Source organism: Bos javanicus, chromosome 25 (assembly GCF_032452875.1).
Source record: "Bos javanicus breed banteng chromosome 25, ARS-OSU_banteng_1.0, whole genome shotgun sequence".
In the NCBI taxonomy this organism is placed as follows: domain Eukaryota; kingdom Metazoa; phylum Chordata; class Mammalia; order Artiodactyla; family Bovidae; genus Bos; species Bos javanicus.
Genome location: NC_083892.1, coordinates 26,760,510 through 26,899,720, shown reverse-complemented (window position 1 = coordinate 26,899,720; position 139,211 = coordinate 26,760,510). Strand labels below are relative to the sequence as shown.

Genomic DNA, 139,211 nt, shown 5'->3' with positions numbered 1-139,211 from the left:
CTTTTTACATACTAGTGAAATTAAGTTGGCATTAACATGAACTAGATTGCTTTAAGTAGACATGTTAATTGTAATCCCCAAGGAAACCACTGGAAAAGTAACTCAAAAGAATAGACTAAAAGAAACAAGGGAATTAAAATGGAATACTAGAAAATATTTAACACAAAAATAAAGCAGTAGTGGAAAAACAAGAACAAAAAGTGAAAGGCATATAGATAACAAGTAGCAAAATGACAGATGTAAATCCTATCTGTTAGCAATTACATTAAGTGTAAATAAACACTGCAGTCAAAAGATAGAGATTTGGCAGATTTTTAAAAATCAATTTAAAAAACCCAACATGATCCAACTATATGATATCTTTATAATCAATGACATAAATAGGTTGAAACTAAAAAGAAAAAGATATACAAGAGTAACTATAAGAGATGTGGAGTGGCTATGGAATTACTAGACAAAACAGAATTCAAAACAAATCTTGTTACTAGAGACAAAAGATATTTTATGATAATAAAAAGGTTGACCTATCTAGAAGACATTATAAATATATAGGTGCCTAAAAACAGAGCCCCAAAATACCTGAAACAAAAACTGACAAAACTGAGGGAAGAAATAGACAACTCAGTAATAATTGTTGAAGACGTCAATACTTTTGACAATGGATAAAATAACTAGAAGATCAGAAAGGAAACAAACCCAACAGTAGTGGAGTAGGTTTCCTATCTATTTCATTCCTAGGAACTATGATCAAGTACTGTTGCCAAAGACCTCTGCTAGCCAAGAAATCAGATTGCCTGGTGGTCCCTGCTGCCCTTTACAACTGCTGCGTCTACCTTGTCTGGATCCCCTCATGTGTGTATTAGTTGCTCAATCATGTCTGACTCTTTGCAACCCCATGGACTGTAGCCCAACAGGCTCTTCTATCTGTGGAATTCTCCAGGCAAGAATACTGGAGTGGGTAGCCATTCCCTTCTGCAAGGGATCTTTCTGACTCAGGGATTGAACCCAGGTTTTCTGTATTGCCGGCAGATTCTTTATGGTCTGAGCCACCAGGAAAGCCCAGATCCCATCACACCCACTGATATTAGGGAGCCCCTCCTCAAATAGTGATAACCTCTATAAGCATGGGGTGCTCCCTTCAATGTTTTAGCAAAGAAATTGTCTTCTGGGTCCTCTCACTGAATACAGTTGACAGATTGCACATGATAAATCTAATCTATCACACTAAGCCTTTAGATTCTCTCTTCTATGTGATACCAGGAACACTGTAGCATCTTGACCTCATTAAGTACAGACTGCTATTAGGTCCAAAATTCAGTTAGCTAACCAAGTGATTTCTTAGTGCCAACTTCTTAGCACATTATATCTGGGATCTTTAGTAAATATACCCATAAATAAATGTGGCTCTAGCTAGAGTTATAATCTACCCTCATTGCTTAACACCCTTAAAACCCATTCTCACACACTTCTTAGGTTTCTGTCAACATATTCAGTTCAGTTCAGTTCATTCGTGTCCGACTCTTTGTGACCCCATGAATTGCAGCACACCAGGCCTCCCTGTCTATCACTAACTGCCGAAGTTCACTCAAACTCATGTCCATCGAGTCAGTGATGCCATCCAGCCATCTCATCATCTGTCATCCCCTTCTCCTCCTGCCCCCAATCCCTCCCAGCATCAGAGTCTTTTCCAATGAGTCAACTCTTTGCATGAGGTGGCCAAAGTACTGGAGTTTCAGCTTTAGCATCATTCCTTCCAAAGAACACCCAGGACTGATCTCCTTTAGAATGGACTGATTGGATCTCCTTGCAGTCCAAGGGACTCTCAGGAGTCTTCTCCAACACCACAGTTTAAAAGCATCAATTCTTCGGCGCTCAGCTTTCTTCACAGTCCAACTCTATGTAACACATATTAACACATTACTTTGCCAACAAAGGTCCATCTAGTCAAAGCTATGGTTTTTCCAGTAGTCATGTGTGGATGTGAAAGTTGAACTATAAAGAAAGCTGAGCACTGAAGAATTAATGCTTTTGGACTGTAGTGTTGGAGAAGATTCTTAAGAGTCCCTTGGACTGCAAGGAGATCAAACCAGTCAATCCTAAAGGAAATCAGTCCTGAATATTCATTGGAAGGACTGATGCTGAAGCTGAAACTCCAATATTTTGACCACCAGATGCAAAGAACTGACTCCTTGGAAAGACCCTGATGCTGGGAAAGATTGAAGGCAGGAGAAGGGGATGACAGAGGATGAGATGGTTGAATAGCCTCACTGACTCAAAGGACATGAGTTTGAGCAAATTCTGGGAGTTGGTGATGGATGGGGAAGCCTGATATGCTGCAGTCCATGAGGTTGCAACGAGTCAGACATGACTGAACGACTGAGCTGAACTGAAAGACAGACAGCAGGGGAGGTGAATTTTGAGTGGAATGAGCACCCTTTTCAAGGCATTTGCCCCAGGTAAAGTTATCACAGGGTTTTCAAACAGAGAAGTTAGTTTCATTAGACACAGGAGAGCAAGCTACTTCCAATGGCAAAAGAGACTCAGAATGACTTGGGAGTTCAATATTGTCTCCTTTGTCTGATTCTAACCACATGCGCCCTTCCAAATTTCTGCACCCTATCCTTTCCTGATTGATGCCCTGCTGCTGCTAAGTCACTTCAGTCGTGTCCAACTCTGTTCGACCCCATAGACGGCCTCCTACCAGGCTCCTCTGTCCCTGGGATTCTCCAGGCAAGAACACTGGAGTGGGTTGCCATTTCCTTCTCCAATGCATGAAAGTGAAAAGTGAAAGTGAAGTCACTCAGTCGTGTCTGACTCTTAGCGACCTCATGGACTGCAGCCCTCCAGGCTCCTCCACCCATGGGATTTTCCAGGCAAGAGTACTGGAGTGGGGTGCCATTGCCTTCTCCAGATTGGTGCCCTAGATTTCCCATAACAAATTTGTCAAGACAGTGAATTCAGTTGTCATTTTCTCTCTAATCACTCAAGTGCACTGCAAATAATCCATCCTATCACACAGTCTAGAGTTATTACTACTGCCATAGGAGCCAGGAGAAGTTGGACTCCCAAGGCATATGCTTTAGTTGTCACCCCATCACAATCAGCCACAGGTGATAGTTTGATTAACTGTGATGCAGCTGCATGGTGTGGTTTATTAGCATCCCATTTCCCGTTGACTAGAGCTCAGCATCAAGGTTGTGACCATATCACTGCAAAATCCCATCTCTGTGGGTCTTTCTCCTAGAACCACTCCCAGAACCAATTATTGTATCAGTCAGGGTCCAACCAGGAGGCAGAAGCCACCATGGGAAAGCTTAACATAAAGAACTATTGATAGGAATAATAGGGAAATGGCTAACGAGGGCTGAAGAGAATTCTAAAGAATACAGAATTAGATATTAAGATCAGCTACTATCCCTAGGACTGATGCAGAGAGCCCAAGAAAGATCCCTTTCCCACCAGGCTGAGATCAGACTTCATTTGAAAGGACCAGGCAGACAAACTGCTGACGGCCTTACCTTTGTGACTTCCTGGAAATCGGCCCTCTGGGGTGTCAGGTGAAGCTGCTAATCATGGAGCATTGCTAGAACCAAGATTGCAGGAGGTGTTCTCTACAGGAGCTGGGTGCTGGAGAGCTTTATCAGTACAGGGATCAGCACAGTAGAAAGTCATGCCACTGTGGAGTCACACGGTAGAGGATATACACTCAGTGAGAGCCAGGTGCTGGAGAAAGCGGCCCTGAGAAAGGAATCAAGCACTGTCAACATTAGAGAAAGTGAGCTTGGTAAGAACAAAGTGCTGGAGAAAACCAGACTGCTCCCATCGTCAAGTGTTGGAAAAAGCATGCTCTGCAGATCAGTGTGAGAGAAAGCTGTGTGAGGGTCAGGATGGGTGGTGTACAAAAGGAGTCCAAGCGCTGAGTCCAGTCACTGCAAAGGCAGCATGTGGTCTGGGGTCAGTGGTGTCCACATGGAGGTAGAGAGGTAAGGCAATGTGGTTCCAAGTTGGGAGCTGTGAGCTCATCAAAGGACTCCTCACTGTCACTTCTAAGGCAGGGAACCTCTGGATGTGCCCACATACATGTGCCCATGCAAAGCTGTGCAACAGGAGCAAGAAAAAAGCCTCAACGGTACCAGAACCAGGAAGAGCATCTCCTTCCTCTTTCAATGTCCCTCCAGCGCCCTCTACTGACAAAGCTTAACATCGTGTTCACTGCAAGGAGAAGCGAGTACATAGTCCAGTCCAGTATCTCAGAGCAAATACTAAAGCGTGAATTTGGAGCTGAGAGGCAGTAACTTGAAAACTGGCATAGTGGCAGAATCCCCGCATAGTCTCTCTGAACCACAGACTGGGGACCAATATAGCAAGACAGGCTAAGTGAGAGTCCCACTTGCTACAAAGACAACAAACCAGTAAAAATACCACATCCCTGGGAGAAGTGCAGAGATTCATGCCAAAGAATTGAAAGAAGCATGGGTAGTGAGACATCACATACCCATTTAACCCGCCAGTCTGGCCTGTTCAGAAGTCAGATGGAGAATAACTGCGGACCAGCATGAACTGAATCGGGTGATGATTCCAATTGCAGCTGCTGTCCCAGATTTAGTACCTTTCCCCTGATGTTTGGTAATTGACTAGTGACTTGGCTTTTTCTCCATACCAACATGCAAGGTCCACCAGAGCAGCTTCCTCTTTAGCTGGCAACGCCACTGTATATCTTCAGCATGCTCCAGGGATCTGTCAATTCTGATCTGCTGTAATATAGTCTACAAAGATCTCAGTCATCTTAACATCCCACAGACCACCACACCGGTCCACTATATTGAGAACATTATTGGATCTGATGAGCAGCAAGTAACAAGTACCTTAATTGTCCTAATAAGACATATGCAAACTAGACGGTGGGAGATAAATGCCCTCTAAAGACTCAGGGGATACTTCTCTGGGGGTTCAGTGGTTGAGAATCCACCTGCTAATGCAGGGGACATGAGTTCAATCCCTGGTCCGAGAAAATTTGACATGCTGCAGGGCAACTAAGCCCCTGCACCACAACCACTGAAGCCTGTGCTCTGGAGTCCATGCTCCGCAACCAGAGAAACCACTGCAACGAGGAGCCCTCGCACCACAACTAGAGAGCAGCCCCTGCTCATCACAACTAGAGAAAGCCCACATGTAGTAACGAAGACCCAGCACAGCCAAAAAAAAAAGATTCAGGGGACTGTCACTCCAGTGAAGTCTCTGGAGATTCAGTGGCCAGAGTATGTAAAGATATCTCCTCCAAGGTGAAAGACCAGTTGCTCTCATACAACCTACTCCCCCTCATAGAGGAACAGTGCTTGGTAGGCATGTATGGATTTTGGAGGCAATGTAGCTCGTCAGTAAAGCCCCCTGGGAGGTGCCAGTTTTGAGTAGAGAGCAGGGCAAGAGAAGGTTCTATAACACTTTCAAGGCGCCCTGTCACTGTACCGATGATCCAGCAAAGCCAGTGACATTCCAGCAAGCACCAAGAGCAGAATCAAAGCACAGACTCACAGGATTTTTGATAAGTGTAGGCTTTCAACTGTTCTACTTTTCAGAAACAGTCTCTGAGGAGTTCTTTGGTCGTCCAGTGGTTGAGAATCAGCCTTGCTATGAGGGGATGCAGGTTCAATCCCTGGTCAGGGTAACTAAGATCCCACATGCAGCAGACTACTGAGCCCACGCACTCTGGAGCCCATGTGCCATAACCCAAGAGTCTGTGGCACAGCACCTGATGCAGCCAAATAAATATCTTAAAAAAAATCTGTAGCTTAAGGGGCTTCCAGGCAGTCCAGTGGCTAAGACTCCAAGCTCCCAATGCGGGGGACCCGGGTTTGATCCCTGGTCAGGGAACTAGATCTAAGACCCATAGCAAATAAATAAATATTTTTTAAAAACTTCATAACTTAAAAAAGAAACAGTCTCTGGCTTGCTCTTGGGATGTGGTAGGAACTGAACATGTAGCCAGCAGATATCAGGTGACCAAGCAACCTGAGATACTCATCATGAAAGGATGTTGTCTGACCAACCCAACTGTGAGGTTGGGTGTACCCAGCAGCATTCTATCATCACCTGAGATAAAAGACCAAGCTTGGAAAGGTCCAGAAGTTACGAGCCATTTACAGGAGCAGGTGGTTTCTTGACCTTCTCTCCCTCCATCACTGGCTGTGCCTTTCTAGGGTGTCCTTTACACCCAGCTGACTGATGAAGAAAAGACTCAAGCCTGTTTACAGGACTCTGGCTGATAGGCTGTTATGAGCTGTCAGTGGACAGCCACAGCTCCCCCCACCAGCTGGGTGAACCTGAAGGACACTGGTGAAGAAAAGTCCTCACAGTGGACAGAGCTTTGAGCAGTGTCTTCGGCTCTTCACTATGTCTGGCGGGTGAAATGACCAGAAGTATGAACCTGCATTAATTGATGGACGGTTGCTAAGGTTTTGCTGGCTGGTCAGGAACTTGAGAGGAACAGAATTGGAAGATGGGTGACAAGAAATTTGAGTCCTTATGGCCCTTCTATTTTTTGCACCAGGTCTTATTTGCAGCATGTGGGTGCTTTGTTGCAGCATGGGGAATCTAGTTCCCTGATCAGGGATTGAACCTGGGCCCCCTTCGTTGGGAACATGGGTTTTAACCATTGGACCACCAGGGAAGTCCATTATAGCCCTTCTTTTAACAATCTTCCTCAATCAGTTGTACTTCAGTTGGAGCCATTTCATTCAGGGGTCCAGCTTTGTCTTCTCTCCTCTGGTTTCTTAGTCCTCCTCAATGGGTTGTTAGCTTCTCTTTATCTGTTCATGAGTTTATTTCCTCTGACCACTCGGAACAGCGTTTTAGCGTCTCTCAAACAGCTGCTGCTGCTAAGTCGCTTCAGTCATGTCTGACTCTGTGTGACCCCGTAGACGGCAGCCCACCAGGCTCCCCCATCCCTGGGATTCTCCAGGCAAGAACACTGGAGTGGGTTACCATTTCCTTCTCCATTGCATGAAAGTGAAAAGTGAAAATGAAGTCGCTCAGTCGTGTCCGACTCTTCGGGACCTCATGGACTGCAGCCTACCAGGCTCCTCCATCCATGAGATTTTCCAGGCAAGAGTACTGGAGTGGGTTGCCATTGCCTTCTCCACTCTCAAACAGAGGCAAGGAGTATAAGAGAGCAATGTTCTCCTGAATAGGCCAGGGTATTAGTTTGCTTGGGCTGCCGTAACAAAGTACCACAGACTGGTGACTGAAACCACAGAAATTTGTTTTCTCACAGCTTTATTTATTTATTGGTGAAGCAGCAAGGCATGTGGGATCTCAGTTCCCCAACCAGGCATCAAACCCATGCCCCCTGCAGTGGAAGCAGGGAGTCTTAAAACCACTGGACCACCAGGGAAGTGGCTTAATCTCCTCTTCTCTTAAGGATACCAGTCATGTTGGATTAGGGCCCTCCTTCATGACCTTATTTTAACTTCATTACCTCTTAAAAGACCCTATCTCCCAACAGAGTCACATTCTGAAGTAGCAGTTGTTAGGATTTCAGCACATGAATTCGAGGGGTGTGCACAATTCAGCCCTTAGGAACCAGTACTGAACACATTTGAAGACACTTGTCCTGCAGCTAAGACACAAAGAAGAGGAAACCTCACTGATGGGGCTCCTCGAGTGCCGGCAGCCATCTTCTCCAGTCGGTCTGCCTCTCCAGCTCCCTTGCAGGTCCTCAGAGGTGAGCAGACTAGAGAGGCTCTTCCGGGGCTCTATGTCAGGGGGAAAAGAGGAAGCCCCCGTGACGCCCCTCTTCCTGAGTTCTAGGCCATGTTACTAAACCCCAGAATTCATGATTTATCCATCCACCGTCACTGGTAGGACGGGACCATGACAGGCCTCCCCTTGTAAAACCTGGTATATAGAGGAGTAAAGCAGAACTCCCAAGTGGAAAAACATCAAGAAACTGGAGTACAGATACATTTCTCTTTCCTAAAGTGAAAGTGGCTCAGTCATGTCTGACTCTTTGCAACCCCATGGACTCAGGCCAGAATACTGGAGCGGGTAGCCTTTCCCTTCTCCAGGAGATCTTCCCAACCCAGGGATCAAACCCAGGTCTCCCATTGCAGGCGGATTCTTTGCCAGCTGAGCCACAAGGGACGCTCTTTCCTAAGGAAGGCAGGAAAGAGGGAGTCCTTGAAAGGATTCCCACCTCTTTAGTCAGGCTCTTTTTTTTTTTTTTTAAGATTTTTGTTTGTTTGTTTTATGTGGAGCATTTTTAAAGTCTTCATTGAATTTATTACAATACTACTTCTGGTTTATGTTTTGGTTTCTTGGCCTCCAGGCTTGTGGGATTTTAGCTTCCCCACTAGGGACTGAACTGCACCCCCTGCGTTGGAAGGCAAAGTCTTAACCACTAGACCACCAGGGAGGTCCCTCTGGCCAGGTTCTTTCATGAAACCAAGTGTATTCATTTTCCCTTGCTCCGTAACAAATGAGCCCAAACTTAGAGTTTAAAGTGAGACTCATTTATTATCTCACATTTTTGTTGATCAGAGACTATGGGCTTGGCTGGGTTCTCAGTTTAGGGTTTCATAAAGTGAAAGTGGCTCGGTCGTGTCCGACTCTTTGGAACCCATGGACTATACAGTCCATGGAATTCTCCAGGCCAGAATACTGGAGTGGATAGCCTTTACCCTTCTCCAGGGGATCTTCCCAACCCAGGGATCGAACCAGGGTCTCCTGCATTGCAGGCGGATTCTTTACCACCTGAACTATCAGGGAAGTCTAGGGCCTCATAAGGCCCAAGTCAAGTTGCTGACTGAGGTGGGCTCTTACCTAGAAGCTGTAGGGACAAATCCACTTCCATGTAAGTTCCATTTGTTGGCCAAATTCAGTTCCTTACAGTGTAGGATGTCTCCATGCACTGTCGGGGTAGAGGGTGGATGTCAGCTCTTTCAGAGGCCTCCAAAGGGAATTCCTTGGCGGTCCAGTGGTTAGGACTCTGTGCTTCCATTGTATGGGGCCTAGGTTGGATCCTTGGGCAGGGAATTAAGATCCCACAGGGACAATAAAAAGGCCACTGCATTCCTCATCACACGGGTCCCTTCGTCAGCAAGCCAGCAGGGGCTCCAGTCCTCCTCATGCTTCACATCTCTGACTTCCTCTTCCGCCACCTGCTGGAGAAACCTCTCCTAAACAGCTACCTGATTGGTTGAGAATCTCCATATCTTAACCTCAGCTGACTTGGATCTTTAATTACACCTCCAAAAATCCCTTCACAGCAGTACCTAGATTAGCATTTGATTGAAGAACTAAGGGGCAGGGATTTTAGAGGGTTATCTTTAGAATTCTGCCTACCAGACAGGAATCCCTGTCTTGGCCTGGAGAGAAAGCCGTCCCCCTCTGCCAGAGGCTTCTTAAGTCCTTGTTGTTGTTTAGTCGCTATGTAGTGTCTGACTCTGTGTGACCCCATGGACTGTAGCCCACCAGGCTCCTCTGTCCAGGGGATTCTCCAGACAAGAATACTGGAGTGGGTTACCATTTCCTTCTCCAGGGGATCTTCGTGACCAAAGGATTCAACCCAAGTTGCCTGCTTGGCAGGTGGATTCTTTACCACTGAGCCACCTGGGAAGGCCTCTTAGATCCTAGCCTGGCACCAAAGATAAGAAAATGTGGGCCATGTGCTCCTCTGGAGAGACCAGTCAGCTCCTCAGCTGGTTCATAAATTCTTAGCTGCTGCTGCTGCTGCTAAGTTGCTTAAGTAGTGTCTGACTCTGTGTGACCCCATAGACGGCAGCCCAGCAGGCTCCCCCGTCCCTGGGATTCTCCAGGCAAGAACACTGGAGTGGGTTGCCATTGCCTTCTCCAATGCAGGAAAGTGAAAGTGAAGTCGCTCAGTCCTGTCCAACTCCTAGCAACCCCATGGATTGCAGCCTACCAGGCTTCTCCGTCCATGGGATTTGCCATGGACGGAGTGGGTTGCCATTGCCTTCTCCAAAATTCTTAGCAACTTAGTGTGAATTAGAAAAAGGTGCCCTTTCCTTATACAGACCTCTGTTCACCACAATGTGTGGCACCCCCAGAGTTATGCAGTGCACATGTACTGCTCTGAGCAGTGGCCCGAATCCCAGTGGGATCAGATACACTGCACTTCCCAACCACTTGCCCACACTAGCTGTTGTCTATAGAGACATTTTTTTCTCAGAACACTTCTGACATCCTTCATTGTTTTTTTTTTTGTTTTTTTTTTTTTAATTTTTGGCTGCACTGGGTCTTTGTTGTTGTTTGAGGGCTTTCTCTAGTTGCGGTGCCTGGGCTTCTCATTGCAGTAGTCTCTCTTATTGCAGAACATAGCTCTAGGGCACACAGGCTCAGTGGTTGTGGCACACAGGCTTAGGTGCTCTGCAGCAGGTGGGATCTTCCTGGAAGTGAAGTGAAATCGCTCAGTTGTGTCCGACTCTTTGCGACCCCATGGACTGTAGCCTACCAGGCTCCTCAGTCCATGGGATTTTCCAGGCAAGTGTCCTGGATTGGGTTGCCGTCTTCCCGGATCAGAGGTCAAACCTGTGTCCCCTGCATCTGCAGGCAGATTCCCAACCACCAGGGAAGTTCCACTGGCTTATTTTTATCTGTTGATGATTTGGGGGAAATACAAAATAAAATGGTCATCAGTTGACCTGAATAGGGTGATGAATTAGTACTCAGAAAAAAAATTTTTTTATCTACTGGTTGGATCTAAACTGTTTGGTCATATCTAAGTAAATAGCCAAGAACTTCCAAGGAACAAACCCTGAAGTCAGCAATATTAAGGTAAAAACAGAAGCTACCATTACTCAAAGCCCATATCTATATACATAGATTGGATATACAAACACAACATGCACGCACTCATATATACACACTCGTATACACATAACCTCATTTAACCTTCACAGGAACCCTATCAATTAGGCATGACATTATTCTCCCCACCAGACAGACAAGAAAACTGAGGCCTGGTTACTTGCCCAAGGTTAAGGATGAAAAGAAGCTAAGTCAGAACTCAGATCTATGCCATCTGATTGATGCAAAGCCCATGCTCCTAACCACTTCGTGGAAATTAGCTGAGTGTCTATGCCCTGAATCGAGGCCTTTGCTCTCTGCCTCTTGCATCAGAGCCAGGGTTACCCTCTGGTGAGCCCAGTGGCCCAATCTGGGACAGGGATGTCTTAGTTGTAGTCATAGGAAGGGTTTCCCAGGTGGCTCAGTGGTAAAAAAAAATTCCTGCTGCTAATGCAGGAGATGTGGGTTCAATTCCTGGGTCAGGAAGATTCCCGGGAGAAGGAAATGGCAACCCATTCCAGTATTCTTGCCTGGAGAATCCCATGGACAGAGGAGCATGGCAGGCTACCGTCCACGGGGTGGCAAAGAGTCAGACACAACTGAAGCAACTTAGCACGCACGCACATATGTATTCACGGGGATGACCTGCAGGGAAAAGGGTGGTAGTGAGTAGTTTGTGGCTACAAGAGAGAGATGGCCCGTGGGGCTTGGAAGGAGGAAACATGGTCGGCTTTGTCTTGTTCACCAGGGTATCTCCCACGCCTGACACCTTGCTGGCCCACAGGTAGTTTGCCGAATGACTGAATAGCCACCTGTGACAGCATGCCTGTGATAGTTCCTCACTGTGTTCTGTCTCTCTGGCGTCTGCTCCTGCTACCAACCTCTTCCCTTTCCAATAAATTAGCATCTGAACTGGATCTGAAAGTGTCCTAGATTGCAGGCCCTGTGGCAAGTGTTTTATCTACATTTTCTCCTTTAAAGTGAAGTAAGAACCAGGAAATTCCCTGGTGGCCTAGTAGTTAGGATTCCAGGCTTTCACTGGTGTGGTCCGGGGTTCAATCCCTAGTTGGGGAACAAGCTGCGTGATGAGATTACTTCATATTTCAGGAGGCTTCTGGGCTGGCAGAAATATCCACTACTTTAATGCTCAATTTATTAGACTCCACTAAACAAAAAAAAGGAAAAAACTGAAAGTCATTTTTTATGGGGGATTTAGGCTTTGATTACAAATTTAACCAATTAAATTATCTTAAGTAATTTAAACTGCAAATACAAATTCAGTAGTCAAAAGATTCTTTTGATTACTTCATATGCTTTAAGGATACACAAATACAATAACAACAGAATTTATTAAAACTCATCATCAGGACTTCCCTGGTGGTCCAGTGGTTAGGAATCTGCCAGCCAATGCAGGGGGCCATGGGTTTGATCTCTGGTCCAGAAGGATCCCACATGACACTTGCCTAAAAAATCCACCATCAAATCGGGTTATAAAAGGGATAAAACTATGGATTTAACTTTGTCTTGCCCTTATTCTGACACCTTCTTGAGGTTCCAGTTTTATACCTTTCTAGAGTTTCAGTAATTCTATCAATTATTATTTTTATACCTTCTTGGAGTTTGGGTAATCCTACTCGATCCAAAGGAAAAAGGCAACTGTCTCAGAATCAGCTAAGGCTGCAAGTTCCGGTCAGACATAGGACCACGTTACACTGTTCTAAAGAGGCAGACCTGAGCTGACCATTCATCAGCCCCAGCACCTGTTCACGGTAAAGATTTTCCTGTTTCTTATGGAGCTTCTAGGGCTTCCCTGGTGGCTCAGACGGTAAAGGATCCACCTGCAGTATAGGAGACCCAGGTTCCATCCCTGGGCCAGAAGATCCCCTGGAGAAGGGAATGGCAATCCATTCCAGTATTCTTGCCTGGAAAATCCCATAGACAGAGGAGCCTGGCGGGCTACAGTCCATGGGGTCCTGAAGAGTCAGATATGACTGATCGATTAAGCATTGCAACCATGTACAGGGAGCTTTTAAGTCCCTCCTTTCCTCCATCCCTCTCTCCTTCCCTCCTTTTCTATCTTCCTTCCTCTCTCTTTGTTTTGTATGCTTTAAAAAAAAACTTTTCATATGGAGATTTTTTTTTTCTTTTTGGAGATTTGTGTAGAATCTTACTTCCCTGACCAGGACTCGAACCCAGGCCCTTGGCAGTGAAATTGCAGAGTGCTAACCATTGGAGAAAGAGGGAATTACCCTTTACAGGTTTATTATATTGATCTTTCCAGTTTAACAAAGGGGTGCCAGGCCCTGCCTTCCTGAAGGCCTGTGGCTCCCAAGATGCTTCCCATACTATTATCCCCACCTAATCACTGAACAAACTGAGGCTTTGTAAAAAGTTATGTAACTTGCCTAAAATCACACTGCAAATAAGTGTAGAGCTGCCCGGTTCTATCCCATTTTAGAAACAGCTCCCATAGGACCCGGCCTCACCCTCTGCCCGCTGTCAGAAATGGGTGGTTTACAGACTGCGCCCCAAGTTGCCCGATTTAGGGCTCCCAAGGCAGGGTCTTCCTAGTCTCAGGTGGGCTGCGGAGAAAACACAACAGATTCTTCTTTCCTCCCTGCAGGATTCAGGAGTGAGGGTGACCAGGAGAGCCCTCCACGAGAAAGGCCTGAAAACAGAGCCTCTCAGGAGGCTTCTTCCCAGGAGAGGCCTCCGGACAAACGCCCGGCCCAGTTCCGCGGGGCCGCCGCCGCCGGAGCCCAGAGCTCCCGGGGGAGGAAGCAAGGCCCCGAGGGCACCCCGGATGATCCCCCAAGGGAAGGGGAGGTGAGCCGGCTCCCCAGGCAAGGCGAGGCCCTGAGGCTTCTCTTGGCCGCCCCAAGATCCAGCCACCCACCCGCTCCCCCCGAGGGCGCAGAGAGCTTCCCAGCTCCACGGCCACCGTGGGATCATCAGGGGCGCGCGGCCCCAGCCTGCCCCGAACCTAAGGTCACAGCACCCGTCTGGCTCGCCACCGACACCCGCACAGAGCAGGATCAACGGCCCCCCAAGTGCGGGAAAGGCTCCGGGCACAATCTGACCCCGTCGAGCGCCTGAGGACGCATCACAGCCGGGCCTCCACCCGGGGAGTGCGGGCGGGGCGCCGGGCCTCCACCCGGGGAAGGGCAGCCCGGGACGCGCCCCCTCTGCCCCCGAGGCCGCGCGCGGAGACCCTGCGCCACATGCCCTCCCCACTCCCTCCCTCCGGCCTCCCCGGAGGCCACGCTAGCGGGTGGGTTCATCCACCGCCTGACGACCTGCAGCAAGACCTCCCCGCGGGGCCAGCCTCCCCGCAGGCCCGTGTGGATACGAAGAAACCGACCTGGGCGGGCGGGGAGTGCCCAAAGCTTCTGGCACAGCCCCAGCAGACCGGAAAATCCCCACCTGGAGAAGGCCCAGGGCGAGGGAGCCCTTTGAGCGGCTCGCTCGCTGCACTGCTGGGCCTGTCCTAGGAAATGTCGACATCTCCCGTTGATTGAGGGCTTACCCCGTGCCAGGCCTTGCGATTTATGGAAATGATCTCATTCAGTCCTCACCACATGTTCTCATTATCAGCATTTTACAGAAGGAGAAACTAAGTCTCAGAGAGGTTAAGGCACCAGCTCAAAGTCACACAGCCAGAATGTGGCCGAACCAGCGTTCAGACCCAGGTCTGCCTGCCTGACCCCACAGCCCGACAGAGGGCACTGCTTCTCCTGCTGGCACATGAGTGAGGGCTGCCGGTGCTGCCGGTGCTGCCGATTTGACAGGACACCTGCTTGTGAAGCATCCATTTTTCTCCTGGTGATTATATAGAACACTTTTTATACTAAAGTGAGCAGATACTCACCGGAATGCAAGTGAACATTTGCACCAGCGATTCAGATGCAACTTGTGACATCATAGGAATTTTATGCCAAGTCCAACACTTCAAGCTCAGCCCCGGCTACCTGAGGTGCCCTCTTCTCAGACCTCTCCTTGGGAGGGATGGTGACCAGGGAAGCTCTGCCCCTCGACCAGCTCCTGGATAGAACCTTCATGGAGGCCAAGGAAGATGGCCTTTCCCCAGTTTTTCATCCCATTGAGTTGCTTAAGGACATTCATCCAGTTTCTCTGGCCTAAAGTTTCCAAATTTCTGACAGAGATCAATCTAGGATTGGGGATTGGAAACCTGGAAATCTTAGGAACTCCTGAAATCATATCATTCTGTGTATTTCCTAACTTTCTATATCTTTTTTTAATAAATAAGAAATACACTTTTAGTAGCAGTTCCGAAGAATTATAGGCTATAGCAAATATTCAAAACCAGGAAAGTACCAGAGAACATTACTGGGTAGGGTTAGGATAACAAGATGTTTTAAACCTTCAACAAGATCAACTGCACTACACAGAATCATGTGTTGAAATTGCTGATTTAAAGACTCGCGTCTAAAACTTTTTCTCAGCACATCATTCATAGGATTTGTATAGGATATACAATACATTTAAACACATTAAGTATTTAATGTGTGAGAATGTCTCACTGATAACAGCAGGTGGGTGCCATGAGTACCTTTTTTGGTTGGTTTGTTTTTAGTGACTTGTGGGATCCTAGTTCCCTTGCCAGGGATCGAACCCAGCTCCACAGCAGTGAATGAGTGGAGTCCTAACTACTGGGCCACCAGGGAATTCCCACAAATATGTTTCAATATGGCAACAACTACCAAAAAAAAAGTCATTAGACTGTGACCCGTTCTCTCCTATGTACTCCCATCCTAAGTTCCAGAAATGTCTACCTTAACCTTGGACTCTGTCAGAGTTTCCTTCTCGTGCTTTCTATTTGACATCAGTGGAGTTCTTCAAACCAGGAATGCCTCGATGTTTATTGTTAAGCATTTGTTCTCACGTGATTGGGAAGGACTTCTGCATCAAAATACTCTTCTAAGCTGAGTGGGACTGGCAAGGCAGATCTGCTGCAGAAATAATTATCTCGTATACGGTAAAGTCCACTCATGGAAGCTTCACCCTTTCAGGAGCCTTAGGGCCAGAAAAGCCAGTTATGGATTCCAGCTCTGCCAGTTCCTGGCTGTGAGACCTTTGACAAGTCACTTTACCTCTCTGAGCTTTGATCTAATGGATAGAATGATACCTGGGAGATAATGCACTTGCTTTGTGAGGCAGTACTGAAGATGAAGGGTTAACAATGTGGCTTTGGAGTCAGACAGGCTGAGGTTTGAATCCATTATTTACTACCTCTTTGATCCAGGGCAAGGTCTAACCACTCTGAGCCCCATTTTTTCTCTTCTGTAAAATGGCAAAAAAAAAAAAAAAAAAACTGATGGAGCCCATTTCATAGGATTTTGGTGAGTTTCAATGAGATCATCTACGAAAACACTTCACACAGAGCATGGTACGCTGTGAATGCTTGATACGCGTGGACCGCTGTAGTTATTATCTGCTGTATCTACCTCACAGGGCAGTTGTGAGGATGAAAGGGAGGTTACGGTGTGGAAGCGCTTTCTAAGCTGTGAAATGGTCATCCACTTGCCTTTCCTTCAGAGCTGAGATGACCAGAAGCTACTGGCAGACCTCAGTGGTTTCTCCCAGGAAGGAGCCTGAGAATACCTACCTGTACCCACAGAAGGTAGCTGTGTTGAGGAGGCAGTATCACCATGGTTACCTGAAAAAGATGGTTTAATTGCAATCAGGTAGGCAAACTCCAGCGTCATCTGATAGGGATTTGGAGGGAAAGCCAGTTTTCAGAAGGAGGCTTTGGGAAGAGGATAGTATTAAGCAGAGCCTACCCACCTTAGGTTTGTTTAATAGGGATCAAATCAAGAGATGGGGACATGTAATAGAAAGTGGTGAGGGGGCTATTTGACCATTGTCTGAAGCCCTGTTATTGGCTGAACTTAAGAAACAATCCTATTAGCCAGAACCCTGCTCCTGCTGTGTCTGTACTTTCATTCATTCCTAGACGGTAGACCAAACATGGATCAAAGGGCTCTCCAAAGATGATCTTGGGAAATTCTGAGAGCAGCCCCATAAAGTAAATACTAGCATGAGTCCTGTTCTGCAGCTGAGGGCCTGGAGTCTGGGAAAGTTAAGTCTGTCGCCCAAAGTCACACAGCCATTGTGGAGTCAGGATTCAGACAATCTGAACCCCTAGCCTCCGCCAGGCTTCCTCAGCTCACCGGGTGCCAGATGCTGAGCTTGGACATGAAGAAGGAAACAAAGATGTGTGGGATTCAGTGCCTCAAGGGGCCTCCTCCCACCTTCTGTGGCAACTCTCACAATTCTATGCCGATTTTTCTGGACACGCTTTCTTTGCTTCCAGAGATGTTTCCCTCTGCTTAGCCCTTAAGTCCAGGTTCTCTGGACCCCATCCTTGGACTCTTTTTCTTTTGTACAGAACTGTGAGAGATCTTAAAGTCCACAGCTTCAACTGCTGACATATCTTTTATTTTTATTTTTTTAATTCTTTGGCTGTGCCATGTGGCTTGTGGGATCTTAGTTCCCTGACCAGGGATCAAACCCAGGCCCTCGGCAGTGAAAGCGCAGAGTCCTAACCACTGGACAACCAGGGAATTCCTCATCTCCTTCTAATCTAGACTGTCCCTCTGAGCACCAGCACAATGTAGCCAACTGCCTCCTTGATATCCTCTCTGATGCTCCAGGCTCCCAACTGAATTCATCCTCTCTCCCTTACCATGTTGCTCCTCCTGAGCTCCCCTTCCTTCTTACCATGGCCTCCTAATTTCAAACACTGTTGTGGGGGTGAAGAACCCCAGAAGCCTTCCCAGACAAAGCCTCTTGAATCAGTTCTTGGGGCTAGAGACTGTGAGGTGTGTTCTCTGAGAGCTGCCCATGGTTTGGGGGTGAACTTGGAGGGTGGATTGCATCATTTAATCAACTGTGTGCTAGTGCCCGGCAGTTGGCAGGGTCTAGTAACAGAAGTGGAAGATACATTCATGAATGAAACAGACAGGATCCCCAGCTTCAGGGAACTTTCAGGCCAGTAGAGAAGATGGACCTCATGCAATCCTCCCCAAATACAGACTCTTACAAACTGTGACAATTATCATGAAGAAAATGTTCAGTGTGCTATGAAAGAACTTGGTAACTCTATGCTGGGTTGGAGGGTGGGGAGCTCAAAGGCCATTTTGAGAAAAGGACAGTTACTATATTCCTGAGAATTGAGTTGAGGGAACAGAATTCCATTTAGAAGTAACAGTAGGGTGCTGCACACAGGCCCAGAGGTGGGCAAGAATTTGGTGCATTGGGAAAATTGAAAGGCAACTCGTGTCTATGGAGCTGAGTGTGCTGGGACATGTGGCTGACACAAGACTGGCCTGGCTGACTGGGGACGGCGGCAGGTGCCTTGTGGGCCATGCAAGGAGGCTGGATTTCTTGCTTTAACTTTTTACTTGGAAATAATTTTGAAGTTACAGAAAAGTACGAAGAGCATCTGTATGTCCTTTACTCTAAACTTCTGTTAGAATTGCTTATTCTCTATTATAGTATATACATGGGATTTTATTCGGAACTATTTGAGAATCAGTCGCATACATCTGTTCCTTTACCCTGTTGTTGTTGTTTAGTCACTAAGTCTCGTCCGACTCTTTTGTGACCCCATGGACTGTACCCCACCAGGCTTCTCTGTCCATGGGATTTCCCAGGCAAGAATACTGGAGTGGGTTGCTATTTCCTTCTCCAGGGGATCTTCCCAACCCAGGGATGGAACCCAAGTTTCCTGCATTGCAGGTGGATTCTTTACCTCTGAGCCACCAGGAAAGCCCTCCTTTACCGTTAAATACTTAGTGTTTCCTGCCTCCATGCAGTCAAGTTATCCATTTCACTAAATTTCACATCGATGCAATATGGTATCTCATTTACCATCCACTTTGTTGATTGTCTCAATAATGTCCTTGATGTAGTATTTTCCCCTGTAGTCCAGAATCCAGGTTAGAAACGATGTATTGTATTAAACTGTCATTTCTCTTTAGTCTCCTTTAATCTGGAATAGTAGCCTTGGTCTTTTTTTATCTTTAAAAATTCTTTTTTAATTAATTAATTTTTAATTGAAGGATAATTGCTTTACAATATTGTGTGTGTTTCTGCCATACAACAACATGAAGCAGCCATAGGTATACATATGTCCCCGCCCTCTTGACCCTCCCTCCCACCTCCAAGCCTTGTCTTTTATGACATTGACATGGTGGAAAAATGCAGTCTTCCCCTTTAATAGAATGTTCCTCATTTGAGCATTGTCTACTGTTTCTCCATGGTTACACATGGGTTAAGAATTCCTGGCTGGAAGACTGCATAAATGTTATTGTTTCCTTCTCAGTGTGACAACAAGAGGCATACAATGTCTGTCTGCTCCTCCTTAGTGATTTTAATGTTGTCCTATTTCTCCAATCTCTAGTTTAAAAAATTTCCCTTGTAACTGAGAAGCCGTCAGGGAGATACTTGACTACCATATTGTTGTTTTAGTTGCTAAGTGGTGTCCAACTCTTGTGACCCCATAGACCAGGCTCCTCTGTCCATGGGATTTCCCAGGCAAGAATACTGGAATGGGTTGCCATTCTCCAGGGGATCTTCCTGACCCAGGGATCAGACTCATGTCTCCTTCACTGGCAGGCAGATTCCTTACCACTGAGCCACTTGGGAAGCCTACATGACTACCATGCTGATGTCCTATTTCCTAGATTATTAAATAGATGAGATTGACTATCTCTTTCTGATTCTTACCTGAATCAGATCAATCTTTATCACGATGGTTACAAAATGGTAACGTCAACTCCAGGACTCCTTCCACTTGATATTCCTCTGCCTACTTATTTAATATTATCAGTAAGGACTTTAAGATTTCTCTTATTTTCCAATAATCTTATAGTTATGAGCCTTATCTTGGTGCTCAGATTGCCCCAGATTTGGCCAGTGGGAGCCCTTTAAAACTAGAAGCCTGGTTGTTATCCCCACTTCACTGGAGTAGCATGCTTCTGTTTACACAGATGACCACCTTTGAGTGTGGACTGTGTGTTGTAGGGGCTCAGACGTAGGGAGACCCTGTGGGGAAGCTCCTGTGATCCAGGAGGGAGATATGGCTTAGACTGGGGCAGTGACATACCGGATGGATGAAAAGAATAGATGGATGTTTGAGAAACTTCGGTGGTATAATCCACAGGACTTAGTGGGGTGGGGGTGGGGTGAATGTGTGAGCCATCAGAGAAAGAGGAGTCAGGAGTGACCGAAGCAGCTGAGTGGATGGTGGAGTTTACTGATGCTGGGAAGACAAGCTGCGTAAGGGGATCAGGTGGGAAGGGTGTTTTAGACAGTCCAGCTTGAGATGTGTTTGACATCTAAGTGAGGATGTCAGTAGACAATGGCTTATACTGTTCTGGAACTGACACGAGCAGTCCAGACCAGAAGAAAATCTGGCACTGCTACAGATGGATGATTTCTGAATCCACAGTCCTGGATAAAATGCTGTGAGAGGAAAACATGGAGGAGAGAGAGGGACCGGAGCAGGGAATCCTGAGGGAGTTTGCTGTTTGGGGGCCTGGAGGGATGTATGGCCGAAGATGGCAGTGGACGGCTCCGTGGGGTCAGATCCCATGGAGGCTGGAATGTCAGGCCATATCCTGAAGGTTCCTGGGAAGCATTGAAGGGTTCCAAGTAGGGGATTGAGTGACAAGGGAACGATCCGAATTTTAGGAAGATTATTCCGAGAGACATGTAGGGGTGAGTTGGAGGGTCGTGACTGTAGCTAACGCTGTGGTTCTTTCTAAAGTAAATCGGCTTCTCTTTTGTCCCTGGAGCTCACTCAGATGGAGACCTGTGCCTGAAGGCCCTCTCCTTGTCCATCTGGGCACAAACAAGATGATCTAAACATCTGCCCAGCTGCTCTGAGCAACCCCCGGGTAACGTGACGGCAAACTCCCATCTCCTCGCCTCGTTTTGGCTGGAGAGTTTTTCTTGCTGGGGGGTGAGGGTAGGGGTGAACCTTTTGAGCCAGGCGCAGCATAAAATGTGCAGGAGATGGTCTCCGAGGTTTGTGGGAGTCTGCTTTGAGTTTAGTATGGTCTCTGTCACCTAGGCAAGCTGCCCATTTAAACCGGTGTGTTGTCCCCTCCCCACCCCCACACATGCAGGGGAAGGTGGGTTGCGCCAGGAAGAACATCTTAGTGCATCCTCTTCTTACCAGGGGTGGTGCTGTGTGGAGGACCTGCAGTTCTGCTTAGATGGTGTCGGCTGCCCATTTGGATGGAGACACAGACAGCCAAAGGCGGACATTTCAAGAGACCAGAGGGAGGGGCAGGTGCCCTGGAAGCCCAGAAAAGGCAAGATTGTTTCTGGTTGGAGAAGTCAGGAAAGGTCCGCCTGGGGAAGACGGTGTTTGAATTGGGCCTTGAGGATAGAGGATTATGCAGTGAAAAAGAGGAAATAAGAAAAAAAAAAATCAAAGTCCCACATCCTCATGTTTTATTGACATTGTCAGTACAGTCATTATTGGTTGCCTAAACATCTCAGCAGGCAGATCCTCCTTTGTTAGTCCTCTGACCATGGGAATGATTCATTCTAGGCCTCATGACAGTCTTGGGGCCTGTGACGGGGCAGCGCGGGGAGCAGAAGCAGCTTGGGACCAAATGCAACTCGGGAATCCGTGCTTGAGCCCCCCTGCTCACGCGTCCATTCAGCCAAGGACCCACGACATCCCAGGCCCTGAGGATATGACGATGAGGAGGACATGCTCCTGTTCCGAAGGTCTCACATCTGCTAGAAAGGGGGTCTCAGGTGGAGAGACTTTATTGTAGGGCACATGTAGATGTCACCAGAGAGGCACAACGCTAGGAGCTGCGGTGCTGACACAGACAAGGGGCTGAAGGGAGCTGAGGCCTTGGGAGTGGACGAGCATGTCAGGCGGAGCGAGAAGGGGGATGTTCAAGGGCACAAGTCAGAGGACCAAGTTCATGTGGAGCACCAAGGCGCTTCCCTGTCCACAGGCCAGAAGGTACATCTCTCCTCCTCTTAGGCTTCTGGGCGTTCTTTTTTTTCTGTTTTCTATTTTAAATATTTCCCATTTGGGGAGTAGGGGAGTATTTCATACTCTTTTCAGAGATCTCAACTTGCATGCTTAGTTCATTCGTTTTTTTCTCTTTTTTTGACACTAAAAGCATTGAATGCTATTAATTTTGCCTCTGCAGGTAGATTTGACTGTATCCTTTTATTATGATTATCATTATCCCCAAATAGTTTGCTTTTTATCCTTGATTTACTTCTTGTCCTAAGGGTAATTTGAGATGTTATTTATGGTTTTCAGTTTCTGAGTGGTGTGTTTTATATTACTGTTAGTTGTACTGCATTTTGATCTGAGACTGACTTCTAGAATTTCTATTTTTCAAAATTTACCAAAATATTCTCTGTAGTTTAATATTTATTGCAGTTTGTCACTGTCCATGAAACTTGAAATGAAGGTACACTATTTGTTTTCAAGGTCAAAATTTCATATGTTCCTATCTTTTTATGTCCTTATTTATTTTTTGATTATTTGTTCAGAAAATGTGTTAGAATATTTCCAATAAAATTGTTTTTCTTGTTCTTGTATTACTAAATATTTTATTGAATGGATCTTTGTTTTTATTTAACACAGAAGAAATTAAGCCCCTTCACTGTGAAATACACCTTTTATTTTTTATTTAACTTTTTATCGAAGTATAGTTGATTTACTATGTTGTATAACTATACCTTTTAAAAAGTATTTGTTTATTTTTGGCTGTTCTGAGTCTCTGTTGCTGCACTCAGGCTTTCTCTGGTTGCAGTGAGCAGGGGCCACTCTCGAGTTGTGGTGTGCTGGCTTCTCATCTTGGCAGCTTCTCTTGTTGTGGAACAGAGGCTCTAGGGCTCACGGGCTTCAGTAGCTGCAGTGTATGGGCTTAGTTGCTCCTCTGCATGGGGGATCAGGGATGGAACCCATGTCCTCTGCCTTGGCAGGCAGATTCTTAACCACGTGACCACCAGGGCAGTCTGAAACCATGGCTTTCAGAGAGTGACATTAAGCGCTCACATGCTGGAGTCCAGACAACCTGGATTCACACCCCAACCAACATCTCTCAGCTTAGATTCCAAACCCGCAAAATGGAGCTAATAATGGTATCTTCAAGTTCAGGTTTTTTAAGCAAAAGCTGCCTGTTCTCTTTGGTTGGCCCTTCAGTAAACCTTTAAAGAAAAAAAAAAAAAGGTATTTCCCTTGTTCCTTGTATAGTTGTTGGCTTAAATGAGTTGATGAATAGAAAGTATTTCGAATGCTGCTTAGAAAAAGGTAAGTGCTCAACAAAGCCAGAATGCAGTGTTATAATCACTGTTATGTTGCCTGGCTGACCATTCCTGGCATTAGAGGCCTTTCTTGTGGAGAAAAGGTCTCTAAGAACCTCTTTCTTTTTCTCTGTCCAGTAAACATTTGGTAAACAGGATGCTTCTTCATGCAGAACTTTAGAAGGCATTGTGGGGAATTCCTTGGTGGCCCAGTGGTTAGGGCTCCTATCCCTTGATGGCCAAATTCCAACCTGAGGGAAGGAAATAGTTGTTCCACAAGACAAGCTCTTTACCAGAGAGTAGATACCCATCCCTCCTTCTGTCTTATGAGCCTCAGTCTTTCCTTTCTGGACTGACTGGTAGCCACCAGGGGAAAGCCACTCTTTCCCCTGCCCTTCACCATAATCAAGACTTGGTGGAGTAGCTTGCCTTGGTGGTTTAGAGTGAAAAGATTTCCCAAGTGATCCTCATATGACCTCATCGTTCATTAGAGAATCACTGGGGTGAGAGGAAGCTTTTTTTCCCCATAGGACATTCTTTAAATATATATATTTTATTGAATATAGTTGACTTACAATGTTTCAGGTGCACAGCAAGGTGATTTAGTTATACAAATACACATATATTATTTTTAAAATCATTTTCCATCATAAGTTATGAGAGGAAGCTTTTTTGACCCTTGACTGAGTTAAGGAACTCTGTTATGTGCTTTGGTCACACCTGTTCCTCTGACTGAAAAACCCCATCTGTAAATACTGATTTTTTCCAAGACCCCAAGTCTGTTCCACCCCAGGCTTTTTCTATGTAAACTGATGGCAAGTCCTCCTTCAGTCATTCAATCCAAAATCCTTAGAGTGATTCTTAATTCCTGTCTTTATCTCATATTCCATTTCTAGTCTTTTGGGAAATCATTTGGGCTCTACCTTCAAAATACATCCAGAATCTGACCACTAGTCACCTCTTGTGCCACCACTACCCTGATCCAGACCAAACTGTCATCATCTCCTTCACACGAACATGCATTATTGCAGTTACCTTCTAGCAGATCTCCTTCCATTCTTGCCCCTTCAATTGGTTACCAATACTGAAGCCAAAATTGTTTTGTTTTTTTGGCCTCTCGGCTTAAGGGATCTTAGGAATCTTATTTTCCCAATCAGGTATTGAACACTTGCCCTCAGCAGTGAAATCTCAGGACCCTAACCACTGGACCACCAGGGAATTCCCCAGAAGGGTTATTTTTAAATATAAGCCATGTGATGGTACTCTTCTGCTAGAAACCCTGCAGTGGCTCCCTATTTCAAAACAAAAGCCAAGCACACAAGACCCTGTAAGATCTGCACTCCCTTGCCCCTCAATCTTTTCCCCCCACTCTCCTGCCCCCTCTTAACTTGCTCTACTTTTCCCCCACATTGCCTTGTGGTTATCTTCGTTAGAATACAAGCTCCAAGAAGGCAGGAAACTGGTTTGTTCATTTAGACCAGTGTCTGGCACCCGGCAGGTGCTCAATAAATGTTTAATTTAAACATTAAATCCCTATATTCCTCCCAATACTACCAAGAAGTATAACTAACAATACGGGGTGACTGTTCTCCAACTACCTTCTCCTACACCTAAGAGAGAAGCTACCTCGAACTGGAAACACCGAATTTTCAGTTATCCAAAGCTCATTCTCTGCTAGCTCAAAAGTGTATGTCCCTAGCTCACCTTTTCCAAATTGGGCGAGATCCCGGAGCCTCAGCCCCAGGGTCATGCCAGAGAGTGTACTTGACTCTTCCAATCAGCCAATCAAAATCGCCGTCCTTTTTCTTCTTTTGGCCCTTAAAGGACTTCGTTTTCCGATTGGTTGTTCCAAGAGGGGCGGGGCGAAGCGAAAACGGCAGGTGGGCGCCAAGCTATGGCGGTTGCCTAGGTCACCACTCCGCATTCCAGCTGTTGAAAGGAAAATGGGCGGGGTGGGGAGCGGGACCTCCCGCCTCTACCTACGGTGGGGCCTGGGATTGGCTCGCAGCTGTCGGGCCACGCCCCCAACCCAACTGTGCTGCACCCCAAGCTGGGGTTACGCGGGGACCTAGAAGACGCCTGCCTGGGAAGGGGACCTCAAAGACCAGGACACCTAATCCTCCCCAGGAGTAATCGCCCGGGCCTGACGCAGGGAGAGGTGCCTCTGTTGGCAGAACCACTACGATTACATTCATTCATGCTACAGTGCAAGCCCGGAGGTCTGGATCCAGTTCTGGTAAATTTCGAGAAAACTGGCCGGGGCTGCACCTCTTCTAAACTGCTGTTAAAAGAGGGAGTGGACTCTAGGTGATCAACGAGCCTGCCTCGATTGATAGGCCCTATTCTTCATGGAAGTCCCTGGGCTTCGATTTCCTCTAATGTAAACGAATAGGCATTGGGAAGCTACAGAACTGGGCCCCGCTCTAGCATTATATCCTATTTCTAGGCCTGTTTCCATCTACTGAAGTGAAGGGATTAAACTAGATGTTCTCTAAGGTCCCTTCTAGTGTTCCTTACTAGCTGTGAAACAGCCCAAGTAGCACGTGTAAAGTTCTTCATAAAGGTTTGACCTAGTATATAAATTTTAAGCAAGTTACATGGCTATCTTCTCATCCTCCTTACATTCTGTACCTAGAAATTCCAGGAATGGAGGAAAAGTCTGTGATGGCACCTAAAAAGAAAATAGGGACTGTCAACAGATACCGAAAAGGTTGATTGCCTGCCACTCAGGAGATGATGCTGGAGAAAAGGGTGAAATAATCTTTAACCCCTTCATTTTACAGAAGAGAGAACTTGAAAGTAGCTGAGTCAGGCTGCTAATAGGAGGAACCATGTTTCCTGACTTGACTCCATGATTGGTCTCTTTACATGTTACAGTATTGGCAAAGGGAAGGCATAACTGCAAAAACAGGTAAAGAAATTGCTCACAGAAATAAAAGCAGACAATTTGTAGCATTCCTCACTTTCATTTACTTAGATTTTCTCTCTTCCCAACATTTGAGGTGGCTTTAAAAAAAAGAGGAAATAGAGCAATAAAAAATAAAACAGGGCTTCTCTGGTGGCTCAATGGTAGAGTCTGGTTGCCAATGCAGGAGACACAGGTTCAATCCCTGATCCTGAATGATCCCACATGCCGTGGAGCAACTAACTCCGTGTGTCACAACTACTGAGCCTGTGCTGTGGGGTCCAGTAACCCAACTGTTGAGCCCACGTGCTACAACTACTGAAGGCCGTGGACCCTAGAGCCTTTGCTCTTCAACAAGAGAAGTCACTATAATGAGAAGCCCTTGCACCAAACAACAAAAAGTAGCCCCCACTCACTGCAACTAGAGAAAATCCAGCACAGCAATGAAGATTCAGCACAAAAATAAATAAATAAAATTAAAAAAAATAAAACAGATGCAAGTTATTTCTCTCTTCTGCTTTCCTGTCACCTTTGTCTCCCCAAAAGAGCTTCTCAACTTCTAATGTTCCAAACCCACCTTTATAAGACTCTTCAGTGGTCACCCACCCACCTTCCAATTTAAAAAAAGGTGGAAAAAAAAGCCAACTAAAACCAAAACCAAAGTGGGCCATTTACACAAAATGTCCAGACAATGTAAATCTACAGAGACAGAAAGTACATTAGTGAGTGCTTAGAGTGGAGGGGGTCGGGGTGTGAGGGGTTGGGAGTGAAAGGGCAGGGCGAGAGATTTAGCGGGGACTCAAGAAGTGACTCCTAATAGATATGAAGTTGATTTGAGGAGTGATGAAAATATTCTAAACCTAAGGTGATGGTTGCTCAACTTTGTTTTGGACTAAAAATCACACAATGGTCCACTTTCAGTAAGTGAAATATACAGTATGTGAATTCTATCTCAATTCAGCTATCAGAAGAGACATACCAAGAAAAAAACCAAAACAAAGCAACATGTGCCTTTGCTTCTTCTCTAGGTTCTGTGTGTTTAATCCTCTCACTCTGAGGGGATCTGGGCCACTGTCCCAGGCCATCTGCCCTGCAGATGTTTCCTGAATCTCCAAGTGTATCACTTCCAGGGTTGCCCGCCTCCTGCCCCCACCTCCCCTTCACACTCTGCGTGGCTCCCTATCACGGAAGGAAGCAGGCTAGTTCCCCTGACCGCTTGCTCACCCACTGCCTCTACCACCTCATTTCATGGCCACTGTAGAGGGAGTTAGCCAGACAAGGGAAGGACAGACAAGGCAGAATAGAGGTGAATCTTGGAGGAGATTGAAGTGAGAAATGATCTACAGCAAAATCAGAAAGAACAAGGGAAGTTTAAGAAGGAAAAGAATCAACTTTGGGACTTCCCTGGTGATCCACTGGCTAAGACTCCACACTCCCAACGCAGGGGCCCGGGGTTCAATCCCTAGTCAGGGAATTAGGTCCCACATGCCACAACTAAGACCCAGCACAGTCAAATAAATATTAAAAAAAAAAAAAATCAACTTCACCCCTCCTGAAAGTTGTTTTTTCTCCCCTCCTGGAATGCTTGAAGAATTAGCAAATAGCACCCGAGTCCATTTCCTCAGTCTAGATTGTCTTCTTTCTGGAGTTTTTGGAGGGAGCAGAAGGCAGGCAGTTTCACACACCTGCTTCCTGTCCGTTTTTTACATAAAAGCTCATCTTCTCAGAGAAATACCCCTGGCCTCTCTCTACAAAACAGCAACATGTTCCGTGATGAGGACACTTCCTAGTTTCCCTTACCCACTTTGTTATTTTATTTCTTTATGTCTTCCTTAGACTTTAACTTCTGTGAGGGCAGGTTTTATTTTAATTAAATTTTTTTCTTTGGTTGCCCTGTGCAGCATGTGGGATCCTAGTTCCCCGACCAGGAATGGAACCCATGCCCCCTGCAGTGAAGTGTGGAGTCCTAACCACTAGGGATGTGGTTAGAGACCTAGTGGTGGTCCCTAATCACTAGGGACTCCTAGGGATGTCCCTGGTGTTCTTTCACATCTGTTTAAGTCCCTGGGTTCCTCAATTAAAAACTCAGTTAAAACACACATAAAATAAAATTTACCATTTTAACTATACTGAAGTGTAAAGTTCTGTGGTATTAAATAAAGCCGCAGCAGCAGTTTGGAAGGAGCACAGTGCTAAGCTCAGAAGCCCTGGAATCAGCCCACATGGACTTAGCTCCTGGCTCAGCCTGTTACTGGGTGGCTTCAGGTGAGTTAAACAGGCATTAGAACCTCTGCCATCTCTCTGTAAAGAGGAGATACAATATTGATGCCATGACCCTAGTGGGGCTGGAAGGCCATGGGTGTGAAGCGAGAGGCAGGGCTTGACTCATGGGGAGCTACGGTACATGTGAACCATTGTTGTCAATTCTAGAGCTTGGAATTCAGAATCAGAATCAGGTTGGGTTTCACTCACAAGGTCACATGGATACAGCTCGGTTAGAGATGTAACTTCAGCTGAATTTCGAGCGAAGCCTCCTGGCCAGGGGTCTGTGACACGCTCCTGGCTGTCAGGACTGAGTAAGCCTCTGTTCTCTCTTCTCTGGGGCTGCCTCTCCATTCTTCTGCAGCACTAGGACATGGGGAGCAGGGGGTGCTGCTTCCAGCCTTGGGACTGGGCTGAAATTTGATACTTATTGTCTGGGGCATCTCCTTATGGCTCTTATTTCCTTAGCCATAACCACGTGTCTGCTGTGTGCCAGGAACAGTAATGGTTGCTAGGGCAGTGAAGATAGATCCCATTTGGACCCCATGCTCAAAGACCTTACAGTTCAACCAAAGGAATAGGACATGTATGACTGGGCCATCTACTAGCTGATAATTACTTACTGGGGCTTCCCTGATGGCTCAGGAGGTAAAGAATCCACCTGCAATGCAGGCGACACTGGAGACTCAGGTTTGATCTCTGGGTTGGGAAGATCCTCTGGAGGAAGAAGTGGCTGCTACTGCTAAGTCACTTCAGTCGTGTCCAACTCTGTGCGACCCCATAGACGGCAGCCCACCAGGCTCCCCCGTCCCTGAGATTCTCCAGGGAAGAACACTAGAGTGGGTTGCCATTTCCTTTTCCAAGGCATGAAAGTGAAAATTGAAAGTGAAGTCGCTCAGTCCTGTCTGACTCTCTGTGACCCCATGGACTGCGACCCACTCCAGTATTCTTGCCTGGAGAATCCCACGGACGGAGGAGCCTGGCGGGCTACAGCCTATGGGGTCACAGAGAGTCGGACACGACTAAACACAAGCATAGTCATTTACTGACCGCCTAGCATGTGTGAGATGTTGATTCAGGAGCAGCCACAGAAGTCTAGAGGGGAGCAGAAACGGTGGTGGCTTAGTCATGCTCATTTAACCCAGTGCCCAGCCTCTAGAAATACTGATGAGATGGATGCAGGTAGTTCGATGTTTGGTTGTTGGGGAAGGTTTCATGGAATAGGACTAGCTGTGGACACTGCTAAACAATCTACTCACTGGAGAAGACACTGCAAAGATATGGTTCATCTGAGAGGCTGTGAGGCAAAATAGCTGGATATGAGTGTTTCTGTAGGGCAAGTGGAAAATTCAAATGGAATGGAGTCCAAGAAAGAAAAGGAAAAGTGTGAAGGAGCCTGGGCGCATACTTCCTGTTGTCTTTATTTTTTTTTGGCTGCACCATGTGGCATGTAGGACCATAGTTCCCTCACCAGGGACTGAACCCATGCCCCTTGTATTGGAGCAGGGAGTCTTAACCACCAGACCACCAGGGAAGTAAGTCCCTCTCTGTGTTCTTTGCACACAGGTCCCTCTGGGTTTACTTTCGACTTGAGTCCTTTTGAGAGACCCGGGCTTCCCTGGTAGCTCAGCTGGTAAAGAATCTGGCTGCAATGCTGGAGACCTGGGTTTGATCCCTGGGTTGGAAAGATACCCTGGAGAAGGGAACAGCTACCTACTCCAGTATTCTTGCCTGGAGAATTCCATGGACAGAGAAGCCTGGCAGACTACAGTCCATGGGGGTCGCAAAGAATCAGTGGCTTTAGGTGCTATACAGTGGAAGTGACAAACAGATTCGAGGGATTAGATCTGATAGACAGAAAGCCTGGTGAACTATGGATGGAGGTCTGGAGGTCCGTGACATTGTACCTGGGGTGGTGATCAAGACCATCCCCAAGAAAAAGAAATGCAAAAAGCCAAAATCGTTGTCTGAGGAGGCCTTACAAAGAGCTGAGTAAAGAAGAGAAGCTAAAGGCAAAGGAGAAAAGGAAAGATATACCCATTTGAATGCAGAGCTCCAAAGAATAGCATGGAGAGATAAGCCTTCCTCAGTGATCAATGCAAAGAAATAGAGGAAAACAATAGAATGGGAAAGATGAGAGATCTCTTCAAGAAAATTAGAGATACCAAAAGAACATTTCATGCAAAGATGGGCACAAAAAAGGACAGAAATGGTATGGACCTAAGAGAAGCAGAAGATACTAAGAAGAGGTGGCAAGAATACACAGAAGAACTGTGCAAAAAAGATATTCATGACCCAGATAACCACAATGGTGATCACTCACCTAGAGACAGACATCCTGGAATGTGAAGTCAAGTGAGCCTTAGGAAGCATCACTATGAACAAAGCTAGTGGAGGTGATGGAATTCCAATTGAGCTATTTCAAATCCTAAAAGATGATGCTGTGAAAGTGCTGCACTCAATATGCCAGTAAATTTGGAAAACTCAGCAGTAGCCACAGGACTGGAAAAGGTCAGTTTTCATTCCAATCCCAAAGAATGGCAAAGCCAAAAAATGTTCAAACTACCACACCATTGCACTCATTTCACATGCTACCAAAATAATGCTCAAAATTCTCCAAGCCAGGCTTCAATAGTATGTGAACTGTGAACTTCCAGACATTCAAGCTGGATTTAGAAAAGGCAGAGGAACCAGAGATCAAATTGACAACATCCCTTGGATCATAAAAAAAAGCAAGACAGTTCCAGAAAAATGTCTATTTCTGCTTTATTGACTATGCCAAAGCCTTTGACTGTGTGTATCACAGCAAACTGGAAAATTCTTAAAAGAGATGGGAATACCAGACTACCTTACCTGCCTCCTGAGAAATCTGTATGCAGGTCAAGAAGTATCAGTTAGAACTGGACATGGAACAACAGACTGGTTCTAAATCGGGAAAGGAGTACATCAAGGCTGTATATTGTCACCCTGCTTATTTAACTTCTATGCAGAGTACATCATGTGAGATGCTGGACTGGATGAAACACAAGCTGGAATCAAGATTGCCAGGAGAAATATCAATAACCTTAGATATGCAGATGACACCAACTTTATGGCAGAAAGTGAAGAACTAAAGAGCCTCTTGATGAAAGTGAAAGAGGAGAGTGAAAAAGTTGGCTTGAAACTCAACATTCAGAAAACTAAGATCATGGTATCCGGTCCCATCACTTCATGGGAAATAGATGGGGAAACAATGGAAACAGTTTATTTTCTGGGCTCCAAAATCACTGCAGATGGTGACTGCAGCCATGAAATTAAAAGACGCTTGCTCCTTGGAAGAAAAATTATGACCAACCTAGACAGCATATTAAAAAGCAGAGACATTACTTTGCCAACAAAGGTCCATCTAGTCAAAGCTATCGTTTTTCCAGTAGTCATGTATGGGTGTGAGAGTTGGACTATAAAGAAAGCTAAGTGCCGAATAATTGATGCTTTTGAATTGTGGTGTTGGAGAAGACTCTTGAGAGTCCCTTGGACTGCAAGGAGATCCAACCAGTCTATCCTAAAGGAAATCGGTCCTGAATAGTCATTGGAAGGACAGATGCTGAAGCTGAAACTCCAATACTTTGGCCATCTGATGTGAAGAACTGACTCCTTGGAAAAGATCCTGATGCTGGGAAAGATTAAAGGTGGGAGGAGAAGGAGACAACAGAGGATGAGATGGTCAGATGGCCTCAGGGACTCCATAGACATGAGTCTGAGCGAGCTCCGGGAGTTGGTGATGGACAGGGAGGTATGGTATGCTGCAGTCCATGGGGTTGCGGAGTCAGACAGAACTGAGCGACTGAACTGAACTGACAGAGTTCCAGGAGCCAAAAACCTGCATCTCCATTCTAGGAAAAACATCAATGCAAGCACAACAGCTGATCCTCTGGCCAAGACAGAGAGGGCTCAGAGTGGATGGGACTACACAGGGAGCAGAGCCCTACCTAAAACGGGGCAGGCACCACTCGGTTCAAACCAGATGCTGGAGGCAAGAACCTGGGCCAGCTGTTTCCAGCTCTACTGATGGATCATAAGCTGGACATCTGTGTGTGTGTGCTTAATGAAGTCTCCCAATGTTAAAGTAAATATCAATTCGAATTTTGAAAAGAAAACTCTGCTACTTAGGGTTCTACTTAGGGAACCAAGAGAAATCAAGTTAGACATGGGCTGAAGCCAAGTTTCAACTGGCCTTGAATGCCATGCTTACAGAGATCTGATTTGAGTCCATAGACAGCTTTAGTTTAATAGATTAAAAAATAAAAGATTACAAGTTGGTAAGAAGATGAAGGAAGCAGAGTGGTGTGGCAAGAGAAAAGATAACTGGGCTTCCAACTTGACTTAGAATGACACAGCCATCTCTCAAATAGAAAGGACAACGGGGCTGGTTTCAGACCTGCTTGGTTCAGAGAAGGTAGCCGGATGCTAACCCATCGCCCCAGCTGACCGGGTCCTGAGCCCGCGGGCCTGGAAGCGCGACGCGCGTTCCTGCCTCCGCTCCTGACCCTGAGAGTCTGGGACAAGCCCGTTTATAAACTGACTTTATAAAACAGTCGCCTACAAGATGGGGCCGATACCACAGGCTTCTCGGGGCAGCTGTAGAGTTAAGGAGGAGGGGGACGGGCCAGCACTAGGGAGCGGGGAGGAAGGAGCGAGCGCTTTCTTACCCGGGGCTCTGGAAGGTTCGAGGTCTCGGGGAGGGGCCGGCGGGGGACCGGGAGGCTGGCGCTTCCAGGAAAAACGGCCCCCCGCCCCGCGCCTCCCCGTGACAGCCTGCGACCGGGGAGATCAGAAGCCTCCAGGGGCGGCCAAGTTCGCCGGCGTCTCCCCCCACACGCCGGGGGGACCTCTGTTCTGGAAGGGCAGGCCTTCGCCACCCCAATTCAGAGTCCCCCCTTTCTAGATCCCGGGGGTCAGGGATGCCTTTCGGGGAGCCCTACCCCTCTGCCCGCCCAGGGCTCATCCGCCCCACCGTGGGGCTCCGGGCGAGGCGGGGCAGAGAGCCGCAACCGGTAGCCAGCGCACCGGATTCCCGATTCCCAAACCCTCGCACTGCCGGAAGCAAAGTTTCCTCCCGCCCCCAACGCGGCCTCTCTAGGAGCCTGGGGTGCAGGCGTCTCAGTGGGAATAACCCCTTCGACCCCGGCAGAAAGCTGCAACTGAAGGAATTAGTTCCCTTGGCTCCCTGAGAAGGGCCAAGTTGCCTAGTGTTCACTCTGGAGGACGTTTTGATGATTCTGGTGCCCAGATCAGGGGGAGGAGCAGAGCCCAACTGCCTGGGTTTCTAAACCAGCTCGGCTGTTACTCCTCTTCTCTGAGCCTTGGCTTTCTTTGCAAACATAACCGAGCTAGCTCAAAGCCTTTCTGTATGGATTCAATGAATTAATATATGCAAGCCCTTAAGTGCGCTTGACACATAATAAGTGCTCAATAAATGCTAGTGTTTGTTTGTTTGTACTGCTACGTTTTGTTGTGGCGGTAGTGGTTTTGGTAGCATGGCTTGTGGAATCTTAGTTCTCCGACCCAGTATTGAACTGGCGCGGAGTTCTAACCTCTGGACCGCCAGCCAATTCCTTACTGCTTCCTTTTTTAAAATGGCTGTTGGTAGAAGGTCAGTTTTGCAACAGGAACATCAGGAACACCATAGAGAGGCTAGTTAAGGGGCTGCTGTTGATTGTGGACCTTCTTGCTAGGATCCTTGTAGACCTGATCTCAGTGGCTGTGGGACACTTTTGTGAAGGGAGTATTCTTCCCATTTTATGGGTAACTGAGTGTATGTAGGTCAGAGTCTGATTTGAACTGAAAGCCCTCAAAGCCCCAGGTCATGTGCCTCTTCTCCTCACACTGCATCTCTGAGTTTTCAAACTTTTTCTGGAAATTCCAAGCTAAAAGCATGGAAACCATCAAAACTAAAACCATGTGTGTGATGTCACAAACATGAATGTCTAGAGAGTCCAGGGCTGAGGAGGCTGTGCAAAAGCACCTAATTTCTCCCCAGGATGGACACCATCTTCACCTGAAGAAAAGGCTCTTGTGACCTTAAAAAGAAGCAAGTTAAAAAAAGCAGCAGCAGCAAGCTGCAGACATCCAAAGAGAGAAAGGCATTGAGTATACATTTTAAGGATAAATTAAAACCATGTTTTTACTTTCAAAAACTATTACCATCCAGCCCAACCTTTCACACACCCTGTGGAAACCTCAGGGGCCAGTCTGATTGGCCATTTCTTCCTGCTCAGGGTCCCTCTGGGAAGTTTTCACTGGGCTGTAGCGCTTAGTCCGACTAAAGGTCCTCGGAGAGTGTGGAAGCCTGGAGGAAGTGGGCAGCTGTCCTTTCATTCCCTAGGGAAGTAGCAACTAGACAGACGTGCAGGAGAGCAGCCCAGGAGAGGGTGGGTCAGGAAGCTGTGAGTGAAAGGGGTGAGGGGCGATGGGAGATGAAGATCCAGAGTTGGCAGGCACCATCTTTCTCACCCTCTCTTACCATGTCCTTAGGCACACTGCTCCCTCTGCCTGGCTGAAGGTTTGAGAGGGCTGGACATTAGCATCCATCTTGTCATTTCTGTGAGAACATGCTGGGCTTTCCCAGGATCACTCTACGAGTCAGTGATTTAGTCAGGACTGTTCAGTCAGAACAGGATATGAATTCTCACTCCATGTACCCGGGCAGGAAGAGGAGTGTGAGGCCACACTGGTTCAAAGGGCACACACACTTTCTCCAGTGAGGAAACCAAACAGGATGCTTGCTAAGTCACTTCACAAGGTCCGATTCTTTGTGACTCTGTGGACTTCAGCCCACCAGGCTCCTCTGTCCATGGAATTCTCCAGGCAAGAATACTGGAGTGGGTTGCCGTTTGCTTCTCCAGGGGATCTTCCCCACCCAGGGATTGAACCCAGGTCTCTTGCATTGTGGGTGGATTCTTTACCACTGAGCCACCAGGGAAGCCCCGTTATATGTTTAGGCCATAATTTATTTAATCAGTTCCCCTGTTGGTGGACATGTAGGTTTTTGTTTTTTTGTTTAGTTGTTTTTACTTGGCTTCATTGGGTCTTAGTTGTGGCACGTGGGATCTTTTGTTGTGGCGCTCAGGCTCTCTAGTTGTGGCTCATTGGCTTTGTTGCTCTGCAGCATGTGGGATCTTAGTTCCCTGACCGGGGATCGAACCTGAGTGCCCTGCATTGCAAGGTGGATTCTTAACCACTGGATCAGCAGGGAAGTCCTGGACATGTAGATTATACACAGTCTCTTGCTATAGAAACAACATTTCAATGCATAGGATTATGCCTACATTTTTGCATGCCACATGTGTCACCAAGCCTGTACGATCTAGAAATGGAACCGGTGGGTCAAAGGCTGTGGGTGTTTTGAATTTTGATCAGTTTAGCCAATTTTCCCTTCCTTCTAGGAGGCACTGAGATGGATCTTCTTACTTGTTGAGATTTTCTTGTTTGAGATGGCTTCTCCACAAATCATATAATCAAACTATTTATATTTGAAGATTTCTTAGTGTTTCACGGTTGTTTTTATTTGCATTATGAAATTTGTTTTATAACCAACAGTGGCAAGAGAAAATGGAAACGTGACATTGGAGGTGTGAGATTTTAAGAAAGCATTGTGCTTCTTTGAACTAAGTCACATCTTCTGATCCCACTTGAACAAGGAAAATAATTTGCCAGTGAGCTCTAAGCCACCTGATTCCTTGGAGAAGGATGTACAAAAGATAGACAAATGAAATAACAATTTTCAAAATAGGGAAAAGATGTTAATAATACAAACCAAAGGCCAGCAGTCTTGATGTTTAACTCAGCTGGAATTCTCAATCAGACCATCCAGTGGATGACTTGTGAGTATAATGGCATGGTGTAGGGGAGAGGAAAGACATTGAATCCCATCAGGCTGCAATAATCACAGCTCTTACCTAACCAGGTGACCTTGGGCAGCTACTTCATATATTTCTGAACTTCTACCTCTTCAGCATAAAATAGGGGCAACCATAGCCACCTGCCAGAACAATGGCAAAAACTAAAATAACTCATGGAAATGTGTGCCAACTCTTGGGAGTTCCCTGGCAGTCCAGTGGTTAGGACTTGGAGCTTGCACTGCTGCCGTGGGTTCAGTCCCTGGTCAGGGAGATAGGATCCTGCAAGTCATGCAGTGTGGCCAAAAAAAAAAAAAAAAGCATGTTAATATGGAAGGAAAGAGGTTAAACCTGAGCCCTAGACATCTGAGAAAGAGGAAGAAGGCTGGACAGATAAGCTGGAGATTGAGTAGCTGGAAGCCAAAACAACTTGATTGCCCCTGTAAAAGGCAGTCTTTTTCCAAATCTAGTGATCAGATCTCAAGTGTGAAAAATCAGACAAACAAACCTGCAAGGGACTTCCCTGATGGTGCAGTGATTAAGAATCTGCCTTGCAATGCAGGGGACGAAGTTGCGATCCCTGGCTGGGGAACTAGGTTCCACATGTCACGGGACAACTAAGTCTGTGCACCATAGCTACTACAACAAAATCCAGTTTGCAGCAACTAAGACCCGACGCACCCAAATAAATAACTACTTTAAAAAAAAAAAACCTCCAAAAACTGGTTTTGTTTCAAGCCATCTTCTTATCAGCTAGGTATTTCTTTTTTTTTTCTTTTGGCCAAGCTGCATGGCATGCAGGATCCCAATTTCCCCTCCAGGGATTGAACCCGAGCCCCCCTGCAGTGGAAGCGCAGAGTCTTAACCACTGGACTGCCAGGGAAGCCCTGTATGCTAGGTATTTCTTAGGGCCACCATTTCATTTTTTGTGTATGGCCCCTGGAACTGACAAGGAAGAGATATTACTGTGCATTTATCTACCAACCCCAAAGAGCCAAAAGGCACATGTTGTAGCTAATCCCCATATTGAGATTGTTTATGACTGGGATGTGTAATCTGTAACAGTGTCTTTAAAACTGGTTGAATTTACAGTAGCCACGCTGCATATCCTGCCCCACTGGGACTTTGCTTGCCATCTGTCTCTGTGTTGGACTCGATCAGAATTAGGGGATGGGTTGAGGATATGACCCTTGGCATCATAAAATGTCATCTTGATGAGAGCTCACAGGAGAACTTTCTCCCAAACCTTATATGCATTTTTTAATTAACTTATTTCTTTTTGATGCACTGGGTCTTCATTGCTGAATGCAGGCTTTCTCTCTAGTTGCGGCAAGCAGGGGCTACTCATTGCTGTGCTGCGGCGGCCTCTCTTGCTGTGAAGCACAAGCTTTAGGTACGCTGGCTTTAGTCGTTGCGGCACGCAGGCTCAGTAGTCGCAGCTCGCAGGCTCTATAGCACAGGCTCCATAGTTGTGGCCCATGGACTTAGTTGCCCCGTGGCGTGTGGAATCTTCCTGGAGGAGAGATCAAACCTTTGTCCCCTGCCCTGACAGGTGGACTCCTATCCACTGTGCCACCAGGGAAGTCCTCATATGAATTTTGTAACCAATATTTGCTGGCGCCTCTAGAAAGCTCAGCAAATCTATAACCGACTTTTAAAACACATTTTTATTGGAGTAGAGTTGATGTACTAAAACCCACTTTGAGCAATTGTACAAACAAAGCTTTATACGTATGTATTGTACACCAAGCCTGGATTCATGTTATCATTTCTCCACTTATTTTCCCTCTGCCATTTTATTTTTTGTCTTGATCATGATACTCTGCTTCCACAGCTACAATTGGTAATGATGGCCAGCATTTTAATGGCTGGGAGGCTTACTAGATGCCAGGCACCTGTTGTAATGCTTCAAGTCCTTTTTTGAAACCAAGCAAGGTACAAATAAAGAAACAGACACAACTGCCAGATCCCTTATCTCCCTTATGGTTTGTTGGGATCCACACAGTCAAAGGCTTTAGCGTAGTCAATGAAGCAGAAGTAGATGTTTTCCTAGAATTCCCTTGATTTCTCTATGATCCAGCATATGTTGGCAATTTGATCTCTGGTTTTTCTGTCTCTTAGAAACCTAACTTGTACATCTGAAAGTTCTCGGTTCATGTACTGCCAAAGTCTAGCTTGAAGGATTTTGTGTATAACCTTGCTAGCATGTGAAATGAGTGCAACTGTATGGTAGTCTGAACATTTTTTGGCATTGCCCTTCTTTGGAATTGGAATGAAAACTGACCTTTTCCCAGCCTGTGGCCACTGCAGTTTTCCAAATTTTCTGACATATTGAGTGCAGCACTTTAATGATATCATCTTTTAGGATTTTAAAGAGCTCAGCTGGAATTCTGTCACCTCCTTGGACTGCAAGGAGATCAAATCAGTCAATCCCAAAGGAAATCAGTCCTGAATATTCATTGGAAGGACTGTTGCTGAAGCTGAAGCTCTAACACTTTGGCGACCTTATGTGAAGAGCTGATTCATTGGAAAAGACCCTGATGCTGGGAAAGACTGAAGGCAAAAGGAGAAGGGACGGAAGAGGATAAGATTGGTAGATAGCATCATTGACTCAATGGACATGTATCTGAGCAAACTCTGGGAGACAGTGGAGGACAGAGCAGCCTGGGATGCCGCTGTCCATGGGGTCGAAAAGAGTTGGACTCGACTTAGTGACTGAACAATAACAACAACTCTTATGGTACCAACTTCAAAAAGATGTCGTTTTAATATCTGAGGCCATAAATCTTAGAGAAAGGCTACATATCTGACTTCACAGTTCTCCACATGAAACAGTATTTGGAAATAAACAAACCTACAGAGCAAAACAAGGATCTCTCAGCAGTCCAAAGGCATCAGTTAGGGACTTTCACTTACCTGGTGGTCCAGCGGTTAGGACTCCATATTTCCACTGCAGAGTTCCTGCGTTCAATCTCTGGTCAGGGAAATAAGATGTAGTATGGCCAAAAAAAAAAGAGGGCATCAGTCAAGTGATAATAACCTTACAAAGCTCAACCCCTAAGGTTCCCATAGGAAAGTGGTGATCACTGCTGCTGCTGCTGCTAAGTCACTTCAGTCATGTCCGACTCTGTGCAACCCCATAGACGGCAGCCCACCAGGCTCCCCTGTCTCTGGGATTCTCCAGGCAATAACACTGGAGTGGGTTGCCATTTCCTTCTCCAATGCATGAAAGTGAAAAGTGAAGTCGCTCAGTCGTGTCCGACCCTCAGCGACCCCATGGACTGCAGCTTTCCAGGCTCCTCCATGCATGGGATTTTCCAGGCAAGAGTACTGGAGTGGGGTGCCATTGCCTTCTCTGGTGGTGATCACTAGGAGCCCACAAAGAACCATACAACCAGACAACATTCATGTCACTTACCCAGTGAATACAAGAATAGGGATTGACAGTGACACAGTGCTCATTCATTCTGAACCCTCGTCTAAGAGGTGTCATGCATGGTCTTAGCAATATCTTTCTAGATATGACTCCTCAGACAAGAAAAACAAAAGCAAAAATAAAGCAATAGGACTACATCAAACTAAAGAGTTTCTGCACAACAAAGGAGACCATCGATACAATGAAAAGACAACCTACATGGTTCAGTGATTAAGAATCTGCCTTCCAATGTGGGGGCTGTGGCTTTGATCCCTAGTGGGTGGCGCTAGTGGTAAAGAACCCGCTCGCCAGTGCACAAGACTTAAGAGATGCGGGTTCAATCCCTGGGTCAGGAAGATCCTCTGGAGAAGGAAATGGCAACCCACTCCAGTATTCTTGCCTGGAGAATCCCATGGACAGAGGAGTTTGGAGAGCTACGGTCCATAGCATCACAAAGAGTCAGACACAACTAATGTGACTTCACACGCACACGGGGAACTAAGATCCCACGTGTTGCAGAGAAACTAAGCCTGTATGCAGCACTCCAGAGCCTGTGTGCCACAACTAGAGAGCCCGCAGCAGTCAATTTAAACAATGGGCAGAGGGGCTGAACAGATATTTTTCCAAAGAAGCTGTACAGATGGTCAACAGGCACGTGAAAAGATGTTCAACATCACCAATTATTAACAGAAAGCAAATCAATGCAACAGTGAGATATCACCTCATGCCTGTTTGTGGCTATTATCACAAAGGCAAGAAATAATATATTGGGGATTTTGCACTAGATAAGTAGTATAGCCATACTAAATATGTGAAAATCAAATCATACACCTGAAAATCACACAGTATTGTAAGTCAACTGTACTTCAGTTAACAAATGAACTCACTCATTTTTTACCTGCCCCTAGTTCAACCATTTTTGCCTATTATTATATTTCCTTCTTCTGTTTTTCTAAGCTTTAAAAACTTAATTGTCAGTTTTTGTTTCTTCATTGCCTTCACAGTCATATAGTTTAAAAATTATTTTATTTATTTCTTTTTCGTTGCTCTGGGTCTTTGTGGCTGTGCGTGGGCCTTCCCTACTTGAAGCAAGTGGGGGCTCTTTTCCCTTGAGATGCACAGGCTTCTCACCACGCTGGCTTCTCTTGCTGTGGAGTGCAGGCTCTAGGCACCCAGGCTTCAGTAGTTGCAGCATGCAGGCTCAGGAGTTGTGGCGCACGGGCTTAGTTGCTCTCTGCATGTGGAGTCTTCCCAGACCAGGAACTGAACCTGTGTCCCCTGCATTGGCAGGCGGATTCCTATCCACTCTACCACCAGGGAAGTCGTTCACAGCCGTACTTTTAATAGCTGTATGTACAATTCCTCCCGTATCTACCACCTATACTATATTGTGCTGAGTTATTTTTCCTGTGGTTGAATATTTACATTGCCTCAATTTTGTGCTCTTACACGTAAAACTTTAATGAACATCTCTGAGAATATATGTCACTCAGTTTTTTTTGTTGTTGTTTGGCCGCACGACTTTGGGGATTTTTGTTCCCCAACCAGGGCTTGATGGGGAAATAGGCCCTTGCTCTCAAGGCTGCTTATGAGTGCTTCTCCTCAGTCTCCCATCGACTCCCTTTCCTAAGTAACAACTACTTGAATCTGCCCATTGGAACTGAGGGAAGGTCATGGAGGCTGAATGAAGGCTGTTTGCTGTAATCAAAGTGGGAGACACAGAAAGGCTTGGTGCCCAGGAGACCCACAGGGGCCTGCACGCCTCCAGCATGCATATCTTGGGGGTAGAAGGGCCATCCTTTTCTGGTGGCAGCGTCTGGCAGCCTTTCTGCCTGTGGCTAGAAAGGTGTCCTCACAGCAAGGTGCCTGGGGTGGTGAGGTGAGTGGCCTCCTCTGGCTTCACCTTCCCAGCCCTTGCCTCCTGCCTTGAGAGCATTCCTATCCACAAAGCAGGGGATGTCTAGTCATGGCCCCACATCCTCCCAGATGACCCAGGACACGGTTTCCAGATTCCTGGCTTTCCTGCCCACCAGGCTGAGGGCTGTGCACTCTGACAAGGAGGACTGAGGCAGACCTGGCTAGAGCTGGTCAGCTCTGAATTCTTGCATCACCTCAGGTAACCCTCCCGTCCCTTGGAAAACAAGGCTTATCCTCTTTCCAAAGAAGAGGTAGCTAAATCTCTAAGAGGCAAAGTGAGTTGCCCAAGACCACACTGGCAGTGAAGATGGAGCAGGGTTTTGACCAGGATCCACCTCCAGGGGATCACAGGGCGGCAACAGTGATAAAGAACCTGCCTGTCAATGCAGGAGACACAAGAGACTCGGGTTCAGCCCCTGAGTCAGGAAGATCCTCTGGAGCAGGAAATGGCAACCCACTCCAATACCTTTGTCTGGAAAATTCCATGGACAGAGGAGCCTGGCAGGGTGCAGTCCATGGGGTTGCAAAGAGGGCGACATGACTGAACACAGACACACACCTAACCACCTTCAGGACCTTACTGCTCTCAGTGTAACCTGGCCTCTGGGCACAAGGTCGTGTATTAAGGGGTCACACAGGAGGCTGGTGAGCTGTGGCCAAGAAGAACATGGCAGTGGGCTGTCCATGAAAGGCAAGGAGTCAATCCTCATCCTTCCAGAAATTTCCCTGGCAGGAGGGTCTCCTTCATGGCTACTGTGCCATCTGACTATAGGCAACAGCACACCCCCACCTTCAGAGCGCCCTCTGCCTCCCTAGAAGTAGGACAGGAATCTGTCTGGAGAATGGCTTGGCCCACCCAGGGTGCCCGCCCTTCCCAATTCCTCTCTCCAGCTTCTGGAGCTAGTGGAGGAGAGAATGGTGGGGTCGAGAGGTTTACCCTGTGGTCCCAGACACACACACACACACAGCCAACCTGAGTCATGGTTAAGAGCCATGATGTTTCTGAAGTCAGCATGCCTGGGTTTGAATTTATCTCATTCCTAGAAACTTGTGTCCCAGTGACTCACTCTATCCTCAAATAATAATAATAATGGTTTCATGAGTTGTTGTGAAGGTTTGTGGAATTACATGTAAACCCTTGGGACAGTGCCTGGCATCATCAATGGAACCACGTCAGCAGATATCATCATTCTATTTATCATTCTGAACCTGGTGAACCTAGAGCAAAGGGTACAGAATTAATAGCTACTGTTACGTGGGTGCTGGAGTATCAACAATGAAAGATGATTAATATATTGAAACTACCTTTCAGTCTCACAGGTGGGGACGCAATGGAGTGACAAGGACTGTGACAAACTGGAAAGTCAGTGTCCTACTAAAGAAGGACCCGACCACCCAGCCAGCTGTCACCATGTGAAAATTTGGGTGATGTTGCCACATCTTTGGATTTTCCAAAATTCGAATTTTTATATGAAACGTACCAATTTGGGGGTAATCATGTAAAAGTGTATTTATTTTTGGCTGCACTGGGTCTTCGTTGCTGTGTGGGCTCCTCTCTAGCTGCAGTGTGTGGGTTTCCCATTACAGTGGCTTCTGCTGTTGTGGTGCAGGCTCGGGTGCAGGCGCTTCAGCAGCTGCAGCACGTGAGTTTAGTAGTTGCGGCCCCCCGGGCTCTAGAGCACAGGCTCAATAGTTACAGCACACGAGCTTAGCTGCTCTACAGCGTGTGGGATCTTCCCAGGTCAGGGATTGAATCAGTGTCTCTTGCATTGTAAGGCAGATTCTTAACCACTGAGCCACCAGGGAAGTCCTGAAATGTACCAATTTTTTAAAGGTGGCAATTTATTCAGTTAAAAAAAGAGAGAGACAAAAATCTTGTAGGTCAAATTCACCTCTTTCTGTGAGCCTCTTGGGTACAGCTTTCCTGCCCACCACTGCCCAAGGGCCCGGTCAGACTTCTGTAGCCCGGGGAGGGCTGGAGAGAGCCTTGGAGGTCAGATCTGCCCACCAGCCTTTCTGATCCCATGTGGGCCTCCCTCTCACACATCCCTCAGAGAGAGGGGGCGAGAATGGGGATGTCTGTGAATGAACGTGACTGTGCCCTGGAGGTTCTGCCCACCTCTACCCCATGTGTCCAGCTTGGGGATTGATCCAGAAACAGATGGAAGAGGCAGGAGGATGACTTCATTCCGTGCACTGGGCACCTACTACCTGCCAGTCACTGTTCTGATGGCAGTGATGACAAGAGGCCAGGCCCCTGCCCGGATGGAGCTGCTCTTAACCTCCGTGCGTGCAGGAGGGGCCGATAGTGTTGGGGTGAAACATGCTGCAAGAAACACAGGGGAAGGGGGCTCAGGAGGAGCAAGACCCTGAGGTGACAGCGAGGTATCAAAGGTGTTGGAAGCCAAGGATAAGATGGAGATATGGCTGCTAGAGCAGGTGGAAGGTGACAGTGCTGATAAGGAACAGAGGCAGGCCCAGCGGGGCCTCTTGTCCTGCTGACCATACACTCTAACGGCAGACGTAGGCCCAGAGAAGCTGCGTCCACCATAGCAATTTCTGACGGTTTGTTCCTCCTCTGGCTCCAGCGCACTCATGTCTCTGAACAGACAGAACTCACGTTCTCCTGTAATTCCTTTGTGTTTAACACACACACACACTCAAACCTTCTGAGTTCTTGAGGGTAGAGAGCCCAGCTTTTGTTCAACTCTGAGGTCTCCCCACCTTTCTGTTCCCCACAGTGCCCAGAGGTAATAGGCTTCCATATACAAATGTTTTCAATTGAAATAATGGCATGGCCTCACATCCCACACCTTAGTTTCCTGTCCTGTAAAATGGGGATGATCGTGGATTGGAGTGAGGAGGAAAAGAGATCAAGGCTATAAGCATTGGGAGCCCACATAAACTGGCCTTGGGAGGCCACCTGGGTTTTTCTCTTGCTCTGAGCTGGGTGCCCCAGGAGCTACTGGGAAAGGCTCTGGCCCTCCTCTCTCCTGCCACAACCAGGCCTCAGTTTCCTCCTCTAAGGAGAGCTAATTGGGGCCCCGGGGGCGGGCACACACTTGCCAGGGAGGCTGGGGCCAGGGACACAGGTTGCCACAAATCTCTCCTGGCTGTGCTGGTCCCCTTAGCCCAAATGCTTGCTGCTGCCACTTATTTCAACTAAGCCGTTTTTTTCGTCTGTAGATGTTCCATCTCCAAGTGTGGCCGGCCAGCCCCTAATCCCAACCCACAACCCAGACATCCAAGACCCCTTCGTGGGTCTGAGTCCCAACAAAGGCAGACCCCAGGGGACCAGCAGCCACCAAATCAGAGCTCGGGCTTTCTGGGAGCGGCAGGCGGAGCCCCTGCCAGATGCAGGGTGGCCAGAAATCCGGAGCCCCTCACTGGCATCTCGGTTCCCCCCGAGAATCAGCTCCCACTGGAGACGGAGAGAGGGGCGCCGTCTCCGCCACCTCCCGGCTTCCTCGTCCTCCTTTTTTTCCCAGGCTGTGGGAGGCAAAGGGTTAAATCCCATAGAGCTGATGCTCTGACTCCAGGCTAGAGGGGCCCGGGAAGCTGGGGTCACTTCCTGCTCCGTCCCAGTCACCCTGAACTGGTCCCCGGGTCCTCAGCTTGGGATCACCCCTTGAGAAGGACCCTAGAGTCCTCGGCATCTAGCCCGCCCACCGAGGCAGGGCATTCAAGGGGTTAAGTCCCCTGGGGCTGGATCCTGCCTTCCGGCCTTTCCCAGACCCCAGAGCCGTGAGTGGGGGACGCCTGGGTTCCCGGGGGGGTGGCCCGGAGGGCCCGGGACGGCCGCCGGGGAACAATGGGGCGCGGGAGGCCGGGGGCCCGGGCCCGGGCGTGAGCCCCCTCCCCCGCCCCCCGGCCGCCCGGGGTAGGGGTGGGGGCCGGGCAGGGGCCGCGAGGGCCGAGGATTCTGGGAAGAGCGCGAGGGTCTGGCTGTGGGGGAGGGGAGGGCGTGAGCATTCTGGGAAGAGGGAATTCGGCCGGGCCGGGGGCTGGGGCGCCGCGGGGGAGCCGGGAATCCTGGGTGCCCCCGGGGGGCGGGGGAGGGGAGGATGCCGGGCTCGGGGTTGGAGAAAGGAAGGAGGGTCGCGGGGACCGGCTGGAGCCGAAGTCCAGGGTCTGGGCCGGTGCGGGCGTGGGGGGACCGGGGCCAGGGTGGCTGCATTCCCGCAGCTGCCTCCATGTCAGGGTTACCCTGGGCCGCTCTCCACACCTCTCTGGGAGGCAGCCTCCTGCTCTTCTGCCCTCCCTCTCCCTTCGCAGTGGGGGTGGCTTGAGGTCGAGACCCGTGCAGGCCCGAGCACCTCTCACCTCCCTCGGTCTCCCCACTTTCCTGCTCCATGTGGGCCTTGTCATTAACCCTTTCCCTTCTACCCCGGACCGCTGAGTTTGAATTTTTCCAGAGACATCAAGGTAGATGAGTGCTCACCTGTCCTCAGCAAACACAGCAGGCCTCTTCAAAATAGGCAGGCAGCCCCCAGCTTAGCAGAAATCGCGGCTGCCACCTCCCCACAGACACTTACGGATGGGGGTGGGGGATTCTCAGAGCCTAAGAAGCTGCAGAGATGAAGAAATTCATTTACTTCCTAAAATCTAACTCCTGTCTCTCCTGGGTTCAGCTAGCTCCTGCTTCAGTTTGGTTACCACCCCACAGCCTCCTCTGGAGTCTTTGCACATGGCCACCCAAAGCCCAGGCCCCCACAGGGTCTCTCTTAAGGGTCTAAACGTTGTAGAGAGTTCTCGCACTTAGCTTCTGAGGCCCTGTTCCCTCATCCCGGAATCTTATCACCGTTTTGGGAGTGACAGCTGCCTGTGTTTCACTCTGAGCTCCTGTTCCTCTGCTGCCATCCTCTCCAAAGCACTGGACCAAAGAGGTTCTCTAGGAGCAAGGGGCATCTCATTCATTCATCCAGAATTTACTGGACACCTAGTACGTGTTAGGGATGGAGTACAGCAGCAACAAAAGAGAAAATGGATTAGAAGAAGGGATGCCAGGATGGAACCATAGTGGAAGGCTTCAGCCAGGAGTGTTCTGTTTCTTGTTCAGAGCTCTGGGTTGTCAGGATCCAACCCCTTCTTTCATAGCCAGGGAAACCTGGTCCCAGGAATTTCTCCAGCCCTTTCCCATGGCCAGCAGGCTCTGACTGAGCTGTCTTTCCCCATCTGCCTGCGTTTGTGAGTTTCACATGACTTTCAAGGTCATCTCCCTCTCTTAGAGGCCAGGACATGCCAGACACAGAATCTTGCATTTCTGGTCTTAGCCCTGCTACTTCCCAGCCTGTGACCTTGAAGAAATCTCACTGGGCATTGGTTTCCTAATCAGGAAAATGGACAACCTGATTGGGGGTGAGATGATGAGGACCATACGGCAGGCACTGTGTCTGCTGTCACATGCCAGGTGGTCTGCATGCATTCATCCTGTCTCTCTTTTCCTTTCCATTTCCCTCTCAAAGTAGTTTCTGCAGAAGTCCCTGATGGCTTTAAACTGCCCCCTCTCCCTACCTCTAGCCCTAGCTTCCTCTTTCTTTCTGTGCTTAGATAACGGGAAAGTGCTCCAGTCTTTTGGAATGCCCTGTCTGTCCCCTCAGGGAAATCAGGGTGGTTATTACTTTTTTTTTTTTTTAACTCTTTAAGTGTTCCAGCTAGTCTTGGTTCTCTGTGGGGCTCATAAGCAAAGTTTATTGGTCCCAATTAGCAGCCCCATTAAGGAGGAAAATTAGAGTCTTAATGAGCTTCCTCTGATTAACAAAATAACAGGTTTCCCAGCCTCTGGGCATCTGAGGGGTGGGGTGAGAGCCTCCTTTTCCCGTGGGCGTCAGATGCTTCTCCAGCCCCCAGTCTGGGTTCAAAGGGTTATGACTGACGAGCTTTTAATTATACTCAAATTCACCTACTTGCTTAGTGGTGATCTTAAGCTCTGGAGCAGAAGGCAGGCCTACAGGGGGAGGGGGTTGCCGTGAGAACCAAGGCACAGAAAAATGGGGAGGTAGGAGACTACAGTTCACATCAGGAGAAATAAGGGCTGGGGATGGGGCAGATGGGGGAGTGGGGCTGGGGGAGTCAAAGCAGACCGGGGCTCAGCTCCCTGCCCCACCCCACCCCCAGGGTCCCTGGAGCACTGGACAGCCCTGAGTTCCGGGATGGAACCTGAGACGGCGCTCTGGGGCCCAGATCTGCAGGATCCTGGACAGAGCCCGGACGATGGTCACCCAGGTGAGGGACACAAGAAGGGACGGCGGTCCTGAGGAGAGAGTGGCCCCATTCAGGGAGGGGTGCAGGCTCTGGGAGAAACCCCGGGAGGAGGGAAGTGAGGCCTGCCCCCGATTCTGAAAGGAGATGGGGGCTGGAGACTCCCTTTCTCTCTGTAGGTGCAGAGAGTGGGAACGAAGAGGAGAGCACTCAGCAGGAAAGTTCTGGGGAGGAGGTCATCTTGGGAGATCCAGATCAGAGCCCAGAATTCAAGGACCCATCAGAGATGCCCCTGGAGACACCCTCCCAGGATGCCTCTGGCCCCCAGGATGCCCCGGCCCCGCTGGGTCACGCCAACCCCTCGGACCACCAGACCCCTCTGGACACCCCCTCCCCCGAGGTAGTCCCGACCCCGTCAGACTGGACCAAGGCCTGTGAGGCCAGTTGGCAGTGGGGGACTCTGACCACCTGGAACAGCCCCCCGGTGGTCCCGGCCAATGAGCCCAGCCTGCGGGAGCTAGTGCAAGGCCGCCCGGCCGGCGCCGAGAAGCCCTACATTTGCAATGAGTGCGGCAAGAGCTTCAGCCAGTGGTCCAAGCTGCTGCGGCACCAGCGCATCCACACGGGTGAGCGGCCCAACACCTGCTCCGAGTGCGGGAAGAGCTTCACGCAGAGCTCGCACCTGGTGCAGCACCAGCGCACGCACACGGGCGAGAAGCCCTACAAGTGCCCCGACTGCGGCAAGTGCTTCAGCTGGAGCTCCAACCTGGTGCAACACCAGCGCACGCACACGGGCGAGAAGCCCTACAAGTGCACCGAGTGCGAGAAGGCCTTCACCCAGAGCACCAACCTCATCAAGCACCAGCGCTCGCACACAGGCGAGAAGCCCTACAAGTGCGGCGAGTGCCGGCGGGCCTTCTACCGCAGCTCGGACCTCATCCAGCACCAGGCCACCCACACGGGCGAGAAGCCCTACAAGTGCCCCGAGTGCGGCAAGCGCTTCGGCCAGAACCACAACCTCCTCAAGCATCAGAAGATCCACGCCGGTGAGAAGCCCTACCGCTGCACCGAGTGCGGCAAGAGCTTCATCCAGAGCTCGGAGCTCACCCAGCACCAGCGCACGCACACGGGCGAGAAGCCCTACGAATGCCTGGAGTGCGGCAAGAGCTTCGGCCACAGCTCCACGCTCATCAAGCACCAGCGGACTCACCTGCGCGAGGACCCCTTCAAATGCCCGGTGTGCGGCAAGACCTTCACGCTGAGCGCCACGCTGCTGCGGCACCAGCGCACGCACACGGGCGAGCGGCCCTACAAGTGCCCTGAGTGCGGCAAGAGCTTCAGTGTCAGCTCCAACCTCATCAACCACCAGCGCATCCACCGCGGCGAGCGGCCCTACATCTGTGCCGACTGCGGCAAGAGCTTCATCATGAGCTCCACCCTCATCCGCCACCAGCGCATCCACACGGGCGAGAAGCCCTACAAGTGCTCCGACTGCGGCAAGAGCTTCATCCGTAGCTCGCACCTGATCCAGCACCGGCGCACGCACACGGGCGAGAAGCCCTACAAGTGCCCTGAGTGCGGCAAGAGCTTCAGCCAGAGCTCCAACCTCATCACGCATGTGCGCACGCACATGGACGAGAACCTCTTCGTGTGCTCCGACTGCGGGAAGGCCTTCTTGGAGGCGCACGAGCTGGAGCAGCATCGGGTGATCCACGAGAGGGGCAAGACCCCGGCCCGAAGAGCTCAGGGCGACGGCCTCCTGGGGCTTGGGGACCCTGCCCTGCTGACCCCACCCCCTGGAGCCAAACCCCACAAGTGTCTGGTCTGCGGGAAGGGGTTCAACGACGAGGGCATATTCATGCAGCATCAGAGGATCCATATTGGCGAAAACCCCTACAAAAATTCGGACGGCCTCCCTGCCCACCCCGCCCCCAAGCCGCCTCAGTTCCGGTCCCCCAGGCTCCCTTTTGGAGGGAATTCCTTTCCCGGTGCTGCGGAGGGCAGAGCCGACCCGCCTGGACAGCCCTTTAAAATGCCCGACGGGCAGGAGAGTTTCAGCCACAGGCTGGGGCTGCCCTCCTCCAAGTCCTACATCTGTTCGCACTGTGGCGAGAGCTTTCTGGATCGCTCGGTGCTCCTCCAGCATCAGGTCACCCACGGCAACGAAAAGCCCTATCTCTTTCCCGATTATCGGATTGGCCTCGGGGAAGGGGCGGGGCCCAGTCCCTTCCTCAGTGGAAAGCCCTTTAAATGCCCCGAATGCAAAAAAAGCTTTGCCCTCAGCTCAGAGCTGCTGCTGCACCAGAAAGTTCATGCCGGCGGGAAAGCCCAGAAGAATCCAGAGCTGGGGAAGAGCTCCTCCGTCCTCCTGGAGCATCTCAGGAGCCCCCTGGGGGCCAGACCCTACAGCTGCTCAGATTGTGGGGCCTCCTTCCTCGATCGCCTGGCTCTCATCCGGCACCAGGAGACCCATACTCGAGAAAAGTCCCCCATACCCGAGGACCCCCTCCCAGAGCCAGCCACCCTGTCCACAAGCCAGGAAGGTGAGGGAGAGGCCCCCGCACCCACAGAGAGCAGCAGCCATGAGGAAGGGGGAAGCCCCAAAACCAGCTTGGAAGAAAAGCCCTATTTGTGCCCCGAGTGTGGAGATGGCTTCACAGAAGTCTCAGCCCTCCTCCTCCATAGGAGCTGCCACCCCGGGGTCACCCTGTGAACAGGGTCTGGAGACCAGAGGCCTCTCTCTCCTGAGAGGAACACTGGGTCTCCTCAAAAGTTACGTGGGGAAAGGAGGAAAACCCTATCAGATTGTAGAGAAGAAGAGGATAAAGAATTGTGGGTAAAAGTAGTGCTTTTACATCAGTGATGAATAACCCTTTAAAATTGTTGGTGGGAACCACTTATAAGGCAGTAGAAAAAAACTGTTGGGTTAGAAACCCTATAAATATGTAGGAAAAAAAAAGCCCTTTAAGTCTGTAGCAGAAAAACCCTATAAACCATAGTGGATAAAAGCCCTATTAATTGTAGGAAGAGGTCCCAATATGTCTCTAGACAACCCTATAAAACTGTATTGAAAACCTAGTGAAACTATAGGGTCGGGGAAGCACAGGGAATCCGACAGCATCGACTTGGGAGGAGTGACCCTTAGAAGGTGTAGAAGGACCTCCCATGAACTCACTCCACAGCGTTCTCTCCCCCAAGAGTATGGGAGGGAGCCCGTCTGCCAGAGCCGTGGACGATGACACCAAGGAAAATGCTGGGCTGGGGGAGGAGCGTGGGAATGAGGAGGAAACTTCTGATTCCCCAGAGGAGAAATGACCCAGGAACTGGGAAGAGAAGGTCCAGTTCAAGGCACTGGGGGTTCTGTGGGGGACGAGGGAAGTCTTAGATGATTGTGTGTGAGAGAGGGAGAGGCCCATGGAACTCCTGATCAGAAAGAACCCCCAAAATGGGAAGAAAAAAACATGTCCAGCCTGTTTAAAGGCCAAAGTTTGGGGAGCATAAAAGTTTTAAGTGTAAGGAGACTAGGAAACCACCACAAAAATTAGGAAGGAAGAGTAGGGTGATTTGTTAGAGTGCTTTGAGGAAAGCGAACCAAGGTGGAGAAGCCGTTGAGATGGAACCCAACAAACCCCAGGCTGCCCAGTCCTCCCTGTTTCAGAAGCTTGTCAAACTGCAAGTACAAGCAGATCCTAGCTCAGGCCACCAGAGTTCCCCACATCCCCGAGCCAGGCAGGACTCCCCTCTCCCCAGCTCAGCTGGGGAACATCGCTGCGAGGCCTCCAGGGATGGAGGGTCCCTCCTGCCACATTCTCAGGTCTCACTGTCGGGAGGCTTCTCCTGCAATCTAACTGCCACCAGTCCTGAGGCTGTGGCAGCCCATTTCCTTACATTCTGTCCTCAGAGAGGGAGAAGCCTTGTTAGTCGACCTCCAAAGAATAAATCCCTTCAGAGACACGAGGTCTGTGTGTGGTCAAATTCTGGCCAGACTTCTCTTAAGAGCACCACCTTTGATTCTCTGGCAACAAGGGACAGCAGAATGGACAGAATCGAGAGCCTGGATTAGCCAGCAACCTGATTTTTAACCTCATTCTCTCACGTGAGCTGTTAGCAAGGCTGCAAGAGGACGAGCCAGCAAGAGGACACGTAGTGATGGGTGTCCAGATACCCCACAGACTGGACCGTGGGTCCCTGAAGAGTACACGGAGACCTGACCACCTTCCTCACCTGGGTACCTGGAGCCTTCTGAGGTTGCAGCAGCCCAGCCCAACTGTGGTCTTGGAAAGAAGACAGAGTCCACCCACTTGGCTCCTCTCCTCCTTAGCCAGAAACCTTCAGAGGGAGACATAATGATGAGAAACACACTCCCTGGCCAGGCCCGGCTCCTGTCCTCACACACCACGTACAGTGACATACTTTCATTAACCCTGCCAAACCTGCTCCCGTGGTGGGGAATGAGACTGTTGTCCTCTGAAATGGTCGAAGAGCCAAAACTCTTGAAACATCCATAACAAGAACCCCACCCCTTAACCCCAGAGACCCTTAAAGGAGGACAGGACTCCCTGTCCAGAGCTGGGTCTGGAGGAAGTGCCCACTAACACCACGTCGGCCCCAGTAACGTGCTGTGGTTCAAGTAGAACTGAGATGCCAGGTGGGGAGTCACGTCCCTGGAGAGGGTGACCCGGCTTCCTACAAACCTGTGGAAGAGACCTCTGATTCCATTACCTAAAAGTTCAAAAGGTGAAAGTCCTTCACCCTCCGTCTGTCCTGTTCCCAAAGGGATGACACTCAAAGGCTGAAATCTAGAACACTGTAGGAGGAAAAGCCTAGGCCTGCTGGGGAGAAGGGAAAGGCAGGTCTTGGGGGACTGAGGAGACCCTGATTATATCTGCATAAAGCCCCACCCACCCAAGTGCCAGGTCAGAAAGCGCCACCAGGAGGGGAGAAGGAGCCTGCCTGCCTCTACTGACAGCATGGACCGAGGAGGCGTCCCTCTGAGACTGAGGAAGAGGAGACCATTCTCCAAGCAGGTTTTTTCTTTCCTCTAAGATGGCAGCAGAAAGAAAAATCATTTGTAGAAACAAACCCCTTGTAAAACTAGAAGCAGATCCTCTTGGAAATAGGCCTGAGGAATCAGTCTCCAGAAGGGTCCGGGAGAGCAGCTTTTGGGGCTCAGGGCCAGTCCGGGGGAAGATGGATGGTCAAGGCTGACTGAGGGCCTTTCGAGGCCTCGGGTGTAGCATACATAGGAGGGTGCTCGCATGTCATAGGGTGAGGGCCAAGGGTCTTGGCTGTGGTACTGAATGGATGATGTGGACACAATTAGTTGGGGTCTGGGGTTTCATAGCAAGAAAGGGGGCAGAGTCAGAGACCTTTGGGGTGTGACCTGTTCTCTGTTGCCCACCTCCCCAAACTCCTTTAGCCAGCTGCTTTCCTCCCAGAGCGAGCTACATCTTGGGAGGAACTAAGCAGGGAACAGGCTGGGGGAGGCGGCAGTATCGAGTCCTTCTGACCAGGTCAGGCCAAGGCCCAGGGGATTGTGGCACTTTCCCACCGGAAGCGAGTCGGGAAGGCAGAGTGTAGCCAACCCCTCCTGTCCAACTCCACGCAAGCCTGACTCTTTAGACAGGCCCTTATGGAGGAGCGCAACACAGGGTCACAGCGTCATTGGTGAAAGCAGAAGGGAGAGTAGAAACTGATCTGAGCTTAGGGTGAAACTTGAAACTGCTATGGATATGGAGGTCAGAAGGGAGCCCGGGAGAACTTGCCATGAATCCTGAATGGTGGGGAAGCTCGAAACCATCACAACCGAGAGGTGGGGTTCCATCACACCTGCCCCTCAGGTGAGCAGCCCCGACTCTTTTGCCCCCACTCATCTGACTTGTCCCCGTGGAGTGAAGAAAGGCCCCACTTTTGAGTATTGTGTGTCAATAGCAGTGTTGTGTCAGCGGTGGTCATGTTGATTAGTTGAAGAGAATAAAGGGAATAAGATTTCCCAGGTGTTTTCTATCTTCTCTTTCAAGTTCAGAGCAAGCTGAGAGAGCCCGTTCTTTGCCAAGGCAGGGTCCACATGTAAGTCAAAAGCTCAGCCCAGCCCTGTTCCCAGAGGCCGGAAATCTCCATCCAGTGCTTGCTGGTGGGAGCCTGAGGGTTTACAGCTTTAAAATCTATCCTCTTGGGAGACGGGGAGAAATGTGCTGAGAAGGTGGCAGAGCCAAGCAGCACAGCATGCCGACTTCTGGGTGGCAGCCTGGTGACTCGCACTGGGCTGGCTCAGGGCCAGCTGTGCTGCCCCAGGGAGCCCTCTCTGGCCATGACGCCCACACCCTCTGCAGACTGCCACGAGGCACAGCGCCCAGATTTAGTTCCAGAAGCTGGCAGCCGCCTCCCCTGGTTCTCCTGGGTCCTGGACTGTGTCCAACCCTTCCTCCAGACCAGAGCCCCCTAGACCCTGAAGAGAAGTGGTTGGAGACCTAGCTCGTCATCTAACTCAGGATGTAGCCCATGAGCCCCCAATGTGTGGAGAGGCTGAGGCTAACAGAAGGCTGCCATTTACCTAAGATCTATTGCAAGGTGGTAAAGGAAACCAGAATGACCAGGAGCAAGCTCTGCGTACAACCAAGCCTCTCCTCCCCCACCCTGGGCCTGCCCGGGCCTGGCCTGGGCTCCACATCGTCTGGGTCAGGCAGGGATGCACCGCCAAATCCTCCTTGCAGGCTTGCCTCAGCACTATCTCCTGGGCCTAAACCTTGCCCTGGCCCAAGTGACTGCTTGAGGCAGCTCTAACCCAGTGCCTGCCTCTGCCCCAGTCTGCTGGGGGCCTCCTGCCCTAGCCAGGAAGCTGTCTCCACACCTTCCCTTTGTCTTTCTAACCCCAACTCCCAAGGCAGGCTCAATTGTCTCTCCTTTCCCTTCTCCATCTGGAAAGCAAGGGGTGGGGAAGGGTGAAAGAGAAGAGGGAATTGATTTCATGAAGAAGCGAATAAGGAAGGCTATTCTATATTTCCTGGAGACACTGAGGTCCATCAGCATAGGAGTCCTCTGTAAAATGAGGGGACTCCAGAGGAGGAACAGACACTGGAGCCCACTGATTCTTTTTTTTAATTTATTGGGCTGCACTGGGTCTTAGGTGCAGCAGGTAAACTTGTAGTTGTGGCATGTGGGATCTAGTTCCCTGACCAGGGATCGAACCTGAGCCCCCTGCCTTGGGAGTGCAGTCTCAGCCACTGGACCACCAGGTAGGTTCCCCATTGGTTCTTACTTAGCAGAAGGGGTTGGATCCAGGCATAGTACCTGCCACAGCAGCGGGGCAGGAAACTGGCTAGAGGCAGTGACCTGAAGGATGAGGGCTGCAGGAACAGGAAATTGTGAGTGTCGGGATCAGGGGTGGGGTGGGAGATAGAGGATGCATAACAGGTGTCAGCTTAAGAGCATAGTGGGGTGGGAACTGAGAAAAGGCGAGAGAGCAGAGGCTGGACTGTGGAGTACCTTGTTGGAGTAACTTCGGGATAAGGACACCATTGGGGGAAAGGGGAATTAAGGCGAGTGACATGATTTTAGCCCCATCCTCCAACCCTGGCCATAAATGGTAGCAATTTGGTAAATAATATAGCAGAGTGTAGCACCAGAGAGCCCAAGGGAAGTGTTACTTATTTTTTAATCAAGTTTCAGAGCTTTGCTTTTTGATGTAAACATTTAGTGTGTGTGTCACTCAGTTGTATCTAACTCTTTGCAACCCCATGGACTGTAGCTCACCAGGCTGCTCTGTTCATGGAATTCTCCAGGCAGTACTGGAGTGGATAGCCATTCCCTTCTCCACTAAGGGAATTTTTAAGAAGAGTGATTGAAGTCAAATGCTCCCCTGGAACCTGTGGCCAATCTCACTGGAACCTGGCTAAAACAGGTACCTTTGCCACTAAGGCCAACATCTGCTCACCCACACAGGCCAGCCAAGATCAGGACTGGGCCAGGAGGAGCTTTGACCTCCCTGTCCCAAGAGCCCAGGGTATCGCAGACACTGAGTTTACTGGTGCTTGGAAGGGATTAAGCACACTGAGGGGGAAGGGCCTGCCCAACTCTTATGGCAGATCTCCCCGGTATTGGGCAGGCTCATTCTAAAACCAACATTTGTGAAGAACTTACTCTTCCTCCTGCAGCATCAGTGCCTGCTCTTCCCACAATTCTGGGATTTTTATCCCACTCCCTTGGGGGCAAGCTTGAGAAAGTGGTTTGGTGTCTATTAACCATGAGGACTGGGAGTTTTTAAGACTCCCCCCTCCCCCCGGATATGGAGACTGCTTAAGAGAGAGATTTGGGGAAGTGACGTCGTCACTTGGATTTGGTAAGGAGCCCACGTGGAGGTGACTCCTGGGAAAGAGGGTAGAGCTCACAAAGGATTGGCTGACCCCGACCTGCAGCGCTCCTTTCTGAGCCAGACGGCATCTCTATGATGCAATATGCTGCGTTTTTTCCCCACCCAGCCACCACTGCCGGGGGCCGCGGACACTTCCTCGGCGGCCCGATGCCATCCCCCGCCGTGGCTCGTGCCTCGGCGAGCGCGCCCACAGCCGGCAGCCCTGCACCGGAAGTCAATGTAGCCCGCGTCTCCGTCTCGGGTCCGACTTGGACCAGCCGCTGCGGCCCCGCCGAAACCTCGGGCGCCAGGTGGAGCCCGAAGGCTGACAAGGCCGCTGGCCCCAGCGAAGGTGCGACTCCTGATAAGGCTGTGGGGTCTCGCAAGGGGGTGATTGCTGACACACCGGCGGTCGCTCCCGTGGCCATGGCTCCAGTTCCAGCTCCAGCGTCAGCACCCAGCCTGGTCATCACCGTCCCGAGCGCGAGGCCCAGCACAGCCTCGGTGAAGGGTCCGAGTGCGGACCCGACAGCACACTGAAGCCACAAGCACCGATAGACACGGTTCCCGAGAACATGGCCAGAGGACGGTGCAAGTCCCAATGAAGGAAGTCACCCGCTGAGGTGTCCTGTCTGTCCATCCGAAGGGAAGGGGTGGGCGAAGCCGCTGGGGAGACATGGCCCAGACTGGGTGTACAGGCCTGGTCTCCTCCGAGGACCTGCCACCAGGTGAAAACATGGGACTACATTTCCCAGGATGCAGCTCGGAGCTCCCGGCTTCCCTGCGGCCAATGATCGCAGGCGCGGGGAGGCGGGGTGGCAAGCCGATCCAGGGAGTCGGCTCTTCCTGGTGGGAACAGGAGAGCAAGCTGGCGGCTGAGTGCTGACCATGACGCTTCTCCTTGCAGACATGCCCCTCCCACGGGCCCAGTCTGGGACCATGGACAACAGTATAATAAGCAGGTGGCGAGAGTGGGGTCTGATCTGTGCAGGCCCTCTAGGTTCACTCGCCAGCCTGGGAGGCTCTGGGAGTTAAGTTTTTTTTTTTTGGGAGTTAAGTTTTAACAGCCAAAATCCGGGACCGCGTTTAGGGCAGTTTTAACAGCCAAAATCCGGGACCGCGTTTAGGGCAGGAAGCCTGGCTCTGGACTATAGGCTGAGGGTTGGACGTTTATTCAAAACAGCCTATACAAGACATCTCTAGAGCAGGGGCTGTGGGTCAGAGTGGACCCTTGCACCTGTCAGCAGCTCCACCTCCCAGACCCCCTTGGACTGCCCTTATAGCCCATAGAGTTTGCTTGGGCAGACAGCACAGGAAGCATCATATAGGTACAGGCTCAGTCACGGGGCATTAGATGAAGCTCTTCTACCTGGAATGATTGGAAGTTGGCACAGTGGGCTAGTCTGTCCCTTTCCCCATGGGAAGTTCTGCCTCCACTAAAGGCCACCTGGATGAAAGCAGGGTCAGGGTGAGGGACCCAGCACAGACCTGGGAAGTCGGGCCTGGGAACGGAGGAGAGATTGGGAGGGGTCTGATTAGGATAGAAACTGATGATCTTGGTTCACTCCCCAGATGAGTGCAAGGTGACTGCAGCGAACTTGGAGCCTCCCAGAAGAGGACAGTGCTCCCACCAAGGGGATGCTCTTAGCATAGGACCAAAGAGCCCAAGCAACTCCACAGAAGGGAAGGTCTGCTCAGGTCTGGGGAGCAGAGAGTGAAGGAAAGTATCCCTGGGCCCCAGGGCCCAGTCTCAGAGCAAGGAGCTGGGGATCTGACCAACCCTGGTCCTAACTTGTGAGTGTGTTAAGTAGGTAGTGAGCCTCCACTTGTGTGGGAGGTCACAGCCTGGGGAATTTCCACTTTTTGGCTGGGATGGGGCTGTGGAAAAAGCTGGAGAAGGGTTAGGGCCAGCTGCCAGCAAGTTTCGTTGAGTGCTCTGGGCCCCTCAGGGCTCTCACAGCAGACCTTTCCTGCAGGGCAAGTGCCCCCTAGGCTGGAGTTCTGACCTAGGGGGAAAAGGTGGAACTGAGCTTGGCTAATCCCACACCCACTAGCATGCACTAGGGCCCCTGAACCAACCATGTGGGGAGGGGCTGGGCCCACAGGGTCCAGAATGGAAGGTGGGGGACGCTGGATGTGGGGTGGGGTGAGACTGGAGGCACAGCCCCCAGGGTCCATGGTGTTCCAAAGTCCCCTGAGTTACGTGTTCAGCTGATGTAGACGCGGTGGAAGTCATGGGCACCAAAGGCGGCGTTGCACTTGGGGCACTTCCTCTGGCGGGCCTCATAGCGGCCCCGAACACACTCGAAGCAGAAAACGTGGAAGCACTTGGTAAGGACTGCATCTTTCTTGCGGGTGTTACAGCAGGGGCAGGTCAACCGCGCCTGGGCCAGGCAAAGGCGTCAACTCAGGAACAGTCCTGACAGTGCCCAGATCCCAAGCTGACAGCAAGAGATGGTTCATACTCAGACCACCCCACAGCAGGCTGCACCAAACTCTCACGATAGCCCTGGGAGGTAGGGATAAGCACTTTCCACATGAGGAAACAGGCCGGGGAGCCCAGCCTGATACTATCTAGTTACTATCAAAACTAGATAGGAACAGTCTAGACTCTAACTTGGGTGGTGATGCCCAGTGGTCACAAGTCCCTGCTAAAGGTCAATGACCCACAGGCTCCAGCCTGAGCTCCTCTGCCCTGGGGCTTCATCCCTTGCCGCACTAGCCTTCTTTGGCAAAACCCCAATCCTGGCTTAAGCTGACTGTTTACCTTCTACTTGCTAAGTCACAGCTGGGCATGGCAGTGCCACTAGAAATCTGCTGCTCTCAACCCTCCACTGGGCCCATCCCTGGTGCTCCCCTGAGATCCTGCTGTGGGCCACTTGATTCATTTCTCTCTATGGAGGTTTTATAAATCTCTCTTACCTTGAAATTTCCCACTTGCCGAAAGGTCTCACCTCCTACTCCAGATAGGAAATTCCCTCCACACAGCATTCCCAATAATCTTTCTCTATCCTGCCTGAAATCCCAGCCCAGTGCACTACCTCAGCCACTCCACACAAGTATCACCTCTTCTCTAGCTCTCAGAATCCTACCCACCAGCATTTGACAGGCTCCAGTCTGTAACTTCTCCCAAAGTCCTTCCCTTCTCCCCTTTCAGCTGTCTCCACCCCTACAAGGCCAAACTGCTCCAAAAGGTTGTCTTTTTACTGACTCACCCTCAGTCTTTTCCACTCCCAGTGAGTCTAGGTGATCTGACCTTCACCTCTACCCAATAACCATTTCCACCAAGACTGTCAAACGCAAAAGGTATCTTTCATCACTTGCTTCATGTGCCTTCTTGGTGCTCTGACTCACTCACCCCTGCCTGCTTGAAACTTCTCCAGTCATCTCACTCTACGAGGCTCTCCTTCCTTCTTTTTTAAAAAATTATTTATTTGTTTAGCTGTGCTGGGTCTTAGTTGTGGCATGTGGGATCTAGTTCCCTGACCAGGGATTGAACCAGGACCCCGAAATTGGGAGTGTGGAGTCCTAGCCACTGGACTACCAGAGAAATCCCTCCTCTGTCCATTATTTAAGCTTTGAGGTTGCTCAGGGAAAATGACCCGTTTCGTCTCAGGCCACAGGCCCTCCCTGAGTGACCAGTTCCACGTGGCTTCTGCCTTCACCTCTGCTGACAATCCCCCAAAGCCTCTGTCTTCCACACCAGCCCTTCTGCTTTGTCCTCCCAGACAGCCTCCCAAGAAGTCCCACAAGTAAGTACCTCATCCTCAATATCCTTGAGATGTCACTCTCCAGTCTAAAACCCTTGGATGTCTCCACAATGACTACTGAATAAGCCAAGAATCTCAACCTGGCTCACTAACCTTCAGGATGTGACACTGCCCAACACCCCCTCCCCACCCCCCAGGCTTGTGACTTATTAAAAGCCCAGGTTCTGTCCTTTTAACTACCACTGTCCAGCTGTGCTTCCAGCACGCCTCTCTCAACTAGGGGCCTCCACCTCTGCCTCTCCCTTTGCTGGACCCTTTCATCTCCATTCCTCATGGCCAACGCTGAATCCCTCTGCAGTTCTCCTCTGGAGGCTATTCCTTCAGGAAGTCGGCTGACCGTGCCCCCCTCCCCACCACGCCCAGAGCTATTAAGGGCCTCCCCTGACTGCCCCCAACCCCTCTGGCCTTTGCCATCACACTGCTCATCACTCAGAGGAAAAGAATTACTTGGCTGCCTCCTCCACCAGACTGTCAGTTTCAAGAGACCCAAGGCCAGGTATAGGTCCCAGTCCTCCCACACTCAGCACTCTATCTGGCATGCAGTATATGTGCACCACACTTGAGAGCTCTCTTGATTCTCCACAATGGATTCTGCCCAGGTTTTGCTATCCTACCTTATTTCTGGGTTCCCTGGACTACCCCCTGGAGCTTCACCAACCCCCAGTCTGAGATTTCCCAGGTTCGTGGAGCACAACCTAGCTCGACAGCCCTACCTTGTATTCCTTGATCTCCTCCTGGAGGATTTCATCAGCATCTGCGTAAACTTCCACCTTCCTCTGCTTCTCCAGCTTGCGCCGAAGCCGGGAGATGTCCTCCTGAAGCAGGAGAAGGGGGCAGGCTGAGTGCAAGGGTCCTCAATCCAAACCTGCTGGCCCCGCCCCCGCCTCCACTCCCTGCCAACCACACACCTGAGCCCTCTTGAGGTTGAAGCTCTCCTTCTCCCGCGCAGCCCGGCTCTCAGCCAGGCAAGGCTGGATCTCTCGCAGCCGTGTCTGCACGTGCTCAAGCTGCACCTTCAGGTCCTCGGCCAGCTGGGCTGCTTCCACGGCCTGAGGTGGGTGGAATGGGGAGGAGGGGCACAGCTGGCCCTTGGGGAGCCAAGCGTGTGGAGCCATGGCCCAAAGACGCTTATGTCAACTGTCCAGTGGTTCCTGCTCTTGGGATAAGTCCAATATCTTCACTGAAATTGATTCTGTCTCCTGACCCCACCAGCCTCACCTTGTCTTCCTCATTCCTAGCACTTCTGGCTCCTGACCTGCATAACCCTCTCTCCTGTCTCTGAGCCTCCACAGGGTACTCTGCTCCCCTCAACTCCCCCAACACAGAGACTTTCTCTCTGCGGCTCCCTGAAGCCTCAGCTCAAATGTCACCTCCTGAGAGAGGTTCTTCTGTTTTTCTTTCATACAGTTCTATTTCCTTCATAAGACATGCTGTGAGTTTCCGGGGGGCTACGTGGTTAGAATTCCAGGCCTTCACTGCCGTGGTCTAACAAGCCATGCAGTGCGGCCAAACAAAGAAAGACATGCTGTGATCTGAAACAGTGTTGCTTAATCTGTGTGATTATCAGCTTGCTCTCTGCCCCTCATAACTGGAAGCTCTCACTTCCAGCAGAGGTGATTTGTTCTTGTGATCTCCCCAGCACTCAGTGCAGTCCTGGTACCCAGCAAAAGCATGACTAACATTGCTTAAACGAATGAACCAAACAGACAGAAGCCCAGAGGAGAAAAAAGATGAAAGTCAATGTTAAGCCTTTACCATGAACTGGAGGAGTGATGTCACTCCTGATTCTGTTCCCCTCAGAACAACAACTACCATGAGCTAGAGACATTTCTTAGGATTAATACAACTATGTAACAGAGACAGCTAGTGCAGTGCTCAGGACATGGGCTGTGGAGTCAAGGAGACCTGGGCCCAAATTCCACTTCCACTCTCTCTTGAACAAGTCAACTATCTCCCTAAACCTCAGCCTTCTCCCTTACAGAACAGGAGATAATGATGAAAACTGTTGTAGGATTACTTTAAGGCGAAACACGACCCAACAGGGCAAGTCCTCAGCACAGGGTCTGGCACACATTAAGTGTCTGAGACATGAACGGGGCTGCGTAGGGCAGCAGAGCCAGGCTCTGGCCCAGGTCATCTGCCTTACCTTCCTCTTGTTGAGCTCCAGGGCCTGGCTGCGCAGTGTCAGCTCCTTCTCCACACCCCCAAGGCTGCCCTGCAAGGCTCGCTCTTTTTCCTCCAGCTTCTGCACGGTCAGGAGCTGGGCATCCACCTAAGGACAGGAGTGGGGACTCAGTGCTGGGGAGCCCCTGCCTCTCCAGTCCCACCCTAACAAGCCTGGGGCAGCCCTACCTGGGACTTGAGGCCAAGAACCTGCTCGCCCAGTTCATCCTTCTCCTCCCGCAGCAGCTTATGAATCTGGTTGGCTTTGATCCGCTCTGACATCAGCTTGAAGTTGGCGTCATCCTTTTCTCGCAGCTGCTGGAGCAGCCGCCCATTTTGTTCCTGCATGTCCTCAAAGGCCTGGCCGGTCACATCCATCTCTGACAACAGAGCCTCCTCCTCCTGCAGCAAGTGGGCAGGGGCAAGACGGAACGTGGGAGACGGACAAGATCAACTGTGGGGAAACCGCAGGAAAACACGGCTGTACAAAGACCCACAGAGTGGACCCCGGCCATGTGCTAGACCAGGAGGTTTAAGGAATGCCAACATTCAAAGCTGGGGATGGGGTGGGGGTCACACCTGCTTGGTGGCACCCAACTTGCGCTGCAGGTGTTCAATCTGCTCCTCCGCCTGACGAATGCGCCGCAGGGCATCCTCGTCCGCGATCTTCTTGCTTTCCCTCCGATCCCTCTCCTCCAGTTCCCGGATGCGGCCTCGGAGTTCATCGACCTATAACCACCAGGAGGGAGCTCTCTCATCACTGCTTCCTGCTGACCCAGGGCTCAACTCTGGTCACTGCCCCCCACCCCCACCCTGGGGCAGCCTTTCTGCACAGACCCTACCTGCCCTCACCTCAGCCTTGGCCTTGCGTTCCGCTGCCATGAGCTGCACCTTATCCCGCTGTTCCTTGGGTGCAGACTTATACATGTCCAAGAGCAATTTCATCTCCTTCTGGCTTTCCTGGGCCTTCCTGGGGAAGGCACAGGAGGAAGGCTGGGTGAGTAGGGCTGGAGGTCATTGGGCACGGGTGGGAGGGAGAAAAGAACAGGGCCTCACTTGAGCTCTACTCGGAGACCTTTGAGGAGTTCTGATTCCTTTCTCTTGACCTCTTCCACTTTGGCCTTCTCCCGATCAGCCCTTGAGAGAGCCGAGGCTACAGATGGGGGTCCCAGAACAGGCCCTTCTCGCTCCCGAAGCTCCCGCTTGGGTCTGGCCTCAGGTTCTCGGCCCCGGGAAGAGGGTCCCTGGGCCCCGGGGGTCAGGGCCTGGGTCTCTTCCTCGGAGGCCACCACGTCTTCCTTCTTCGCTGACGAGGTAGTAAGGGCAGCGCCAGGCATGGAAGCCATCTCCTTTCTGGTATCGGGGGCACCAACAGGGCCTGGCCCACCCTCTTCTTTCCCTGGGACTGGGGCACTGAGGCTGGAGTCCTCTGGGTGGCCCAGGCTGGGGATGGAGTGAGTAGAGCCACTGGCCTGGGCCCGGAGCTGCAAAGCAGAGAGAGAACAGGGCTGAGGTGAAACATGCTCACTGGGGCCTAGCCATGGGCTTCCCTGGGCAGCCCGCTCCTCACCTTGGCAATCTCGGCCTGCACTTCGCGCAGTTTCCGCTTGTATCGCTGGGCGTCCCCCTTTAGCTGGTGGTTGTGGTTCTGTAGGCTGCTGATAAGGTGGCGCATCTCGCGGTTGATGGGCCCTGGAGGAGTACAGGAAACCAAGGTCAGACTGGTCCCTGGGTTAGGGGCCCAACCCCTCAGTGAGGGGAGAGGCAGGGCCAGAGCTGTCACTCTCACTATGAAGGAGAGAACAACTGAAGCCTTATACAGAGGGAGTGAGCTCAGTAGATAACGGAAGAAAATTCACCCAAACATAATCTGATGCTGTGTGTTATTTTTGCTAATGAAGATTTCAAAAATACTTCCAGATTTCCTTCAAAGGAACACATAACTGTAAATTCACAAGTTAGTCCACTTCCTTTAGCTTCTTAAACAACTGTCATCTTCGTTTCATGTCCCTGGCATTTCTCCTAATACCTCTTTACCTTCCCTCCTTGCTTTACTTTTCTTGGTATACTTGTTACTACTACTACACACGTTCAATTTTCCCTTTGTCGTCTGTCCTCTCTCTCTGTAACACAGCTCCACAACAGCAGTGATTCTTTGTATTTTGTTCACTGGTATAATCCCAAAGCTTAGAACTGAGCCTGACTCAAAAGAGGTGTTCAATAAACCTTTGTAAAATGAACTAGTGGAGAGGCACCCTAAAGGCCAGAGAATCATGGACGAGGCTGACAGCTCCTGTTCTGGCAGAGTTGGCACCATCAGCCACCTCAGGCGGCTGTAAGCCTCACTGCATCTTTAAGCCTTGTGGTGGGGTCCCCATTTTCCACAGGGAAATGAGGCTCTGTGAAAGGAAAGGATCTAACCTCTGGACAAGCATCTGGCCACACCAGGGCCCAGCAATCCCACAAAAGGCCCCACCTCAACCCTGTCCTCGCACATACCCGCCTGCTCATTGGCCGCCAGGTTCTGTTCAAACTCAATGCGCAGCATCTCGTACTCCTTGCGAACCTGGGCCAGCGTGTCCTCCAGCTGTATAACCTCGGTGCGTAGCTTCTTCTGCAGCCCCAGCTCATCACTCTGTGAGGTGAGGCATTAAGGACCCACACAAGCCCACCCTCAACCTCAGACCTCAGTGGCTTAGGAATTTATTCCCAAGGGATCTCTGGCAGGCACCCCGGACTCTGACACCCTTGACCCAGGAACAACCTGACCCAGAGGGCCTGACCCTTACCCCTGTTCCACCGGCATACCTCCATGTGCTCAATGTGCCTCAGGTGGGAATTCTTGGTGGCCAGCAGCAGCCCGCGGGCCTCGTCCAGCTGGGTCTTCACTTGCAGAGACTCATTGTAGAGCAGTGAGAACTGCGCCTGCAGCATCCGGTACTCCCCCGTCTCCCGGACCACCTCCTCGGGAAGGCTCCGCAATGCTACCTAGGGGCAGGATGTCTGAGCTCACTCAGCAAGAGGAAGGAGAGCTCAGTGCCCACCCTGCAGGCTAATGCCTTCCCAGCCCCAAACACAACTCACCTTGAGGCGCTCATTGGTCCGCACGGCCCCCTGAAGTTCGGCCTGCAGCTTCTCCAGCTCTGCCATGCGGCTATTGGCCAATTCCTGATTTTCCTCCAACTCCGCATTCAGCATTTCAAACTGTGGAGTGGGGAGGCCAGTGGGAGGCAGGGCCAGGGCATGAGGCATGTGTCCCTCACAGCCCCACCATGTGCTCTGCCCAAGCTCCCCTATGTGGAGCAGTGATGGACTCTGAAGGCCCGGGGACAAACCAGACCCAGGCACTTTCCTAAACGTTCCTAGTCAAGTAGGAGAAAATGCAATACTGCACGGTCAGTGCTGGGAACCAAGGCTTGTACCTGACGGGGTCAAGGAAGCCTTCCTGGAAGACCTGAAGAGGAAGCTGAGGAAAGGAGGACAGGGAACAATGACTTTGCAGCACCAAAAAAAGAAAAAAAAATGTGCAGTGACAAAGAAGTGAGAGAGCAAAAGCAGGACAGGGAATGGGACCGGCAGCAGGCCCCTTCTCAGCTACACAACGAGAATGCCAAATGCCTCCAACACAACCAACACCTCTTTCCTCAGTGGTACTTTTAATCCCTTGGACAGTAAGGAGATCTAGCCAGTCCATCCTACAGGAAATCAGTGCTGAATATTCTTTGGAAGGACTGATGCTGAAGCTCCAATACTTTGGCCATCTGATGTGAAGAACTGACTCATTTGAAAAGACCCTGATGCTGGGAAAAATTGAAGGCGAGAGGAGAAGGGGACAACAGAGGATGAGACAGTTGGATGGCATCACACTCAACAGACATGAGTTTGAGTAAACTCCGGGGGTTACTGATGGACAGGGGGGCCTGGTGTGCTGCGGTCTATGGGGTTGCAAAGAGTTGGACATGACTGAGTGACTGGACTGAACTGACTGACGGACTTTTAATCAACTGATATAAGATTCACCTACTTCTTATTAACTCCCCCAACTAGAACTTAAGCTCCATGACAGGTTTCTGTTTTGTTCTCCAAAATAACTGCTTTCTACACAGTAGCTAACATTCAGTATTCAGCAACTATTCACTGAATACAGATATTAAACAATAAAACAAAGAACACTGTGAGAGACAGGCAAAGACCTCCAAGACCACAGCTGATGTTTGTCCCTAATTCTAAGGGGGAAGTTCAAGGGTAGAGTAGAGAAAAAGTTGCGGGAGGGACCAGGAAGAATGCTGCTGCTCACCTTCTGCATGCTGAGTGTGATCTGGCCCCCCTGGAAGCCTGAAGAGCTCCCAGACACATAGTAGCCAGAGTTGAGCTGTGGAGAGAAGAGATGGACAGATGGGTGTCGAGAAGAGAAGTTAGGGCCCCATGTACTCTGTTCAGGCTCCATCTGACCCAGCCCCGAGCCTCACCTGCTCTAAGGCTTCTGCCAGATGCTTATTAAGTTTTTGCTCCCGCTTCCGCAACTTCTCAATGTCCCACTGCAGGTCCTCTACTGTCGTCTCCATCTCCAGCACTTTGGTCTCTGCAGATGTCACTTTATCCTGGAGCTCAGAGTACTGGGGACAATGAAGGGGACAGAGGCTTAGATGACAGACTTGGCTCCCCAAGATCCTTGGGTGTCCAACTAATCCAAACCCTGTCCTGGTTCCAATCCCACCCCCAAATCCCAACTCCCACCTCCAATGAGATGCGGTGGTGCTTCTCCTGTAGTTGGGTGGCCAAGTCCTGTAGCCGCCGATTCTCACGGCCCAGTTCCCGGGTGCGTGCCCGAGCCGCCTCGCCGGGGGGCTCACTGTCCCCTGGGAAGGCAGGGCTCAGGTAAGAGCCAAGTCCAGGGCAGTGGGTCAAAGTACTAACTCATTCTGGACTCTGCTATGTGCCCAGTGTGATCCACCAGCTGTCTTGCCACTTTCTCATGACAAAGCCAGGAGTCTTTATCCCTACTGTACAAAGGAGGAGACCAGCTCAGAGAGGAGAGCCATCTGCCCAGGACGCCCGGGTGGGGCTGACAGAACTAAGGTTGGGCTCTTGATGCTATGCCTTGGATGGATCAGTAACTGCCACTAAGATTTGTGAAAAGTGCTCCCAAGAGGTCTCCAGCCCCAAGGGAGGAGGACCCCCTCCCCCAGTATCAACAACTCCTTCTACCCATCTCTCTAGACGTCAACTCCAGAAATCAAAGCCAGATCCCCCACTGACAGTTTAACCCTTCTCCTGAGAACGTGGCTGATTTATCCCTTGGGGAACTGTGGTTGCCTCTGGGCTAGGAGCACTGAGGAGGGGATACCATGAAGAGAGAAATGAAAGTTGGGGCACCTCGGGGGTGGGGGCATAAAGAACTAACCTCGGCTATATACTCGCTGACAGAGTTCTTCCACCCGGCGCTGCAGGCGGTCAGAGGCCTCCACAACACGGGACACAGCTGCCTTGGAGAACTCCATGCGGCCCTGCAGCTGCAGCTCCACCTCCTCACTACTGCTTGCACCAAGGGCCACCACAAAAGCCAAGGCTGGCTCACTGAGAGGGGGCCGCAGCTGCATTGGCAGGGGCTCTGGGAGGGACGGACAGATCCTCGTGAGGACAACAGCAACAGTCACCACTACTCTGTACCAAGTGCCAGACTGAGCCCTTCAGCACTCTATAGCTTACTAAATCAACACAACCAACACCTGCAGGACTGTGTTATCCTCGTCTTAAAAGTGAAATAACAAAGGTTCAGGGAGGCAATGTCCCTAAGGCCAGAGAGCTACCAAATCACTTCCTCAGGGACGCCTTCTCTGCCTTCCCCGATCTAAACTAAAGTGCACACACACTAACTCCCTTTCAGGCCTCCCTGCCCCCTGCAACGTCTTTCTTGTGGTTTTAATCACTTCCTTTCCTAATGGTTGGGGCAGTAAGTTATCTCTTTTTGGTTATTTGTCTTCTCCAAATCTACAACAATGCCAAGTACACAGTCAACATTTAATATTTTTTTGAACTACAGGTGTCAAGATGTGAATTGCACTCTTAACCATATCACTCAGATTTCAAAGCCTGTGTTCTTACCCACTGCCCTTTGTGGCCTAGAAAGGAAATCAATTGTGTGTGTTTGCAGGCGGGGAATTCGGCAGCCTAATAATATCAAAGTCCCCTCCTCTCCAGGACCTTTCCCATAACTTAATTAAGCTTCCCAGATCCTAGGGCTCTGGCCCTACCCCTCAGCTCCGAAGTCCCTGGCTCTGTGAGAGGGGTCTCATCACGTGTCGGCCCCTCCTGGGTTCCAGGTGCCTCTGTCCCTGAAGACAGCTCCCCCTGGCTCTCATGGTGTCGGAGAAGGGCTTCCACAGTTTCATCCAGCTGAAGGGAGAAAGCACCAAAAATGTTATGAATCCCTCAGGTGCTTCCCAGCTTGATACTCCTTTCCTAGTAGAGGGATCTGAGGATTGGCAGCTGGATCAAGGCCAGGTCTTCGAAAGAAGAGCGACATCCACCTGGGCCCAGTAGCGATTGACAATGAGGAGGGTGGCATCATCTGTGGCCTGCCGCTTCTCCAGCTTCTCAATTCGTTCTCGGAGTTCGTCTTCACATGCCTGTCTCTGTTCCAGCCGCTCTGCAAGTTTCTTGTTCTTGAACTGCAGAACCTTGAGGTCCATCTCCTCCTACCAAGGAAATAAAGGGGCCAAGAAGAGGGTCAAGCAGGACCCAAGAACCCAATCACAGAGAAAGACAAGAAAAGCAAATGCAACGGATGGAAGTGGGGAGCCTCCCCAAATGAACTGCCATTAGGATTTAACGAAGCTCAGACACCCACAGAGAAAGCGTCTCGGTTGTGAGGCGGATCATGTTCTGCTTCTGCCTCTTCCTACTGAAGTCTTTGACAAGCCACACGCCCTGTGGGAACCCGTTTTCCTATCTGTAAAGGGAAGGCTGACGTCGTGTCCTCGGTTTCCTTCAGCAGAGTGTTCTGTAAAGTGGATCTTGCTAAGCTTGGGGAATTGGGAGTTAAGTTCAGGACGATGTGGAGGAAAAACAGATGGGAGTTCTAGCAAGTTTTGAGGCAGGAACCCACGAACCGTGGAAGAGATGCCTCCCAGGCGAATGGGCTCTATGAGCGTGGTGGTGGTCTTCTCCTCGCGGCTCAACTTCTTCTCTGGGGGCCCCGAACCCCCATCCCCAGCGGCGCGTTTGTTGCCGGGCCCAGACATGGCCGCGGCAGCGAAGAGAGGAGCAGGGTCTCCCGAGGGACGTCAGGCAGGCGGAGGCTGCACTCCTATCACCTGCAGAAGACAGAGCGAAAAGATGTGGAGGCGGCCGGAGCTCCGCAATCACGCAACTCCCCCTCACCTACCAGAGGGTCCCTGCCCCGCTGGCCCTGGGCCCCTCACCGGCAGCAGGATCAGCCCAAGGGCGCCATCTTGGACTCCACCGGACGTCACTGGCCTCCCCAGCACAGAGCGCAGGCGCCAGGGGCAGCCCCGGATGTGGCGAAATTGTCTTCACTTCCTGTTTCTATTGGTCTCGCTTTGTCCCGCCTCTCGGGTCTCTATGGGTTTCTTTCCGAACTCTCTTCTCTCCGTGATTGGCCAGTAAACAGTTCCCATGGTAACCGATAACACAGGTCTACTTTCCAGTCCTAAAGACACCGCCGGCCCCAGATTAGCAACTTTGAAAGGAGGCCATGAGGGCGGGGCTTGCATCTTATTACGCACGCGCACTCTCTCCTCACTGATTGGAGAGAGCCTTACACTTTCTCCCCGGCTCCAGGAATTCCCTTAGCAACGGTCATCGTTGAGACGAGAGAGACGCCGCCAGCGGATTGGCTGCCCCGGGCATCTCTGCAACGCAAATTGGCTGGAGCGTCGATAGAGGGCCAGGCCTTGGCAGTGGCTGCCTGAGAACCGGCTGTCCCGGAACCGAGGCAAGACAGATCCTGTGGTGACCCCCAGCACAAAAGAGCGACAAGATGATCCGCCGGAAGTCCAGCCAATTCCAGGGACTAAAAATGCAGTCGGAGCTTGTACAGCATTACGAACTGCGGCGAGAACCCGAAAAAGACCTCAGCTCATTGGATGAATCGGCCACGCGTATGGGAACAGGTGTGCGGACCGAATCCGGGACCGTGGCTTCGGTGGATGTCGATAACGATCCTTCAGCCAACTTGTTCCCGGTGAGGACGGGACAGTGATTCGATCATGGATGTTTAAAAAGGGTTCCCCATCAGGGCGCCACCCGACGTTATGTTGACTAAAATTTAAGAAGTTTCCCCGGGCTGCTTTGGTGAGGAGGCAGAGGTGTGTGACCCCGCTTGTTATATGCTCATGAATAGTACTTAGGGATCGCTGAAGCCCAGCCCGGCAGCATTGCTCCTATCTAGTCCTCAAGATTGGAGAAGGCAATGGCACCCCACTCCAGTACTCTTGCCTGGAAAATCCCATGGACGGAGCAGCCTGGTAGGCTGCAGTCCATGGGGTCGCTAGGAGACGGACACGTCTGAGCGACTTCACTTTGACTTTTCACTTTCATGCATTGGAGGAGGAAATGGCAACCCACACCAGTGTTCTTGCCTGGAGAATCCCATGGACAGAGGAGCCTGGTGGGCTGCCGTCTATGGGGTCGCACAGAGTCGGACACGACTGAAGCGACTTAGCAGCAGCAGCAGCAGTCCTCAAGATGAGAAGGCAACTTAGCACGTCCTTAGGCCGATAGAGATTCGCAACGTGCCAAGAACTAGGGGCCAGAAACAACACAGCCCTGCCTTTCCCAATTCGCTTTCTCTCCTCAGCCGCCGCTGCCCCAGCCCCGGATCTGTATATGGTGAGTATGAAGTCTGGGGGGAAAGTTACCCTTCACACTTGTATTATTCCTTTAGGGCTTCCCAACAATCCTGTCAAATAGCACTGGTATCTCCATTTTACAGATGAGGAAACTGAGGCCCAGAGATGCAATTACCCAAGATGACTATAAGCCAGGTCTCCTGCTGTCCCAGTCCAAAGACAGAGTGTGAGAAGAAGGTAGCCAAAGACTGAGAATGTAAATGTATCATTGCCTCTACGGAGCATTGTACAAATGGGGACACCAAGGCTCACAGAGGGAAATTTGCCCAGTTAAACAGCACGGGAGAGGCAGAAACCGGAACTCAAGTTTCCTAACTCTAGGTTTTATAAATGAAGAGGATTCTTAGAGTTCATTTAAGCCATTTACAGATGGAGAAAGTGAGGCCCAGAGAGGGAAGTGACCTACTTAAAGTGACATAGCAAGTTAGTGGAAGGGCCAGACCTCTAACTCAGCTCTCTTGGTTCCCAGTCCAATGCACTCACCACCACAGTCATATCATCAAACTAATGCATGATGGACACCAACACGTTTTCCTCTCTTTTCCTATGACAGGAAGTACCTGGACATCCATTCCATGCACATGCTGGAGAAGACAGCCAGCACTGAGGAGATGAGGGAGTATGGGGGGGAGGGGAGTAGGGAGGGGAAGAGCTAGCTTTGGGGGACAGCTGAGGGGAAGGTGGGCTGGGAAGGCATGAGGAATGCCTGGCTCCAAAGCCTGTTGTGCACTAGTGTGGAGCAGGGAAGGGAGACTCTAGTTGTCACTGATTCCTTCCTCTCTCCCTCCCAAGGGTGCTGGCCGAGCTGTTGGGACTAGGTTCTCCTGAGAAGAGCCTGCGGGATGCCATCACTCTGGACCTCTTCTCCCATGCACTCATCTTCTGCCGCCAGCAGGGCTTCTCCCTGGAGCAGACCTCAACAGCTTGTGCCCTGCTCCAAGATCTTCACAAGGCCTGTATTGGTAAGAGGAGGGGGCTCCCCGAGGGCCTGAGTCCAGGGCAGAGGAGGAGGAGGCTGGCACAAGTGATCAGGGGAACTAACAGCAGGATTACCACCTGGAATCTTTGTTCTGTCATCACTAACAGAAGTTATCACACACAAATTACTTCACCTTTGAAATCCTCTATCTCCTTATCTATAATCAGGCTACAACACTAAGTTATTCAACTGTTCCGAGAAATGTTATGTGTAATATGTGTAAATATATACACAGTGCTTAATAAAACAGCTCTTTATTCCTGAAACCCATTTTCTACAGAATGCTTAATGAGAGCTAAATTATGTATTTCTCGCTTTCCTGTCACTTCCACTGGAATATACACTTCTTAAGGGCAGGACCTTGTCTGTCTTGTTTAGTGCCTAGAACAGTGCAGAATGGGTACTCAATATTTGTTGCCTAGATCTGTCTACTTCTAAAGCTCATGATCAGTAAGTAGCTGTTGAGTGAGTAAAATGTGATTATCAGGGAGGGGACTCAATGTCACATCTTGCTTTCCCTCCCAGAAACACCCTTGGGCAATGTGGAGGAATGTTACCGCTACTTCACCAGTGTTCTTTTTTGCCATGGAGTCAGGGTCAGTTTCACTCTCCCCATCCCCCCACCGCCTTAAGGTCCAGCCCAGCCTCCCACCCTCTCTCACACTCATTACCCTTATCTTCCTCTGAAGGCCCCAATGGGGTCTTCCTGCTCCTGGACTGCCAGGCACTTGGAGAAAAGGTGATGGTTTCGGGAGGGGGTCAGTCCTCTAACTCCCAATCATATCCACAGCGCCCCCCTTTCAGTATCGACCTCTTTAAGGAGGAACAGCTGCTGGCCCTGGCGGATTATGTGGTGAATACCTACTTCCGCCACTTCAAGCTCTACAAATATGTCTTCACACCCCAGGTACTGGGCCAGGGGCTACAAGAGGCCGCCCCTCGTCTCTCCTCTTTCCCCAGTGCAGTTGATTTCCTTCCTCTTCCCAGGTGCGGCTGGATCTCTCTTTGACTTACATGGGGCTAAAGCCACCCAGCCTCTGGTCAGAGGATGAGACAGGTAAGGGAGAATGCTGGGGCAAGAGCTGGACTGCACTGGGGCTGGGGCTGATGCCTCCTTCTGCTTCTGGCTTACAGAGAAAGAAAAGGGAGGAGAGGTGGAACAGCAGGCAGTCATCGCACAGGAGGTGGAACCGGAAACAGTGGTCCAGCCAAAGCCAGAGCCAAGTGAGGACCTGGAGGGGTTGGGGCTCCCTGTGACTTTGGGCAGGTGTGAAATCAAGGGTTCAGGACTTCAGATTTTTCATTTTAGTCATGGTGTCCTTTCTCCAAATGATTCCTTATGGAGAATGCATGTTCCAAGATGGAACAAAATAAAAGCACAGCTGCTGGGGGGTGAGGCAGGAGCTCCAGAAAAGGATTATAAAACCAACGACAGTAACAGCCAGCACACATCTGGCAATACTATGTGCTAGGCAGGCCTTGTTTTAAGCATTTTATATACATATATTGCCTGTGCCAAGTGGCCTGTGGAATCTGAATTCCCCAACCAGGAATTGAACCTGTGGCCCAAGTGGAAGCATGGAATCCTAATCACTGGACCACCAAGGAATTCCTGCATTTTACACATATTAACCCATTTACTCCTCTCTCAATCCTAGTTAAGTGTTATCACTGGATTTTACACAGGAGGAAATGTTCAGTCACCTGCCTGAGGTCACACAGCTGCTAAAGGAGCAATTGGGAAATGCAGCGTACATAAAACCTCTGCCCATCTTTCTCTTCTAGAAGGGCTGGCTGACATTTCCTGAATTGAAGAAACACTGCCACCTGGGTCACTCCTGGGGTAGTCCCCCTTGAAGGTCGTGCATGCCTGGCTAGGGGTCGGTCCCTCAGCCCCATGGCCTCTCCCCTGACCCGCCCCTTCTTCCCCGCCCCTGCAGGCCAGGTCTCCATCCTCCGAGCCTACATCAAGAACCAGATGAACAAGGAGCTGCGGCAGCTCCAACAACTGGTGGAGGAGCGGCTCAAAGCCAGTGAGGAAAGGCTCAGCAGCAAGCTGACCACCCTCGAGCGGCCCCTCCAGCTACCTCCAGGCAAAGGCAAGAACAAGACCAAGTGACTCCCTGTGTTTTCCCCAATAAAGGCCTGGGCCAAAGTGGCCCCACCACGCCCCACCCCACCCCCTCCTGAGCACCTTCTGAGCTTCCCTGCTGAAGCCAGACACCAGACACAGGGGACTGGCTCTCTGGCGTGTAGCAGGTTTTATTGCATACGTGGTGCAGGCAGCACAGATAAGGCCAGGCGTGGCACCCTGGGTGGCTCTCTTCCACCCCAGCTCTGATCTCAAAGCCCTGGCTGGCGGGGGTAGGCATACCACACTGGCCTCTATGATAGTATGATTGGTGGCGGGCCTGGCCAATGGTGGCCTGTGGCCAGAGCCCAGAGGGGCTGGAATGATAAAGAAACTTCTCCTGGAGAGTTCTGCATCCTCCGGGATGACGTGCTAGCCCAGCACTAGCATGGCCTCATCCTCAGCGATAGTAGCCGAGTCCCCTTCCTCTTCAGGGCCCATCATGGGAAAAGGCCCCGGGGGCCGGTGCTGGAAGAGGGCTGCCCGGTTCTGCTGCTCACCCTTCTTCACCCAGTGTCCGTAGAGCCGGAAGGCACAGTTGTCGATCAGGCGCCGCACTGGCCGCAGCGCGTAAGGGTCCCTCAATAGCGCACTCTTGGTCAGTGGCCGGATACGGTGGGCGCTTAAGGCTACCCGTCCAGCGGCCAGCACGGTCCACACTGCCACCTAGGAAGGGGGATGGTGTGAGCTCCACTGGCACAGTCACCATAAGAAAAATCCTGGGAAGAGGAGGAGGCCTAGACCCTGACACGCTCAGGCTTACCCGAAACCGCTGGCGAGGGGTGAGGTTCCAGGCTTGGCTGCCTTCACAGCGCTCAAAGAATGGGTGCTGTAGGGCCTGCTCAGCTGTCAGGCGCTCCACAGGATCCACTTGTAGCAGCCTGGAGATCTAGGGAAAACCCCAGAGCATGAGGAGCAGCTCTTGGGCCTCTCTCCTTGCCCACTCACAACCCCAGCTCACCAGGTCTTTCACAGTGTCTGAACGGTCGTCCCACTCGGGTGAACTAAACTGGTACTGGCCCTCCATGATCATACGTAACATCAGGATCTGGCGTCGGTGCCAGAATGGTGGGGAGCCCGCCAGGAGTGTGAACAAGATCACCCCGCAGGCCCAGCTGGGAAAGAGGAGTGGGGGAGGGGGGACCAGGTGATAAGCAAAGGTGTTGAAGAACAGTACACAAAGGAGGAGGGAAGGGCGGGGAACGGGAAACTCACAGATCGACCTCCTTGCCGTAGCCTGGGTGAGTTTCATCCATGGAGCACTTAAGGATCTCTGGTGCTAGATACCCTGGAGTCCCACACAACTCTGGGGAGAGAGGCCTGAAATGGATGGGGTGTCACCAGCCCCCTCAAGGACCCTTCACACCAGACCTCTGCTGGAGCCTCACCACCACCAGGGCCACAAGTGTTTCCATCCTGCACCTGCCAGCCTTCTGCCAAGTCTCAGTGTTAGAGCCTCACTCTAATGAACAAGTACCTACCAAGGCTCCTGGTGGCCTTCCTGGGAAAACCTGGTGTTTGGGTTGACTTCAAAGCACTATCCAACTGTATCATTTGCCTCCTCCACCAGCCCTCACCTCACACAACTTATTACCATGTTTTATATACATACACACATAGAAAACAGAAATTAAATCTTTTCTGCATTCCTTTCTGCCCAAATCTAATCCTCCTCCTAGAATCTCTACTGCGGTTAGTGGAACCACCACTCAACCCAGGGGAGTGTGTAGGAATATGGGATTTCTTAAGATACATTCTGGGTATGTCCTTTGTTGAAAACCCTTCTCTGGCTTTCCATCATGGCCTCAGGGTCAAGTCTAGATTCCTAAAGCATAAAGCCTTCCATGACTTGATCAAAGCCTGTATTTTTACTTTCTTCTACCATTTCTGGCACCAGTTCTTCCACTCTAGCAGTTGCACTCTGTGATCCATGGCACACTTCCAAGAAGTCTTAAGAGGCTTGAACTGAGAAACTGCCTTTCTCTTGGCAAATGCCTTCCTAGATAAACTATTTACTGAACACCTACTGTGTGCCAAGCACCATACTAGACACAATGGCAAATCCAACGTGCCCTTAGTAAGCTCACCATCTACCAGGAAGCACACACAGTGTAAGACATGTATCATGAAGTGGGGGAGAGCTAGGAGCAAAAAGCAGCGGCTCTACCCTGATCTGGAGCTTTCAAGTAAAAAAACTGAATTATCCAAGCCAAGGGAGATGGTGGAGTGGGAAGGGGCAAAAATGATTCAGAATGGAGAAGTGTGTGTGGGAGCCCAAAGGGAGAAAAATACCTGCATGTGGAAGATGTGTAAGTCCACAGAGTAAGAGCGTGAGCTCTGGAGTCACACTGCCCAAGTTCAAATCACACATGACCTTGGGCGTGTCACTTCACCTCATTAAGCCCATTTATAAAATAGAGACACAGATACTATTTCAGAGTTGTTAAGAGGATCTAGAGAAACAAGCCATATAAAGACTCCACGTGCTGCCTGATTCAGAGCAAGTGCCCAGGGAAGGTGGTGGTGGTTCAGTTGCTCAGTCGAGTCCGACTCTGTGATCCCATGGACTGAAGCACACTAGGCTTCCCTGTCCGTCACAATCTCCCAGAGCTTGCTCAAACTCATGAAGGTTAACCAGTGAAGGTTAGCTGTTAAGCCCAGGGCAGAGGCACTGAAAGACAGGAAGTGGCCTATTAAAGGCTCTGGGGAGTCCCGCAGTTGAATTTTGTCTAGTTTGCCACTTGCGTTAGAAATGGTTGTCACAACAAATGTGTTAACGTGAGGGGACCCTGAGTCCCAAGGCATCAAGTGAGCAGCGCTGTCGGCCCACATCAGGCCCCTCATGGCACTTGAGCAGCACACCGTGGCCCTGCCTCCGCCAGACCTCAAAGGTGCAGCTGAGCCCTTCTGTCACTGCGTGCGTGCTAAGTCACTTCAGTCGTGTTCCACTCTTTGCAACCCTATGGACTGCAGCCCACCAGGCTCCTCTGTCCATGGATTCTCCAGGCAAGAATACTGGAGTAGGTTGCCATGCCTTTCTCCAGGGGATCTTCCCAACCCAGGGATCAAACCCATGCCTCCTGCATTGGCAGGTGGGTTCTTCACCACTGGAGTCACCTGGGAAGCCCCGCTGTCCCTCGCTCCCTCTCTTTTTCTTCCTATGACAAGCCCAGCCTCCCCAGGCCCAGATCCGAGCCCCTTCCTCTGTGGGTCCCTACATCTGAATCGGTGCTCCTTCCTCCTGGCTCTCCAGCATGGCCCCCTGCCTGCTGTGTGCCATGATCTGTTCACTCCATCCTCCCCAGGGCAGGGAACCCACTTTCATTTGCACACTAGGCTTTGCACCCAGCAGGTAGCTGGCAAGCGCTCACTGACTTTCCGTGGGACCCAGTTCTCAGACCCAGCCAACCAGTCCCAAGCCTGAGCCTCCATCCCTCCCAAGCCCCTCAGAGCACCAGGTCCCCTCACCTCGAAGCTTCTCGCCTGGTTCCAGGTGGCAAGAGAACCCAAAATCTGAAAGTCGGATCTGCATATTGTCATCTAGGAGAATATTCTCGGGCTTCAGGTCTCGGTGTACAATATTGTTGTTGTGGAGAAAACTCACTGCTTCCAGCAGAGACCTCATGATGGACCTGGGGGAGGTGCAGGCTGCTCTGCTTCTCCCTGCCCCGCCCCACCCCCTGCTCATCCCGGGGGCTACAGGCTCAGCCATTACCTGGTTTCTTTTTCTGAGAGGGCCACCTTCTCTGTGAGATAGTCAAACAGCTCTCCCTTCCGCATCCTAAGGGACAGGAGGGGTTGGGAGATGGGTGCACCTCACAGTGGAGGCTGAGAAAATAAGCCAGTGCTCACAACAAATACCATGGAAGAGGTCAGTCAAGGAAGATCCCTCTGTAAGCAAATGAAAGGGCCTCGAGACAAAGCACTCCAAGAGTGAACCAGATGTCAGGGCCAGTTTGCTCCAAGGTGCCAGCAGTCATAATCTCTGCATTGTGGGATGTCCCTGGCAGTTCAGCAGTTCAGAAACTGTGCTTCCAGTGTGATGGCTGCAGGTCTGATCCCTGGTCAGGGAACCAAAACCTCACAAGTCGCATAGCGTGGCCACATTTTTTTAAAAAAGCAAGAATAAATGATCATTTACAGGAAGTCCCTGTTATCTGACAATATATTAAAAAAAAAAAAAAAGTCTTTTGAAGTGAACCTGTTTAGACCATGGGCCAAAATTTCACAGTTAATAGTAGCAAGAAAGTTGAATAGGACTTTACTTTGAATTTTGCTTACTTTATGTTCTCTTTAAAAACTGAGGTTATAACTGCAATTCTGTATCAATCCTTGAAATAAAGAACACATCAGGTTCTGCAACACTGTTGCATGGTGGTGAAGCAGACACTTCCTACTTGCCCTCCACTTTTGCAGAGGTCATTTCTGTCTGAAGACTTAGTAAATTTCTCCCAAGTGCCTCTCTTAAACATCTGGTATCCAAACCATTCTCTTTTGAACTTCCTTTGTAACTGGTTTGTATTATAGCACCCAAAGTATTTGACATTCAGATTCAGACCAATCAGAAAAAGAATCGATGGGCAGAGAGATTCCAGTGGAGAGTGTTAAACATTGAAAGATGGGTGAGGGGAAAGTCTGTTTATACGTGGTCAGCTCATGAATGAACACCTTCCTCTTAAAACAGGGTCTCATGAAGACCCTTTATATTTAGCTGGTCACTAAGACTCTTGAAGAACTTGTCTCAATCAGGGCACCTAGGAAAAAGGGCCCATGCCCTGGGCTGGCAGGTCTGAGCCGGAGCAGAGGAAGGTGTGGGCAGGGTGGTCTTCAGCCCACTGAGCTGTAAGGCTGGGGAAGTGCAAGCAGGAGAGGAAGAGGATTTCGGTCAGGGAAGGGGGATACTCACAGGTCAAACACCAGGAACATGAAGCTAGAAGACTCGTAGGAATCGATGAGAGTGACTGGGGAAAGAGGCAGAGAGGCAGAGAGCCAGAGATGGAAAGGAGCAGCTGCATACCAGAGGGCCTCTTCCACCCTGAGGCAGCAGGGGGCTGTTCCTGGGAAGGAAGGAGAACCGGAGGAGGCAGGAGGGGCCCAAAGGCTGGCCACACTTTGATGAGGTGCAGCGGAGCCAGGAGCAAGGGAGCAGAGTGTGGAGGCAGTGCTGGGGCAGGTGGGCGGTGGGCTGGGCTAATAGGAGTGGGGAAAGCAGCCTCACTGATGTGGGGGTGGCCGGCGACCTGGCGAAGGATGTGTGTCTCCCGCCGCGTGGCCTCTCGCACCTCCTCCAGCTGCTCAGGACTCAACCGCTCGGCTGTCACCTCCATGATCTTCACTGCAAACTCCTGGCCAGTAGCCCGATGAACACAGCGGCGGACCACAGAGCTCACTCCTCTGCCAGAGTCGGACAACACATGAGTCAGGGCCTCCTGCCTTCTCGTTTCCACACAGAGTGGAGCCTTGGCAGCCTCACATCCTCTGCGCCAGACTCCGGAGACCCAGCTAGACAAGGTGACTTCCTGAGGAGCTCACCTTGGCCTACTGGAGCTTCACAGCAGCCTCAGTCAGAGACCTGGGCACCCAGCAAGGAGCAACATAGAGCTCACAGGGCAGGGGGGCAGGGGTCCTGGGTTCCAGGCTCTGCCACTCCCTCTGGAGGTGAGCCCAGACACTGAGCCCCCAAACCTGCCCCATGCCCCTGAACCCCACAAGGAGAAGGCAGGAAGAAGTGACCTAAGGCCCCCTCCAGATTTTACGCACTTCCATGGTTACCCCATCTAAATTCCAAAGTTCCCCTACAATACCTCAGGTGAAATAAACCTTGGGCCACTGACTGGAAGACCAAACTTGAGAAGCAGATCTTGGGTTTAGGCCCCAAACTTGCCACTAATTAACCTCTAAGTGACCCCCTGACATAAGGTCTCTGGGCTCCCACTTCATCAGCTCTGAAATGTAGCCAACAACATCCTTAAGGGATGCTGAAAGGCATTAATGAAGTACAGACAGGAAAGCCCATTTGGCTTTGTAAAGACAAAGCCCTAGGAGACTTTTTTGGTGGTCCAGTGGTTAAGAATCCACCTGCTACAGCTGGGGACACAGGTTCGATCCCTGCTCTGAGAGGATCCCTCATGCCATGGGGCAACTAAGCCCAGGAGTCACAACCACTGAGCCCATGCTCCAGAGGCTGTGCTCTGCCACAAGAGAAAGTCTGGGTGCAGCAATGAAGACCCAGTGCAGTCAAAAAAAAAATAGACAAAGTCCTAGGGAATTCAATGGTGGTCCAGTGGTTAGGACTCCACACATCCACTGCAGGGGACTCAGGTTCCATCCCTGGTCAGGGTACTAAGATCCTGGAAACCGGATAGCACAACCAAAAGAAAAGAAAAGAGACGAAGTCCTAGACAGGGATTTCCCGGCTTGGGCTCTGTCACCAACTCTGTATGACCCTACAAGTACTTCAGGCTAAGGTGCAAATCTCTCCAGAATCTGTCTTCATACCACATTTCACATTCTGGTTCCCTGGATGCCCTTCACATAACCTCATTTCTGTGTTCCCAGGGCCTCCTTGCATTTATGGAACTCTTTTGCTTGAAATGCCTCTCACCTACCTCTCTGCTTCAATCAATGGACACAAACTATTGGTCCTCCAGCCTAACACAGATACATTACACTGTGACAAGGGCACCGTTCTCTACAAATCTGAATTCACATCTCTTAGGCGGTTGAGAACCCTCCAGCTGCCACAAGGCTCAATCACTTTCTACTCTTTTACTCTTGGCCACTTCACAGTTTTAATTTCCTGCCCAAACAGTAAGGGCATTGGAGTTTCAGGTCCTTGGTCTAGTTATTTTCATCTTTCAATGAACCTCTGAGAATTTGTGAAAAGCTGCAGAGCTCTGCCACACATACCCAACATTTTTATAATTTCAGGGGGTGGGTCAAAGATCCTTTGAAGCCATTCATCGAAGAATCCCTGCTTTAAGACTCAAAGTAAATGCAATGTCAACCAATTCTTCATTTATTCTCCAGGAAGAAGGGACCACTCCCTTCTCTGGTATCCTACAGTATTTTACCTGTAGGAGCATTCCCTTTTAATTAAGCTTTCCTATTATATGTCATGACCACCAACTTGGAAAACTTGAGTCTTTGGACTCAAACTCCAAACTTTTCCTACTGATACAGCCTAGTACCTTGTTCTCTGAAAGTGAGAGTGTTAGTCACTCAGTTATGTTCAACTCCTTGCAACCCCATGGACTGCAGCCCTCCAGGCTCCTGTCCATGGAATTCTCCAGGCAAGAATCCTGGTGTGGGTAGCCACTTCCTTCTCCAGAGGGTCTTCCTGACTCAGGGATTGAAGCTGGGTCTCCTGCATTACAGGCAGATTCCTTACCATCTGAACCACCAGGGAAGCCCTGTCCACCCCTTAAATGTAAAGACTTCCCATCCCATCCTTGGCCCTCCTGTTCTCAGGCTACATACACTCTCAGTAATCTTATCCACTTCCATGACTTCAACATTCATGCCCAGAAGTTACCCTCCCCTCCTTTTCTTTGGCTACATCACACAGCTTGTGGGATCTCAGTTCCTCAACCAGGGATCTAGCCTGGGCCATGGTAGTGAAAGTACAGAATCGTAACCACTAGACCACCAAGGAAGCTCTCCCCACCCCTGCCCCATGTCTCCCTAAATCAGGCCGACATGTCTTACTGAATGAATTGCTTCCCAAGGTCCTAGAGACATCCCTCTGTCCTCATGACCTTGTGAGTATAGTCTTAACCACTGAACTGCCAGGCGGGTAGTCCCTCTTCCAACTTTTCCCACTCTTAACACACTCTGGCCGCTATAATCTTCTATCTATTGCTTTAATTGGCTCTTTGCTGTGCTGAGCCTTTGCACTACCCTTCCCTCTGCCTGGAATATATCCTGCCTCAGTGTATTATCTGTTCATTCTCATCCTTCAAGTCTCAGCTCCATTAATTACTCTTGTTTTATCACCTTATTTATTTTATCCCTAGCACTTACACTGAAATTTAACTTGTTTTCATGTTTATTGTCTCTCTCCACTACTCGAATATAAACTCCAGGAGAACAGAAATCTTATCAGATGTAGGATGTGGGTCTCACATCTCCAGTGCACCCAGCACATTGTACATGCTTTGGAAACCCTGATGAATGAACGTATTAGTCACTGCCTCTACAGGTGAAGCTTTCCTTCTATGTGATGCCTGCTGAACTCCTAGTCATCCTTCAAGACCCAAATATCACTCCTTCTGGGAAGGTGTGGTTTTCTGAGACCCAACAGCACTTTTTACACAGCTTAATGCTACCTGAATGTTCCTGTCTCTTTCCATCACTTTACTTGGAGTACCTCCAGGGCATATATAGTCCATGGGGTTGCAAAAAGTCGGACAGGACTAAGCGACTTTCAGTTTCACTTTCCAGGGCATAAACATCTCTTCTAACCTCCCCATGTTTACCTTTGTGTCTGGCAAACAGTAGGCGCTTGAATTATGTTTGTTGAATACATACATGAATGACTGGTGAAAAAATAGGGGCTGACTCAGAAAAAGAGTCTAGTCACCAAGTGTTTCTCCACTCACACAGGGAAATGTGTTGGAGAAGGAAATGGTAACCCACTCCAGTATTCTTGCCTGGAGAATCCCATGGACAGAGGAGCCTGGCAGGCTATAGTCCATGGGGTCGCAAGAGTCGGACACGACTTAGTGACTAAAGCAAGCAAGCAAGCATGGGAAATGTGTATCCTGGCTAGGACCTGACCTTTCTGGACTTCTGTTTCCCTAGACGTGGCCTTACCTGCCAATGACGTCTTTAGGATCGTACTTCTGATAAAATTCTTTGGCTGCAGCCCAGTCGGGCAGCTCATCCTCTGGCCCCACGTCCAATGTCATTCTGAAAGAGGTGAGGGCCTGTGAGGAGGAAACGGAGGGCAGTGAGGGCAAGGAGGCCCACAGGCTCTGAGAGGACGCACATCGCGGCTCGCGGAGGCGCAGCCCTTGTGGCTGGGGAGCCAGGATCCTGGGGGATGGGGACGGGGTGGGGGAAGGATCGGGACAGGGGAGACCCCAAGAAAGGGCCTTAGGGATTGGGATGGGATGGCAAGGCAGGGAGGGGGACAGGGGAGGGGAAGGGAAAAGGTACGGAGGAAGAGGGGAAGGGGCACCAGGACGGGCGGCTGTTGCTGCGCAGGCGCATTTGGGCGGGTGCTGGGAAGGGGCGCAGGGTCTCGCGCGGGCTCACCAGCGGGGGCGGAGAGAGAAGCCAGAGTCGATCAGAGGCCGCCCTGTCGCGGGGTTCGCCCCTAGCCTCTTTCCTTACCCACAGGCTGTGCCGGCGAAGACCTCAGGCCCCACCCCCATTCTGTCCGCCAATGGCCAGAGTCACCCAAAGACTGAGGTTCAAAAATCCTTCGGATTGGAAACTGGTAGTCCAATAGGAAGCCGAGAATCCCGAGGCTGGCCCGGGAGTTCGAGCTCTGAGTTACCTGAGGCTGCGACGCTAGGGCGGGGCTTCAGATACGGCCAATCAGGGCACGGTATCTGCTGAGACCAGCAGAGGGCGGAGCTTGTTCAGCAACAGGGCTAGAGGCCTGAAAACAGACCCGGAAGTTAGGTTTACCGGTAAGTGTCACCTCCTGGTACTTGGTACGTTGCCCTCCTTGGCCTTACGATTCCCACCCGGACTTGGGCATGGTCTCTTCAGTCGCTCAAAATCACTGTCTGAACTTGGGTGTTAAAAATATTAGCAGCCTGGTCCAAAGCGCCTGCTTTGAGGGGCTGACTCAAGCCCTTAAAATGTTAGGCGCACGCAGCCTGGTGCTGAACTTGGCTAATTTTTTGAGCCACGGCCTTTCAGCCAGAAAAGGCTTTCTCATTCTGTGGATGCTCTGACTCGGATACCTCCAAATCTCTTGTTGTTCAGGGTCTCAGTCGTGTCTGACTCTTTGCGATCCCATGGACTGCAGTACACTAGGCTTCCCTGTCCTTCACCATCTCCCCGAGTTTGCTCAAACTCATCTCTTCAGTTGGTGATTCCAAAACCCTAGTGCTATCTGGAAGACCATTTTTTTCCGGTTTCCCACCACCCCGCCCCTAAAGTCTTGAGGAATATCACCCTTAAAAAATATATTTTTTTATTTGATTGCGCTAGATCCTAGTTGTGGCACGTCGGATCCTTGGTCTTTGCAGCATGCGAGATCTTTGTTCTGGGGCATGTGGGATCTAGTTACCTGACCAGGGATTGAAGTTGAGCCCCCTGCACTGGGAGTATGAAGCCTTAGCCACTGGATCACCAAGGAAGTCCCTCGCTCTCTGTTCTAAGCTTACCAGGTTATCACTCTGCCAGGAGCGACTTGCTCCACAAGTTTTCTTAGTGCAGCTCAACCCTAGCATTCACTTACTTATTCAACAAATATTTGTTGAGCATCTAAGCGATAGACTAACAGCAACAAAAAAAAATTAGGTCCCTACTCTTGTGGAGGTTATATTCCAGATAGAGGCAGAGAACTAACTCATTTAATTTTTTAACAGCTATCTTATTAAGAGAAATATAACTTTCAGATTGCAACCAAATGAAGAGAAAAACGAATCCAAGTAACTTTTTAATGGAGTACTTTGACCTTATACCATTTAAAGACAGAATAACTCAAAGAAATCTTGTATTTTACTTGGTAGATTTGCTTGGTAGTATAATGGGACAATTATTTTGAATAAAGTGAATAAACACATTGATGTAGTTGGCAGTCTAGGTTCTTACTGTGGAAATATTTGGAATGGGGAGAGAACCTTATGACTGAAATTGGAGGTATGATTTTAAGAATGAATAGATAACATTAGCTATTTTCTTGCTCTAATCTGTGAAAGGGCCAAGGACCAATAGAGCCTGTCCAGTAGTGAGCACAGCTAGTGTCTAAATACTGATTTCAAAGCAACAGTCCTCAGTAAAAGGAACCAGGGCTCCTTGGGAGAAATGGCCAATTCCCACGCTAAAGCAGAGAAAGTACAAGATGGGCCTGGAATAATTTGTGCCAGAAAGTAAGTGAAGAAAGATGGGAACTTAAACACAAGAACCAGGTTGAAATCAGGGACAAAAAGGGTAATGACACTGAGAGAGCTATGAGGGAGCCTTCTCACGTGCTAGAAATGTTCTATTCACCTGATTACACAGGCGTGTTCATGTAAAAACATTCACCTAGTGCTCGCTTCGGCAGCACATATACTAAAATTGGAACGACAGAGAAGATTAGCATGGCCCCTGTGTAAGGATGACATGCAAATTCATGAAGCGTTCCATATTTTTAACAACAAAATTCTGTAAAGCAATTATCCTTCAATAAAAAAATCAATTAAAAAGAAAAAAAACATTCACCCATTGGCACAATAAGATCTGTGTACTGTAAGTAAATCATGCCATTATACCTCAACAAAACTATTTAAAAAGGTTAATGGTAGTAATGGGTATAGTAAATTGAATTTAAAAACAAATCTGAAGGGTACTCTTTCTGCCCCCTTCTGATGCCTATGTCAGAAGCTTTCTCTCTCTCCTTTATACTTTAATAAAACTTTATTACACAAAAAAAAATAAAATAAAATAAAAAAAATAAAATAAAAAAAAAAAATAAAAACAAATCTGAGGCCATACTGACACTAAAAATTGTAAATAAATAAATGAAGGAGAAAAAGACCTATATAATAGAATGCCAACTAATAAGTGTAGAAAGAATGATAAAGTTAAACAACATTTTGTAAGCCTTGTAATAACTGACTTGGGCAAAACAGGCATTAAAGTTATTGGGAAAAATTTGGTGAGGTATTTAAACAGATAACTGTTTAATTACAAAGAAAAAAATTATCTTTACCTCACAGAAATCTGACACTACCTTAGAACCAAGTTGTCAGTGTTACATCTGCCATAAAAGGACAAACTGACACACGCCTCTTGATGTGATGTGTTCAGGGCATACAGCTTATGTAAGATTTCGGCCAAAAATGCATAAGCCTGAATTCAATCACAAGAACCCAAATTAAGAGCCATTCTACACACTGGCCTCACCTCAAAAATGTCATGAAAAATGAAAGAAAAGGATGAGAACCTACTAAAAATTGAATGCTGAAGAGCTGACAAACTAAATGCAATCTACGTTCCCACACTGGACTCTAAAGTAGAAATTGCTATAAAGTATGTTACTGGGACATCTGGCAAGTTTGAATATAGACTATTAGAAGATAATGTTGTACTGATGTTAAACTTCTCTGAATTAAATATAATTGTACTATAGTTATGTGAGAAAATATGTTCTTAGGAGATACAGATCACAAGGTATTTCCCTCAAATAGTTCAGCAATAACAATTATGAGTATTTAGAAAAAGGCTTCCCAGGTGGCTCACGGGTAAAGAATCTACCTGCAGTGCAGGAGATGCACATTCAATCTCTGGGTTGGGAAGATCCCCTGGAGGAGGAAATGGCAACCCATTCCAGTATTCTTGCCTGGGGAATCCCCATGGACAGAGGAGCCTGTGTCCATGGGGTCACAAGAGTTGGACACGATTTAGTGACTGAACAAGATAGACAGATACAAAGCAAACGTGGTTGAGGTGTTAAAAATTATAAATCTAGGTTAAGGCTACACAAGAGTTCATTGTACTACTCTTTTATTGTTCTATAGACTTGAAATTTTTTCAAAATAAAGAGTTAAAAAGTAGCAAGATCTCATGTAATCAGTTTGGAGGAATGGGATATTCTAGTAAACTGAAGCTGCTGATTAATCAAATACTAGATTTAAATTTTTTGTGTGTGAAAAATCTCCTTAAAATGAGTTCTCCTGATACCCAGGCAGTGCCTCACATGAATTAAATCAGAATATCAGGACTGGAGTGGGGAGTGGGGTGGGGGACAGGGTGGGGGACATGGGGGAAGGGAGCAGGTGGTAAAGCTCAGGAGTAAGTTACTTTTTAAGGCTGCCCAGATTACATTTTGAAGGCAAGGTTCAGAACCACTGCTGTCTATATAACTTCTACCCATTGTTACAGTCCTAATCTCTGGACAATGGAGTTCCTTCACTTTTCTTTCCTGAAACACTTTGGAACACTGAAAAGCACAATCACGTGCCCCTCTCCCCTTGACTCTTCAGTGTACAACATCGATAATTCCATTAGGTGTTCTGCTGGTCTATATTGGTGAAATAAATTCCATTCCCAGGGTATATATACTTCAAAAGACATGTATAAGACTGTCTATAGCAGCATGATTCATAATATCCTAAAACGGGAAATGTTCTGAAAGTTCACTAACAGAAAATGTGTTAATTGTAATACAGTCATATAATGGAATGTGTTAGTTGCTCAGTCATGTCCAACTCTATGCAACCCCACAGACTGTCGCCCACCAGGCTTCCTCTCTGTCCGTAGAATTCTCCACAACACTGGAGTGGGTTGCCATTCCCTTTCCCAGGGGATCTTCCTGACCCAGGGATTGAACCTGGGTGTCCTGCATTGCAGATGAACTCTTTACCACTGAGCTACCAGGGAGTCATATAATGGAATACTATAGACTAATAAAAACTACAGTTACACCAAATATGGATGAATCTCACAAGCAGTGTTAAGTAAAAGAAGCAAGACATAAAAAGAATACATTTGATTTCATTTATATCCTATTCAAATGCAGGCAAAAGCAAATGACATTGTTAGAAGTCAGAATACCTGTGGATAACAAATACAAAGTTACCTGTGGAAAGAAAGGAAGGCAGAGTGATGGGGACGGGTAGAAAGGAGATTTTGGAGTGCTGACAAAGTTTAATTTCTTGACTGAATAGTGGTTTTTTCAGATGTTTTGTATTAACTTATGAAGTTATGTATTTGTTTTGGATCTTTTCCTTTATGTACCTCACAATTTAAAAAATGTTTAAAATATTATCATGAGACCCAAGATAAAGGATATGAAAATTCATTATAATCATACAGGTCTCCACATACTGGGTGGTGGTTGCTGTTATCCAATCCTTTCACTCCACTCTCAGCTCTGGAACTAAACTGTCTAGGTTGAATTCCAATTATGCCACTTACTAGCTGTGTGACCTTGGAAAATCCATGCCTGTTTCCTCAACTATAAAATAAGAACAACAGTACCTACCATTGAGTGATTTTGAGTTGTGAAGAATAAATATAAAATGCTTAGAACACAGCCTGGAACATAGTTAGCACTTGATAAACAGCAGCTGCTGCTACGACTCTTGCTTTCTGGCCTCACAGTCTGTTGATAGGTAAGAGAGAAGTGTGGGGCTTTCCAAGAAGGGAGACTTCTAGAAGAAGGAAAAAGTGGGGGGAGGAAGGAGGATCCTTTCCTCCTCTTGAAATTCCTAGGTAAGGGGAGATGCAGGCTTCCGCCATGATCCCATGTTCAGTCTGGCTCTCACCAAGGGCCCAGGGAAAAGCAGGGGAACAACAATTAGACAGGAACATTTCACCACTAAAAAGATTTTTATTACAAAACAAATACTAATAAAATCAGGCCTGGTCTTCAACCTCCCCTCCTAGAGGCCCCTAGGATGGAGTAGATTAGGGGGAATAGGGGTTGGTGGGCACTGAAAGAATAGAGCAGGCTGACCTCCCCTCATCAGTCTCAGCTGCTGCCTTTTAGAAAAGGCTAAAGAGCTCTTCCAAAGCCCTTTGAGAGAGGCACCATCCTTCCAGCCAGGAAGTAACCACTGTTGGCACCAGACCCTCACAATACTGCATTGGAGGATCCAGGATGTCTCGGCTGATCTCAGCAAAGGCCACCCAGGGTCACTCAGCCTGTGCGATGGCGTAGGAGACCAGCCATAGAAGCAGGGGGCCCAGAACGAGGACAGTAAGCCAGACGGCAAAGCTGGCCAGGATGAACCTCCGGGCCCGGGCCCCCCAGTGCACTGCCTCCTCCAACCGGCCTGCCTTATGCCGCTCTTCCGCCTGTGGGGGCAGGTTTTTGGTTAGGTTCTCCCCCTGCTTCTCCCCGCAGAATGCCCATTGTCCCACTCCAATCCTACATCCTCATTATGGCTCAGAATCTCACACCCATGCACTCCACCTCCCTTTCCAGTTTCTCTCCTTCATGTCTCAGCTGCAAAGTAAGGCACCCAACTTTGCTCTGCCTCCTTTTCAGGATGGCTGTTGTTAGCTCAGATCATATATGGGAAAGTACTTTTTAATCATTTTATTCCTCTACCTTTTCTACTCATCTCAGTTTCATTCAGAATTTGGAATTCTTGGCAAGAAACAGTGAGCAATCTTACAAATATTTCACTCATGTCCAATCAAACACTCCATTCTCACTAGCCCAAAGGCTAATCTCATCTTTTTCATTAAGGATTCTTTTTATGATTTTGCGTAATGAAACCCACAAATTATTTTGATAAGAAAATAATTTCTAATAAAAATACAAGTAGGATAGAGGAAATGCCTGTATGATGTTTAAGTTAGCCTGTGTGGCCTTTCAAAAAGTACATGTGCCGTTTCTGTCAGATGTTTTGGAATGGCGAGGCTCATTCTAAGACTTCACAGTGTCTTCTGAATACCTACAGATTGTTCCAATTACTGCTCAGCGGCCCTGAGTCTTGCCCCTTCCAATTCATCCTCCTTATAGGCCTTGAGAGTGGAGTTTTACTGCAACACAAATCTGATCAAATCATTTTCTTTTGCAAAAATCCTTGAGAGGCTCCCTAGTACTTAACAGATAAAACTAAAACTGCCAAACACAGCACTGGAGGCTCCTGGGAATCCAGGTCCTCTGGCTTCATCTCTTACTATTCCTTGCTGGTTCAGTCATACTGAACTAACAGTCCAGATTGCCTTTGTATAGGATGCCCTTTTATCCTTATTCACTCATCCTTTAACATCACTTTCTTTTCACACCTGTAGGATGCCTGTCACCTATTCTCTCTTATACACGTACACGCAATCACATATATTCCTAGTGCCCAGAATACCATGCGCTTCCTCTATCATAATACAGATGAGCTAGCTGCATGCTGTTAATAATTACCCATTTTCACAACCATCTCTTTCCCTAGACTGTGGGCCCTTTGATGGCAGGAACCATGTCTTATTCTTACTTCTGGCACCAGGCCCACAGCCAAGCTCTGGCAGGTACTTATTAACTCATCAGTGTAGACAAATCAGGTATACAGAACCACTGCCTTTCTACATCCACACCCCTGCTCCCACAGGAATTGCATTCCTCACCTTGATGGCAAACACAAGGGCCACTATTCCCAGGCAAGAGCAGCCACATATAATGCTAGTAGCTGCTAAGCAGCGGAGGCGGAGCCAGCAGCAGCGAATGGGGGATGGAGAACAAGCAGCTTCCGTGTTGCACACCAGGCTCTCTGCTGCATTCTCCTCGTCCTCCATCACCTGTGGGCGATAAGTCAAGATACTTGTAAGCCCAACAACCGAACTCTTGGCCTGCCTTGCTCAGACTCTCCCCCTCTCCCTGATCATGTTGTAGCCTAGCCAAACTCTCAGGAATGCTGCCTTACTGGGGAATTCCCCTAGTGACCAAGAGAGGAAATGTGTGTCTGGAATCTTTTCCTCAGCCTAAGGTTCCCAGCCTTCAAAGGCAAAGTGGTGTCAACACAGCATTATCTGTATTACTTACTGTTTTGAGAAGTGGGGAAAAGCAAAATGAGGTACACACTGAGAGGCAGCAGAGAAACACAGTATCTCAAAAGACTGCTAGGTATCTAGGTCTACCCCAGTCAGTGATTTTAAACTGTATTTCAAAGGGCCCTGCAGTTCCTTAGAGGCTGCCCTCAAATATTGAGGGATCAGAGAATGGCACCCTAAACCTTGTACTCCATCTCAAGGAAATCAGTCATTTCACATGAAAATACTATCCTGAATTTGGGGGAAAGAAGAGGAAAAGCATCATTTAAGCTCTCTTTATAGCTAAGAAAACTCAACACCAGAAAGACCTCACTCAGAGCCTCCCTTGCTATGCAGACTCCCTTCCACCTCCTCTCCCCATTTTAACCCAGATTACACAACACAATCAGTTAAACAGAGTCCAAATGACCTCATAACCTACACAGAAACCTGCATAACGATGCCCTATTTAATAATTTCTCATCTCCCTATTTCCCAAGCTCTCAAGAGCTCTGGCATCAAACCACCTTTTTACCTTCACCCCCAACCATTCCCCACACCCTAGACAGAATGAAACTATTTGCAGTTCTTTCAACACAAGTAACAAAGGATAGGAAGGATGAATGAGAGAGGGAAGACAAGCAAAGAGCCAAGAATGCCATGTACACAAAGCTGCAGAACGGATGTGAGGGAAGAACTCAGACTCAGTACACACAGTCATCAAAAAACACAGAGGGTCCAGTGAATCGAGATCAGAGAAAATATAACAACGAACTGGGACTCTTACCTGGCGATAGGCCTTGAGGAACTGTTTGAGTTTCGGCCTCTGCCTCAGGTTTGGTTTGGCTTGGGTGGAGATGGAGCTGACTCAGGGCTCCAAGCCAAGCCCAGGGGTGGGGTTGGGTGGCCAGCCACCATCTGAAGATCCCCAGAAGCTGGAAGGGGGTGTGGCTGATTCAAACCAGTCTGGCTAGATGGAGGAAAAGCAAGGGAAGGCAAGGATGGAGTAACTGGAGGTAGGGTGCCTGCCTTCTGAAGAGGGAGTGAAAGCACCTGAGCAAGGGGGTTGAAGCGGGCAAAGTCTGAGGCATCAGAGAGCCCCAAGGGGAGTCCAGGAACAAGGGAACAAAAGGGAGAGACGTACGAGTCTGGATGACTTAAAATGGAAACCGTAGGGAAAGGTACCCTACCACATCAGATTTGCCATTCTTCCCTCTTCTTGGGTGGCGACTTCTGCCTCAAAGACACATAATTCTGGGTTAGAGATCAAGTACTAGGGTCTTAGCAAGAGGAGAAAAATGATACCCAAGTTCCCACCCAACCGTCCACCAGACCAGAAAATCAGAAGCCTCCTTACGCGGATGCTCATACAGAAACTAAGTTTATTATTTTTTTCTTCTTAAAAAAAAAAAAAAAAAAAAAGAAAAAACTCATTGTAGAGAAGCCCCTCCCCCTTCCCCTAAGGGTGGGGGGGGCCATGAAAGATAGCTGGGGACATCAAGTACAAAGGGGTGGGGACAGAGACTATCTTACCACCCTTAACACTGCCCAGCCATGTGGGGTGGAAGGGAAGGGGATGTGTGAAGAGCCCCGTTTCCATGACAACCAGATGCCTACTCCCTACTTTGGTGGAAAGAAGGGAGAAGGCCCCTATGTCTCCCTGGAGGATTTCCCCCTCAAAAGACTTCAAGTAGTGGTTAACAGAGTCAGGCCTGGTCATGGAGAGAGAGGGGCTATGGCAGAAAGCCTAGGTGAAGAGGGCAGCCCACTCACGTCTTGGCCTTGCGGCCTCTGTGACTAATGGTAGGGCCAGCCAAGTGGGGAGGGGCACTGCTGCGCAAGATACGCTGGTCCCCTTGGGTGGTGGCCCCACCAAGCCGGCGGGGGCCAGGCCGGCGCCGTGGGGTCCCATCCCCTTCCTCCTCCTCACCTGAGGCTTCGGCCTCAGACTCCTCTACTGAGCCCTCAGGCCCCAGGGGACTTGGGGGCTGTAGGCGGGTCCGCTTTGCCAGCCCAGGACCACTGCCGACTGGGGCCCCTGCCCGTTTGCGAGGCACCTTCTCAGTCTCTAGAGGGGGAACTAGAGACCCTGGACGCAGCCGAGTCGAGCGCAGTTTTGGAGCTAATGAGACCACGGGAGATGTCAATTCTAACCCGCCTGGCCCACTATCCGCTAAATCCAGGTCATCCTGAATTACAGCCACCACCATGGACCCTTCACTCTTTCGTCCCCGCACTCCCTCTGCTTCGAGACGTAAGCGGGCCAGGCGGGTGAGGGGGCGGCTTCCATCCTCATCAGATGAACTACCCTCACTCTCCCCCTGGCCCTGGGGTTGCCGCTGCTTCCCCAATCCACAGCTCTCGAGGACAGAAGAGCTGTCACGGTCCAAGACAGGGAGCTGGCTGGGCCGAGGTGATGGTGGATTCTTGGGAGGTCGACCCCGCTTCCGCTTGGGTGGGGACGTTGAAATGGTGAGAGTGGTGACAGTGCTGGCGGCAGCAGCGGTGGGACAGGACAGGAGGGACGGGAGTGGCGGCAGGGGTGGCGGCAGCGGGAGTGGCTGTGTCCGGCTCTCTAAGTTGCCATCCCCTGGAGAGGAAGTGGTCCCAGGAAGGGGCAGATCTCGGGCCTTAGGGGGCCGCCCACGCCTTCTTTTCTCCACAGGTGATAGGATGATGGGCTCGGGTCTGTGAACTGGCTGGGGTCCGAGAGGCTGGGGCCCAGGAATAAGCTGGGGTGCAAGGACAGGCTCCGAAACAATAAGGGTCTCAGCCCCAGGGACTGGATCAGCCCCGTTGGTTTTTCCCTTAGAGGTGGATAAAGGTGCCTCATCAACCCCTCGCCCAGCATCCGCTGGAGACCTGTTCTTCTTGGGGGGCCTCCCCCTCCGACGTTTCACAGCAGGAGGGGTGATGGCAAGCAGTGCCCCTTCTCCATTTTCTGAGCTGCCCCCACCAGTTAACCCCAGCTCAATGCGACGGCGAGCTATGAAGGGCTGCTGGGTTGGAGTGGGCAGTGTGGATGGGGGAGCAACTTCACAGGGACCGCTGGTGGGAGGTGAGGATTCTGGCCCCGACATGCTGCGGGCTGATGGGCTTCCCGGGCTGGTACCAGTCTCAGAGACCCCAGGCACAAGGGTGCTGGCAGTACCCCGCTGCTGTCGCCGTCGCCTCACCAGTTCCTTTTCCTCTACCACAGTCACTAGCCGTCCTGGCAGCTTGCGAAGCACTTTGGGACCTGGAGGCTGCCCTGGCCGACCAGCCCCTTGACCCCTAATTTCTACATCTGCACTGGTACGACGCCGAGGGGGCCGGGCTGGCGAAGAACCCTCAGGTGTGGAGGTGGCCGAGGATGAAGTTGATGGGGCTGTGGCCTCAGCTGAAACAAGTTCCTGTGGTTTCTCTGGAGTAGAGGTTGGGGTCTGGGCCTCCACCAGCTCTTCCGAGTTCTTATCAGTCTCCAGTGGCTCTGGAAGTGGCTCATCAGATGCTGCTGAGGGTGGGAGCTCCAGCCTATTGCTCTCACTCAGACACGTGGGCATTTCCTCACCATCAGGCAGCACTGAGAGGATGGTCGCCTCGTCAGGCTCGGGTACCTCCTGCTCTTGACCGTTGGGGACGCTGCCAGCCGCCAGGGTTGGGCTAGGTGCAGAAGAGGTGAGAGAAAGGTTCTTCTCTGACACAGGCAGGATCTCAACAGCAACTGGCAACAGATCCTTAGGGGGCACAAGAGTAATTGGGGAAGTCTCGGAACTGGCCATATCAGCCAGCTCCAGGGACTCAGTAGATGCCATTGCTTGTGCACACAGCTCTGCCTCAGGCCCCAGGCCCAAGGGGAGGTTCGTGACTGGTGGCGACATGGGCACAGAAGGTAGGCCAAGCAGAAGAGGAGAGGAAGGAGTTAAGAGAGAAGTTTGGGCTGGAGGTGGGGTTTGAGCTGGTGGAGGAGTACAGGCAGGAGGAGGGGTACAGGCAGAAGAACAAGAGGGAGGAATCTGTGCAGAAGGGAGAGGGGGAGAAGGCAAGATATGGACAGGAAGCATGGTTACTGGGTTTGGGGCTGAAATGGGGATTGGGGCAGAGATTGGGACAGGGATTGGGGCAGGAATTGCAGCAGGAGCTGAAGCTGGAGGGGGTCGAGGCCTAGGTGCTGGCCGAGGAACTCGTTCCCTAGCAGGGCTGCAGCGAGGGGGTGTGGAAGTGCTGCGGGTATGATGGGTGGATGTGACAGGAGTGTGGTTTGCCCCTTGAGTTTCAGCCCGGGCTCCACGAAGACGCTCACTGACACGAGTCCCTGGCCTTTCAGGGGCCTTGGCCTTCTTACTGCGCCGGTGGCTGCCTCCACCAGTCCCACAGGAAACCTCATCCCCAGCCCCTGGCCCCTCCTCCTCCTCTTGGGGTAGGCGGAACACCTCCTCCTTGGCTTGGTCCAGGTCCTTGCGGGCAGCTTCCACTTGCTCCTATCAAAAACAGAGCCCAAGGACTGGTCAGAGGGAGGCAAGCAGCACGTAGAGTACGTGGAAAGCAGTCACTTTCCACTTCTATCCCCACCCTGAAGAAATACTCACTTCTGCCTGCTTGAGCTCCTCTCGGCTCACCTCCTCCAGGGAGGCTTCCAGGAATTTCATGGCATAGCGCTCAATGGGGGTCAGCTGTGGGAAAGAGCAGTGGTGATGAAAATAGCAACCTGGTGCCCAGGGCCCATCACTCATGATTATTTTCACCAAAGACAGATAGTCATAGAGTCCACAGGAAGGGGCTATGGAGGGTAAGGCTGAGAACTAGTGGATCCAACACCAACCTGTTCTACAAGGGCAGCAATTTCCTGCTCAGCCCGTGACATTTCCTCATCTTCAGCCCCAGGCCGACCAGCCTCCTCTCCCTCACCAGCAGTAAACCCATCATTCTCATTGAATTCTGCAAGCTCAGCCACCTGCTCAGCCTTGGCCTGGGTGGCTGCACGAATATCCTCTTCATCCTCTGCTCGACACAATGCCTACAAGGGTGTGGGGAAGAAATACCATGAGAAGTTCTTTCTTTACATCCTGTGATTTGATTCTGGCAAATGAGGCCAGATTTACATCAAAGCAGATTTACACCATAACTCAACTCTCTTCTGGGCCACCCAAATTACCAAACAACACAGTGGTCCACATAGGATAGAACAGATTCAACCAGGAGTCCCACCAGGGACAAAATAACTGTTTTTGAGACCTCTAGTTCTACTTACTTTCAAGTCAGCCTCATATCTTTTTAAAGCAGTAGTTTTTTGAATACAAAATAATCCACAATTCTTTTTTGCACTGAGATCCCTCAGGACAACAGACTAATATCTGATCATTCCCGAGATGAATATCCAGAGAGATCACACCAAAGTCACTGAGGGAAGTAGCCTAGAGCATGAGAGGAATGCACTTGGTAGGGAAAATTTTCTCCATGATAATCCACACCTGTAGTTTCAAAACATCTGTCTACTTCCAAAAAACTACAAATGCCCAAGACCTCATCCTTAAATCCTTAAAAATCATGATTTAAGTAGAAAGACTGTGAAACAGGGCCCAGGAATCAATCTTTTTCAAAATCTTCCAAATGATTCTAGTATGCTTTAATGTTTGGAAAAAAGAGTTTTACACTATATACAAAGCACTTCTAAATCCACTATGCCATTTAGCCCTCAGTTACTTCCTTCTAATTTAGCATTTCAGAGAAGTGGGAATTAAGGCTCAGAGGATTAAATGGATGTAGCTTAACAGACACTATCAAGACGCACTGCTGGAATTCAAACCTAGAACCGTGATTCTATCTATGAAATCAGGTGAACCAATAAGCAATCTACTCACAAGTATCAAAAGTGAACTGTAATCTGGGAAGCAGCAGAAATAGTTCTTTCCCCTTGGACAAACTCAAGAGACTGAAAGATGACACACACTATAACCGTTAGCTCTACTCTAGGGACTGTCAACTCTTTTTTTGCAGGGCAGGATCTCAGTTCCCTGACGAGGAATGGAACTTCTGCAGTGGAAGCACAGAGTCTTAATCACTGGACTGCCAGGGAAGTCCCTGCCCACTCTTTTTTTCACCTGCTCCAGGATATGGGTCTGCTTGCTGGCCACAGTCTCCTCCTCATCATCAGGGGCAGAGGGTACAGATGAGCCAGATGGCTCCTCCAGAGGCATATCAAACAGCTCTCGGATGGTCTGCTTTGGAAAGAACATAAACAGAGTGTCAGAGCCAAAGGAATGTTGGTCTCAGGTCTACAGCTATGAAGCTGGTAGCTATGAGTGGTATCAGAAGCATCACTGGTTGAAAAGGCAGGTATGTGGGGGTCAAAGCATCCTTTCTAATAAGCAGCAGTAATTCCCATATGCATAGCAGTTCTCTCCTACACAGACTGGAAGATCTTAGTACCTGTTTAAAATAGGCTGTGGTGAAGTTGCCTCCCTCAATAGCCATATCTCCCAACATTCTCTTCTGATTTGCCTTTTTTAGGATGTTCTCTTCCACTGTCCGTTCACTGATAAGCCTAGGCGGGTGATGAAGGACACGTATAAACAGTCAAATACATCAATAAAACCCTATTAGCAAAGGAAAAGTAAGGTAAGGGGAGACAAGGCAACACCTATATATGTGGACATCTCGGGTCTGGCCAATTCGGTGACAGCGATCCTGGGCCTGAGCATCCATGGTAGGATTCCAGTCGCTGTCATAAAAAACAACAGTGTCTGCCCCCGTCAGGTTCACGCCCACACCCCCACTCCGAGTTGAAAGGATGAAGCAGAATATGCGTTTGTCTGCATTGAATCGTTCCATCAAAGCCTAGAGGAAAAAGGGAAAAAAAAAAAAAAGAACAGTATTGGGAGACATATCTCCAAAAACAGACCAAGGCTTAGTGGGACCCCCTCATGAGACTCTTGAGCCCTAGAAAAGGAGACTGAGCTGAGGCGAGCCTCTAAGTGTTGCAGGTGCCTGGGTTACCTGTCTCTGTTCAACTCTAGTCGACCCATCCAGACGCAAGTAGAGGTGCCCATGGTAGGTGAGAAACTGCTCCAATACATCCAGCATTCGGGTCATCTGGGTGAAAATGAGCACCCGGTGGCCCTCTGCCTTGAGCTGTCGCAACAGCACTGCCAACGTTTGCAACTTTCCTGAAGAGATATGAAGGGGTATAGGGAACGTGCTATAAGCTGGAGTGAGAACACTTAGCACTGGAAGCCTATGTACTTGAGAGATAAACGTTTTATGCCAGGGTTTTGGTTAACCCAGAGGATCAAAAATATTTAACATATGTTTTCTTCCCTTAAAGGTTCTTCCTCTTAAGTCAGCTCTTGTCTTGGACCTGACTTCTTTCAGTCTAGGGGAAGGGTAATACAGACCCTCAGGGGTAAAAAAAGAAATCCTTAGTGGTGTATGAGCAAGAGACCTTCCAGCACTACACTGAGTTATACCAGCTGAAACACAAAAAAAGCAATTCACAAGATAACATATCCATTTATGTCATGAGCTTACAGGGATGGAAGGTCACTAAGATCAGACCACAGAGGCAGGATCTTATGAGGTTATCTAGTTCAACCTACCATCAAATACAAAATAATTTCTGTAACATTTCTGATTCAATCAGTTTAAACACTTTCAACAAAGACTTTCATTTTACCTATTCTGAATGGTTTCAAATGTTATAAAATAATTTTACTAAAATAGCTGTTGAATACATATTATTAAAAATTCTGCTGCCTTTCTTCTAAGACATTTACGAAATCTCCAAATTTTATGTTACTATAGAAGTATCTGTGCAGAGCTGTAGCAGAAACTAGTCACTATTATCATTCATGATTAACAGAACCCAACTAATCCTGTGAACACCTGGCAGGGTGATTCCCAGGGAAGGCATGCTTCAAACCAACCCCAAAAGATGAATCATTATAAATAAGCCACAGTTCCTCTTTGACTTTCCTGTGTCAGTGATTACTCTAGGGATCGGCATATGGTTCTATCTGAGTCAATGAATTCTGAATCAAAGTCAACTGGGTGGGCTTTTTTCCCAGAAGAAAAAAAAATCAAAGTCTTGCTAGGAATATTTTGTCTCAACCCCTTGCTCTCTGCTTGGAGTACTGGTATACTCCCTGGAACATCATCTTAATACCACGAGGAAATAACCATGAGAATAAAAAGATACAAGCTAAGGATGGTAGGCAAAGTCTTGGGTCCATAAAGCCACCAGTAAACTGCTAAACCAGTTACATACCCTTTCTCAGCATTTCTGACTTGGTAAACAGTAAATGATTTTGAAGCCACCTTTGGTTGGTTTTATTACCTGCAGCCAAATTCCTTCTAAACAATAAGATTCTAACCAAAAGAAAAGGATCCTCATCCAAATAGTTTCCCAAAATAAAATCTACTATTTACATTTTTTTTTGGCCTGTGGCTTACAAAATCTTAGTTGCCTGACCAATTGAACATGCCCTTGGCAGTAAAAGGCAAAAAAAGAAGTAAAAAGAGTCCTAATCACTGGACCATCAGGGAATTCCCCCAAATCTACTATTTACTGTGCAGTCCTGTACTAGCACACACCTTTCCCCATAAATCTAAAAACTCCATGCTGTACTATTTCATTTGCCATTGTATCCTAAATGATACACAATATAACAGAAGGTCACAAAATAATCACTGAATAAATGAGTTAGCAAACACTTTCAACTTTCATCAAAGTCAAATTTACAAATGCCAAGAATCCATCATAAGGCCTACGTTTCATCTCACCCATAAGCATAACCTAAAAGACCATCTAATGTTTAATGAAACCCACAGAAACCTTATGTAGAGCATCCCTCGGATATAACCATCTTGAGACTAAGACAAGAAAAGAGATCAAGGGACCCTCACTGGCCAGTGAACTCACCACAATCATACTGGATGAGCCTCAAGTCAGGAAACTGGGTACGCATGTTACACACAATACGGTGCAAAGGACGAGCCCGAGGCCAGAGCTCACGAGCCAATTGCTCCTGGAAGGCTGCCTGACGTGGGGCCAGCCAAGGAGGTGGGTGGCAGGCGTGCAAGGAAGGGGGAGGTGCCTCCACAGGAGGCATGACAAAGATGAACCTGTAAAAAGAAGCCAAGCTGTAGAAATATGGAACTCTGAATGGCCCCAGAAGTCAGCACCTTTAACAGCCCTAACCACTATATCCACTCAGAGGCCCCAAGACCCACTTCCCATTAGCACTTAGCCCTGCCAACCTCTCAATGATTTCTGACAGCTGGTCTAGTCGTTGCTGGGGAAACAGTACAGCCTGGCGGGCAGCCTCGGTATAAGTCCAAAAGGTGGGGTGGCTGGGGCCAGGAGAACGAGGGCCGATGGGGCTGGCAACAGGTTGGGGCAGGGTACAGAAATCCAAGACTTCAGTCCCATACACAGGTGCCAGGGCCCCATGAGCCTCACTAAGTTGGAAAATCCGTTCCAGGCGTTCAGACCGCTGCCGCTTCCTCTTTTCCTCCAGAGAGTCCTAAAAACATAGAAAAAGTCATCAGCATCCTTACAGAAGACCTGGCAGTAACTCCCAGAATTAAACATAATTTATGGAAACCCAAAGATTCAAGAACACACTATTTTAACTTTCCCAAGTTGTCAATATGGGAATTACTCTTTTCACCACATTGAATGAAATGACTTCTCTGAAAGAGAAAACTGATCTTCCCTGTATGCTACCAAAGCAGATGTCTGAATACTCAAAATTAAGATCCATATATTCGATCAACTTATAGAATGGATGATATGTGTGGATTTTCCCATAAAACACTTAACTCCAGGATACCCTAATTTATCTTCTTGTGGTAGATCCAAAACAATGACTAAAATCCCTCCTCAAAGCACTGAGCAGGATGCAGGCATGCTAACCAAATCCATGCCAGGTCTCTGTCAAAGGTTAGACTGGAACGCGGTGGGATGGGAACAGCTACCCAGACATCTAGGTACCATCACCCTGAGAGAGAAAAGGGGAGGGGAGATTTTTCCCAGTGGCAGAAAATCTGTATGATTCTGACCCAATCCTTTCCCATCTTTTGTGCTTCCAGTTTCACAGGCTATCAAGTCACCTAACTCTTGTAGCACTTTTCACTCTTGGAGTTTTACATGGCTATAATTCTTTAACATCTTCTATCCACTAAACTGTAAGCCCTATATAACATGAAAAATATCTGATCTTGCTCATCGTATTCATCTAATATTCAGCTTGTTATCTGGCACAAAGTAGGCTCTCAATAAATATCTGTTACTGGAATGCACAAATAATGAAGACTAGAATCTACATGATGGTCCTGAAAAAAAGCAGTGTCCCAAATTTCCCTTCCTGACTGCTATCTTAAGCTTGACCTCTTGGCTTTTGGTGGTCTAAGTGAGGAAGGAAAGCATCTTAGAGGGAAAAATCATTAAGGCCAGCTCTCAACAGTAGTAGCAAAGGAAACAATATTTGCAAATCATCTATCTGAAAAAGGATTTGTATCCAGAATACATAAAGAAATCTTACATATCAGTAACAAAAAGAAACAAAATAACCCCATTAAAAAAGGGAAAGGATCTGAATAGACATTTCTTCAAAGAAGAATATACAAATGGCTAACAACCTCTGAAAAGATGCTCAACATCATTAATGATCAGGGAAATGCAAATCAAAACCACAAGGCACCACTTCAAACCCACTAGGATGGATATAATCAAAAAGACAGACAACAAGTTTTTGGCAAAGATGTAGAGAATCTCAAACCCCCACAAGCGCTAGGGAATTTAAAATGGTACAGCCACTTTGGAAAACAAATTTGTCAATTCTTCAGTCAAACACAGTTACCATACCCCAGCAATTCCACTTCTAAAGTTACATCCAATATAAATGAAAACACATGAAAAGATACAAAATCTTATACATGAATGTTCATAGCAGCATTATTCATAACAGCCAAAAAGAAGAAACAAACCAAATGTCCCCCAATCAACTGATCAACAGATATATAAAATATGGTATACCCATACAATGGAATATTATTCAACAATTTTTTTTTAAAATGAAGTACTGTTGTATATACACATATAACTCAGTTATAGCATAACATGGATGAACCTCAAAAACATTAAAATAAGTGAAAGAAGCCAGTCACAAAAGACTATATATGACTCAATAAGTACGACATTAAGTAGGCTAGTGGTTATTTAGAGTTAGGAGAAAAGGAAAGTATTAAGGACGATGGCTAAGTGTGGGGTTTTCTTTACAGAACATGCAAATGGTTCTCAAGTTGGCCATGGTCACAGGTGCATAACTCTGTGAATATACTAGAAGTCAATAAATTGTATGGTTTAAATAGGAGAACTGTATGGTATGTGATTTATATCTCAAACTTCTTTAAAAAAGTGTCAAGAAGCTGCTACCTATTAACACTTGCAGAGCAATGAAAGTAAAACACAGATTATGGGGTTGTACCCTTGGGCTAAGATCTAGGCTTTCCTCTCTGATTCCAAAAAGCCAGACCAACCTGGCAGCATTAGAGGAAGACCAAAGGTGGAGTCAGTGGCACTGATGGAGGGTGGGGGACTGGGGCTGAGGCAAAGAATAATAGATAATAGAGCATAATAATAGAGCAGCAGCTCTATTATCAGCGGGAGAAAAATACAAGAGGACCTGGAAAGACTCCCTAGATCTTTCTCCTTATCAGGTCATGGGTTACTTACTGTGTTGCAACTTGAACTCAACCAAACATACATAGAACTATATACATGACAGAAAAAAAATGGCTACCAGAAAGCTCATAAAGGGACAGAAAAAAGTTATTTTTATTGCCCACTTAATCACCATGAAGGTAAAACACTACAGCAAGGCTCATGATCTTTAGGGAACTGTATTCCATGGTGTCCTTTATCCCTTATAAGTTCAAATATCGATGGTGATCAACTGAGAAAAATCTTCCTGTCTCTGAGACTGCCTCTTGTGCAGAAGAGAAAGCAGTAGAGTCAGCACATTTGTATTCTCACAAGTTGTATAAATTTTAAAACATCATTTAATGAGCTAGTTTCATCTGTAAAATGGGGCAATTATATGTCAACACTAACTTAAGAGTAAACAAGAACCAGAGAAAAAATGTAACAAAAAAGCCTTGAACACATCAGTGATTAATAGTTTTAAAAGCACATTATGTCCTCAACTATTCCTCTGTGAAAAGTAGGACCTGAATTATTATTCCCATTTTACAGATAAGAGTAAAGGCCCAGGGTAGGGCTCTGTCCAGTGGCATTCAAGTATTAGGTCCAAAAAAAACAGGCTTTGTAATTTACCAAGATAAAAGTGACATTATTTTGTTCCATCCACTCTATAGCAATACTCCAAAAGAATTCAGTTTCCTGTCCCCTCTCCTTTGAGACAGTAAAACTTACCAGATAGAAAGGGGAACGAGGTGGTGGTGGGGGCTGGCGTCGAGGTCGGGGACCACTGAACGAGGTAGCAGTGGAGGGAGGGCTGGGGGGACCAGAGCGTAATGTCAGTGTTTCGGGCTCATCCTTGGAAACAGGTAGCCGGGATACCATGGTGACAGGCAAGGGAGCGGCGCCAGATGACGAAACCACAAGGGAAGATGCCTGGGAAGCTGGGCTCTGTGTTGAGGCTGGGGCCAATGCCAGAGTCTGAGCTGCTGCTGGGCCCAAGGTGGGCACCGGAACGTGGGCAGGGCTCAAAGTCAGTGTCTGCACTGAAGCTGGGGCCAGGAGTGAAGCAGATGATGATACTGGAGCCAAAGTCAGCGTGTGAGCTGGGGCTGGGCCCATCGGAGAAACTGGAGCCAGAGTGGGTGCTGGAGCCAAAGACAGCGTCTGAGATGGACCCAATGGTGGTCCTGGTGCCAAAGACAGTGTTTGGGCTGGAGCTGGTACTAGGGATGATGCTGGAGTCAATGACAACGTCTGAGCTGAAAAGGGACTTTGAGGGTTCCCAGTTCCCAAAGAGAGTGTCTGAGATGGAGACGAGCCGCCAAAAGTGGATGCTAAAGCGGGGGGTAAAGCCAGTGTCTGCGTAGAAGCTGGACTCGGAAGAGGTGATGGAACTGGGGCTGGTACCATAGTTTGAGCTGATGATGGAGCCAACGCAGCAGCTGGGGCTGACCCCAATGAGGAGGCTGAGGCTAAAGGCGTTCCTGGAGTAGACGATGAAGCCAGAACTGGAACCGAAGTCTGTGATGAAGCCAGGACAGAAGTAGGACCTGGTGATGGAGCCAGGACTGGAAGAGGAGCCAGAGGAGGAGCTGGAGAAGGAGCCAGGATTGCTGTCTGTGGAGCCACCATGGGAGCCAGAGAGGTGGCCAGAGCCTGAGATGCAGTAGGTGCTGGAGCCAAAAGGGAAGCCTGAGCTGGAGCTGGATTTGGTGTTGCCGGAAAAGGATTGGCCAGAGCAGAAGCCGGCACCAGGACGGGTGAACATGCTGGGGCCACGGCTGAGTTCAACCCTGGAACATGTGAAGAGGCCGGAGCCAACAATAGAGGGTGACCAGGTGCCTGAGATGGGGACAGGGATGGAGTTGAGGCCAAACCTAGAGTCAAGGCTGACGCTGATGGAGAAGCCCCAACTGGTGCCAAAGAAGGAGGTCCAGGGGCTGCTGAGACAACCGGTGCCAGTGTTGGAGTCACATTAGTCAAAAGAGTTGGGCCCGAAGCCGAAACAGGCAAGGGGGCTGAGATGGGAATGGTGAGTGGAGCTGAGGCTGGGGAAGGAAGAGTTGTGGAGACAGAGATGGGAAGTGAAGACGACGCCGGAACTGAGACTGTAGAAGACACAGGACTAGCAAGGGGAGAGGAGTTGGGAACTGGCACTGGAGAAGAGGCTGGTCCAGGGAGTGAGGATGGCACAGGGAGAGGAGAAGAGATGGTCAAGGGAGCAGCTCCGGGTGCTGAAGCTGTGGAGACAGAGGATAAGTTAGCCCCCCCATTCTTTTCTTGGTCCTTCTATTACCCTGTCCCACCCATTCCCCTACCCTCAAGGTTCACCTTTTCCCAGAAGACCTTCACTCCCACACCATGATCTCAAAGATTCAAGGAATCGAACAATTTAACATTTCTTTTCCTTCCAGATTCTAACCAATGTATCTTAGAATCAGACAAGGGCTCAGCGGGGGCCACTGCAAACCAGTATACTGATAATGAAAGCATCTACTGTGACTTGGATACCCTCTGGGCCACCCTATCTCCATTCCCAGCAAAAATTTCTGGCATCAGCCACCTTGACTCACCACTGACTTCAGGCGAAGGACTGTGGACCAGCTTGAGAAGTGGCCTCACGAGAGTGGATGTGGGTATGGGAGCCCGGGCAGTACCCAGACTAGGTGTGGGTAGACGGCCAGGGGGCAATGTGGGGCGTGGAGTCAACACAGCTGGAAGCCCAGAGCTTGGAGGTCGGGGTGCTGGGGCCAACGGAGGAACAGGAGTCAGTCCATCCCGAGGGGCCTGTCTCACTACAATCTTCACCACGCCTGTATTATTCACCATGGTTGGTGGCACTGCAAGAGGAAGCTACATTGAGGGGAAGGTAGAAAAGAAACAAGAAACCCAAAGGATGGAAGAAGTCCAAGGGCAGGAGAGGGTAGCAGACAGATATCAGAGTTACTGGCAAGGGACAACAACACTGGGGAAGGCTAGACAGACAGTAGCCCAGGGCATGCCTGGAAGGACCAAGGCCAGCAAGGGCTAAGTAAGTAGGAAGGCCAGAAGCCTCACCCTGGTTAGCAGCAAGCGGAAGGCTGAGGCCAGTGGGGGCAGGGGTGGTGCTGGGGGTCGAAGAAGGCAGCACAGAGACAGGGGTGGGGCCAGGGGTCGGGGCCACGGCCTGGATGAGGGCCACATGGGCAGGCTGGCTGATGAGGTGGTGCTGCCCCCCTGCTGACACCAGGTGCACCACATTCCCTGGGTTAAGGGAAGAGAGAGAGAGAGAAAGAAGCAGCTATCAGCCGGAGGAGGGCAGAGGCAGGGGCAAGAGAAGAGAGAAAGAACAGAAAGGGAGTAACTTCTCCAGAATAACCTCATACCTATCTTGATCTAAAGAACCCTTCAACCATTCCCCTTGGCCACACCCACCAAAAGCTAGGGGGAAAAAACATAAAGGCTGACATCTAGAAAGAGCCACAAAAACAAAGGGACAAAGAAGAGGAAGAAAAAGGCAGGACAGGGGGTGGGTTTTACCTACTTTGCAGCGGGCGGGGCTGCCCCACAGCAAGCTGGCGCACCTGGGCACCAGTCAAAGTCAGCTTGTTGCCCTGGATTTGGAAGGTGAGCGGTTTGCTTCCCCCTGTACTAGCCACTGGACGTTGTGTTAGTGAGGCCAACTGCCCGATGCTGACCACTTCACCTGCTACAAATAAAGAAGAGGCTTAATGTACGTGGGGCTCACTCTGCTCAATGTCATTTCACACACCTCCATGAGGTGCAAGTCTCCAGTTTCTCCAACCCATCCCCCACTCAATTCACCATGTTCTAAGAACCTCAGCCTCCACCTACAGCCTCTGAGCTTTTGACATGCTACTCCTTCCAATCCTGCTTGTTTAATCTGCAATCGCCTTTACATCCTCTAACAGCCTTCCACCATCCTGAGCTCATCACTCACACACACACACCTGCCCACTGTGCTGCCCTTTTACCCCAAATAATTATCTATTATTAGACTGACCACTATTTACTCATCTTTGGGTCACCTCCCCAACTAGAGACTGTGAACTACTTCAGGGCTCTTACTTGATTATGAATTATCAGTGCCTGGCAAGATACCTAATATATGTTAGCTACCTAGAATCTGACACATGCCTGGCCCCCAGCTTTTCTTCTCTTGCTCCATGGCACACAGACAGGCCTTCCTGCCAGCTCAAGTCCTTTACCCTCACAGAGCCCTGGGGACTTACAGGGCAGGCGAGCTTGCATGTCGGGAGACAGGATGAGGCGCTGTGGCGCAGAAGCAGGAGCTGGCGCTGCCGTAGTGGGAGCAGTGACCGTGCTGGTGGAGGTGGTGGTGGCAGCAGCATTTGGGAAGGCATAGCCTGGGGGCACTGTAAGCGGCTTCAACAGGTTGGAGGAGCCTGGTGGTGGGGCAGGGCTCAGGCGAACAGGGGCAGGTGGGGCTGGCTTCAAGGACAGGGTTGGTGTGGGAGGCCGTGAGGTCCCACTTAAGACCCCCAGAGGGGATGGTAACACTGTAAACACAAAGCAAATGCCTGTCAGATATAACTTGACCAATTAAGCTTTAGCCTGCTCCTAGAAGCCTCCATACATAATCCTTCGTAGCCCATCAAACACCACACCCCTCTCTCCAACCCAGCTCCTCAAACACTAAATTTCATTACTTCTCCCCCAATCCGAACAATCTGCCTGAAGTACCCCCAGCATCCTGGCTCCCTTGCAACTCACCCTGGGGGAGAGGCCCACTGTTTGGCTGCAGTGGGGGCAAAAGAACAGGGCCAGGAGGCCGGGATGCTGGAATAAGTGGGGGCCCGGAAGGCGAGGCTGACACCATCAGTGGTGCTGGCAGCACTGGGGGGGTTGGGCCAGGGGTGGGCTGGGCTGAGAGTTCAGGGCCTGGAGGGGGTCGGACTGGGACAGGGCCCAGCGGGGTCCGTGGACTGTTCACAACCACCACTGTCCGGCCTTCTTGCTTGGGCACTGGCTGCAGCATCCTATGAGGAAAAAACAAGGGGATGGGTAGGGGAGGAGGGAGAGTAAGGAATAGGAAAAAAAATAAATAAGGAAGATGAGGCAGAGAAATCGGCAGATTATAAAAGCAAAAAAGGGAAAGGTAAGACCCAAAGGAGAAAAAGAGAAAGAAATCCGATAAACAAAAGGCACCAAGCAGAGGGAGGGGGGGAAACGATCAGTGACAAACACAAGGGCCTCTCCCAGGACCATCTTCTAGTTATTCTCTCCCCCATTTTTCATCCACCCATATAAACAGTCGAGCCTAGCCTCCAACTTTCCACCCCAACCCACCCAGCCAGCTGTAGCTACTTTTTTTTAGGAACCCATCCCTTATTCCTCAGCCTTAGTACCTGTTGACTTTCATCTTGACTGGCTTGGGCCGGGGTGGGGGGTCAGGAGCAGTAGCCACTTCTAGAAGAACCCGACGGGAAAGGCGGTATTGGGGTAGAAATGTGTCAGCCTCATATCTAGAGACACGACCCTCCAGGCCAATGAGGTCAAACCGACCCATGTCTATCCGCTGACATAAGAAGGAATACAAAAACACAGTGTCAAAGGATCAAAGATTTGGAAACTTGGCAACTACTTCTTGGATAACATACCAGACAGCAAAAGCAAAGACCTGATAAACTGGACTGCACCAAAGGACACTATTAACAGAGTGAAATGGCAAGCTATAGAATGGGACCAAAATTACAGTATTTGCAAATCATGTGTCTGATAAGAGCCTAACATCCAGAACACACAAAGTCCTACAACACAACAAAATAACAACGTGCATAAATGTGAATATACACATATACACAAAAACATGTACAAAAGAATATTAGCCAACTTTAAAAAGGAAGGAAATTCTAACACATGCTTGAAAACATTCTACTAAGTGAAATATGCCAGCAACAAAAGGACAAATACTTTATGATTCCACGAAACATGAAATACTAGAATAGTAAATTTATAGAGACAGAAAGTAGAATGGTGAGTGCCAGGTGCTGGGACTAGAGGAAGAATGAGGAGTTATAATTTAATGAATATGGAGTTTCAGTTTAGGAAGATGAAGACAGTTCTGAAGATGGATGATAGCAATGGCTATATAACTATATGAATGTATTAATGAAATTGTACCATATGCTTAGAAAAGGTTAAAATGGCAAAACTTTTTATGTGTGTTCTACTGTAATGAAAACAAAATTTTCGGGGGGAAGTGGCCAAAAAGAGGGAAGGAGCAGGAAAACAAAGTAATATTTAAGTATTAATTATTATGCAAAGTACTTCTAAAAAATACTAACACAATTCTCTCACACATACTGCAGAATAGGCCTTACAACCCCTATTTTGAAGGGCAAGCAAACTCAGGGTTACAAGTTAATAGTTACCTTGCCCAAAGTGACACCGTTATTAGAAAACAATTAAGCTGGAACAGTGCTGAGGTGACAGGGGAAGTAAGGATGCTAAAGGTCAGACTCCAGCCTAAAGAAAAGAGGTGCAGGGTTGGGTTAGGGCGATAATCTTGGGGACAACTGCTCACCTGGAGAGGGTGCACATCAGTGGCCCTTAGCACCAGAGAGGCGGTGCTGAAACAGATGCCTGGAGTGATGAAGGGGGAGGTAACAGGTCGAGGATCAAATAGGTTTGGATGATTGCAGACTTTTCGCAGCTGCATCAGAATGTTGATGACGCTCATGAAGTGGCCTGTGGCTAGCGTCTCCTTAGTTCTGAGAGAAAGGAGAAATAAACAGGGCACCTTAGCAGTCACTCCCGCTCCAGTCTGGGGTCCCAGGCCCACCCTCAGTCCTGCCTTACGTGGTCTGGGCCATGAAGTCATCATAAAGACAGCGCTGGCGCTTGGAGAGCCGGCAGCGGATAACATGCTCATACTTTTTAGGCATCTGCTTCTCAACATCTACCTTAACTCGGCGCAGCAAAAAAGGCCGCAAAACCTAAAAGTAAATAAGCAGGAGGCTGACAGGAGAAGAGCGGGCACTGTGTCCCAGCTGAACCCTCTCCCTGGGTCTTGGCCTGATGACCAGCAAGAGCCCTGGCTTAGCCCGTTAGTAAACACCCATGCAGCCATGCAGCAAGCAGGAACCAACCACACAAAGATGAGTCAGATGTAAGCCCTCCTCTCAAGGAATTTACTATAATGAAAGAAACAAACATAAAGATGATAATCACAACACACGTGACAAACGAAGCACCGAGGACAGAGCAACTAACTACACAGAAGGGATGAGTCAAACTACGTTCCTAAAGGAGTAACTGTAAATTCATAAGATTATGAAAGTAAATTCAGCCGAGAAGCTGAGAATAAATGTGACACTGACAGAAGCACAGAAAACAAAAGGCAAATCTGAGATCTCAGGAGGTAAAATCTGACTAGGATTTAGTCATCAAGTTGACATGGAAGAAGTTCAGAGAGAGATGAAAAGAAGTGAAGAGTGATAGTGTCACTAAACCTAGTGTGGTAACCATTTCATGATGTATATATGTCAAATCATTACGTTGTACAGCTTAAGCTTATACAGTGCTGTATATCAATTATAACTCAATAAAACAGGAATAATTTTTGAAATATTGCAAGATTTTAAAAAGGAGGAGGTACAGTTTAGGAAAAACTTAATGGTTTTTTGTTTGATTTACCAAAATAATGATATGACTGACCAAAATGGAATAGAAATAACAGGCTATAAAGCTTAAGATATTTGGCTTATAACAGAGTGAGTTCAAGAGGAACTTTCAGGCAGGGTGGCAAGAGCTACCCAGGCGAGGGGCAGGGTGGTGAGCCCTGGGGGCCAAAGAGAAAGGGAAATCCCTCTTGCACTCCCAAAATATCAGACTAATGGCACCAAGCTGAGATGGAAACATTTATTGTTTTCTGTACAAAAATGTCCATGAGACAGGGATCATCAAAGGGGTTGGGGGCAGATAACAAAAATACAAATTTTAAAAAAGAGGAACTTTCAATTAAAAATGTCATTAGAAATTTAAATATAGGTTGAGTGGTCTAGACAGTCAAGGAATTATGAGTATGCAAAGGAGATAGGTAAATTGAGAGACAAAAAAAAAGTATGAAGATCAGAATGCTGAGAAATGTTATTTAAAAGCTGGACATTGGACAAAGGGAGAAGAGCCAGAAAAGACCAAAAAGGAAAAAGGGAACACAACAAAAATATGAAGTTGTGATAAGTCATGTAAAGAGAAATCCAAGCCAGAAACTGTTCAGCATTACTCTACTCAAGGAATAAAAAGAGAAATGCTACCATTAAAAAAAAAAAAAAGCAGAATGATGGCTAAGATGAAGTCGCTCAATCTGGCCATGGGTTAGACACTGGAACACTGCAGCCTGACAACTGAGTATATTCAGCCCAGTACTGCCTTCCCTCTCCCTAAGGGTTTTCTGGCTGTGAACTTTAGTTCGTTATTCCCCATGCCCTCAACAAACTGGTACAGACCCTACCTTGTGAAGACGCTTGACTAGACCTTCATTGTATTCTTGGCTGCCCTCAATCATGCCAGTTAGGGGGTTAGAGAACCATTCTTTGAACTCGCGATGAGACTGGAAGACATGGGGCATCAAAAAGTGCATCAAGGACCACAGTTCCATGAGGCTGTTTTGCAAGGGTGTTCCTGTCAGGAGCAGGCGTCTCTGGCTGCAAAGAGGAAAATGGAATGAGAAGGAGGGTGGTCAGCAAAACATCCTCCAAGTGTCCACCTTCCAAGCATCCCACCCTTCAGGACTGCTGCTGAAGTCTGCTGCTGCTGCTAAGTCACTTCAGTCATGTCTGACTCTGTGCGACCCCATAAATGGCAGCCCACCAGGCTCCCCCGTCCCTGGGATTCTCTAGGCAAGAACACTGGAGTGGGTTCAGGACAAGTTTACTCTCCCAGAAATCCTGGACATCTCCATCTTCACCTGTTGAAGTTGAGCAGTGACTGCCAGCGCTGTGACTTGAAGTTCTTGATGTTCTGAGCCTCATCCAATATAAGATAGCGCCAGTTCTTGCGGCGGAAGGCCTGGTGGTCCTGCAGCACCAGCTTGTAGGATGTGATACACACATGGAAGGCATTGGGCTTGGTCCAGCCCTGCAGTACCAAGAGAAAGTAGCAGAAAGTAGGGTGAAAAGAACGAACAAAAAGAAGACATCCTAAGGTCTTCAAGGGACAGCAATCAGGTTAGGAGAAAAGTCCCAGGAGCAGAATAGGGCAACAGAAAAGGAAGGAAAAGAAATTCATTGGAGGAAAGGACCTAAAAGTATAGGAGGCATCAACAGTGGATGGGAGTGATCACATGGGGGAGCAAACCTGCCGCTTGAGCTTCCTCTCTTTCTGGGCTCCATAGTAAGTAAGGATTTTAAAGCTGGGGCACCAACGTTTCAGCTCCATCTCCCAGTTCAACATCACGCTGGTGGGGACAATGATCAAATGGGGACCCCAGTTACCTGTTTAGCAAAAGAATTAAAAGATGTACAGCACAGTGACTGCAGTTAATAATACTGTACTGCCAAGAGACTAGATCTTAAAAGTGCGCATCACAAGAAAAACCAAAATGTTTTATAACTATGTATGATGATGGGTGTTAACTAGTCTTACTATAATTGTCATTTTACACTGTATACACATATTGAATCATTATGTTGCACACCTGAAACTAATATAATGTTATGTTAATTACGTCTCATTAAAAAATAAAGATGTGAAGAAATTTGGGGCAAAGGAATTTTTTAAATGATGAAAGATGGTTAAGAAATACAAACTTTGGAGCTCTGGTTCTCACATATAAACTGTGAACATTCTGTCCCAGTGTCCCTTCCTAAGAATCACAGCACCATAATATAAATAAACCCAACTCACAAAACAGAAACAGACTCAGACACAAAAAACAAAATTATGGTTACCAAAAGGGAAAGAGGAGGAGGGATAAATTAAGAATATGGGATTAACAGATATGCACTACTACAAGTAAAACATATTAAAAGGATTTACTATATAGCATAGGGAATTACATTCAATGTCTTACAATAACCCAAAAGGAAAAGCATCTGAAAAACAATTATGTATATACGTATAACCAAATCACTGTGCTATACATCTGAAACTAATGCAAAATTGTAAATCAACTAAATCAAAATTGAAGGAGAAAATAAAAAAGAATCCCAGTGCCCACACTGACCTCTCTATACAATTACTGATTAGATTCAATAAAGCTACTTAGCAGCAAGAGGGTTTCATGGTGCTGCAGCTGAAGTCATTAAACAAGCTTCTCAGGAAATTGGCCAGGAAGACCCAAGGAGAAGGGCCCTGCCTAATTACCTTTCTCACAGGCCAAGTGGGCAAGCAGGGAAATGGTCTGGATGGTCTTGCCTAACCCCATCTCATCAGCAAGAATGCCATTAAGCTTCTTCTCATACATAGTAACCAGCCAGTCTAGCCCAATGTGTTGGTACTCTCGGAGCTGGCCCCGCAGGAGCAAGGGGATGGGTGTCTTCACCTGGTAGGGAGGAAGAGAGGTATCTCAACGGAACTGAAGCATCTGTCACTGAGAAACAAGAAAGTGAAGATATGAGAAAGCAGAAGCTTGGGCCTGGATATACCTGGGTAGTGGCCAAGGTATAACCCTTGGGCTGGAGACTTTCAGCTGCTGCGGCGATGTCAGTAATTTCTTTCTTAGGGCCTAGAGTGGTGGTGGGCCCTGGGGTGGGAGGTCCACTGCCCCCATCTGCCTCACTCTGCTCTTCATCCCGGGCAAGCAAGTACTCCACCCCAAAGTCATCATCTTCCTCCTCTTCCTCATCTGCTTGGCTCTGTGATTGGGACTCCTCAGATTCCTCAGACTCGGATTCCTCTGATTCCGAGCTCTCACTTGTTTCTTCCTCTTCCGAATGTTCCTCATCCTCATCCTCACTCTGTTCCTCAGCAGAGTCTAAAGCACAAGACCAAGGCTTAGTGTTCATCATAGCTGCTCCTCCAGTACCTGCCCTTCCCAGCTCGTCCCTCATGACCACACATTCACCTGATTGACTGCTACTATCCTCCTGAGGAGCCTCTTCAGCTTCTGTGGCCCCCTCCGGTTCACAGTCAGAGCTGTTAGCCTCAACTTCATCCTCATCTTCCTCTTCACTACTCCCAGAACCTGGGGCAGAGGCATCAGACGCATAGGCTCCTGCATACCGCTGCAGTAACTCCTCCATAGACAGCTCACCTGAAAGAGAAGTGAATGGTAAGCCTTTAGGTGCTTCATGGGGAAAAACAGGAGGTCTGAGTGGCGCTAGTTCATTTTACCTCAGGCTCTGCAGACACTGCTAGGCCCAGGTCAGAGGGGAGGCAAAGAGTTTACTTTCAGCACCAGCTACTTTCGGCTAAGCCCCTTAACACGGGCCAGAACCATGGATGGCACTGCCTTCATTGGCAAGGATGGTATCAATCTAATGAATCTCCCCTTTAAGGTTCAGGTTAAACAAGGCCACTATCATTATTCCCACAGTTCTTCCCTTCACTTTCTCTCACATCACTATGTTCAAATTTCCACCATAACCAGTCATAATTTTCTATTTATAGCTATTCACTTATAAATCTGTCATTAGATCTGGAGTTCCTCCAGGAGGGATAAAGTGTCTTATTCATCTCTTTATCTCTGGCATTCTGCACAGAAAGACCAAGTGGATACTCGGTAAAACATCTGGTGTCACCTTCTCGAGCCAACTCGCTCAGCTCCATGGCATGATCCACCTCCCCTTCCAACTGCTCTTCAGCTGCTATGGTATCCTCTTCATCCTCCGCTAGGCAAGAGAATGAAACAAGACCAAGTGGGACAGAAGTTCAGGTCATACAGTCCAAGTAGAAGAGGTGAAAAAGCCTGAAACGTCAGGTTCAGATGATTCAAGGGGTAAGAAGCAACAGGACTGAGAACAGGTCTGACCTTCATCCTCATTGGCAGTAAACTCTTCATCATCCTCATCTGGATGCCAAGGCTGTTTGTTGCGCTGTGTGACTGAGGGTGGGGGTTTTACCTGAATGGCAGAGGATAAGAAAGGAGAAAGCCTATGGTTAGAGCAGCAAGGGAAAGACCCAACACTGAGTAAGATGTCAGAATACTCTCTGTCCCATCGATTGACAGTTGCCACTGACACAGTCCCAGGGCAAAGATATCAGCAAGGGTTTTCAATTTTAGCACCAGCTACCAAATCCTGGCCCCACGATCTGGGGGAGGACCTGTGAAAGTGCTAGAAAAGAAATACAGCCCCCAACAACAACCCCGTGCACTCAGACACATGGAAAAACAGAGCTTAGGTCCAGAAGAGACTTCAAGGTTACCATCCCAGGTCCAAACCAGCAAATGAGTATTAGCGACATTTCATAGAAGTGACAAGGGCCAAGGTATGTTATTTTTTCAAGGTCACACAGCAATCCAAAGAGTGCAGTATATTCTTCCACACATCAGAAATATGCCCATCTCAGGCTGTAACTTGCCCAAACCCAGATTCTTTCCCATCCATCCTCAAATGAGAGCGCAATTGCTCAGATCAGGGAGAACTCCTGAAAACCACAATGAACCTTACAGACCAGAAGAACTCAGTCCTTTTGAGGCTCTCCCTCTGCGCCTACTCTGAATCCACCTTCTATCCCCTTCTGCCATACCTTCAACACCTGAGAGGGTTCTTCTTCACCCCCTTCTTCAGGACCATCTCGGGTGTCACTCTCATGAGATGAGGGAGTTCCTGAGGGGCTGGAAGGCCCTCCTAGCAGCTGAGGGGGGAGGGAACGGAGCAGCTCTTCCAGTGGCAGTTCACCCTCACGACGAAGTAGCTCAATCTCACGCCTCTGGGTCTCTGCATCATTGCCTTCCTGCTGTTCCTCAACCTCAATCGTCTCCTCATCATCCTCTTCCTCCTCCTCTTGGGGTTGGAAGTCCCCATCTATAGCAGGAGAACAAGGTCACAAAGTCCACGGGGCCCTGCAAGCCACAGGGTGGGTTTTCAGCTCTGGAAAGGGTACATGAGGAAGAGTAACAGAGCTAAAGAGGACACACACCTTCATCATCCATCCGGGAACCTGGGGGTGGAGGACTAGAGGCAGCTGAGGAAGAGCCAAGGCAAGGGGAAGAACCAGCCTTGCTGGAGGCTAGCGGCTGGTTGAGGCTCTGCGACAGAAGGTCTGAGTACTTCTCAGTTTGCCCCACGATGAAGTCCAGGTGCAGGTCCAGGGCTTTTTTCCTCTTTTCCTCAAGCCGGGACTGTTGCTTGAATTGTACCACCTGCCACAAACAGAAAATGGAGGGATCACCAAAATAATCTTTTACTCTGTACTATTACTCAACATTTAGAGAAGCCTCCTGTATGCTAGGCCCGGGCTTTTCAGGAGGGAAGAGCTAAACGACCTTAAGGATGCTTCCAAGGAAAGCAGAAAGGAAGTACAGGAGAGAGAAGAGCTACTTTACTCTCAGGCAATGGGGAAAGATTTACAAATGTATCCGGAGCTGAATCATAAACATTAAGTAGGTGTTCCCTGAGTGAAAATGAGGAGAAAGGCATTCCTAGCAGCAGAAAAAGCATGTGTAAATGGCCATAAATATACAAAACAATGTTTGAAGTGGAAAGGAAAGGAACTGGAAAGATACAAGAATGAAAATATAGACAGAAGCCAGATAATACTTAAGAAACAATTACAACTTAATGTTGATATATGGGAGCAATTCAATTAATGAGAACTTAAATGTTACTTAAGCAGTTAAACGGCACAGGCAGGTTTTAGAAAAAGCATGCTGAATGCCCTGCAAAGGACAGATGGCCTAGAGAAGTCAAAAAGTCCTACTAACAATCACCAAAGGCAGGGCCCGTATTTTTCCACTGTAATTCTCTCATAGCACTCAATGCTTGAAAGGTCCAACACACAACAGAAATGTCATTAGCATTGCAGGAAATCATATTTATTTACTCTCTCAAGGAGAATTTCTGATCATTCCTGTTACCATGCTACCCACCCATTAAACCCAAAGCATTTCCCTTTCCCAGTCTCTGCTGCCTACCTTCTCCACATTGCTCCAAAACTGCCTAACATCCTTGGCCATGGCAGAGGCGATTCGGCGCAGTTTGGCCTGCTCCTCCCTCCGGGCCCGTTCCTCTTTCTGCCGCTGCTCTTCGTGGTGCCGGATCACCATTCGCACCACCTGTGGAAATGAAGTGAAAACACTCCAAGGCCAGACCCTTGGCCTCTCCCCAAGTCAAGAGCAAAGAGAAAAATCAAAGCCAAGAATCCAGTGGAGTCATAGCTTGCCTCTTGAGACTAGAGGCATTTGTAAGCACCCTACACTATTATGTTTGGTTCCCTTCCAACCATCAAGGAAAAGCAACCCTGAAACAAAAATGGAAGGGAGTAGGCCCAGTTGAAGACATACCTTACGGGCAACACCCCGTTTCCAACGGCGCTCCTGAGCAAAGTCAGCAGAGAGCCACTGCATCTCCTCACACAAATAGTCCCAGTGGCCCTTGGGGCGGGGAGGTTCAGGCACTTTAGGGAGCCTCTTCAGTGACCAGAAACCCTCCTTCCGCAGCTCAGCAATTCGAGTCTCAATCTCAGCCTCCTAACAAGGGAGAGTTAGATCAATTAAGTTACTGGACATATACTTCATCTCATGACCGTGGCTGAATCCTTGGGCTATGACTACATATAGGCACTGACTGGACTGAGTATTATATGCTTGCCTTAAGTCAACATTATCAATACCAGCTCCAAGAGTTGATGTTATATGCTCTTCAGGTAACTAAAAAAACTTTCAGAAAGATGAAGTGATTTACTTGAGACTACACAGGAAGTGATAAGGACTGAGAATTAAAAATAGGTCCAACGACTCCAAACACCAGATTTCATGCTCTTTCCGTTAATTCACACTTTATGAATATAGGCAAGACTTGAGAAAACAAAACCCAAGGGGAGCTTCACAGAGAACTGGGGACAGCAAACTCTAGCTACAAGGGATTTCCATGGCTGGCAAATTCTTACACAAGAGTAACCATACTTATAAATAGATACTAAAAGTCCAATTGATGTAATTGCTTTTTAAAAACATTTTATTTTGTAGAGATTACTGCAAAATTATACACAAAAAAGATTAACAGTGATTAGTGTAACAAAATTATGATACTTTCTACACTGATTATATCTCCTAAGAAAAATGAAAGCACTTGAAATTTTTATTTAACAGAAGTGAGTTAGGACAACTTAGGACAACTGCCCTCATTATTTTTGTCCTCTCCTGACAAAAGTTAAAGCAAAGGGACTAACAGCCATTGATGAGATAGGGAATTAAATGGCCCGATGGTCACCAAGGAAATACCAAGAAAGACGTGGATATTAGACTAACAGCTCTCAAAGCTGAGCATGCATCAGAATCATCTGTACTGCTTTTAAGAGTACTGGACCCCATGCCTAGAGTTTTAAATGGGTAGGAAGAAAAGAGGTGTGAAGAATTTGCATTTCTAGTAAGTTCCCAGGTAATAAGGCTGATATTGCTGGCCCAGAGATCACATTTACCTCTGCTAAGTATAACAGAGACTACAGGAGACAAACATAAAGTGGAAACTAGTAAATTTTAGAAACCAGCTGAATTTTTTTTTAGCTTACAAAGCACTTTCATGTCTATTTTTTCCTTTAACTTAACTCCTTTTTTTAAAATTAAAAAAAAAATTTTATTACTTTTATTTACTTGGCTGTACTGGGTCTCAGTTAACACATGCAGGATCTTTAGTTATGGTATGTGGGACCTAGTTCCCTGAGCAGGGATCAAACTTGGCCCCCCACACTGGGAGTGTGGAGTCTTTTTTTTTTTTTTTTTCATTTGGCTATGTAGCATATGGGAACTAAGTTCCCTGACCAAGGATCACCCCCTGCACTGGAAGCTTGGAGTCTTAACCACTGGACCACCAGGGAAGTGCCAACTTAAACTTTTAAGTAGCCCATTAACTATTACACCATCCTTATTTTACAGAAAAGAAAAAGAGGCTCAGAGTTCAAGCAACTTGCTCAAAATCATGTAAGTCAAAGCAGAGCATATATTCTAAATCAAAGACAAGGAAAGAAGTGTCAGGTACTCATGGGACACAGGAATTCCGGGAAGAAGACGCCCAAGAAGCTTCACGGGCCTTTCCAATACGTACATGTTTGGCCTGCTCTGCAATTTCAGCATGGCTCTTCTCCCACTTTGGGCCCCTGTTAGCCAGGTCAGTAGGCTGGGGTAAGCTAAGCCCCTCCAAGGGCACTGTGGCACCATCTGGGGGCCCTGGAGGTCCATCCAAAGAGGAATCTTGAGCTATATGCTGGGGGGAGATGCCGCCTGCCCCACTAGAGGCTGGGGAACTGGATGAGGCAGGGGACACAGGATTGCTGCCTGTCATGCCGTCCGACACCATCTAGAAAAGACAGAAGTGAGAGATAAAATGAATGCCCTAAGGGGTTTTTAGTACATTACTTCATTCTATCTTCCCATGAAAAAACTCTGGAGTAGGGTATCAACCTCATTTTTATAAACACAGCATTTGGGATAGTTTTAATAAGGTATTCAAGATGGTAAGGCCAAGTTTCCAGTAAACACTTATCATGCAAGAGGAATTATAGCCTGACATTTACATAATTCCCCAATTCAAAAATACTAAGATAGCACATGACTTCAAATCTTAATGATTTTTTCAGAACCTCCATGCTACTGCTGCTGCTAAGTCGCTTCAGTCGTGTCCGACTCTGTGCGACCCCATAGACGGCAGCCCACCAGGCTCCCCCATCCCTGGGATTCTCCAGGCAAGAACACTGGAGTGGGCTGCCGCTCAAATAAACAACTCCCTATTTTTCCCTCCATTTCACAGCAAGTATGGCAGATTCATCAATGCAAATAAATCTGAGCTACCACCAAATTTAAAAGGTGACAAAAAGCCCCAAATCACCCAAACCTCTGTATGTTCATCACTAGGCTTGTTAAGGTTTCCTTTACTGGAGAGGTGGGAGAGGAAAAGGAGGGTTGGTCACTGTTCTCAAACATCTACCTATTACAAGGTACTGCACAAACTATAGTAAGTAGAGAACAAAGTCCGACTTAATTGCGGATAGTGAGGGAACTCATGAAATTCTAGCACACAAGCTTCACAGTATGCCATTCAAATTCCTACCTCGACTGAATTATGAAAGACATTATGTCACAGAATTTCCCAGGCAAATTACAAATATCAAACCCATAACCATCAAAAGTCTACTGTATAGAAATCTAGGTCTGTCCAGTTTTAAAAGTCATGATTTTTTTCCCCAATCTCCAACATTCCCTCAATATTAGAAGAAAATCAATATACCCCATCTATAAAGCTTACCTCCTTTCAGTTCCAAAAGAAATTGAGCTATTCTCAAAGCACACAGTCTTGAAAGCATTTTGTCACAAAACTCATTTCCAACCTGGCCTAATTCAAACTTTTGAAGATAATAAGGAGTTTCCATGCTCTTAGGATCAACGTAACACTAATATAAAGTAGAATATGTGTATCCAACAGGCTTGACAGCCCACCTGAGTATCAAAAACTCTCCAAACTCAGCTACCTAGCTAGCTAGGATCACGGAAACATGGCTAAAACCTGCCACCTTCCTTCTGCCTCAAAGCCAGCAGCCCAAAGCAGCAGCAGAGAAGGAATCTACCCCACTTTCGAACCTGTGTTTGCAAGATTGGGAGCTGAGGGTGAGCAGGGGAGGGGCAGCTCTGCATGGTCCCACTCCCAGGCTCCTCTTTGGATGCCTGAAGAACGACTGGGTCGTTGTCACCACTGCTGCTGGCCGAGGGGCTGGCGTCCGGCTGCAGGGCATGCTGGGAACTGGCCTCATTCTGGGCCACCGGCCACCGGGACCCGCCTTCCAGGGCCCGGGGCCCACTAGGGCGTCCCAGCCTCCGCTCAGGTCCACCGGCCTCTGCAGCACCTAAAGTAGGGTAAAAACAGTAGAAAGTGATTTAGAAAGATTAAAGAACCTTTTTAAAACCCAAGAATAACACTAACAAATAAAGATAACTGAACAGTGATTACAGCTTAAGTTTCTTGAGCACCTATTATGTGTCAAATTCTTAGTACTTACTTGATGTGTTCTATAATTCTCACATCTTACTTATAAACCAGATACTTTTCAAGCCATGATAAATGTTTATTTAGTTCCTTCTACATGCTGAAAAAAAGAACTATGCAGAAAAGATGGCTGACCTATATGGAGCTTACATTCTAGTATTTCTTTTATAAGTTAGGAAATCAGAAGGCAAACAGACCAAATAACTTGCACAAGGTGACACAGTAAAGAAGCAGGAGGAGGAGAATAGACTAAGACAGTCTGATGTCAAAACCAAAGAATGTGCTACTCTCCCTGGTGGAGGCAGGCTGTGATTCAGATCTCTATCCATAGACCCAGTACTGTGTTGCACCACAATCACTATCTTAAACATCTCTCCATTAGCATCAGTATATGAAGCAGTATTCGAGTCCTCACCTGTGTGAGCTGAGACCACACCCCCTGTGAAAGTCTGCACTTCCACGGTGCCGCCGTACTGAGGGGAATCACGCCTGAAACAGGGAGGAAAACAGCAGTGAGGAACTAATTCACATCTACCAACACCCATCAAAGCCTTCTTTACACCAACTTTTGAAGTTTTTTTTAATAAACCCAAGTCAGTTCAAAGGCTGAAGAGAATTACAATAGAAAAAGATCACATTTCCAAAAATTAAAAACAAACCATGTGCTGTGAAAACAGAATTTCCTAGGGATATGAGATTCTGGCTGGGGAGGAGAAGCTGGCAAGTGAAGCCTCGACAACAAGTTTAAAAAGCTGAAGGGTAAAAGGCTCCAACCGCTGAAATTAACAAAGCCAAAAAAGCTGTCACATCCAGAAGCTCAAAAGGTGCTGGCTGCCTGGCAGCCTGCTCTCCTTTCCAGTGAGGGCTGAACACAGGAGAATCCACCCTTCCTCAGGGGAGCACTTCGACTCCTACACCTGCCCCATAAGACACTTCCTCAAACACCAGAACTAGAGCTACCTTAGAGTAGCACTCAGAGGTGAGGAAGGCCTAAAAGCAAAGAACCATACTCCGGAAATAGGTAGGGTAAACCCACAAAAGGCCCGGAAGTGTTTCCCCAGTGTTTAAGGAAATTCCTTAACCACGGCGCAGCCTTTGATTCACTCCCTGTTCCACAAGTCACTGGAATCGCGCTAACAACCAGAATCAAGAAGTGTGAACTCTCGACCCCCGGCTTCATTACCGTCTCCCAAAGCGTCCCAACAGCCTGACCCAGCGTGACCCCTGACCTCTGCCCCAACTTGCCACTAGCCCTAAGATGGCCCCGCCCCCTCCTAGACTCCCACCCCACCCAACGTGAGCGACTGGGGGAGGGGCCCGCGCGTGCGCGCCTGGAGGCGGAGAGAGCCGGCTGCGCGCACCGCCCGGGGGCTCCCGCCAGAACCCAAACCCACGCACACAAGGGTCGCAAGGCTAGGCAGTCTTTCATCCCTGCCGGTCAGGGAGCACCCCCCCACCACCACCAGACCGCGAAAGGCTGAGATAAGGGAGAGCTAGTGCCGCCAGGTCCTAGCTCCTGACTGGATATGGTGGGCGCGCGCCCCGACTACTCGCCCCACGCCCCCCTTCCTCTTCCCGCGCGCCCCTGAGAGGGGGCTGGGGTTGGTGGGCGGGCAGGAGCGCACCTGGGTCCGTCCTCTCAGGGCTCGCTCGCTCGCTCAGGTACGCGTGCGCAGACCGGCGGGAGGGGAGAGGAGACGCGCCCGGGCCCAGCGCCGGCCAGCCTGGCCCCCCTGAGCCTGTCTCTATGGGCGCGCGCCGACAGCCTCGCGCACCGGCCCCGGGGCCCCGGCCGAAGGTGCGCGCGCAGCATCCCGGGAAGGTGGGAGGGGAGGCGGTGGCGGAAAGATGCGCGCGCAATCACCCGTCAGGGGAGGGGGGAAACTGTGAGGCGTCCGCCATCTTGTCTCCCTCTCCTTACCTGCGTCCTCGGGGGCGTGCGCACCACCCCCCCTCCCGCCGAGGAGGGGGGAGGGCCCCCTCTTGGCCGCCGCCTTCGCGGCCTTTAAATTCCCCTGGGGCCCGCGGCTACTACCACCGCCTTGCTTCCACTGCTTCCTCTCGCGGCACAGTGATGCAGGCGGGCGGTGGGAAAAGTGGAAGACGGTACTCGCAGCGAACCGCCGCCGCCGCTTCCGAGGCCTCACCAAAATGGCCGCCGCCGTCTCGGCCGCCACCACCAACACCACCGCCACCACCACAGCTCACTATCGCTACCGCCGGCGCGGCCCGTCTTCTCGCGAGAAACAGTAACTGGAGGTTGGGGGAGCGAGGAAGCTCGCGTGCTAGCGTAGGGCGCTGCCCGAAGCGCAAGGCCGGCTGGGAGATGTAGTCCGCGCAGAGACAGCGCTTGCCCGCTACGAAGCGTTTTTATCCACTACGGAACCTGCCGCTGGAGCTGCATTGCGGCTGCCAACTCGGTTGAGTCCGCCCCACTTTAATAGATCACCCAGAGTGCTAAAGCAATTTCTCAGGTACTTTTAGCTAGTTAGCCGTGGAGCATGGGTCTCTGGATTCATATGGCAGTCCACTTATGTAGACCTGCTTCATCTTACACAAGGGTTGTTGTTTAGTCTCTTAAGTTGTGACCGACTCAGTACCACCCCATGGACTGCAGGTCGCCCAGTTTCCTCGCCCTTCGCTATTTCCCAGAGTTTGCTCAGACTCATGTTCATTGAGTCAGTGATGTTATTCAACCATCTCATCCTCTGTCTTCCCCCTTATCCCCCTTCCCTCAATCTTTCCCAGCATCAGGGTCTTTTCTAATGAGTTGGCTCTTGGCATCAGGTGGCCAAAGTATTGGAGCTTCAGCATCAGTCCTTCTAATGAACATTCAGTATTGATTTCCTTTAGAATTGACTGGTTTTATATCCTTGCAGTCCTAGGGACTCTCAAGAGTCTTCTCCGGCACCACAATTCAAAAGTATCAATTCTTCGGCGCTCAGCCTTCTTTATGACAGTATTCCCAATAACTCCTAAGCATTTATACTGTTTGCCAACTTTCTAGGTTAAATACCCTCTTTGAGAATCTGATATCCTCACCAGATTCATAGCCAACCAGCCTAAGTCACAAGGATACACTCACAAAATTTACCACCTAAAGCCTACCCTAGGAGCCAGGTTAGAAATCCAGGGTAAAGCTCTCATTCAACTTCTCTTCATTCACTCAGTTTAGCTCTTCCCCATTCTACTCGAAGAGTTGATGATTCTCTCTGTGTAAATGATTTAAAGTACTGTTTTTCTTACAGTAAAGACCATGAGTTGAAAACAAAAACCTAGAAGGGCCAAGAAGGTAATGTAAAAGCAAAGAGCAAATGAGGAATGCCAGGAACAGGAGACCATATGCTCTGTCCAAAAGTAATAACCACTGTTCAAACCACTGTTGCTGTGGTCGCCCTACAGGAATGTAGGCCAAAATACATCAGATTCAGGCTGTCAGTGTGCTACCTCTGTTCTTTGCTGGAGCCTTAGGGCACACAGAAGCGTACAGGATGGATCGATTGAAAATGTAGATAAATGCCCATCTATTTAGACCCAGTTCAAAGTGTTTTTTTCTCAGCCAAGATTACATATTCTCTGAGACACCATCATAGAACTGCACTGAGCTTCCAAGAGTCTCAGATTTCTTACCCTTGCCATATAATTTTTTTTAATCCGTTTTCAAGACTTTTCCTTCAGAATTTAGCTCAAAGGCCACAACCCCCAGGTGATCTCTCTTGACCACCCTCAGGCTGGTTTTATACCCCTCCTGGTTCCCACAGCCTCCTGGGCTTCTTAAAACACTGATTAAATTGTATCTGGATTCACAGTCTGTGCTCCCCACCCCCAAAACTGTTGTTAACCCCTTGAAGGTAGGGCCCCAGTGTATACATGACAATTCTCAATGCCCGTCTCAGAAAGATCATTCAGGAAATGTGTTAGTAATCACACCTTATTTTAAAATTAAAAAAACCTAATAGTGGTTATGTGAGCTCTAGTCTAAAATTTGTCTTCCATTTCCATGACTGTAACTGTGGTCCAGCCACCATCATCTCTTGGCTTGGATTATTCCTGACTGGGCCTCCCAGTTCCACTCCTGTTTTCCTTTACTCTGTTCTCCGCACAGCAACCAGAGTGACCTTTTCATATGTATCAGATCATGATGCTCTCACACTTAAAATCCCCAAACGGCATCTTAATCCTCTTACATGAAAATTATGTATCATGGCTTAACATTCCCATAGGACAGACATTATGTGGAGTTGAAGAATAAATACATGTGATTCAGATTATATAAAGTTTAAGAGCAGCAAAAATTAACAAAAATCAGAACAATAACCAGTGGGGGAGAAGGGTTTTAACTGGAAAGATGCACAAAGGGGACACTAGAAATGTGTCAGAGTTTGGTAAACTATGGCCCAAAGAACAGGTCCTGCACACCACCTGTTTTTTGTACAGCTGACAAGCTAAGTGTTTTCTTAAATATTTTTATTTTTGTCTGCACTGGGTCTCCATTGCTGTGAAGGCTTTCTCTAGTTGTGGCGAGCAGGGGCTACTTTTCATTGCACTTTGTGGGCTTCTTATTGTGGAGGCTTCTCTGGTTGCAGAGCACGGGCTCTAGGTTCTTGGGCTTCAGTAGTTGCTCAGTAGTTGTGGCTCCCAGGCCCTAGAGCACAGGCCCGGTAGTTGTGGTGCATAGGCTTAGTTGCTCCACAGCGTATGGGATCTCTCTGGACCAGGGATTGAACCCATGTTCCCTGCATCGGCAGATGGATTTTTAACTACCAGACCACGAGGGAAGTCCTAGGAAAGGCTTTTATATTTTCAAATGGTTGAAGAAAAAAGAAGGAAAATATTTTGTGATATGTTAAAATTACATGTAATTCAAATTTCAGTGTCTGTAACTAAGATTTGTGGGAATCAGACCATGCCTGTTCATTACATAGCAACTAGGGCTGCCTTCCTGTAATAGTGGAGCTAAGCAGTTGCACCAGAGACCATAGGCCTCCAAAGCCTAAACTATTTTCTGTCTGGCACCTTACCAAAAATGTTTGCTGACTCCTGTTTTATATCTCGATCTAGATAAGTTCACATCCATGAGTGAATACAGATGTAAACCTTCACTGAAATGTCCATGTAAAAATTGTATACTTGCAACTAAACCTGTGCACCACAACTATTGAGCCAGTGCTCTAGACCCCATGAACCACAGCTACTGAGACAGTTCTCTAGAGCCCATGAACCACAGCTACTGAAGCCCAAAGTAACAAGAGAAACCACACAATGAGAAGCCTGAGCACCACCGCTAGAGAGTAGCCCCCTTCCTGGAGAGAGCTCTCACGCAGCAGCGAAGACCCAGCACAGCCAAAAATAAATAAATCTTAAAAGATATATCTAAAAAAAAAAAAATTATAGGACTTCCCTGGTGGTTCAGTGGTAAAGAATCCACCTGCCAGCGCAGGAGACATGGGTTAAATCGCTGATCCAGGAAGATCCCACATACCGTGGAGCAACAAAGCCCAAGGGCCACAAGTATTGAGCCTGTGCTCTAGATCCTGGGCGCCACAATTCTGAATGCACATGCCTGAGAGCCACTGCACTGAGAAGCCTGTACACCACAACTACAGAGTATCCCCCACTCACCACAACTAGAGAAAAGCCTGCATAGCAAGGAAGACCCAGCACAGCCAAAAATAAAATTATTTTAAAAATTGTACATTGTATATATCTCACAACATGTATTTTTTACTTTCTTTTTCAATAAAGTAACCCTACAGGATATGATCCCTTCTATTTTTTTTTAACCTCATATACCTCTCCTTCACTGTACTATAGCCACCATGCTCTTCTCCAAAACATCCACCACTTCTGTTTTCAGAGCCTTCACCTCCGTTGTTCCCTCTGTCTAAAACCTTTTCTCGGAATTCCGTGACGATCCACCGGTTAAAACGCAGTGCTTTCACTGCCATGGGTGCAAGTTCAATCCCTAGTCGGGGAACCAATATCCCACAAACCATGTGGCTCAACCAAAAAGTAATGATGATAATAATAATAAAGGTAAATAAAAATTTAGACATCTTTCGCATGGCCAGCTCTCCCTTTTCATGAAGGCCTTAGTTCAAATGTTGCCTCCTTAGAGAAATTCCCTGAAATTAAGTAGGTTTTTCACTGCCAGTCACTCTTTATCACATGCCTTTTTCACAAGCCTTACCTGAAATTATTAATGTGTTTGTATGCTTGTGTATTGTCTGCCCTGTTCCCACTTAAAGATGAACTCCTTGAGAGCAGGGACGTTGTCACAGGGTTCATAGTCTCTAGATAATTAATCTGAAAAATATTTCAAACAACCCTGTGATGAAGAGATTTTTGTTCTGTTAGACAAATGAGATTTTGGTTGAATGAAAAGTAAATGTTTCAAGACTTAATAGTGTCAAGATGTCAGTTCTGCCCAACTTGAACTATAGATTCAATGCAGTCCCAATCAAAATCTCAGCAAGCTGTGTGCATATCAGCAAGCTGAATCTAAAGTTTGTATGGAGAGTCAAAAGGCAAAACAGTATTAAGAACAATGTTAGAAGACTGACACTACCAGACTTCAAACCTCATTATAAAGCCACAGCAATCAAGACAATGTAGTACTGGCAAGAGAATGGACAGGCCAATGGAACAGAATAGAGAGCCAAGAAATAGACCCACATAAATACAGTCTACTGATCTTTGACAACAGAGCAAAAGCAATTCTATAGAACAAAGATAGTCTTTTCAACAAATGGTGCTGAAACAACTGGACATCCACATGCAAAAAAGAATTTAGACACAGTTCCTATGTAGTTCACAAAAATTAACTCAAAATGGATCACACACTTAAATATAAAGCACAAAATCATAAAACTCCTAGAAGATAACATAGGAGAAAAGCCAGATGACTTTGTATGTGGCACTGTTGACTTTTTAGATGCAACAGCAAAAGTAGGATCCATGAAGGAAATAAATGATAAACTTGGTATCATTGAAATGAAAAAACTGCTCTGGGAAGACAATGTCAAGCGAATGAGAACATAAACCACAGAGAGAGGGGAGATATTTGCAAAAGACCCATCTAATAAAGGACTGTTACTCAAAATATACAAAAAACTCTTAAAACTCGAAAATAAGAAAACAACTCAATTAAAAAAAATGAGTCAACGATCTTTCTGGGTCAAAGAAAAACACCTCTCCAAAAAAGATATACAGATTACAAATAAGTGTATGAAGTGATGCTCCACATCATATGTCATCAGGGAAATGCAAATTAAAACAACAGTGAGATTCCACTAGATATCTATTAGAATGCACCAGATCTAGAACATTGACAACACAAAATACTGATGAGAATATGGAGCAATGGGAACTCGTATGCATTGCTGGGATGTGAAATGGTACAGCCACTGTAGAAGACAATTTGATGGTTTCTTTGGGCTTCCCTGGTGGGGCTCAGAGGGTAAAGCGTCTGCCTGCAATACAGGAGACCTGGGTTCAATCCCTGGGTCAGGAAGATCCCCTGGAGAAGGAAATGGCAACCCACTCCAGTACTCTTGCCTGGAAAATCCCATGGACAGAGAAGCCTGGTAGACTATAGTCCGTGGGAGCGACTTCACTTTCTTTCTTTTCTACAAATGTAAACATACTCTTACCATATGAACCAGTAACCGCCCAAAGGATCACTTTAAACACCCAAAGGAGTTGAAAACCTATGTCAACACAAAAACTGCACATGGATGTTTATAGCAGTTTTATTTATAATTGCCAGAACTTGGAAGCAACCAAAATGTCCTTCAATAGATGAGTGGATAAATAAGCTGTGGTACCTTCAGACAATGGGTACTAAAAGGAAGTGAGCTATCAAGCTATGAAAAGACTACATGCTGTGTGGTTCCAACTATATAACGTTCTGGAAAAGGCAACACTATGGAGACAGTCAAAAGATCAGTGGTTGTTAGAGACTGAGGGTGAGGAGATGGGACGAATTGGAGCACAGAGGATTTTTGTATGATACTGTAATGGTGGTGGCGGTTGTTAACTCGCAAAGTCATGTCCAACTCTTTCACCACCCTATGGACTATAGCCCACCAGGCTCCTCTATCCATGAGATTTTCCAGGCAAGAATACTGGAGTGGGTTGCCATTTCTTTCTTCAGGAATCTTCCCGACTCAGGGATTGAGCCCATGTCTCCTGCATCAGCAAGTGGGTTCTTTACCACTGAGCCGCAAGGGAAGTCCATAATGGTGGATACATGTCATTATACGTTAGTCCAAAACTATAAAATGGACAATACCAAGAGTGAGCCATAATGTAATCTATGGACTTTGGGTGATAGTAATGCATCAGTGTAGGTCCATCAATGATAACAAATGTACCACTCCCATGAGAGATGTTAAAGATGAGGGGTGGGCTATATAGGAAATCTCTGTAACTTCCCCTCAATGCTGTCAACTTAAAATTGTTCTAAAAAATAAAGTCTTGGGGAATTTCCTGGCAGTCCAGTGGTTAGAACTTGGTGAGTTCACAGCCATGGGCTTGGACTCCATCCCTGGTCGGGGAACTAAGAGCCCACAAGCAGCGTGGCAAGAAAGAAAGGAAAGAAGAGGGAGGGAAGGAAGGGAAAAAAATCTTAATTTTTAAAAAGGAGAATGATTGGGCTTCCCTGATGGCTCAATCCTTTGTTGGAGAAGATCTCACATGCCTTGGGGCAACTAAGTCGGGAGGCCACACTACTGAGCCCACGCATCACCACAAGAGAAGCCTGTGCACTGCACCGAAGAGCAGCCCTCATTCTCCACAACTAGAGAAAAGCCTGTGCAGCAGTGAAGACCCAGCACAGCCAGAAATATAAATACATAAAGCACAAAGCTGTCAAAGTATTGTTCTTCATGTTATTAAAAAAAAAAAACGGTGAGTGATACCCATCTTTTTAGACCCTCCCCCATCATTCTCAGGCCAGGCCAGAGTCTGAATGGGTTGAATCTATATGATTCAACTCAGCTCAACTTTATGAGCCTCACTCTCTTCATCCATACAGTGGCGATAGACTTGCTGATGCGAAACTGGTTTGAAACCTCCAAAGAACCAGCTAAATGCAAGGGTGTGTTTAAAACCTCTGTTTAGAGTCTCTGAAACAGGTTTAGTCTCCAAATGTGCCTTACATAATATTTTAATATTCTGAGTATTATCATTAATACTTTAGGCAGGAGAATGAAGGCTCTTGCTTGCCATAAGCCCCGCCATCTCTTTTTATATATAATTATTTATTTAGTTTTGGCTGTGCTGTGAACCTAAAATTGTTCTAAAAAATAAAGTTTGGGGGAAATTCCTGGCTGTCCAATGGCTAGAACTTGTTGAGTTCACTGCCACGGGCTTGGATTCTTGTGGGCTTTCTCCAGTTGTGGCAGCTGTGGACTACTCTCTCGTTGCGGTGCGAGGGCTTCTCAACGCAGTGGCTTCTCTTGTTGTGGAGGACAGGCTGCAGGGCACGTGGGCTGCAGTAGTTGCTGCACGTGGGCTCAGTAGTTGCAGCTCCCAGGCTCTATAGAGCACAGGCTCAGTAGTTGTGGCGCACAGGATTAGTTGTCCCACAGCGTGTGGGATCTTCCTGGACCAGGGATCAAATCCGTGTCTCCTACATCGGCAAGTGGATTCTTTACTACTGAGCCGCCAGGGAAGCCCTGCCTCCCATTTTTAATTGTCTTTTCCTGGGCAACTTCACACATTTGTCATATCTGCCTGGGTGCTGAAGGCAGCTGAATCTGTGACTGCTTGTTCTTACACGTGAATGGGAGAAACAGGAATGAAGATGACACAGTCCTTGCTCTCAAGAACTTAGTCTCATTGGGGAATGAGTTGTGAGCTTGCTAAAGTCAGGGCAAAGTGTTTTGATGCCACAGTGGTCAAGAGTCTTGATCCCATGGGGAAAACTTCCTAGAGAAGTTGCCATTTGAGTCTGACATTGAAAAATTTAGTCACGAAGAGTAGGTACTTCAGGAAAATGACATGGCCTCAGTGAGGTTGAGGGTTACAGGAGAATTGATCAGCTTATCTTCTTTACGAGAGAGCAGATTGCGATAGATAGGTCAACTGGGGCCAGGCTGTCAAAGGCCCAGCATACCAGGCTAGGTAGTAGGGGATTCGTTCAGAGGTTACAGGGAGCTACTGAAAGTCGTTGAGCAGGAATTGACATGGTTCATCCTCCACTTTTGAAAGGACAATCTAACAGAATGAATTTTCTTCCTCCTCTGTCCATGGGATTTCCCAGGCAAGAATAGTGGAGGGGGTTGTCATTTCATTCTCCAGGGGATCTTCCTGACTGAGGGATCGAACCCGAGTCTCCTGCACTTCAAGTGGATTCTTTGCCGCTGAGCCACCAGAGAAGCCTACAGAATGAATGGGGTGGCTGTAAAGATATTAATAGCTGTAAGACCCGAGATAGAGGCAGGGGAAGCGACCCGGTTGTAATGGGGGCTACTAGCCAGCAGGTGGCAGTAGAGATGGAGGGAGAGACTGCAGAGAAAATTCGCAGAACTTGCCAAGACAGTTGATCGCTAGTGATAAGGATACTCTAAACAGCCGTTCCTCTAGCCTTCTGTGAAGCTAGCCTTTCCCAGTCTCCTCCTACCTCCCTGGATGCTCCTTCTCAGTCTTTCTTACTGGCCACTTCTCCTGGACACCTCCATCAACTGTAGGGGGTCCTCAATATTCTTTCCTCAGTAGCCTTCTCTCATCCAACACGTTCTCAAGGGCAGAAGTGGATATCCCAAAGGTAATGACCCTTGAAGCTTCAGGACTCCTGCCTTATAGGGAACCCTTCATTGCTCGAAGTAACTAGGGGTTATATAGAGCAATCTAGGTGGGAAAGCCAGGTGGCAACCAGACAGCATTGACATGTAAGCACCCCTGCTAATTTGCCTAGAGAGAGCTCAGAAGAAAAAGACAGTAATCCCTAAGGCTCCCGTCATTTGTTGTGATTTCATTGTGCAGTCCAATGACCACCTCGGCTTTTACACCGAGGACTTGGGAGGATTATCCTTGGGTCTGAACTCCTGGATTCTTTGTGCAGGCATCCCAAGCATCTTGGATGCATACATTTAAAACTGAACTTTTGATCTGATGGGAAGACCTGGTGGCTCAATGGTAAAGAATATCCTCTGCCAATGCAGGAGATGCAGATTTGATCCCCCTGGGCTGGGAAGATGCCCAGGAGGAAGGCATGGCAACCCACTCCAGTGGGGAAATTCCATGGACAGAGAGCCTGGTGGGCTACAGCCCATGAGGTCACAAAGAGTTGGACACAACTCAGTGACTGCACGCATGATCTGAACCACAAAATCTGCTCTGAGGTACACCATTATCCACCCAGTTGCTCAAACCAGAGCAATCACTTTCTCTTTCCCTCACACCTCACATCCAGCCACCAATTCTTTTTGCATTACATCTGAGATATTTCTCTCTAATGGATAGTTGTATCCATTTCCCTCCAGACCCACACCTGACTCTTAGCCCTTGATGACCTAATCAGTGACGGTACCAAGAACTGGCTTGTTGAGACCTCTAGGACTTTTTTTTTTAAGATATTTTTTGGGTGTGGACCATTTTTTAAATCTTTATTGAATTTGTTACAACAATATTGTTTCCATTTTATGTTTTGGATTTTTGGCCACGAGGCATGTGGGGTCTTAACTCCTGGACCAGGGATGAAACACACACACACCCTGCATTGGAGGGTGAATTTTATTTTTTACTTTACTTATATATCCATTTGGCTGTGCTGGGTCTTAGCTGCAGCATGCGGGATCTAGTTCCCTCACAGGGATCGAACCTGAGTCCCCTGCACTGGGAGCACAGAGTCTTAACCACTGGACTACCAGAGAAGTCCGGAAGGTAGATTCTTAACCACTGGACCTCCAGGGAAGTCCCACTACTGGGGCTTTAGTCCTCCCCCACCACTACCGCTATCTCTAACTGCCTCCCCACCCTATTCTTTGATACTGACCTGACTGTTTTCTCAGTCTCATGTAAAGTGATATGCAAATGAAGCTTCTAGATGAGATGAGTCCCCTGGTCTCCTGCCCTTTACCAGCCAGACAGCTGCTGCTAACTCTCCTGGCGAGGAAACATTCCAGGGCTTGGGCTGTGTGCACCAGCCTCCTAAGCTGTCTATCCGTGGCTGGTCTCTCCTCTTGCTGGAGTCCCAGCTGCTGCAGGGTTTCTGTTCCAATCCCATGGATGGAGGAGCCTGGGGTCGCAAAGAGTCGGACACGACTGAGCGAATTCACTCATTCATGGGAGAGTGTAGGACGATGTCAGGGCCTCCTAATGTGGTGTACCAGGTGGGGGGGGGGTCAGAGATGGGGGCCCGGAGGGGTGCCATTTTAGTCTCCAGTGAGGTGGCAACTGAAACAGAGACCTATAGAGGTTTCTTCCCAACACAGCAGCTAGGGAAAACTTCTCTTAACTGCAAAGCTGACAGAGTCACTATTGCAAGTCCTTTCATGGTTCCCATGATATCCCTTTCTGAGTTCCACAATGCCCTGCTTGGTGGCTTTTGGCAAATTCTCCAGCCTCATCTGTCCCAGCCCTCCACACTCCAGCCACACTGGTCTTCCCACTCATGTCCCTTTATAGGCTCTTGCTCCACTCTGGGCTTTCTCACATACGGTTCTTTCCTTTCCACCTAGTCAAAACCCACAGGGTAGGGGGCTTCCCTGGTGGCTCAGTGGTAAAGTATCCGCCAGCCATTGCGGAAGTCACAGGTTCGAGCCCTGATCCGGAATGATCCCACATGTCGCAGAGCAACGAAGCCCGTGTACCACAACTATTGAGCCTGTGCTCTAGAGCCCAGGAGCCACAACTGTTGAGCCCATCTGCCACAACTACTGAAGCCTACACTCTTCTAGAGTCTGTACTCCACAACAAGAGCAGCCCCTGCTCGCTGCAACTAGAGAAAAGCCTATACAGCAAGGACCAGTATAACTCCCAAAATAGATACAAACAAAACAAAACCCACAGAGTACATCACTGCCTCCGGAATCCTTCCCTGGCTCTCTGACTACATTATACCTCTTGAACATTCTGTGCCTTTTTTTTTGCCTCTGGGCACTTTAAGGTTGGAAACAATTACTTGATTTCCTGAAGGCTCATGGCGAGAGTGGAGCCACATCTGCCTTGTTCACTTACCTGCACGTGTCTATGCCCATTGTCTGGAGAGTGACAGATATATACTAAATATCAAAAGATAGGGACTGGTTGATGTCTACATGGGTACATGATGGCCATGACCCATATGTGTAAAATTCACTCAAATTGTAACAGTGATGGGACTTCCCCGGTGATCCATTGGCTAGGACTCCATGCTCCCAAATCAGGGACCTGAGTTCAGTTCCTGGTCAGGGAACTAGATCTCACATGCCACAACAAAGATCGAAGATTCCATGTGCCAAAATTAAGACCTGGTGCAGCCAAATAATTTAAAAAGTATAAGAGTAACAAACATTATAAGCACCAACCTTTGTTTTTACACGTTAATTCACCTATTTCTCACATTAACCTTATTGAGCAGATCATCATTCCCGCTTTTACAGATGGTGAAAGAAAAAGATGGTTACCAACAAGGACCTATGATAGAGCACAGGAAACTCTGCTCTGTGCTAAGGGCATTGTTGGATGGGAAGGGGAGTGTGGGGGAGAAAGGATGCATATATATGTATATGTCCTGTTGCCATCCACCTGAAACTATCAGAACACCATTAATCAGCTATACTCCATTATAAAATAAAAAATGTTTTTTAAAGATGGTTAAATAACTTGTCCCACATGACACAGCTGGAACGCAGCAGAGCAGGCACTCGAACCCAGAAAGACTGATTCACATGTGCGCCCTTAACTGCTGTGCATCACAGCCTATCGAAACCAGGTCTATGAGGCTGCAGGCATCATTCTAGGCACCAGGGAGACGGTATTGGGAAAACAAACCAGTGGAAAACTCAACATTCAGGTTCTTGTTGAGCTGATATTCCTGATGGAGAAAGACAAGGAACAAATATATAAGTAAATAAAAGTATAAAGTAAAGATGGGTAAAATGTGTGATGAAAAAATTAAGCAGGGTTGGATAGACAGAGTGAGGGGCAGGGAGGTGCTCTTTTGAATAAGGCAGTTTGGTAAGGCCTCTCTGCAGCGCAGACATTTGAACAGAGGATGCTTTGGGGGAAGAACATTCTAAGCAGAGGTAAATTAGTGCCAAGAGGCTGCCCAGCTTATCCTGAAAGGAAGCAACCAAGAGGCTCCGGAGGCTGCACAGGACAGCAGTAGGAGATGAGACCAAAGAGGAGGGTCAAGCTTGGATCTTTTTGAAGGAGTTTAGATGGAGTTCTAAGTGTGGCAGGAGGGCTCTGAGCAGAAGCCAGTGTTGAGAAAGAACTGTGGGTGTGAGATGAGAACGTAATTGCTATAACCTCAGTGAGAGGTTAATGGAGATCAACATTTTTAGATAGAACAGGAACCTGGGGATAGGATTGCCAGATTTAACAAATAACTCTTCTGGGAGGGCCTCCCAGAGGAGCCTCCAGAAGTCAATTGTATAGTGGTTGAGGTCCCAGGAGGCTAGGAGAAGGTGGTGGGCTGACTCTCTCCTCTCTGGGGGGACTGGAAACTTATGAGAACACAGCCAAGCACAGAGGCTTTACAGATTGATTCCAGCACATCTTAACACAGCAATCGAAAACATCCCCAACCTGGGTGGGATGAATTGGGAGATTGGGATTGACATATACACACTGTGCTAAATTGCTTCAGTCATGTCCAACTCTTTGTGACTCTATGGACTGTAACCCATCAGGCTCCTCTGTCGGTGGAATTCTCCAGGCAGGAATACTGGAGTGGGTTGCCGTTTCCTCCTCCAGGGATCTTCCCAACCCAGGGATCACACCTGTGTCTGTTAGGTCTTCTGCACTGGCCAGCGGGTTCTTTACCACTAGAACCACCGGGTAAACCCCATATATACACTGCTATGTGTGAAATAGATAACTAAGGACAACCTGCTGCGTAGTGGCGGGAACTCTACTTAATGCTCTGTGGAGACCTGAATGGGAAGGAAATCCAAAAAAGAGGCAGTATGTGTATGCATATAGCTGATTCACTTAGCAACACAGCAGAAAGTAACACAATGTTGTAACGCCACTATACTCCAATAAAATAAAATAAAACCCTAAAAGAGGGACTCTAAAATGATGCCCAGTTCTAGGAAGGGCATGGGGAGACAGGCACACACGTGCTGCCCCAGGGTGGAGGGGAGTGTACGTGGGCACAGTCTTTTTGACTTGGATCTTTTAAAAGACTTTTTTTTAAAGTATTAATTAAAAAATATTCTTTCTTCCAGAAGTTATGCTTTTAGAAGTTTATTTAAGGAATCAGTCAGAAAAATGAGCAAATATGCACGGACAAAGATGTCCATCACAGCACTGTTTATAAAGGCAAAAAAAAAAAAAAAAAATTGGACTTGACCTAAAGTCTCAATAAGAGGAAAATAGAGAACTCCCTGGCAGTCCAGTGGTTAGGATTTGGCACTTTCACTGCCCGGGGTTCGATCCCTGATCAGGGAACTAAGATTCCCACTCCACCCCACCCCACCTGCCCCACACACACGCACACAAAAGACAAGTATATGAAGAAGTAGTTGGGAGATAAGAAACTCAAATCAATAAATATACTGAGAAAATGGTCACCCTCATGAATAATCAGGGAAACATAAAAGTGATAACATTACCATTTCATTATCTGTAAAGTTACACTTTATTTAACAATTCTGCACACCAACAGTGCAGCTTAGCACCCAGATTATGGTCCCTAACAAGGGCTGATTGCAGAAAAGGCCAAGTCTATGTCCAGGACTGAAAGGTACAAGACGAGCTTGGAACATCCTGTAGAGCCAGGAAGCAAGAAAGTTTTCAAAGATTAACGTAGTCTTGTTGGAAAGACATGAGAATTTTGGAAATGGGGCTCCCACTGGCCGACGCTAAGACCGTTAAAACCTCCAAACGAAAATGCTGGGCTTGTTGCTCTTAAGTATTCACAGAATAGTGAACACAGTACTGTAATCTTTTTTAAAAGGTAAATAAAATAAAATATATCCTATTTTGTCTTGTTAGTGAAAAAAGAAATTTAAATGGAAGCAAAAAATGAACAGAGTGTGTGTGTGTTAATTCTAAGAGATGGAACACAGGTATTTATTATACTTTTCATTTTTAATTTAAAAACAATTGTTAAGTGTGTCTAGGATAGAGGTAACACAAATGTTTGCTTTATAATTACTTGTTAAGAAGTGCATATGCTTTTTATATTCTTCTGGTATATGTTGCATTTTACAATTTAAAAAAATTTAACAGCAAGGGATTGGTTGATTAAGTTACAGTGTAGCAGTTATGTGGCATAATGTGCAATCATTAAAATGAAGTACTGACATGGAACATATTGAAAACAGCAGGGTACAGAGTAGACAATTTTGTATAATCGCAATTTAAAAATTTAGAAGATGAATATATTCTTATGGGCAGACAAGGAAATGTGAGCTTGCTCACCAGTATGTTAACTGAGATTATCTCTGGGTGGTAGAATCTGGAATAATTTCAACTTTTTGTGAGCTTGTCTGAACTTTTAAAAAGATTTGGTCCCAGGCATGTATCATTATTATAAAAGCAACATGCTGTAAAACTCCATACCACCTCAATCCAATCTCTTCCCACACAAAACCACTCTAAACAGAGCTTAATGGCTATTCTTATCCATTTTTCAGAGCTTACATGCACTCTTTCCTTTTTTAAACAGAAATGAGAGGATCTTGTACGTGTTGTTCTACAACCTACATTTCTTATTTAGCAACACAGTTACAGAGATATTTCCTTTGTAAATCAGCTTTTACAATCAGAAGAAAAAGTGCCATTATCTATGGTTTTGGAAACAAATGATGCTGTTGGTGTATATTACTAACTTGGTAAAATGTAGGGAAAAAAATCAGCCTATAGAATATGATTCCATTTCATAAGAATCAGTTCAGTTCAGTTCAGTCACTCAGTCATGTCTGACTCTTTGCGACCCCATGAATTGTAGCAGGCCAGGCCTCCCTGTCCATCACCAACTCCTGGAGTTCACTCAGACTCATGTCCATCGAGTCAGTGATGCCTTCCAGCCATCTCATCCTCTGTTGTCCCCTTCTCCTCCTGCCCCCAATCCCTCCCAGAATCAGGGTGTTTTCCAATGAGTCAACTCTTCACATGAGGTGGCCAAAGTATTGGAGTTTCAGCCTTAGCATCAGTCCTTCCAATGAACACCCAGGACTGATCTCCTTTAGAATGGACTGGTTGGATCTCCTTGCAGCCTAAGGGACGCTCAAGAGTCTTCTCCAACACCACAGTTCAAAAGCATCAATTCTTCGGCGCTCAGTTTTCTTCACAGTCCAACTCTCACATCCACACATGACCACTGAAAAAACCATAGCCTTGACTAGACGGACCTTTGTTGGCAAAGTAATATCTCTGCTTTTCAGTATGCTATCTAGGTTGGTCATAACTTTCCTTCCAAGGAGTAAGCGTCTTTTAATTTCATGGCTGAAATCACCATCTGCAGTGATTTTGGAGCCCCCCAAAATAAAGTCTGACACTGTTTCCACTGTTTCCCCATCTATTTCCCATGAGAATAAATAAATCTAAATAGGCAAACAAAAAAGCAGACAAAATTTTAGAAGACTATAACAAACTGTTAAATGTGATTATCTTGTTGAAGATGAGAAGGCAAAGACTGTTGATCTTTTCTTCTTTATAGTCTTCTTTATTTTCTTTAAAAACTTTTTTTTTGCAGTGAGCATACATTGCTTCCTTTTAATATATAAACTTCCCCCCTAGCTTTATTGAGATATAATTGACATTGTGTTTTGAACTCTCAAAATCTTTTTTTAAATAGCAGTAATACATGTTTGCTTTTCATCAAGCATAAAATCCAGTATTCCAAAGTATAAACCAAGAGGTATGTCTTTCCTTTACCTTCTTAATTCCACTGCCCAGAGGCAACCAGTGTTAAATTACTCATATTTCCTCAGGAATTTTCCATGAGTATGTATCTTTTATACCTACAAATGATATCATACTGTATACATTTTTCTACATCTTGCCTTTTTACACTTCATTTATGTGTATCATCTTTCCAGGTCAATACATACAGATTTAGCTCATACTTTTATTAGCTACCTAATAGTCAGTGGTGTGCATATAACATGGTGTCTGTCTAACTTTGTATCATGTTCTGATGAATAACTCATTTATATCTTGAGTTGTATAAGTAAACTCTCAAAGTGTAAAAGAATTGCTGGGTCAAAGAATATGTGAGAATATGTGAATGTGAATGTAAGATTTCTGTAGATAGCTAAATATTGCCCTCCTAAGGTGCGACACCAATTTCTAGTGCCACCAACAGTGTACGAAGGGTGCCTGTTTGCCGCCGCCCCCATCAATATCACTAGTTAGCAACTTTTTAAAACACCTGCTGTGAAATATCAATTCTAATGAATAAAAAACTTTGATTTTATTCTAATTTTTTAATCTTGACACAAACCCTTATTTGAAAGAAATTCTATGCACAAGATAAAACAAACATTCCAAACAGTATACAAAGGTATATAATAAAAAGAGAGTCTCCCTATATAACCTCCTAGCCCATTACCCAATCCAACCTAGTTACCCTGTGAAAGCCTGTTGTATGAGAGTGAAATTCTGGGGAACTCCCTGGTGGTCCAGTGGTTAAGACTCCAAGCTTCAGCTGCAGGGCATGAGTTCGAC

The 139,211-nt window shown here is 48.3% G+C and overlaps 6 protein-coding genes, 2 long non-coding RNA genes and 2 other non-coding genes across 15 annotated transcripts in view; 3 read left to right on the top strand and 7 right to left on the bottom strand.

Annotated features, from left to right (window-relative positions):
• LOC133238511 (uncharacterized) overlaps nt 1-13,454 on the bottom strand; it is a 22,354-nt gene extending 8,900 nt beyond the window's left edge. The window contains exon 1 of the long non-coding RNA XR_009733547.1: nt 8,818-13,454. This is a non-coding gene — a long non-coding RNA (uncharacterized LOC133238511). The remainder of the gene's footprint in view (nt 1-8,817) is intronic.
• Nucleotides 13,455-21,043: 7,589 nt separating this feature from the next.
• Nucleotides 21,044-46,017, bottom strand: LOC133238510 (uncharacterized). The gene is made up of 3 exons (XR_009733546.1): nt 45,936-46,017; nt 39,079-39,136; nt 21,044-37,675 (listed from the first exon to the last, which is right to left on the bottom strand). It is a non-coding gene; the product is annotated as an uncharacterized LOC133238510 (long non-coding RNA).
• Nucleotides 28,471-53,686, top strand: ZNF629 (zinc finger protein 629). Of its 2 annotated transcripts, none has more exons than XM_061401699.1 (3): nt 28,471-28,599; nt 47,612-47,719; nt 47,875-53,686. In XM_061401699.1, the coding sequence occupies exons 2-3, from the start codon at nt 47,647-47,649 to the stop codon at nt 50,406-50,408; spliced, it is 2,607 nt and encodes an 868-aa protein (XP_061257683.1). In that variant the 5' UTR covers nt 28,471-28,599; nt 47,612-47,646; the 3' UTR covers nt 50,409-53,686. The 2 variants fall into 2 exon arrangements, with proteins under 2 accessions (XP_061257683.1, XP_061257684.1); XM_061401700.1 differs by lacking the exon at nt 28,471-28,599 and adding an exon at nt 45,497-46,436.
• Nucleotides 53,687-57,201: 3,515 nt separating this feature from the next.
• Nucleotides 57,202-69,499, bottom strand: RNF40 (ring finger protein 40). Of its 2 annotated transcripts, none has more exons than XM_061401692.1 (20): nt 69,403-69,498; nt 69,091-69,294; nt 68,509-68,676; nt 68,233-68,374; nt 67,383-67,589; nt 66,716-66,837; nt 66,448-66,594; nt 66,276-66,350; nt 65,063-65,182; nt 64,787-64,966; nt 64,478-64,613; nt 63,549-63,670; nt 63,035-63,462; nt 62,831-62,948; nt 62,558-62,707; nt 62,168-62,380; nt 61,962-62,087; nt 60,724-60,864; nt 60,529-60,630; nt 57,202-58,429 (listed from the first exon to the last, which is right to left on the bottom strand). In XM_061401692.1, exons 2-20 carry the CDS (start codon nt 69,220-69,222, stop codon nt 58,253-58,255), a joined length of 3,006 nt encoding a protein of 1,001 aa, XP_061257676.1. In that variant the 5' UTR covers nt 69,223-69,294; nt 69,403-69,498; the 3' UTR covers nt 57,202-58,252. The 2 variants fall into 2 exon arrangements, with proteins under 2 accessions (XP_061257676.1, XP_061257677.1); XM_061401693.1 differs by having other exon boundaries at nt 58,424-58,486; nt 69,403-69,499.
• Nucleotides 69,500-69,800: 301 nt separating this feature from the next.
• Nucleotides 69,801-74,004, top strand: CFAP119 (cilia and flagella associated protein 119). Of its 2 annotated transcripts, XM_061401696.1 has the most exons (9): nt 69,801-70,184; nt 70,800-70,831; nt 71,405-71,470; nt 71,644-71,813; nt 72,356-72,426; nt 72,621-72,737; nt 72,818-72,887; nt 72,965-73,054; nt 73,771-74,004. In XM_061401696.1, exons 1-9 carry the CDS (start codon nt 69,981-69,983, stop codon nt 73,947-73,949), a joined length of 999 nt encoding a protein of 332 aa, XP_061257680.1. In that variant the 5' UTR covers nt 69,801-69,980; the 3' UTR covers nt 73,950-74,004. The 2 variants fall into 2 exon arrangements, with proteins under 2 accessions (XP_061257680.1, XP_061257681.1); XM_061401697.1 differs by lacking the exon at nt 72,621-72,737.
• A 68-nt stretch (nt 74,005-74,072) lies between these two features.
• PHKG2 (phosphorylase kinase catalytic subunit gamma 2) lies at nt 74,073-90,286 on the bottom strand. 2 transcript variants are annotated; one of them, XM_061401695.1, is made up of 11 exons: nt 90,198-90,286; nt 83,464-83,568; nt 82,776-82,888; nt 79,180-79,355; nt 78,868-78,922; nt 77,677-77,742; nt 77,430-77,593; nt 75,177-75,267; nt 74,923-75,076; nt 74,725-74,850; nt 74,073-74,627 (listed from the first exon to the last, which is right to left on the bottom strand). In XM_061401695.1, exons 3-11 carry the CDS (start codon nt 82,868-82,870, stop codon nt 74,334-74,336), a joined length of 1,221 nt encoding a protein of 406 aa, XP_061257679.1. In that variant the 5' UTR covers nt 82,871-82,888; nt 83,464-83,568; nt 90,198-90,286; the 3' UTR covers nt 74,073-74,333. The 2 variants fall into 2 exon arrangements, with proteins under 2 accessions (XP_061257679.1, XP_061257678.1); XM_061401694.1 differs by lacking the exons at nt 83,464-83,568; nt 90,198-90,286 and adding an exon at nt 83,220-83,360.
• Nucleotides 85,173-85,277, top strand: LOC133238961 (U6 spliceosomal RNA). The gene has a single exon (XR_009733700.1). It is a non-coding gene; the product is annotated as a U6 spliceosomal RNA (small nuclear RNA).
• TMEM265 (transmembrane protein 265) lies at nt 88,439-91,864 on the bottom strand. Its single transcript, XM_061401698.1, has 3 exons — nt 91,387-91,864; nt 90,198-90,368; nt 88,439-88,925 (listed from the first exon to the last, which is right to left on the bottom strand). Exons 2-3 carry the CDS (start codon nt 90,363-90,365, stop codon nt 88,764-88,766), a joined length of 330 nt encoding a protein of 109 aa, XP_061257682.1. The 5' UTR covers nt 90,366-90,368; nt 91,387-91,864; the 3' UTR covers nt 88,439-88,763.
• A 100-nt stretch (nt 91,865-91,964) lies between these two features.
• SRCAP (Snf2 related CREBBP activator protein) lies at nt 91,965-120,866 on the bottom strand. 2 transcript variants are annotated; one of them, XM_061401689.1, is made up of 33 exons: nt 120,796-120,866; nt 119,978-120,240; nt 118,449-118,700; nt 116,690-116,875; nt 116,321-116,461; nt 115,327-115,549; nt 114,934-115,211; nt 114,215-114,305; nt 113,985-114,074; nt 113,309-113,497; nt 112,890-113,218; nt 112,609-112,786; nt 111,601-111,737; nt 111,212-111,381; nt 110,756-110,948; nt 109,102-109,238; nt 108,827-109,013; nt 107,649-107,818; nt 107,014-107,279; nt 106,512-106,799; nt 105,803-105,967; nt 105,337-105,522; nt 104,853-105,119; nt 103,012-104,519; nt 99,834-100,099; nt 99,496-99,698; nt 97,575-97,744; nt 97,219-97,415; nt 97,008-97,122; nt 96,680-96,799; nt 95,401-95,595; nt 95,168-95,251; nt 91,965-95,059 (listed from the first exon to the last, which is right to left on the bottom strand). In XM_061401689.1, exons 2-33 carry the CDS (start codon nt 120,029-120,031, stop codon nt 92,369-92,371), a joined length of 9,726 nt encoding a protein of 3,241 aa, XP_061257673.1. In that variant the 5' UTR covers nt 120,032-120,240; nt 120,796-120,866; the 3' UTR covers nt 91,965-92,368. The 2 variants fall into 2 exon arrangements, with proteins under 2 accessions (XP_061257673.1, XP_061257674.1); XM_061401690.1 differs by lacking the exon at nt 105,337-105,522.
• LOC133238979 (small nucleolar RNA SNORA30/SNORA37 family) lies at nt 114,392-114,522 on the bottom strand. The gene has a single exon (XR_009733712.1). It is a non-coding gene; the product is annotated as a small nucleolar RNA SNORA30/SNORA37 family (small nucleolar RNA).
• Nucleotides 120,867-139,211: the final 18,345 nt, after the last annotated feature.

Excerpts from the sequence above, each read along its gene's own strand:
- ZNF629 (XM_061401699.1), top strand. The coding sequence starts at position 47,647 with ATGGAACCTGAGACGGCGCTCTGGGGCCCAGATCTGCAGGATCCTGGA. Across the intron at positions 47,720-47,874 it reads CCCGGACGATGGTCACCCAG|GTGCAGAGAGTGGGAACGAA; the intron begins GTGAGGGACACA and ends TTCTCTCTGTAG.
- RNF40 (XM_061401692.1), bottom strand. The coding sequence starts at position 69,222 with ATGTCTGGGCCCGGCAACAAACGCGCCGCTGGGGATGGGGGTTCGGGG. Across the intron at positions 66,838-67,382 it reads TCAGCGAGTATATAGCCGAG|GGGACAGTGAGCCCCCCGGC; the intron begins GTTAGTTCTTTA and ends CTGCCTTCCCAG. Across the intron at positions 58,430-60,528 it reads AGGAGATCAAGGAATACAAG|GCGCGGTTGACCTGCCCCTG; the intron begins GTAGGGCTGTCG and ends TGCCTGGCCCAG.
- CFAP119 (XM_061401696.1), top strand. The coding sequence starts at position 69,981 with ATGATCCGCCGGAAGTCCAGCCAATTCCAGGGACTAAAAATGCAGTCG. Across the intron at positions 72,427-72,620 it reads TTTTTTGCCATGGAGTCAGG|CGCCCCCCTTTCAGTATCGA; the intron begins GTCAGTTTCACT and ends TCATATCCACAG. Across the intron at positions 72,888-72,964 it reads CTGGTCAGAGGATGAGACAG|AGAAAGAAAAGGGAGGAGAG; the intron begins GTAAGGGAGAAT and ends TCTGGCTTACAG.
- PHKG2 (XM_061401695.1), bottom strand. The coding sequence starts at position 82,870 with ATGACATTGGACGTGGGGCCAGAGGATGAGCTGCCCGACTGGGCTGCA. Across the intron at positions 75,077-75,176 it reads TACGGCAAGGAGGTCGATCT|CTGGGCCTGCGGGGTGATCT; the intron begins GTGAGTTTCCCG and ends CCTCTTTCCCAG. Across the intron at positions 74,628-74,724 it reads CCCCTCGCCAGCGGTTTCGG|GTGGCAGTGTGGACCGTGCT; the intron begins GTAAGCCTGAGC and ends CCCCCTTCCTAG.
- TMEM265 (XM_061401698.1), bottom strand. The coding sequence starts at position 90,365 with ATGGAGGACGAGGAGAATGCAGCAGAGAGCCTGGTGTGCAACACGGAA. Across the intron at positions 88,926-90,197 it reads CCCTTGTGTTTGCCATCAAG|GCGGAAGAGCGGCATAAGGC; the intron begins GTGAGGAATGCA and ends CTGCCCCCACAG.
- SRCAP (XM_061401689.1), bottom strand. The coding sequence starts at position 120,031 with ATGCAGAGCTGCCCCTCCCCTGCTCACCCTCAGCTCCCAATCTTGCAA. Across the intron at positions 110,949-111,211 it reads TCACTGCTCAACTTCAACAG|CCAGAGACGCCTGCTCCTGA; the intron begins GTGAAGATGGAG and ends TCCTCTTTGCAG. Across the intron at positions 95,060-95,167 it reads AGGAGCTCAAGCAGGCAGAA|GAGCAAGTGGAAGCTGCCCG; the intron begins GTGAGTATTTCT and ends TGTTTTTGATAG.